This window comes from Salvelinus namaycush, chromosome 8 (assembly GCF_016432855.1).
Source record: "Salvelinus namaycush isolate Seneca chromosome 8, SaNama_1.0, whole genome shotgun sequence".
Lineage (NCBI taxonomy): Eukaryota > Metazoa > Chordata > Actinopteri > Salmoniformes > Salmonidae > Salvelinus > Salvelinus namaycush.
This window is the reverse complement of record NC_052314.1, coordinates 16,656,235-16,778,130: the sequence shown is the minus strand read 5'-3', so window position 1 is coordinate 16,778,130 and position 121,896 is coordinate 16,656,235. Positions and strand designations below refer to the sequence as shown.

Sequence of the window (121,896 nt, the reverse complement as noted above, 5' to 3'; positions counted from 1 at the left end):
GTCATTATCACACACCATTTAGTTCAGTTCTTTGCACCCCATCATTGTGAGGTATTGTTTGTTTTGTGACACACTTCTTTTCGGGGCTCTGTTTTTCCTGTAATTTACTCCTCCCTTGTATGAGTTTTTGCCTGCCTCACTATCGACGCCTTTTGCCTATTCCCTGCCTGTACCTTAGCCTATTGGATTTCCTGTTATCAACCTATTGCCTGATCTCCCGGACGACGTTACTAACCTTTTCCCTGCCTGTACTGTTGCCTTTTTGGACCCCCTGTGTATGACTGCCCCTGGACCCAGCTACCTGCCTCCTCCTGTGGTCCTGTACAAATAAACACCTGCTGCGCCCTGTGCTTGAAACCAGCTCCCTGTCTCTCATTGTGTTCATTACACCTTATTGTAAAATGAATTTAAAAAAAAGAATTCTTCATCAATCTAAAAACAATACCCCATAACGACGAAGCCAAAACAGGTTTTAATACATTTTAGCAAATTTATGAAAAATAAAAAACTGAAATATCACATTTATTCAGACCTTTTACTCTGTACTTTGTTCAAGCACCTTTGGCAGCGATTACAACCTTGAATCTTTTGGGGTATGACGCGACAAACGTCGCACACCTGTATTTGGGGAGTTTCTCCCATTCTTCTCTGCAGATCCTTTCAAGCTTTGTCAGGTTGGATGGGGAGCCTGTGCTTAGGGTCGTTGTCCTGTTGGAAGGTGAACCTTCGCCCCAGTCTGAAGTCCTGAGTGCTCTGGAACAGGTTTTCATCAAGGATCTCTCTGTACTTTGCTCCGTTCGTCTTTGCCTCAATCCTGACTAATCTCCCAGTTCCTGCCCAGAGCATGATGCTGCCACCACCATGCTTCAGGGATGGTGCCAGGTTTCCTCCAGACGTGACGCTTGGCATTCAGGCCAAAGAGTTCAATCTTGGTTTCATCAGACCAGAGAATATTGTTTCTCATGGTCTGAGAATCCTTTAGGTGCCTTTTGGCAAACTCCAAGCAGACTGTCATGTGCCTTTTACTGAGGAGTGGCTTCTGTCTGGACACTCTACCATAAAGGCCTGATTGGTGGACTGCTGCAGAGATGGTTGTCCTTATGGAAGGTTCTCCCATCTCCACAGAGGATCTCTGGAGCTCTGTCAGAGTGACCATCGGGTGCTTGGTCACCTCCCTGACCAAGGCCCTTCTACCTCTATTGCTTAGTTTGGCCAGACGGCCAGCTCTAGGAAGAGTCTTGGTGGTTCCAAACTTCTTCCATTTAAGAATGATGGAGGCCACTGTGTTCTTAGGGACCTTCAATGCTGCTGAAATGTTTTGGTACCCTTCCCCAGATCTGTGCCTCGACACAGTGCTGTCTTAGCTCTACGGACAATTCCTTCAACCTCAAAGCTTTGTTTTTGCTATGACATGCACTGTCAAATATGGGACCTTATATAGACAGGCGTGTGCCTTTCAAAATCATGTCCAATCAATTTAATTTACCACAGGTGGACTCCAATCAAGTTGTAGAAACATCTCAAGGATGGTTAATGGAAACAGGATGCACCTGAGCTCAATTTCTAGTCTCATAGCAAAGGGTCTGAATACATATGTAAATAAGGTATTTCTGTTTTTTATTTGTAATAAATATGCAAAAAATTCTCAACCTGTTTTCGCTTTGTCATTATGGGCTATTGTGTGTAGATTGATGAGTAAAAAAAATATTTAATCAATTTTAGAATAAGGCTGTAACGTAACAAAATGTGGAAAAAGTAAAGGGGTCTGAATACTTTCCGAATGCACTGTACGTATAGATTACATTTAGATTACTGTTACAGTGCTATTTGGGTTGTTAATTGGACTCGTTCCGACATTTCTTTATTTCTTAGATTTTTTTAAATATATTTTTTATTATGTGTGTACTTGTTTGACATTATACAGCATTGTGAGGAGCTAGTAACATAAGCAGATGTTATAGCGGGTGCAGAGAAAAATGCTTAATTATGTACACTACCAATAAACTTTGATTTGGAGGACTGCTTTTTCTGGGTAGTGCCAATATGGCCGACCAAAGCCTGTCATTGGCCAATACATAGAGATGTCCCTGAGATAATTAACTCAATACCAGTAATTGAAAGTTAAAGGCTTAAAATACCCACACGTTTGTGAATCATTGCATTAATCAAGTGTGCAAAACCATGTGCAAAATGATTTTAAAATGAGAAGCTCCTGTATAGTTAGAATTTCTATCCTTATTTTGTTTGTCTATATACTATGGTATTTACGGTATGCTTATAGCTGCACTCAAATGAAGCAGGAATTAGTTTTTAGCCGCACCATATACAAGGATCGTCACTAGTTACCATAGCCACAAAGTCATAATTATGCTTAAACATATTTTTGCAATTTATCTTTTTAAAATCCCATTTTAAACCTAACCTTAACTCTAAATTCCAGTCCTCGACTTGGGCAGGAGCTCACTGGAGCGGAGTACCGGCACCTCAAATGTTCAACTGCTTGAGCGACTTTTCGTCTTATAGAATATTAGCTCAAAAGTATTGTGGAGTTCCTGCACCTAAATATAAACGGTCCGGCACCTATTTCAGTCCAAGTCTAGCACTGACTGACACACTGCTAACATTATGTCTAACCTAACCTTTTTAAAAAAGAACTAATTGTTGTTTTCATACATTTTTAGGATATAGCCAATTTTGACTTGTGGCTGCGGTAACTAGTGAAAACACATCCAAGGTTAATGTAAACAGAAAAGTTGCAAATCTGACTATCTTTTTGTAAATTACCTCTAAAACACTTCTTGCAGTAGAGGAGCAGTCATAGGGACCTATATACAAACGACTTTATTTTTTAACTCCAAGTGATAACGGGCGGACAGCACCATCAATCCAACCGCAAATAGGGCTCTGAACGTGTAAAGTGAGTTTAATACATTGTTTCACATTCATGGCATAATGAACAAACACCCTTGATAAATGCATGTCATTCCAACAACCCAGTATTCATTCCTTAAATGCAAAATGCAGCTTCTCGTTAATGATCAAAAACGATAGAAATACAAAACAATGCTATTTGTAAAAGTAACACACTAGGCAGTGATTGTTCAATTAAACTTGGTGTGAACAGAGGTGAAGCATGGTGGTTTTGCTTATTACAGTAAAAATGGCAACATGTTAATTTACAATAAAATTAGGTCAACCACTTACTGTCTTTCTTGTGCATAATTTCTGCAGATGAATAATGTCCACGACAGACTCAACGCTGTCCAGTAGGACCTCCACATTTTCAATAGTAGCCTACATTCAGTTTCCCGTGGGGTGGGTTATAAAATCGCTCTCAAGAGTTCAGACTTAACTTTCTCTCAAATCTTCAAATGTACAGTAGCTTCGAACAGCCTATCATTCTTACGTAGCCTATCCATTGAAACACTGATGTGTGGGCGCCAATTTTTGCCTCGAATCGGCAAGCGAGGATCAAGTTATCATCCCACTTCTAGAAATCCCGTTTCGGCGCAATTGGCTTTTTTCCAGTGGTGGAAAAAGTACCCAATTGTCATACTTGAGTAAAAGTAAAGATACCTTAATGGAAAACGACTCAAGTAAAAGTAACCCAGTAAAATAATACTTTAGTAAAAGTATCAAAAGTAAAAGTACAAGGATAAATGATTTCAAATTCCTTATAATAAACAAAGCAGACGGACATATTTTCTAGTTTTTTTTAATTTACGGATAGCCAGGGGCACTCTAACTCTCAGACATTATTTACAAACGAAGCATGTCCGCCAGATCAGAGGCAGTAAGGATGACCAGGGATGTTCTCTTGATAAGTGTGTGAATTAGACCATTATTTTCCTGTCCTGCTAAGCAATCAAAATTTTACTTTTGGGTGTCAGGGAAAAAGTGCATTATTTTCTTTAGGAATGTAGTGAAGTAAAAGTTGTCAAAAATATAAATAGTAAAGTACAGATACCACAAAAAACGATTTAAGTAATACTTTAAAGTATTTTACTTAAGTACTTTACACCACTGCTTTTTCTGCAGACCTCAATGCACATAGTCCTCTTTTTGCTTGCTTTATTCATCCGCCTCAACTCCGTTCTCTCATATTTCAGCATTACAGATTATTAGTGTTCTCCCACCCCCTCAAATGTCGCACGATAGAAAAGAGATGTTAGATCATGTTTATCAATTTGTTGGCCTGCTTTCCTTCTCGTCTCCAACTGTGCCTCCTCGCCTCTTTGAAGTTCCAAAGCTTTTGTTCCTGCTTTTCAAAGCTTTTGTTCCTGCTGGTGCGAGTCAGAACAGCTCCTAGTAGCCTAGTTCATGCAGACTCAACAGTTCAGACAAGTCACTCATAGCCCTGGCCTCGGTGGCCTTAACGCGAATAAAGTACAACTAAACTCCTTTCCACCAGGTGAATGTCTAGTCAAGAGTAAGATCTCCTGGCAGTTGGCATTACATTTTGTACGAATCAGTGTTCAATTTACTTAGTAGCCTAATTAACCCAGGCATGATCTTTGATTCATCTGAAATAACAATAGAGCCAACTATAAATTTGATTTAACGTTGTTTGCATGCAATATTGCATGAAAAACCTCCTAACCTGGGGATGTGTAATAAGGAATAGTGTTAGAAGAAATAGCAGGTTCTTTCAAATTAACCTGTCAAATTAATAATCTGGGTTTCAATGCTTGTGGAGTGCTCACACTGCTCAGATAAACCTTTGGCCCCCTCAAGTGGCAAATTGTCAGCACTGACAACTGTAATAGAAATCGGTACACTCATCTCCCCTGAATGAGCACTTGCATACTTCCATACAGTCGAACAGCGCTTTACACAATTCAAAAGGGAAGCAGCCTGTCACACTCACTCTAGCCTCGCGTGTTCATCCTTCCAAATGTCGTCTCGTTGAAGAGTGTGAGAAGCCTGACTTCCGAGGCAACACACACTCAAATATCAATAGAGCTGGCATAGTCAACTAAAAATAAATTAAAGGAAACAGATCAAATTCTTCAAAAATAGTTGATTTGGAAAACCATAGGCAGCAGAAGTAAAAATCGACTGTGCCGCAAAAGCATGCTGGTGCGGCAGAGTCGATTTCCGCGCTTTTAAACCCAGGGTCGTTACAGTATGATCGGTGATCTCGGTCGTACTGAAATTTACAGTGCTGTGAATTATTTCATTTCAAGGACCATAATATGTTGGATTTGTCCAAAAGAGCAACTTTATAATCAAACGCATGATAACGTTATGTGTAACATGTAAAAATGTTATGGGAACGCCATTCAACTGTAACATTCATCATTCATCCTTATATGAACTCTATGCAGTAAAATAAAAGTAAGGCATGTGATGTATCAGAAATTGGAGAATGGAATTATAGTCGACCTAAAATTGTCATATGATTATAAATACAGTTTATACAGGTTTTATACAAATGTATCCGATTTATTGGAAAGCTGTGAGTGCTATTATATGATACAATATCAGTTGTTGCATTTACAACTTGTCTAGATAGACTGAAGTGTTTGAATGGAATGTTGGCATATTGGCAGTCAATTTGAAACATTTATGGACTCATGCCTATAAAAGCTAGTGGTGCACGACTCTAGGAATTTTGGAGTCGACTCCCACTCCTTTGATTGGAATGAAAGGAGTCGACTCTTGCTCAACTCCCAAAATACGCTGAAACGGATGTGCACACACATACACACCACCTCATTATTGCTGAGTCGTACTAGGAAGACTACATTTGCGTTCTAGAGGACTGACATGAGCATGATGCTGGCTATTTGCCTATAAAAATATATATTTTGTTTGAATATAGAAGATGATGTGTAGGAACTAGAATATTTCAGTGATATTTCTGCCCTGTGCAGGTTTGACAGATCCCATGGGATGATGCGGCGCACTCTATGCAGACAAGCCTATTATTTGACACGTTATATCCCTATTCGTACGGGTATAACTAGAGACGTTGGTTTTGTAATTATTATCCAAGCATGTGCGTTATTCCAGAGGACGATTCACAAAGGATTCGTTGTTACAAACTGCCACCTGTAATTATTTATTTTTTTCCAATTGAATTGACTGTTACGACGGAAGCCTGGAGGTTTTTATTGAAGGCGTGAAGATATTTCAACGTCATGTGTAGGCGATTTTAGGCTACACTAATAACTCGTGTTTGACTGCCAAATGTATAGGTCTCCCTTCAAAATAATATTTAAGTTGATGGAGTGTGATCATAATCATTACTGTAGCGATCCATCCATGGTAGACGTCCTTCCTAATAAAAATGCCCCTGATTTGAGCTGCTAAACCATATTTGCACTTGACTGTGTTTATGGACGAGAAAGTGAACTTGCCATTTTTAAAAAGTTTAGCGGGGATGCTGCTTTGCGATCTATTGCCTAGGACAGAACTCTCCAACCCTGTTTGCGGAGAGCTACCAACCTGTAGGTTTTCACTCCAACCCAACGCATTCGATTTAATAATTAGCTGGTTGATAAACTGAATCAAGTTAGGTACAACTGGAGTTGGAGCGAAACCCTACAGGAATGTATAGCTCTCTGGGAACAGGTTTGGAGAACTCTGACCTAAGAAACCAACAGCCAGCCAGGGTTTAATTAAATAAGCTATAGGCAATACTTTTTATTGCACATTTAGGCCTAATTAAACTGATGCATTTGGCGATTTGACAGCTGACAGCGCATGTCAGAGCATAAACCAAGCCATGAGGTGGAAGGGATTGTCAGTAGAGCCCAGAGAAAGGATTGTGTCAAGGCACAGATCTGGGGAAGGGTACCAAAACATTTCAGCAGCATTGAAGGTCCCCAAGAACACAATGGCCTCCGTCATTCTTAAAAATGGAAGAAGTTTGGAACCACCAAGACTCTTCCTAGAGCTGGCCGCACGGCCAAACTGAGCAATCGGGGGAGAAGGGCCTTGGTCAGGGAGGTGACCAAGAACCCAATGGTCACTTTGACAGAGCTCTACAGTTCCTCTGTGATGGGAGAACCTTCCAGAAAGATAACCATCTCTGCAGCACTCCACCAATCAGGCCTTTATGGTAGAGTGGCCAGATGGAAACCACTTCTCAGTAAAAGGCACATGACAGCCCGCTTGGAGTTTGCCAAAAGGCACCTAAAGACTCTCAGACCATGAGAAACAAGATTCTCTGGTCTGATGAAACCAAGATTGAACTATTTGGCCTGAATGACAAGTGTCACGTCTAGAAGAAACCTGGCACCATCCCTACGTTAAAGCATGGTGGTGGCAGCATCATGCTGTGGGGATGTTTTTCAGCGGCAGAGAATGGGACACTAGTCAGATGAACGGAGCAAAGTACAGAGAGATCCTTGATGAAAACCTGCTCCAGAGCGCTGAGGACCTCAGACTGGGGGCAAAGGGTCACCTTCCAACAGGACAACGACCCTAAGCATAGAGCCAAGACAACGCAGGAGTGGCTTCGGGACAAGTCTCAATGTTCTTGAGTGACCCAGCCAGAGCCCGGACTTGAACCCACTCAAACATCTCTAGAGACCTGGAAATAGTTGTGCAGCAAAGCTCCCCATCCAACCTGACAGAGCTTGAGAGGATCTGCAGAGAAGAATGGGAGAAACTCCCCAAATAGGTGCCAAGCTTGTAGCGTCATACCCAAGAAGACTTGAGGCTGTAATCAGTGCCAAATGTGCTTCAACAAAGTACTGAGTAAAAGGTCTGAATACTTATGTAAATGTCAAATTTCAGGTTATGTAAAAGTCAAGGGGTCTGAATACTTTCCGACTGCACTGTAGCCTATGCACATGGTACTGACTGTCTCTCTACCTGCCCAGATCCTCTCTCCCTCACCTGCTCCTCTTTTTCTTTGCTATGAAACACGCTAGTGTGTTTGGTCTTCAGTCTGTTGAGTGTAGAATAGCTCAGCCTACTCATTGATTGCCCCTATTTTAGTGAAATTGCATGAGACATTGCACTCCAATAAATTGTGAAATACAGCATTGTGATAGCTATAGCCTACCTCTTGACATTCCCGATGCACGTTTCTGTCTGCCTGGTGGCCTACCTATGCCTATCTGTGTCCCTCCAATCTCTCTCTCCCTCGCTCTTTCTTTGCTGTGACATATGTAAGTTTGTTCTTGTGATACAATTATATTTAAGAGGTGTGCTCTGTATGTCAGATATCTTAATGAACACTGCAATTATCTACCTATTCAGTGTCTTTTACTAGTCAAAAAAACAAACTAGCTAGGACCCACCCAGGCTGTCTTGCATCTATGTGTTTAGGCAACATCACCTCCGCCACACTGACCCTCAACACAGGGGTGTGTGCTTCGTCCCCTCCTGTACTTCCTGTTCCCACACGACTGAATGGCCACGCACGACTCCAACACCATCAAGTTTGCTGATGACACGACAATGACTCAGCTTACAGGGAGAAGGTCAGTGACCTGGCAGTGTGGTGCCAGAACAACAACCTCTCCCTCAACGTAAGACCAAGGAACTGATCATGGACTACAGGAAATGGGGGGGGGGGCGAGCAAACCCCCATCCACATCGACGGGGCCACAGTGGAGCAGGTCGAGAGCTTCAAGTTCCTTGGTGTCCATATCACTAAACACTTAAAATGGTCCAAATACACGTGCACAGTCGTGAAGGCGGCGCGGCAGCGCCTCTTCCGCCTCAGGGGGTTGAAAAAGTTTGGCATTGGCCCTCAAGTCCTCAAAAGGTTGTACAGCTGTACTATTGAGAGCATTTCGACTGGCTGCATCACTGTCTGGTATGGCAATAGCACGGTCCTCGATCGCATGGCGCTACAGAGGGTGGTATGGACAGCCCATATCTGGCAAACTGATGTTTTGCAACAAACATTGCTGCAAACATCACGTACCAGTCGTTTACTTGCTAACTGTAGTTATACACGTGTCGCGTTTAACGAATCAGCAAGTCGGAAATGTCAAGTTTCCGACTAGCATGTAAAATGATCCAACCGACAGCGTCATTGCGTTTTGGTATACCAGAAGTACATTCATTTCCAATAGAACACTGCATTTGCCTTACAGCATTGTGTTGCAGAGGCAGTGCGTTCTGTGTGGTGCATAAACTTATGCATCAAATTGTATGCTTAGACTTGACACAAACAGTAGCAAAAGGGGAATGTTAACTTTTGTTGCACACATCCAGTAAAAAACAATATTGATGCAGTGATGCTGTCGGTCTCAGAGGCGTAACGCCTCAATCACACTTACACCGTCATTGCGCAAAATGCTAAGCAGCATCATCTAGATATGATTGCAAAAAAAACATTCATCATTCACCTTCTGCTACTATTTCGGTCATGCTGTCTACGCATGCAATTTGATTCATACTGTTCGATAACTCCAACATATGCACCACATAGAACGCACTGCAACGCAATGCTGCAAGGCAAACGCAGAGTTCCATTGGAAATTAATGTACTGTACTTCTGGTGTAGCAAAACGTAATGACTCTGTCAGTGTGCTAGAGGCATAATGGTGATACAATGTATACCTGCACCAACATCATATGGATACAAATGTTTACAATTAACTCTTAGAGGAAACAGAAATGTATTCCAAGAATAAGGTCTTTGAACAGCTATTACATATTGATGTATACAATTTAATAAAAAGTTTCACAAAATAATTCCCATGGTCAGTAATTCAAGTAATTTAACTACTGTATGTTAACAAAAATTATAAACTGGGTGGTTCACGCCCTGAATGCTGACTGGCCGACAGCCGTGGTATATCAGACCGTATACCACGGGTATGACAAAACATTTATTTTTACTGCTCTAATTACCAGTTTATAATAGCAATAAGGCACTTTGGAGGTTTGTAGTATATGGCCAATATACAACGGCTAAGGGCTGTATCCAGGCACTCCGCATTGCATTAGAACAGCCCTTAGTGGTGGAATATTGGCCATATACCGCACTCCCTCGGCCTTATTCCTTAACTATAGGCTGTACATTCTACACAATGTTCTCAATGCTGCTTCACTGTTTGGGGCAATAGAGTTCCTGAACTCTTGTCAATCCAAGCTGCTCCTCTTCCAAGGCCTGCTGAATCTGAACCGTCTGGCGACTGACCAATGATGACAGCTCCAATAACTCTGAAAAACCCCTGTGAAGAAGTAAATCCTATGGTCACCAAAACAAACCCACTACATGTTCATCCATTCATTGTTCATCATATCTTTGGAATACATAAGTGTCTTCAAGTGATTGATCTTGACCAGTTTAAAACACGTACCCTTATGCGTAAATGGAAATACACCAGTCAAAGAGCAAGCTGATCATTCATAATGGTTTCGAAAGACTTAAACTAAAAATGACATGTCTTAAGTCACTCTAATCTATGTTTTTACCCTGAGAGCTGCTTGCTGATGTCCTGTGCAGCAGTTTTCACCCCTCTCAGGCACTCAGCAGATTTCTCATTGCCATGGTGAGCTCCCTGTGTGCACTGCAGCAACACTTCCTCACTCTCCTTCAGGCTAGCAGTGGCTTTATCTGAATGGGTAGGAACCACGGTTTTTGTATACAAACACATTCATTGGGGGGGAGGGGGGATCCTATGCATAAGCAGTAAATCCAGTTAACGCCAAGGTTCTCTTCACTTTCCAGTAATGTGGCAAATTGAATGGAATAATACCAACCCAGAAATGTCATTCTATCCCCGTCAATGTAGAAGTTCTTCACTGGCAGCTCATGTCGTGTGGTGTCAACTGCAGTGGCAAAAGACTTGTATTCCTGTGTGAACTGCTTGGCGGCATCAGCCACAGGAGTTAGTGCTGTGATCTGAAAATATAAAATGTCTGATTATTCAAAATCAAATCATAGATCAGATGATTTTACAACAAGTTTTTTTTATTTTTAGAATTCATATCAACAACCATACCATAATGATAACACAAAAAAAACACAGGATAACAAATTGTTTTTACATCAATCAAAGTTTGTTTAGGCTGTATTTGGAGAGAAATTACTTCTGACCTGTAAATCGAGCAGGTCGTCCAGCTGCATGTTCTTCTCCAGGAGGAGGTACTGGCGCTTCTTCTCATGGACTTCCTTCCGTAGCAGCTCCTCTTCCTCCATCACGGCTATAATACGCCCCTCCGCCTCCGCCTTCAATTTCTGGCTATTATTCTCCATCTGAATTCACCGAACCATCAGAGTAGTTAAAGAGGGAAAAAAGGTTAACCTTAAGGGGCGAAATACCAATAAAACATGTCTGATTAAGAAATATACCAAATATAATCGTTACCTTGGCTGTGAGGTAAGCCAACAAGAACGTCTGCATCTCTAGGAGTCTCTTTTCGTGTTCATCATTTCTTTCAGGTTCTACTGCTGCATTTTGTAACACTGTCTTGTCTGTAATATAGGAGAGACATAGCATCTTAACTGTTGATTCCCAAATGCTGATTTGTTATCAACATGATCTGAATAAAAGGACAGTTTACCTTTAATGGCAGAGACATCAAAGTCAGGGCGAAGACAGTGACCATCTAAGATTGTGGATTGCAGAATACTTCTTCCTAATTGTGAAGGCTCAAGGACACTTGACATCAATGCTGGAGAATAAAAAGTGTTAAGTATTAAGTACGCATATAATCTCAGGGCTCTATACACTAAACTTCACATGGCCAAAGACATTGGAAAAATAAAACAGGTTGGCCACGGTAGAGTACAGCCAAACATCTCACTAATCACTGGAAGCACTTACGAGTAGGATTGCGAAGTGACTGAGGAGCCATGGAACGCCTTGCGGGAGACCCCACCCGTGGTTTAACACTACCCGGTTTAGGTGAGGCAGGCCTTGGTGGCACAAGGGTGGACTCATTGGTGAGCAAATTGTTCTGTGGAAAGGTACAGGGGTGACATTTGTTAATTCATTTTGAGAGTACTAACTAACTATTAAATTGAATACAGAGATCAGCAATTGACATGAACTCATAACACTACCTTGGTTAGAGGTGCCTTTTCAACAGTTTGTAGATATCGAGACTTCACTATTGTACCACCAGCTGAAAAAAGGACAATGTTATTTGTAACATTGATAATTGTAAAACAAGGTTTTATGTGTCATTTAAATTGTTCTTTCAAACTTACATTTAGTTTTATTTCCATTCCCACTGCTGTTGCCTTTGCTGGTGTTTCCAGTTCCACTGTTGTTGCTCTTGCTGTTTTCAATCACAGCTTTGGAACTGAAAATAACATAAAAACGTACACACGTAGCCTAAGGGTAAAGGCAGCTGATAAAAGTTGATGATGAGATCCACAAGATAATGACAGCACATAGCACATACGTATCCGTGTTTGTACAGATTTTATTGTAACGTGTTAACACAGCTAGCAGCTGATCACACAATCACATAAAGTACATCAGTAAAATTGCAGCAATTTTGATTCATATTTTGCAAACATACAATTATATTAGCTTTCTACATTGACGAAGAACATGTTCAGCTACCTTTTTGAATCTCCAAGGGTAAGTTTCTGACTTTTAGGAACCGATGACACTCTTCTTGACGCCATTTTACTTTCAAGTGAACCGCGTGTACAACAACGTTTATGTTCGGCTTGAAACAAATCCTAGGATGAGGTTCTAGCCTGTGTTACTTGTTCAACAAATACAATATTGTTTGTTGAAATAAAAAATAAAAAATGTACTTTTGAACTTGTTTAGATTTATCTACAATAAATATGGACCACTATTAACGTTACTTTTATGCTACATTTTCTAGCAACCTTTCGGGTTCTAGTTGTACCATCGGACATAATTGAAGGATGCACATAAACAGGGAGCATATTTACTTGTCTTCAAAATAGTTGAATCATGATGAACAAAGCCAAAACGATACCCGCTACTGTTTTACACCTCGCTTATTAACCAAACTGTACAGCGACATTTTCAACAACATTGACATGGTAAGTTTGTTTATTGCAATACATTTATTTGAGACAACAACATGCAGTTTGTATATGAAAGCTAGTTAACTGGCTAACGTTAGCTTGTCTCGTGTGGGTTAACTGAACAACATAGGCGACACCGGACAAGAAGTTAGCTATAATTAAGCACTAAGGCCCGAGGAGGTGTGGTATATTGCCAACATACCACGGCAAAGGGCTGTTCTTTCACGACCACGACGCAACGTGGAGTGCCTGGACACAGGCCTTAGCCGTGGTATATTGGCCATATATCACAAACCCCCGAGGTGCCTTATTGCTATTATAAACTGGTTGTGAAACCTTTTATTTAATTAGTCAAGTCAGTTTAAGAACTAATTCTTATTTACAATGATGGTCTACACCAATGTAATCAGAGCAGTAAAAATACATGTTTTGTCACACCCGTGGTATACGGTCTGATATACCACGGTTGTCAGCAAATCAGCATTAAGGGCTCGAACTACCCAGTTTATAATGCCAAGTAGGCACGTTGTGGAAGTAGCTAGCTAGCTATAACAATATCTTTAGCTAATTAGATGTATAACGTTAGGTAGTAAACATAGCTAGCTAAAAATGTTGTCAGGTTCTTCAAAACATTTTGTAACCATGTCAGTGTAACACCAACTCCCCCAAATAGTTAGGTATTAGCAAGTTAATAACTGAGACAAGCTACTGTTACCTAGCTAATAAAATTAACTATTACTGTAGTTAGCAATTTTTTTGCTAATGTTCACCACTCACAGGTCTTTTTTTTTTTTTTGTCTTCCCATTCTCTCCATCCTAGGTACCCACAGACTTTCAAGCATTGGTCCATCGATTTTATGCCGTTCAAGCTGAAAGGGTTGAAGCGTACAGGCTTTTTGACGAGTAAGTAGGCCTGCATTATTTTCAGTTGATGCATAGATGCACTTCCTGCCTTTCTGTTCACTTAAAGTAGGTGAAGATGGACTAACATGTTTATTTCTCTCCAGAGGCCATGAAGCATACTTGAGGACGGGGCCCCACTATGACTTTGACCACTACAGGCAGCTGGTGCATGAGATAACGCAGGCTTTCTGTGGCCTCTCAAAGGAGGTGCTAGAGATAAAGGAGCGGCTGCACCAAGACTTCGACCGTCCAGATCTCTCTGAACACATTGACAAGCTGCAGAGTAAAGAAAAGCAGAAGCTTGAACTGGTAACGACTCTCTCTTACCTAGTACACTGACCTGGGATATGCTTTAAGGAAGCTCCTGACCTGTAAAACGACTAACCGAAATTGAACTTACCGTAACCAACCCCATAACCAAATTTTAGCCTGTACCAGTCAGTTTGTGTTATCCTGCCATCTTCTTTTCACTCATTGTCATGCCAAACATGGCTTGACTATTAGCAATGGAGTTGGCAAGATCTGGGACCAGGCCCCCAGTGTGCACTTGCTCACTCTTCCCAAATTGAAAGATTGTATCGGTGTAAACATGGGCAAAATTAATTGTGTAGCATATTTTTTACACCAGGTTTAGTGGGAATGAAACGAAATGCCGCCTCTGTTGCTGTAACAGTGCTCAGTTGACTGCTGTTGGCGCTTAGGGATTACATATGGATATCAAGCATTGAGTTTTATATAGTTTATATGAATTTTCAGTTGAACATGCATATATTTGCAGTGCAGTGTTCTGTAATTCTAGTCCTGGAAATCTACTGGATGTGCTTGCTTTTATTCTAGACCATCAATATCACACCTGATTCAAATCATGATCTTCACACTCTAGGCCATGATTAGCAGAATCCGTAGTGTTACTGAAGAGCTGGAACAAATACCTGCATGCCCAGTAGCTCTCTAGGACCTGTTTTGAGGCTTCTGCAATAGTGCATCACCTCCAAGGTTCATCATCAGACTTCCATCAGTCAGCCACAAGGGGTCAGATTTCTCCTCTGAGAATGTATCCCATCCTGTATTGCCTGCTTCATCAGTGTTCATTGTTCAGCAATTGAACATAACAATAATGAACTTACCTTGTCATCAATAGAGAGAAGCAATTGTGCAACAATTGACACATAGTAGACATATTTTAATGATCATGCTTTGTAATGCACAATTGTAATGTGAAGCTCAATCTGTCAGTAAAAATGGGAATTTAACAAGATTTAAATAATATCTTACATTTTCCATACTATCAATTTTCATAACGTCATAAGTCTGGCATTGACTTTCCTTCTTCTGGATCTAGGCTAGTGGCAAGTCCCCCACATTTTTGAGATAGCCCTAGCCCACATCCCAAATGTCTCCCATTTATGAAATGGATTGTTGTATTTTACTGCAAAAGTGGTTAATTTGATAGATATTGTGAGACACCCCCCTAAACTCCAAGTGCAGAATAATTCCTTGCTGGAGGGGGGGCTGGGCTGTGTAAGCTCATGTAACCCAATATTGCAAGAGCTGATATTGCTCAAATGTAATACAAGTAGGCACTTGTCTGTCCTACATGAACAATCTTAATGCATCTTGGGAATATAGACCTGTAAACACAAAGATACAATGTCAACTATGAATATTTATGATGAATGTAAGTTTTGCTTTTTGGGAGCTGATTAGTGAAATTTGCTCTCATTCAGTGCTGTATGGTCCTGCCTGACAAGAATACATACAGTTACACATGGATTTTGATGTGGCTATTGTAATCTGCTCTAAGGAAAACAAGTGGGCTCAGACATCAGAAATTGATTTTTTGGGTCCAAGGTTCTTTGGATTTTGTTACTTTAGCCCCTACTCTTGTGATTAAGTCAGATTGTCTTTGGGGCCACGATGGATTTGACCTTAATTCCAATATGCCGTAAAATCCAATATGGCTGCCATAGTACCATTTTTATGGAGGTTAAATAACTTGTAAACATCCGGGGGACCATGACACAACATCTCAAGAATGTCCTTTGGGACAAACCACGGTCTAGACAAAACCTCCAGGGGACCATGACACAGCGTACGAACCACTTTAGGCGACCATTTCAAATCAAATTTTATTTGTCACATACACAGCAGATGTTAATGCGAGTGTAGCGAAATGCTTGTGCTTCTAGTTCCGACAATGCAGTAATAACCAACGAGTAATCTAACCTAACAATTTCACAACAGCTACCTTATACACACAAGTGTAAAGGGATGGAGAATATGTACATAAAGATATATGAATGAGTGATGGTACAGAACGGCATAGGCAAGATGCAGTAGATGGTATCGAGTACAGTATATACATATGAGATGAGTAATGTAGGGTATGTAAACATTATATTAAGTGGCATTGTTTAAAGTGGCTAGTGATACATTTTTTACATGTATGGCAGCAGCCACTCAATGTTAGTAGTGGCTGTTTAACAGTCTGATGGCCTTGCGATAGAAGCTGCTTTTCAGTCTCGGTCCCTGCTTTGATGCACCTGTACTGACCTCGCCTTCTGGATGATAGCGGGGTAAACAGGCAGTGGCTCGGGTGGTTGTTGTCCTTGATCATCTTTATGGCCTTCCTGTGACATCGGGTGGTGTAGGTGTCCTGGAGGGCAGGTAGTTTGCCCCCGGTGATGCGTTGTGCAGACCTCACTACCCTCTGGAGAGCCTTACGGTTGTGGGCGGAGCAGTGCTGGTCAAGGGCAGTCAGGTCTGGAGAGAATCAAGGGCTATATCTGTTCCTGATTCTACATTTTTTTTGAATGGGGCATGCTTATTTAAGATGGTGAGGAAGGCACTTTTAAAGAATAACCAGGCATCCTTAACTGACGGGATGAGGTCAATGTCCTTCCAGGATACCCGGGCCAGGTCGATTTAGAAAGGCCTGCTCGCTGAAGTGTTTTAGGGAGCGTTTGACAGTGAGGGATGGTCGTTTGACCACGGACCCATTACGGATGCAGGCAGTGATTGCTGAGATCTTGGTTGAAAACAGCAGAGGTGTATTTGGAGGGCAAGTTGGTTAGGATGATATCTATGAGGGTGCCCGTGTTTATGGATTTGGGGTTGTACCTGGTAGGTTCATTGATAATTTGTGTGAGATTGAGGGCATCAAGCTTAGATTGTAGGATGGCCGGGGTGTTAAGCATAGCAGCACGAGCTCTGAAGATAGATGGGGGGCAATAAATTCACATATGGTGTCCAGGGCACAGCTGGGGGCATAGGGTGGTCTATAGCAAGCGGCAACGGTGAGAGACTTGTTTCTGGAAAGGTGGATTTTTAAAAGTAGAAGCTCGGATTGTTTGGGTACAGACCTGGAGAGTAAGACAGAACTCTGCAGGCTATCTCTGCAGTAGATTGCAACACCGCACCATTTGGCAGTTCCATCTTGTCGGAAAATGTTATAGGTAGGGATGGAAATTTCAGGGGTTTTGGTGGTCTTCCTAAGCCAGGATTCAGACACGGCTAGGACATCCGGGTTGGCAGAGTGTGCTAAAGCAGTGAATAAAACAAACTTAGGGAGGAGGCTTCTAATATTAACATGCATGAAACCAAGGCTTTTACGGTTACAGAAGTCAACAAATGAGAGCACCTGGGGAGTAGGAGTGGAACTAGGCACTGCAGGGCCTGGATTAACCTCTACATCACCAGAGGAACAGAAGGATAAGGGTACGGCTAAAGGCTATCAGAGCTGGTCGTCTAGTACGTTCGGAACAGAGAGTAAAAGGAGCAGGTTCTGGGCGCGATAGAATAGATTCAAGGCATAATGTACAGACAGAGGTATGGTAGAATGTGAGTACATTGGAGGTAAACCTAGGCATTGAGTAATGATGAGAGAGATATTGTCTCTTGAGACCAGGTGATGTCACCGCATATGTGGGAGGTGGAACTAAATGGTTGGTTAAGGCATATTGAGCAGGGCTAGAGGCTCTACAGTGAAATAAGACAATCACTAACCAGGACAGTAATGGACAAGACATATTGATATTAGGGAGAGGCATGCATAGCCGGGTGATCATAGGGGACCAGTGAGTGGTTGGGCTGGCTGGAGACACGGTGATTCAGACAGCTAGCAGGCTGGGGGTAGCAAGCTAGCAGAAGGGTCTTAGGGGCGTCTCGACGGAGGAACGTCTGTTTTAGCCTCCACGTGCGGTGACGTCGATAGACCAGTCGTGATGAATTAGTAGGGTTCTGAGTAGAAGAGGGGTCCAAGTCCAATTGGCAAAATAGGTATAGTGGCCCAAGAAACTGGCCGATGGATCTATTCAGCTAACATTCCAATATGCTCTAGACGGCTAGCAGATGGGCATTCAGGGGACGTCGCGATGTAGGGGCCAGTTGAGTACCCCCTCGAGCAGATTACGTTGTAGTCCAGTCGTGAAGGATCGGCAGGGTTCCGTGCCCTGTACCGGCAGTAGAAGGGGTCCGGGTATTGTAGCCCAGGAGTGGCTGATGGGCCTCTTCATCTAGCCGGGAGAATGGGCCTAGCATGGGCTAGCTCCAGGCTAATTGGTGCTTGCTTCGGGACAGACGTTAGCCAGGAGTAGTCACTCGGATAGCAGCTAGAGCTAGAACCAGGCAGAACCATACAGCACTGAATAAGAGCAAATTTGATTTGGAAAGCTGTCCTTTTAATCAGCTACTAAAAAGGAAGGCTTACATACATCATAAATATTCATAGTTTATATTTCCGCCTATTGTATCTCTGTGTTTACAGGTCTATTTCCAAGATGCATTATGCTATCCTTATGTTGTTTGTGGGTGTATGAAGGACCGACAAGACTACTTCTGTTCCAAATTTGAGCTTGCAATATTGCATTACATGAGCTTATGTGCCCCCCCCCCCACTCCAGCCAGGCATTATTCTGCACTTTAAGTCACAATATCTATCAAATTAACCACTTTTGCAGAAATATATTTTTACACAACCATCCAATTCATAAATTGGAGACATAAGAGATGTGAAAAAATATGGTTGTGTTTTGTTCTACGTCAGGTAGGGGTTTCTCAAAAACTAAAGCCCTTTTTGAGGATTGGTCTCTAGTCTGGCCCAGGCTGGTGTTAACATTTGATTGCTCCAGCTCCACGTCTGATAAATGGTTTACACATGTCTCGTTGTCCACAGACGGCTAAGCTGCAGCTGGCAAAGCAGAAGGCTCAGGATCACCCAGAAGACGAGGGCTGTCAGGAGAAGATCCAGGAGGTCAAGCAGGAGTAAGAGCAGATTTCACTCTTCCTTTCAGGGCTTTGTCTCCCCATTAACCAACTCATTCCCTCAATGTGCTGACTCAAACTGCTGAGTGTTGAAGCTGCAGGGGCAGCTCAGTGTCTCGTTAAGTTGCTCCATTGCCATGTGCAATCACTGATGTCATTTCTCATAAGACCTACCTGCTGTTTGCATGCAGACTACTCACAGGGAATGCATGCAGGGCTCTCCACCCTGTTCCTGGAGAGCTACCCTCCTATAGGTTTTCGCTCCAACCCCAGTTCGGTTTTCGCTCCAAACCTGGTTCAACTTATCAACCAGCTAGTTATTAGAATCAGGTGTGCTAGATTAGGGTTGGAGTGAACCTACATGACGGTAGCTCTCCAGGGACAAGGTTGGAGAGCCCTGCTCTAATGCCTCCATCTGTCTCCCCTGCTGCAGCATCATAAAGAATAAGGAGGCCCTGAGTGACATCCTGCAGGACTTTAAATACGACTCCGAGGAGTCGGTGTGATGGGGACTCCCAGGAGGTTGCCGCCCAGACAGGGATTGATGGACTCCTCTGCTGCAACTTCCCCCTTTTTATTCATTTGCCTAAGTTATTGATCCTTCCCTGGCTCCACCTGACTGCTGCAGTGTCTGCCCAGGGTCATTCTGTATCCTGCTTATCTCTGCATGTGTACCTGTGTGATAATTTGCTCTTTTAATAAAAAAACATTCCAAGGCAAGTGTTATTCCTTTATTGTTTTATAGACAAACGGCCAAAATATTTGACAGTTATATTTATCATTGATAACTGAACATAACTTAATGAGGGAAATTATTAATTAGAATTTCTTAAATATTCATATACAAAAATATAAGCAATATAAAAATGTCCTCATCTGCACAGTCACTCAGACACAGTATATACAGTTAAACATTATGCCACTTATTTCAACAAAAGGAATCCAGAGTAGTACAAACCCAAAGAACAAGAAAACACTTCCATATGACCAACAAACTGCAGAAATATCTGAAGTTCAATTGCTATGACTGTATACACCAGCCAATCCACAAAACGGTGTATGAGCATACCAACCCAAGTTTTTGTAATTAAAAGACCTATGCAATTACATCCATTAATGCATACACTACTTGACCAAAAGTATGTGGACACCTGCTTGTCAAATATCTCATTCTAAAATCATGGGCATTAATATGGAGTTGGTCCCCCTCCTTTGCTGCTTTAACAGCCTCCACTCTTCTGGGAAGGCTTTCCACTAGATGTTGGAACATTGCTGCGGGGACTTGGTTCCATTCAGCCACGAGCATTAGTAAGGTTGGGCACTGATGTTGGTCAATTAGGCCTGGCTCGCAGTCGGCGTTCCACACCGATCTCGACAAACCATTCCTGCATGGACCTTGTTTTGTGCACAAAGGAATTGTCATGCTGAACAGGAAAGGGCCTTCCCCAAACTGTTACCACAAAGTTGGAAGCACAGAATTGTCTAAATTGTCATTGTATGCTCTAGTGTTAAGATTTCCCTTCACTGGAACTAAAGGGCCTGAACCATTATTCCTCCTCCACCTAACTTTACAATTGGCACTATGCATTGGAGCAGGTAGCGTTTTCCTGGCATCCGCCAAACCCAGTCGGACTGCCAGATGGTGACGTGATACATCACTCCAGAGGATGCGTTTCCACTGCTCCAGAGTCTAATGGCGGTGAGCTTTCCACCACTCCAACCGACGCTTGGCATTGTGATCTCAGGCTTGTGTGCGGCTGCTCGGCCATGGAAACCCATTTCATGATGCTCCCAACGGCCAGATCTTGTGCTGACGTTGCTTCCAGATGCAGTTTGGAACTCTGTAGTGGACAGATGATTTTTACGTGCTACCCACTTCAGCACTCGGTGGTCCCGTTCTGTGAACTTGTGTGGCCTACCACTTTGCGCCTGAGCCGTTGTTGCTCCTAGATGTTTCCACGTCACAATAACAGCACTTAGAATTGACCGGGGAAGCTCTAGCAGGGCAGAAATTTGACCAAATGAAAGGTGCCACGTTGAAAGTCACTGAGCTCTTCACTAAGGCAATTCTACTGACACTGTTTGTCTATGGAGATTGCATGGCGGTGTGCTCCATTTTATACCTGTGTGGCTGAAATAACCGAATCCACTCATTTGAAGGGGTGTCCACATACTTTTGTTTATATATAGTGTGGCTTAGACAACTGTGTGGCTATTAAAGTTGCTAGAATGGAAATACATTATGAAAATACCTTCATCTTATTGAATTCTGACAAATGTTCTGTGATTGAGTTTCCAGAACAGGAGCTGAATTAGTGAAGTTCTTTATACTGTATATGACATTCCAGCAAGATTGCATAATGCCCTTGTGTCTGTGGTAAAAGCATGTGATGGTGGCCACTATGTGTCTGATCTGACGGTAGTCTGTAAGATGATTTATGGCCATCTGAGTCGAGCACATACTAATGCTACATTAAGAAACTTTTCCATGCTCCCACTCAGCGATCAGAGGGCCTTGGTCTGAAATGTGCTAAGAAAAAGGCTCTCCACTTTGGCACTCCCAGGAGATGTGAGTGTAAGAGTGTGTTTGTGTGGAGAGGAGGGGATGGAGAGGAGAAGTTCTTAGAGATGGGATTCCACTCTATTTTAATCCAGGGCTGCAGACAGCAGTGTAACACGCTGGCGTCTTGCATCAGGTCTTTTTCTGTTCCACATGGATTCCTACAAAGAAGAGTTGTTGTGTGTGACCAAATGCTGGAATATCCAGTGTTGGATCGCTTTCACCGAGAGGCCTCAAAGTGGCCTTCTGACAGTTTCTCAGTTGTTGTTGTGAATGTTGCTTAAATATTTCAATGATGTTTAGGATGTGTTATGATTTATCGCCTTATAGAATCTGAAAGGGAAAACAAATGTTTAATATTGGGGTAATTCAATTGAACGGTAATTCATATTCCTTATCATACTGACACTAATTGCGTATTGGTTTTTAGTTTATTTGGATCCCCATTAGCTTTTGCCGAAGCAGCAACTATTCTTCCTGGAGTCCACGAAAAAATATAAAACATGACAAATAACAAAACACTGCTACACTGATAGACAGTCACACAAATGTAAAATACAACGATATACAACTAAATAATAATGTGTGTAGATTGTGTGTTAGTGTGCCTATTTGTGTGTGTGTGTGTGTGTCATTTCACAGTCACTATTGTGCCTTTTAAGATGTTTATAACCTCTTAAGGATCCGACCCTTTTTTTCAATTTTCGCCTAAAATTACATACCCAAATCTAACTGCCTGTAGCTCAGGACCTGAAGCAAGGATATGCATATTCTTGATACCATTTGAAAGGAAACACTTTGAAGTTTGGGGAAATGTGAAATTAATGTAGGAGAATATAACACATTAGTTCTGGTAAAAGATAATACAAAGGAAAAAGAACATGCGTTTTCAACAGTTTTTTTCCCGTCTTTGAAATGCAAGAGAGGCCGTAATGTATTATTCCAGCCCAGGTGCAATTTAGATTTTGGCCACAAGGTGGCAGCAGTGTATGTGCAAAGTCTCTTACTGATCCAATGAACCATTGTATATCTGTTCAAAATGTTGTATCAAGACTGCCCAAATGTGCCTAATTGGTTTATTAATACATTTTCAAGTTCATAATTGTGCACTCAAACAATAGCATGGTATTATTTCACTGTAATAGCTACTGTAAATTGGACAGTGCAGTTAGACTAACAAGAATTGAAGCTTTCTGCCATATCAGATATGTCAATGTCATGGGATTTTTTGTTGTTGTTACTTACAACCTCATGCTTATCACATTAGCCTACGTTAGCTCAACCATCCCGCGGAGGGGTCACCGATCCCGTAGAGGTTTTAATTCATCTGTTTTGTTTAAGGCCATTTTGCTGTTTACTTTAGAAACTGGAGAAGGGAGTTCCATGCGATCATGTATAATACTGAGCGTTGCCGTGAATTTTCTTTGGACTTGGACTGTGAAGAGACCCCTGGTGGCATGTCTTGTGGGGTATGTATGGGTGTCTGAGCTGTATGTTGTTTGAATATTGTATTGGTAACAGCCAGTTTTTTTTCTCAGAGCAGTTAAACACAGACACTATTCAGGATACGCCACGCTAATCATGTGAGCTAAACGTGTCAGGCAGTTCTCTTGTCCTCAGTAGCATAACAACCAACGATTAGGTTCAGGGGGCGTACAGAGGATGTGGCTTAGCGGTGAGCTCAGTCCTCCTGGCTGCCATTTGGGGTGAGTTATGTTGTGAAACAAGCTCCTCACGTCACAGAGAGAACACAAAAGCAACACATTAAAGTGGTTCTTAATTATATTAACATGCTCATTTCTCTTTGTTGTAGTAATCGACTGAAAATCAAATCTATGCCATTAAAATAATAAAATGATATTGCATGACTCAGAAAACTGAGTGGATATCAACATTAAGCTGTACTCTGTGCCGAAAAAGTGGAAATCGCACACATACCTGAGCATAAAACAGACACAGACATCAGAATGTCTAACAAGTTTTAGGGCAATGATGGTTCTGTGTGCTTCCACAACACTGAACACATCGCAAAAGTTCAATTCAGGACAAAGGGGGTCAGAAAATCAGGGTGTATGCAGAGTTCAACACATTGACAACAGAGGGTGTTGTTGTGATAAGGAGCTACAGTAGCCTAGTAGTACATAGCATAGGCTTCACAGTTATGTACCATGACTGAGTTGTAACAGAAATAAAGGGGATATTATTCTTACCTACCTGGTTGCGCGTTTTATGCGATTTCTGCAGCCACACCCGCCACTGGTCGTAGAGTTTGATTGACATGCCGCTGCAGCCATAGGCGTGTTTGCGAACCCAGCCAAAGAACTGCTTGAGCTCCCGTCGCAGGGTGGAGTTCTGTTCGCCTGGCTTGGGCTCACATGATCCACTCTGCAGCCGCTCTGCCCAGGGAGAAGACAGTGTGAACAAGGTTAGTCAGAGAGGACTGCTCAGAGGAACACTGGCTCCAATTCAATTGAACCTGCCACAGCCGTGTTTACGCAGTGCCATTGTGTACAAACTACTCCCGTCCACACACTTCCTGCAGTACCCGTAGTTATTTTGTGATTTTATTTGACCATGGGGAAAAGAGCTGTCGCGTAACCGCAATGCAGGTTTGATTGAATGGAACCTAATGTTCTCCTACAACTAAACCAGCTGGAGACGAGTGGTCAGTGGCTCACACGGGGCTAGGAACTCTGCATAACCTCTGGGCTCTGGCTAATGTGCAAGGTCATTCTCTTGAGTATTGAGAATAGTCTATTTGATTATAATACATTCGATATGACTACAATAGAAAGGATTCACAAAATTGATTTGGTGCACTCCCAATATAAAGCCGGCCACAACCAATATCCCATGGCAAACAGAGCCTGATACCAACTTCCTCCCCCTTCCAAGTAAATACCACATAACCTTTGTAACCCATTATCTGCCATTGTACTCCCCAAATCTGTTTCCACTCAGTGTTAATGCCCTGTGTGCAACTGACGGACTGCATTTCAAGTTGCCTAACGAAAGAGAAAAAAAAGTATATCTATCTGATGTCTCCCTCAACTCTTTGCCATCTCAGCTTGAGTTATTTTAATCCTCAGATGAAAGATTTCTATCATGTAATTTGATGTTTGGCGTTCTGTGGTCACATACGGTTTGAATCTCATTTTCCCAGGATGTTGAAGACTAATCTGGGATGAGGTTATTGTTTCTTTGGTTTAATTGGCAATGAAAGGTTAATTATTAGAGGACAATTTAATGTCCCATGGCTCATCATGAGCCATAATAATATTAAACTTTACACGATTTCCCATAAAATCTTCAATGTGCACTATTGAAGATCAACAAGTGCTCACGAATGTCATAAACGCCCCAGCAAGCTTATGTCTGTTGTAAATAAATCCTAATGCAGTGTTATAACACCTTATGAGACCTATCCTTCCTCTTAAAGTGCTATGTAAATCTTTACTCACCACTGTGGGGTGTGGAGGCAGCTGAAGGGTGGCTCCAGTCACTCCAGATCCCAGCCTTCCTGGAGCCGTAGATCCCCACTGGGTTGCACCTCACCTGGACAAAGTACACCGTCCCTGCCCTTAGCCCCGCTAGCCGGCACGATGTCTGGTTACCTACATTGTCCACCACCTGAGAGACATCAAAGAAAATATATAAAAAATACTCTCATAGTGTTTATCTATTAACCACACACACATGCACACATTCCTGACAAAAACACGTTAAGTAGCAGAAATCAGACTTTCACGCCTATCTTTCAGTAAAAACAGAATCCACAATCAAGCATGCACAAGCTTGGCTTGAAAGCCAAAATACAGCTCTGTAATCCCTGGAGAGTACCTGACACTCATACATCTCAAATATTTACACAGATATGAGATGCCATAGACGTGGCACTGTACCTCAGAGAGAGAGAAATGTGAATGAATGTTGAAACAAAGCTGGAGTAACGTTACTACTCTACCTTCCATTCAGTGCTGTCCTCCAGTCGGTAGCGTATCTGGTATTTGGCCTGGAAGAGGAAGTCTTTGAGTGCCGGGGGGATGCCCCAATGCACTGTCAGTTGGTCCTCAAGCTCCCCCACACGACTCACATGGACGTTGTCTGGAGGGTCTGTGGTCACTGAAACAACAGGGATGTAGACACCGGTTGGTCACAAAGCTGTATAATGACTTATATGTGCTAAACCTACGGAACAAAAAACTCAATACAAATTTCCAGTGGTAAAGTACTTAAGTTAAAATAATTGAATGTTCTACTTAAGTAGTTTTTTGGGGTATCTGTACTTTACTATCTATATTTTTTGACTACTTTTACTTCACTACATTCCTAAATAAAATAATGTACTTTTTACTCCATACATTTTACCTGACACCTAATATACTCGTTACATTTTGAATGTATAGCAGGACAGGAAAGTGGTCCAATTTATTCACCTCTCAAGAGAACATCCCTGGTCATCCCTTCTGCCTCTGATCTGGCCAACTCACTAAACACAAATGCTTCGTTTGTTGGAGGTTGCCCCTGGCTATCCGTAAATTAAAAAAAACAAGAAAATGGCGCAGTTTGATTTGCTTAATACAAGAAATGTGAAATGATTTATACTGTTACTTATACTTTTTATACTTATAGTAAGTATATTTGAGCAATTACAGTAAATTTAAAACAAAATATTTTTTTACTTTTACTCAAGTAGTATTTTACTGGGTGACTTTTTTATTAAGGTATCATTACCTTTACTCAAGTATGACAATTGGGTACTTTTTCCACCACTGCTAATTTCAGTAAATAGAGTATACCCTTAGCAATGCTTCATGAGCACAAAAATATATATCTATTTTTTAATCTTTGTTGTTTAAGGTTTTGCAGTACATTATTATGTTCTATATTTCTGCCCTGAACAAGTAGAGGACTGAGATGAGGCAGCATCCACACTCTCCACTCGGAGAAACCTCTTGGTAAATATTGTACCACACTGTACAGACACTACAGCTATATCTAGATATCACAGCCACCATGCTTGAATAAAACACGGTCATGAATGTTCAGTGTCGGGCCTGGGCTGTACTGTTGTCCAGCACCAATGCTGTCTATCTCATCTACTCTGAAAGAACACTTTGCTTCTCTCCTTAAGTTCACAGTATCCTCCACATTTTATCCTCTTGCTCTCACTCCCGGTCTCATTCTCTCTCTCTTTCTTTCTCTCCCTCTCTTTCTCTCTTCCTGCCTCATGCACGATCTCCTTCCCCTCCTCTCTCTCCTCTTTCCCCACCCCCCCCTCTGATTTTCTCTCACTCTCTCCTTCTCTCCCAGTCCTGAGAATGAGTGTAGTTATGGACGCAGGGTAATCAGGTCAGTGTCTGTTTCTGCTCTCTCCCCAGTCTGATGATTTAGGCACACGCTCCAGCATTAAAAAAACATGTTTCCCACTGCAGTAAGGCTCTCAAAGAAGTCAAGTACTTTGATGCTGTTGATAGAGGGGGAAAGAGAGAGAGAATCATATAAAGAGAGAATGAGGAGGAGAGAGAATCATATAAAAATGTCAGAAGACAATTTGTGATTGTCTTCTTGAGAAGTCTATAGCTCCATTCATTTCCTGTTTGACTTGTTGTGTGTGTGCTGATGCACTTTATTGGTTTCATCAAGTTCGCCCCCCAGGGGAGCAGAAAATCAAGGAAGATTCCACAGCTTATGTTTTCCACTGCGGAGTTGGTGAAGAAATATGAAGTTACTTGATGCGTCATGTGTTAGGCATCCTCCCTCCTTCCGACCAGTCTCCTCTCCCTTCAGACCAACCTACCTGTAGTCTCTAGGTGTGTCCAGTATAGTAGGGAGGGACATAGCAGAGCAACACAAAGGTCAATCGCTTTCCCTTTTAACCACAGGGACACACCTCAATCCTTAGGCTATACATTACATTTACATTTTAGGCATTTAGCAGACGCTCTTATCCAGAGCGGCTTACAGTTAGTGTATTAATCTTAAAGATAACTAGGTGGGACAACCACATATCACAAGCATAGTAAGTAAACTTTTCCTCAATAAAGTAGTTATCAACAAAGTCAGAGCTAGAAAGGGGAGGGAGTGAAGTGCAAGTGTTTTTTGGGGGGAGGGGGGTCGAGGTGAAGAGGTGGATTATTATTTATTTATTTATTATTTTATTTCACCTTTATTTAACCAGGTAAGCTAGTTGAGAACAAATTGTCATTTACAACTGTGACCTGGCCATTATTTAAGATACTCTTTGAAGAGGTAGGGTTTCAGGTGCTTTCGGAGTATGGGCATGGACTTTGCTGTCCTAGCTTAAGGGGGAAGCTGGTTCCACCATTGGGGTGCCAGGACAGAGAAGAGCTTGGACTGGAATGAGCAGGAGCTGCCCTCCTGTAGGGGTGGGAGGGCCAAGAGACCAGAGGTGGCAGAACAGAGTGCTTGGATTGGGGTGTAGGGTTTGAGCATAGCCTGAAGATAGGGAGGGATTGGGGTGTAGGGTTTGAGCATAGCCTGAAGATAGGGAGGGATTGGGGTGTAGGGTTTGAGCATAGCCTGAAGATAGGGAGGGATTGGGGTGTAGGGTTTGAGCATAGCCTGAAGATAGGGAGGGATTGGGGTGTAGGGTTTGAGCATAGCCTGAAGATAGGGAGGGATTGGGGTGTAGGGTTTGAGCATAGCCTGAAGATAGGGAGGGATTGGGGTGTAGGGTTTGAGCAAAGCCTGAAGATAGGGAGGGATTGGGGTGTAGGGTTTGAGCATAGCCTGAAGATAGGGAGGGATTGGGGTGTAGGGTTTGAGCATAGCCTGAAGATAGGGAGGGATTGGGGTGTAGGGTTTGAGCATAGCCTGAAGATAGGGAGGGATTGGGGTGTAGGGTTTGAGCATAGCCTGAAGATAGGGAGGGATTGGGGTGTAGGCTTTGAGCATAGCCTGAAGATAGGGAGGGATTGGGGTGTAGGGTTTGAGCATAGCCTGAAGATAGGGAGGGATTGGGGTGTAGGGTTTGAGCATAGCCTGAAGATAGGGAGGGATTGGGGTGTAGGGTTTGAGCATAGCCTGAAGATAGGGAGGGATTGGGGTGTAGGGTTTGAGCATAGCCTGAAGATAGGGAGGGATTGGGGTGTAGGGTTTGAGCATAGCCTGAAGATAGGGAGGGATTGGGGTGTAGGGTTTGAGCATAGCCTGAAGATAGGGAGGGATTGGGGTGTAGGGTTTGAGCATAACCTGAAGATAGGGAGGGACATACAACATATGACTGATGATTATAGTTTTATCATCAACTAGTGTGGTAAACTGGCATATTGCAACATTGTAATACAAGACCAATATGAAGGCCAAGCTAAATTTTGTGATATTTAGTTTCATGTCCTCAACCTTCTTTTCCCATCCTCATTGTGTTTTGTAAGTGTATCACTTTTGCCAAATGTCTGAAGTTCAGTGAACATTTAGTACAGTTCAGTTTATCTTTAATAATCACAGCCATAATCCATGATATTGTTATTGGGATTGATTGGGAACACATACATTTCCTTTCTCACATGAAAGTGTGTTAGCCATATGCAGGAGATCAGGCGGCGAGTTAGTGATGTGAGGCGAGGAGGAGAGAAAAGGAAAGGATGAGATCACGATGGACTCATGTAACACAGAAGAGAGGAAGAATTTAGCACGTCCTACCGTCGTGACGGGACATTTTCATGGCGTACCCACCCTAGCAGGTCTGGAGCGGGTTGGGGAGCAGGAGGGAGACTGGACAAAAGGCTCACTCCACTTACCCACATCCAGGATATCCAGAGTGATGACATCAGAGGTGGCAGTCCCTAGCTGATTGGACGCCTCCACCCAGATCTCGTAGGGAGTAAAGAGGGCCAAGTCCCGGGGGATGTAACACGTGTAGCGTTGCCCCGTGCTGTAGTCCTCACATTCCCTCTCTCGCCCGTACCACCTGCACAGAACACACAGCAACATAAAGTCACTCATATCTGTAACAAAATTCTCAATATAATGTACTGCCAACAACCAGTAAAGCGTAACATTTTCAGTGTGCACTGGACCTTGAAATGTTAACAGTGTAAACAGCATTAAGAGTCAAATGAATGCCTGCAGTACAACAAAGCAGTGGTTACAGTCTTTGCAATGTATCATCAGAATTACATAGGCCTTTAGTGAGTAAAAGAAAGTAATTGTGTTCCAGGTGATGCATCGATCATTGTTTCTAGGCAGAAATTATGGTGGGTTGGGTGATCACCTGGGAGATGCTGGACATCTGTGGCTCTCACCTCAATTTGTACTTGAGGGTGTATTTGGTTTTGATGAAGGTTTCGCCCCGACCCCCAGGGGTCCACTTGCAGCTCAGGTCCTTTGTGTTTCGGGACCAGCAGGTTAGGTTGACCGGCTTCTCCGGGGGCACTGCACATTAACAGTGAAAAGATATGGTTCTCTTAATGGCTACAAGAGTGGTCGTGCAATGTGTATTATACAAAGCTGTTATAAACACCTTAGTATCACAATGGACATTAAAATGATGCATTAAACAAAGTGCTTATGTACCACAAACAAATACATCAGTATAGTAGTTCCTATTTCACAATGGGTAATAATGATCACTCAATCCCATAATGACAAACTGGCACATTGCTTAACCTCAGACGACAGGCTAGAGGATTCAGCTCCTCTCTCATTTCCTCTACATGATAGACTATCAAACACAGATGTAGTTAGAGACAGAAGCAAAGTAGTGATGCTGATTACAACCCACTGAGCAGCTAAACTGAGGCTCTGGGTATATGATTCAAAGACAGACAGAATAGGCTCTGTACGTTAGGATTTTAATAGAATAACTATTATTTTCACAATGGCTCTGTTGTTTGCAAAGATTTCTGCATGAGTGAAACATTGACTCTGTCAATACATGTCATGTATAATACATGATCCCCTGTACTTAAACCACTGCCGGGAGACACTAGAGATTAGAGTGGAGTAATATAGCAGGCTTTAAAATCATAGCAAACACACAGCTTATCATCAAAAAGGCTTTTAAACAAACAAAAAAACTATATTTTGTAAATGCACTGCCCTGAGCTGCTTACTCTGACAGTATTGATGACTCCGACAGTATTCACTTGTCTATCTCCTTGTTACACCCCAGCGCTGTCCTTTTGAGCACAGACAGTTTAAGGACCACAATCTAGTTTTCAGAACATCTGAGAAGTTTTTGTCATTTTCACCCAAATTCAAGGAGGAAATAAATCTGAAGGGGGAATAGAATGAAAAACAACACAGGATAATTTTGATTTGGATTCAATGTTCTGAAAACCTGTCCCCAGAAGAAGTGGTTGAGGCCTCCAGGGCCAGTCTGACACTTACTGCCCACGTAGAGACAGGAGCCAGCTAGGACATGTCCATCTCCGCTGTGACACACCAGGTTGTCCCCAGACTGTTGCTGGGAGCCATTGAGGTGGTGCAGAGTGACACTGAGGCAGTTGGGGCTCAGCAGGTCGTACGTGCTACTAGGGAGTCTCTTCCCGTTCATGGTCCAGTACATAGTGTTGGCATGCAGCCCCCGCTCGGGGCTCACTGTGCACGTGGCCGTCAGGCTGGAGCCCATCCGCAACGCCGGGTCCTGGGGGAAGATTACAGCCACTGCTGGGGGAGAGACATACAGAAACACACTACTTTAAATGGGCTTCACTCCTGGAGTTGATGATGGCTTAACACGTACGGCAATAAACTTTGATTTGATTTGCTTGAACATTTTTGTTCTTGATATTAATATGTTCAGAGTTAAAAGATAATGAATCTTTCTGATTGCAAACACTCAGGGGAACCTGAGAGTTATGAAGTGGATTTATGGGTCCTGTGCTGAAACTGTTGGGAGATCACTTGGAGAGGTCCGACAAGGTTGTTGGTCAAATTCTTGAATGCTTTTCCATCCTCACTATTCCTTTACTCTTCTGACTCATCTTATGATGGATGCTTCATTAGAAATGCCCTGAGAAGCATTCCTGTTTGAATGTGTTAGGACTTGGCTCCTTTGGGGGAGATTCAAGGGTTAATGTGAGGAGGTTTATTAAGTGTGCTGTTGGTGGGCGGTAGACAAGCTATCTAACATATGTGGCAATATGCTACGCGCTATGAGTCTGACCGGACTAAAGAGGACTTGGTGTGAGATGTGCCGAAACCAGTGTGTCCACTGATATTTACACTTTACGTTTACACAAATAGGGTAAATTAATTGTATGTTTCACAGCAACATTGCATCAATTTTCAACTTAGGAATTTCAGATGAATTTTTAAATTTTGAACTTAATCACCTCTGTGGCCTATTTCTCTGTTAGTTCAACAATACATTACAAAGAAATCCAATTTAGCTGCTAGGCACATGGTTACGGTTTTCATAGGATATTATTACCATAAAATAAAATGATCCAACAGGCATTCACTTTGTCTTTGGAACATTCTCACAGGATATTGGTTTCAATAGGTGAAATGTATATGAAGAATAGTTTACAATTACTCATGCACAAATGTGTACAATGCCATAATCTCCTATGCAGACTTGTTGCATTATAAGTAAGTAGTTATTACCAATTTACTTACAATTCATCTTCAAATCCACCAAACATTATGCCCATATTTTGGACATAAAAAAATCAGACATCTTGAAATATAACTCATAATCTGTTCATTTATTATTGTATTATGTGAGCTTTATTTAAGCATTCAGGCCCGAGTGGGTGTCGTATATGACCAATATACCACGGCTAAGGGCTGTTCTTATGCACGAAGCAACACGGAGTGCCTGGATACATGGCCATATATCACAAACCCCCAAGGTGCCTTATTGCTATTATAAACTGGTTACTAAAATATTTTGGGGTCATACTCATGGTATACTTAAGCAATATGGCCCGAGGAGGTGTGGTATATGGCCAATATACCACGGCTAAGGGCTGTTCTTAGGCACAACGCAACATGGAATGCCTGGAGACAGCCCTTAGCTGTGGTATATTGGCCATTTTTCACAAACCCCAGAGGTGCCATATTGCTATTATAAACTGGTTACCAAGGTAATTAGAGCACTAAAAATACATGTTTTGTCATACCCGTGGTATATGGTCTGATATACCATGGCTGTCACCTAATCAGCATTCAGGGCTGAACCACCCAGTTTATAAATGTTGTTATACCACAGCTTTCAGCCAATCAGCATTCAGGGCTCAAATCACCCAGTTCATAATACATGTATTTTATAATAACCTGGCAAGTACACATGTGGACAGTCTGGACACCTGTGAATCAGACAGTGAGTTTTGTATTTTGTACCTTTACCTTTACATACAATGTATCTAACACATTGTTGAGAATTGTAACATGTACATAAGATGTAACTTTTTTTGTTGACTAATAGAGGGTGAGCGTCCCTCCCCTTCAAATCAGTCGAAACAGGCTTATGGCAAACTTGGTAGTCGGCTTCTCACAATATCACACTTCTGAGTTTTGTAGGCTACTTACGTGTCGATGAGGAGAACACACGTGGAACAAACAGCATGAGGCACAACAAGGAGAGCATGTTTCAGATAGCCTTTTTGGCTTTTTCTTGTCCTTTCCCTCCTACGTTTTGACTCCAAGACTTGTGGGTTCGGAACAGTAAAGGTTCAAACACAATCTTGCGGGAGAAAATGCAGGAATTCAAACCCAGCTCTCCAACAACGTTGAATCAACAGTCTAATTCCAACGAAGGAACTACGTTTAAATCGAACGTCAGAACTCCGTGTGTAGGCTAAAAGTGCGGATGAGCTTATAAACAGTGGTTGTATGAAAGTAACCTAAGGGTTTAGTGAGGGTTTTCTGCGGTGCACGCCTCAAAAGCTAAAACATTGAAGTTGATACTTTATAAGCCCCTCCCTTGTCTTCCCACACGGTCTCAAGTCATTATTGCTCTTCATTTTGTATACTTTTTATCCATTACAAAGAAGAAGAAAAAAACGTATATTCTATAACATTCCATCTCTAATTTTATAGTTGGGTCTACTTCATGGTTATAGTCAAGGCAAGTAATTGAATTGATTCATTAAAACAGCATAGGGACAGGTTAAAGTTCTCTAAAGTCCCTATACTCAAAATAGAAGATTCATTCATACAGGCCACCTGGCACATTCTTATGAACAAGATTCAGCCTATCAAGCACTCATTAGAAACATGGAATAGAAAGAGATGCTATTTTGATGTTTTATATAAAAGCAAAGAGTTAAGCTGTTGTGCAGAAGTGTTATTGTTCACTGTTGACTGACAAAATCACATTCAATTGTAAGGGGTTTCTTACATTAAGTTAATAACTTTACTGTGTTATTCAAACTTATAAAAGTTGGTAGGCCTACATAGTTAGGCCATATTAGTAGGCCTATATTATAGTATTATACAATACTAATTTAGACTAAAAGACTGTGGGTCAGTAGGTTAGTGCATGCCTCATAAACTGCACTGTGCCATCAGGTGGGCTCTCTATAACCAGTCTATAATTAAACAATAAGGCCCAAGAGGCTGTGGTATCTGGCCAATATAAGATGGCTAAGGGCTGTTCTTATGCACGACGCATCGCAGAGTGCCTGGATACAGCCCTTAGCCGTGGTATATTGGCCATATACCACAAACCCCAGAAGTGCCTTATTGCTATTATAAACTGGTTAATGGAGTAATTAGAGCAGTAAAAACTAATGTTTTGTCATACCCATGGTATACGGTTTCATATACCACGGCGGTCAGCCAATCAGCATTCTGGGCTGGAACCATCCAGTTTATAATTGTATTTATAAATCGGGTGGTTTGAATCCTGAATACTGATTTGGCTCAAAGCAGTAATATATCAGACCATATACCACGGGTATGACAAAAAAAGCATTTTACTGTTCTAATTGCGTTGGTAACCAGTTCATAATAGCAATAAAGCACCTCGGGGTTTTGTGGTATATGGCCAATATACCACGGCTAAGGGCTGTATCCAGGCACTCCATGTTGAGTCATGCATAAGAACAGCCCTTAGCCATCTTATATTGGCCAGATACCCCACCCCCTCGTGCATTAATTAGTTACCAGTTGAATTGTTATGTTTTAGTTACCAGTTGAATTGTGATGTTTTGCCTACATGAAACATTGTTAGGCCTATATTCCATGTCATTAGACAATAGGATCATTATTGCAATAATTTAATCGCCTTCTCTTATTTACAGAGGCCTTGTAAAAAATGGGAAGGAATGATAACGATTATCTTACAGACTGGTTAAATAACAGATAGACTATATCTAAGTGAAAATAGGCTACTGTCTATTTTATTTCCCCATGATATAGACATTCCATCATACAATGTATGAATGCTAGCAGTGGGCCTATGCACTGCAGTGAATTTGCACTGTGGAGTGCAGAGCGCACAAAGAGGGGGCGCGCAGCAGCGTGAGCGTGATGATTTTTGGAGTGACGACACCACAAAACCATAGCACAATATTACCGAAGCAGATAGAAATCGGGTTGAAGCGTCATCCAACTGAGAAGCTCAGAGTCCACTAAAAGCGCCAGTGTTCGCCCAGACTGTGGTGTTCAAATCCGGCTTTTAAATGCTTCAGTTCGGCTGCAGGGTGTGCGGTGTCTTCGTCGTCGTCTCGCTGCTTCTGGCGGGGCTGGTAGCTGCGTCTTCTGATCTATTTGACAATCAACTAGGCGACATCAATTACTGCAAAAAGCAATGCCAGATCACCGTCAAAAACAAAAGCCCAGCTAAAGTAAGTGACACTTGGAAACTATAGTCTAAATACATAATTCATGAATAGCAGAAAAGCTGAATATATTAGGTTAAATATAAATGTGACAGAAAAGTATATTTTCGTGCTTGAATAACTGCCATAGTAAGTGCTTACATTTCGACGACTGTATACGAAATTGAATACGGTATATCGAATATCGGTAGATGTCCCTTTAATCTTTCAATTCTGGCAATCTCTTGTAAATGTAATATGGCCAATCCTTAACGAAGGCCCATCATTTTACTAATTGGCATGCTTATCCTAAAATCGCAACATCAGTACGCAACGCTACCTATCTTCATTTCAAGAACTGAGTGGAAATTATCTTGGACAATTAGGCCGAAATTATCGTTTTATGACGCATTCTCACAGCTCTGGTCCTCCACTATCCATATAGCCTGGGTACTCCACCTACTTCATCATGATTTATTTACACAAATGTCTTTTCATTAGATAATCCCTGGATGTTTATATTAAATCAAGTCATAAAATCACTGTGAGGGCACCGGACCAAGCAGATGGTAGCCTATTCTCCAATAGTCTATTGCACTTGCATGGTTTCCTGGTTGCCTCATTGTGAGCTGAAATATCTATTTGTCCATGAACCACAATATGCAAGATATGTAAATAATAGCTAAATGATTACAATATCCATGTTTAAAACATCTTAAATAATGTACAATTTGAAAAATTATTGTAGCTTAGTAATGGATTAGTGTCTGTCTCTCGGCAAGGTTGTTATTTTCCCACCTACTCATCGCCTCAGCTCTGCTCAGGTGTGGTTCAGACATCATGCAGGGCGGAGCAGAGCAGCAAAATGGATCACCATGAACTATGCGGAATCACCTGTTTTCAGAACACTGCACCAGCCTATAGGCCCTAATGTATGCCTTTGATGTGCGCATATTATTGGAACAGATGACAAATAGTGCTTGAACAGATGTTGAGAGTTTATTTTATTCATGATGGGACTGTAATTGCCACTGGAGTAAGCAAATAAATATCTATACAAAGGAACCGTAAATCCTTGGCCAGAATAATGTCCCGCTAGACACACAATGAACACGGAATAATGCAGTTAATTGAAACGATTATACGCATGATACTGTAAATACGCCTGTAAAGTAAATCGGCGGACAGGGGTCGTCGGACATGGGGATCTCTTTGTCTATCACGTTCCCGTGTCAGTCGCTTGGGGACGCTGTTTGGTTCTTCTGTATTAGAACCAGGCTTGGAGAAAACTGTGACCAAGTGATTGTAATTCTTCACTCATCACAACATTCCCAGGCATTTGCAATATTTTACATTTACATTTTAGTTATTTAGCAGACACTCTTATCCAGAGAAACTTAGATTTAGTGCATTCATAGTTTAGGTGAGACAACCACATTTCTCAGGCCATCTTGTGCCTCAACTTGTGCCGATAACACCTTAACTCATTTGACATATCTATTAGAAAAACTGAAATCCAATTGAAATCCCTCTATCAAGTTATACATTTGCTTAAAGTACATTGTCATGGACAATATACATTTTTTCTGTGGTCATAGCATATTTACCTCCTATGTTTTTATTTTTATCCTGAAGGACTCCATTCTGAATGCCTGTCACCGTGGTTGTCGTCTTTACTCCATCTGTCAGTTTGTAAATGGAAATGCCGGCTTCAACACCAGCAGAGAGGAGTGTCAAGGAGGTAAGGCAGCCTGACTCACAGGGTGGGGTCTCAATGAAGCCAGGTGGATACTACAGGGCAGCCTATCACCAAGAGCAGAGATCCTACCTGTGATCCACTTCAAGGTGTTGTTATAGTACTGTTACATAACTTTGACCCTGGGTTTAATCTTTGCAGAGAACTATCCCAAGCTGTGCTTCAAAGCCAGAAAGCACACTTAATTTACTAGTAGGCGTTTCATGTGCCTGTGCCAGAGCCAAATTACATTAAAGTCCTCATCCAGTCTCATTTTCACCTCATTTAACACCTGATTTACTTATAAGGCAAATTTCAATAGGTGGTGCAGGTCAGATATGACATGGCATATGGCCCATTGCTCCTCTAATGTTCCTTAACCAACGGGGGAGGCTGCTGACATCACATCACATTTGAACATCAGACCAACTCCTTTTTTTTTTTACACTTTAGTGTGTGTACTTTACTGTAGTTATACTTAGGATATCGCTTTTCAACAGTAAAAGTTCAAAAGTCATGTGTTTGTGTGTGGCTCAACTGAAGCTGTGCTTGTTTGTTGAACATGCTGTGATCTGCTATCCTCCTTGGTCCAGGCAGCAGTTGCCCAAATGTTCTGATATGGATGACTGTAGGGAGGGGTGAATAGGGATGCAATGACAGATGCTGTATTTTCTCCCTCCCTATCTGTTTATCTTGTCTCTCTGTCTTTTCTCTCCTGTGCCCTCCCATCTCTCTCCCCCTCTATCTCTCTCCGCCTCTCTTTCTCTGTAGCCTGCCAGGAAGCATACAGCAAGCTGCTGGAGCAGGAGGCATGCAGCACCGGCTGTGCCAGCCAGCCCTCTGAACCTGAGATCAAGAGGAGGAAGGTGAGCATGGTCACTTCGTAGGATTTCAGTAAAACACACACACACACACACACACACACACACACACACACACACACACACACACACACACACACACACACACACACCCTCATATACCCGTATACACCCTCATACATTCACACTAGCAACAGTCATCAAAATTGTTATAAGGTTTTAAGGTCAGGTACCACAACACTAATAGGGATTTAAAAGAAAATCTTAATCATATCACAATCAGCTTTTACCAGTTGAATGTAGACACAAATAATATACGTTTTTATATTAAAATGTTTCTGAAATATTGAATTAAGATATGCAAATGTGGAGATGTCTCATTATTGATGTATGTCCATTTTAAAGTGGTTAAAATTCATAAATATTTTTGATGACGGTAGTATGGCAAACTAAAGAAAATATACATTTTCATCAAGATTTTGACATTTTTGTTTTTACTTTTTGAAAATACTAATATTAATAATGGACCAAAATGCCAACAAATCTCAAAATTGATAGGTCGAACAGGTTTTGAGAATTTTTTTGCATATTTATTAAAAAGAAAAAACTGAAATACCTTATTTACATAAGTATTCAGACCCTTTGCTATGAGACTCGAAATTGAGCTCAGGTGCATACTGTTTCCATTGATTATCCTTCAGATGTTTCTACAACTTGATTGGAGTTCAAATTCAATTGATTGGACATGATTTGGAAAGGCACACACCTGTCTATGTAAGGTCCCACAGTTGAAAACCCCCCGGAAATATCACATTTACATAAGTATTCAAACCCTTTACTCAGTACTTTGTTGAAGCACCTTTGGCAGCGATTACAACCTCGAGTCTTCTTTGGTGTGATGCTACAAGCTTCGCATACCTGTATTTGGGGAGTTTCTCCCATTGTTCTCTGCAGAGCCTCTCAAGCTCTGTCAGGTTGGATGGGGAACTTCACTGCACAGCTATTTTCAGGTCTCTCCAGAGATGTTCGATAGTCCGGGAACTGGCTGGGCCACGCAAGGACATTCAGAGACTTGTTCCCGAAACCACTTCTGCGTTGTCTTGGCTGTGTGCTTAAGGTCATTGTCCTGTTGGAAGGTGAACCTTGGCCCCAGTCTGAGGTTCTGAGCACTCTGGAGCAGGTTTTCATCAAGGATCTCTCTGTACTTTGCTCCGTTCATCTTTGCCTCGATCCTGACTAGTCTCCCAGTCCCTTCCACTGAAAAACATCCCCACAGCATGATGCTGCCACCCCCATGCTTCACTAAGGGATGGTGCCAGGTTTCCTCCAGACGTGACACTTGGCATTCAGACCAAAAAGTACAATTTGGTTTCATCAGACCAGAGAATCTTGTTTCTCATGGTCTGAGAGTCTTTAGGTGCCCTTTGGCAAACTCCAAGCGTGCCTTCATGTGCCTTTTATTGAGGAGTGGCTTTCGTCTGGTCACTCTACCATACAGGCCTGATTGGTGGAGTGCTGCAGAGATGGTTGTCCTTCTAGAAGGTTCTCCCATCTCCACAGAGGAACTATGGAGCTCTGTCAGAGTGACCATCGGGTTCTTGGTCACCTCCCAGACCAAGGCCCTTCTCCCCAGATTGCTCAGTTTGGCTGGGCGGCCAGCTCTAGGAAGAGTCTTGGTGGTTCCAAACTTCTTCCATTTAAGAATGATGGAGGCCACTGTGTTCTTGAGGACCTTCAATGCTGCAGACATTTTTTGGTACCCTTTCCCAGATCTGTGCCTCAACAGAATACTGTCTCGGTGCTCTACGGACAATTCCATCGACCTCATGGCTTGGTTTTTGCTCTGACATGCGCTGTCAACTGTGGGACCTTATATAGACAATGGTGGAAAAAGTACCCAATTGTCATACTTGAGGAAATGTAAATATAGTTAATAGAAAATGACTCAAGTAAAAATGAAAGTCAACCAGTAAAATGCTATTTGAGTAAAAGTCGAAAAGTATTTGGTTTTAAATGTACTTAAGTATCAAAAGTAAATGTAATTGCTAAAATGTACTTAAGTATCAAAAGTAAAAGTAAGAGTATAAATCATTTCAAATTCCTTAGATTAAGCAAACCAGACGGCACAATTTTCTTGTTTTTAAAATTTACTTATAGCCAGGGGCACACTCCAACACTCAGACATAATTTACAAACTAAGCATGTGTGTTTAGTGAGTCCACCAGATCAAATGCAGTAGGGATGACCAGCGATGTTCTCTTGATAAGTGCTTGAATTGGACCACTTTTCTGTCCTGCTAAGCATTCAAAATGTAATACGTACTTTTGTGTGTCAGGGAAAATGTATGGAGTAAAAAGTGCATGATTTTCTTTAGGAATGTAGTGAAGTAAAAGTAAAAGTAGTCAAAAATATAAATAGTAAAGTATAGTACAGATATCCCAAAAAGCTACTTAAGTAGTACTTTAAAGTATTTGTTCTTAAATACTTTACACCACCGTATATAGACAGGTGTGTGCCTTTCCAAATAATTTACAATCGATTGAATTTACCACAGGTGGACTCCAATCAAGTTGTAGAAACATCTCAAGGATGATCAATGGAAACAGGATACACCTGAGCTCAATTTTGAGTCTCATAGCAAAGGGTCTGAATAGTTATGTAAATAAGGTATTTCTGTTTTTTAAATAAGCAAACATTTCTCAATACCTGTTTTTACTTAGTCATTATGGGGTATTGTGTGTAGTTTGATGATATTTTATTTAATCAATTTTAGAATTGTCTGTAACAAAATGTGGATAAAGTCAAGGGGTCTGAATTCTTTCGAATGCACTGTATCTACACATACGTTACATTGTTTGCAAGATCAGACATAATATCACTATAATCTGTGCTCATTTTTGAAAATTGCTTTTTATTTCATTGCATCTAATTTGTAAACATTTCAACTGTGTTAAATTACTTTTTTTAAATTCCACAAAAAATGAACACTCATCAAAATAAAGTGATCTTCTCTTTCTTGTAATGTAAGTGTTGAGAGGGTACGTTAAATCCCAGGCGAAGCTTTAGCGTTCTTATAGATTCAACGGAAAGACAATGTATTTCACTGAGCCCATTTCAGCCATTACTGTGGTGTGTTTGATAGGTTATTTAGAAACATTTACACGGTTGTAAGGTTAACGGGGAAAAACGACAGGCACAAACAAGAGTATGAAAGAGTCTCAACAATAAAATTAAAGTAATAAATCTAGCGAGATTTAAGTGACAAGTGGATTTTGCACCCCTCAAACGACGAGGAATGTGCGTTGGATTTACACTGTCTCTCTCTTTCACATCCACTTTTACACGCTCCCCTTTGCCCCCCACACACCTTCACACTCTCACTTCACATGACTTTGCCATATTAAATAAATGCACCTAAACTCAACAGTTCCACCTTTTATTACCTGCAGTTGAAGGCCATGGCCCACCGTCCCATGCCCCCCTCCGTCATGGACACCGTGTCCAGCTGGTGTAACGACATCGTCAGCTCTGCTCAGAGCTTCATCTCCTCTACTTGGACCTTCTACCTGCAGGCCGACGACGGCAAGGTGCTCGTCTTCCAGGTAAGACACTGTCAGGGTTCGTCAGACAGGACTCAAGTTACACAGAACTCAGTGACTCTTAGGGGTGCTGTGATTAGTTTTGGGAGTGTCTTTCACTCCAGGGTACAGCTGTAACTCAAACTTCGGGGGCTACAAAGGTGAACTTGCCTCAGACATTAGGGGGAAAGGGTGTGGGATCAGTACTCTACATATTTACTTTATCCGTGACGGCTAAGTCAAGACAGGCTGGCTGAATATAGAAGGACAACAGAGATCTGTAAATCCAGTCATAAAAAGAGATGTGGTGAGACAACATGAAATGATGAAAACAACAGTCTTCGTGATTATTTTTCTTTAGCCTTAGGGGTGATGGATGGATGCGTGTGTTTAGTGGGCATCACAGGCTCTGAGCTGGCTGCCACAGGCCTGCGTTTAGTGGGCATCACAGGCTCTGAGCTGGCTGCCACAGGCCTGCGTTTAGTGGGCATCACAGGCTCTGAGCTGGCTGCCACAGGCCTGCGTTTAGTGGGCATCACAGGCTCTGAGCTGGCTGCCACAGGCCTGCGTTTAGTGGGCATCACAGGCTCTGAGCTGGCTGCCACAGGCCTGCGTTTAGTGGGCATCTGGCTGACTGCCACCCTCTTGACAGATTGACTGGGGGTAAAGAAACAAAAAAACACTAAGGCTGAGGGACAGCTGAAAGAGAAGCCAAGCCACCGCTGCAATACTAATCACTACTGCAGATGTACAGAATGAGTGGTTCTGCAGAGCAGAGGGCTGGGTAGGAAGTCAGGGTGTATGGACTCAGTTAGGAGGACCATGGTGACTCGCAGCCTTAGGCGTGATACAAAACAAACAGGAAAAAGTTAAGAGACCCACTGTGGTAGCAGTTTATCCACGTTATGTAGCAGTTTTAGTAAGTTCCCAAAGAGGGCCATACAAGGCAACACAGTGCACTACTGGAGCTGAAGTGAATCGGACCAAAACAAATTGATTATCAAGTTCCTCTGAGTTTAAGAGTTAGTGAGAGAGCCACCTTGTGGAATGAATGGCGCTTGATGCAGTGTTCAGTATAATAAGTTTATTTGGGCAAAGGGATTTCTATTTGAATTAGTTCACAGTGGAATTACTTGTGCTCTCCTTAAATTAATCAGTCATTTGAAGAAATATGACTTTTACTTCACTAAGCAGCAAATGTAGGTGTATTTTGCTAAGGTGATACCCAAAACAACGCGCAATTTCCAAGAGTTATCTAGGCTTTAGCATACAGGGCTAATGTGGTATTGAGTCACACAAACGTCTGGAGATTGATACCTTGTCCATTACTTTTAGGATTTAGCTCCGAGGGCTAACATAGCACACAAAGACCATCTGGGTTCTATATCAATGTGGGATAAACACTCATATTTCCAAAAAGTTTGTGCATTTGCATGCAACTGTGATAAGAGCAGCTTCTCTGAATGCTCCAGGCAAGCCACCTGTGTCTGAGGGAGGCGGTCTGAGTCCCAGTCCCGCAAGCGGCAGATTCTCCCTTCCTCAGCTCCCTTTAGCTGTCTCTCAGAGAGTGGGCTGAGTTCCAGCTCTGGGAACATCCATCCCTCTCCTGCCCACATTTGACTTGGGTTAAGTGGCAGCCTTCTTCTTAATCACACTTATTCATGCCATCCCAGCCTCCGAGTGTTTCAGGAGTGCTCCTCCAAGGTAATCAGGGAGAATCAAGCGGTTTCCTCTGGGCTGAGCGGGAGTAAACACAGCCGACGTGGCCCTCTCATCACTGATTGGGGAAGAGCGCTTGTTTGGAAATGGGGTTGGAGTCTTGTTTAAATTCTTTCCGTGTCCAATATGCACACTATGCAGGGTCCCCCCTTGAAGGAAACAGGGAGAAATGTACATCTATGAAATCCCCCTTTCTATAAAAAAAGTGACCCCAATAACCCAAAAATACCAAATAAGGGAAGGGAGATTGTTCATTTGGAAAATGATCCCTCCTCCCTGTTGCTTTCTGTGTCTCTATAACCAGAGCACCTTTGACATTCTGTGCCATAATGCATGACAGATGTATATCAGGAGGCAGGCCTACTTTTACTGATGGCAAGATCTCCCCAGTTGGCAGCCAATAACTACTAACATCCTTAGATGTTCACTCTTCTCTTCCTGTTGCCTTTCCTCCCAATGTTACATCTGGTTCCAACAGATACAACTGGTTGTGAAATGACTTTGAAAATAACAATAGTTTTGTCTGAATATCTATAACCTTTTGTAAGACCAAGCCTTATTGTCTACCACATACAGTGAGTGTACAAAACACACACTCAGTGTACAAAACATTAGCAACACCTGGTCTTTCCATGACATAGACTGACCAGGTGAATCCAGGTGAAAGCTACTGTATGATCCTTTATTGATGTCACTTGTTAAATCCACTTCAATCAGTGTAGATGAAGGGGAGGAGACAGGTTAAAGAAGGATTTTTAAGTCTGGGGACAATTGAGACATGGATTGTGTATGTATGCCATTCAGAGGGTGAATGGGCAAGACACAAAAGGTTAAAAGAAAACATGGGAAGTGCCTTTGAACGGGGTATGGTAGTAGGTGCCAGGCGCAACGGTTTGTGTCAAGAACTGCAATGCTGCTGGGTTTTTCACGCTCAACAGTTTCCCGTGGTATCAAGAATGGTCCACCACCCAAAGGACATCCAGCTAACTTGACACAACTGTGGGAAGCATTGGAGTCAACGTGGGCCAGCATCCATCCCTGCGGAATGCTTTCGACACCATACCCCAACGAATTTAGGCTGTTCTGATGGCAAAAGGGATGACATACTCACTGCATGTCATCGTTAAATAACTACATCGGGGCTAATTTATTTTCTGCTTGTTTCGTTTTCTCTTTTTAGTTTGACATGTGTTTTGACTCTAATGAACTCAATTACATTGACCTGTAGACTAGTCAAACGCTGACTGGTCATTTTTCTTTTCAGTTTTCATAACTATTGACTTATGTCATTAAATCTGATCTATTTTCCATCAATGAAGAGAGAATAGGCTGATCAGATACTTTGCTTATTTGTTTTGGTGCTACAGTGAGACATTACAACTTCTTAAAGGCTATTTCTATTGGTCAGCTGATATGTCAGAATCACTCACCAGCAAAGAGTCTCCTCTTAACTCCAATACAAATAAAATAAAAGTTTATTAGTGTCGTATAAAGATTTGCAGATGTTATCGCAGGTGCAGCAAATGCTTGTGTTTCTAGCTCCAACAGTGCAGTAATACCGATCAATAAAAACAGCAATACACATATAATCCAGAAAAATACAAAAATATGTTATATAGGATGAGCCATGACTAGAATACAGTGTATTCATATAAAGTGGGTGAAACATTATGTAAACATTATTAAAGTGACCAGTGTTCAATAACTATGTACATAGGGCAGCAGTCTTTAAGGTGCAGGTTAGAGTACCGGGTGGTAGCCGACTAGAACTGTTCAGGGCAGGGTACTGGGTGCAGGCCGGCTAGTGGTGACTGTTTAACAGTCTGATGGCATGGAGATAGAAGCTGGTTCTCAGTCTCTCGGTGCCAGCTTTGACGCACCTGTACTGTATCCGCCTTCTAGACGGTAGTGGGGTGAACAGGCCGTGGCTCGGGTGCCTGAGGTCTTTGATAATCTTCTTGGCCTTCCTGTGACACCAGCTGCTGTAGATGTCCTGGAGGGCAGAAAGTGTCAAATTAAATCAAATTAAATTTTACTTGTCACATGCACCGAATACAACTGGTGTAGACTTTACCCTGAAAGGCTTGCTTACGTGCCCTTCCCAACGATGCAGAGTTTATAAATAATATAAGTAACACAAGAATGGAATAAAATAAAATACACAAGAATGGAGCTATATACAGGGAGTACCAGTACCAGATCAATGTGGAGCTATATACAGGGAGTACCAGTACCAGATCAATGTGGAGCTATATACAGGGAGTACCAGCACCAGATCAATGTGGAGCTATATACAGGGAGTAGCAGTACCAGATCAATGTGGAGCTATATACAGGTAGTACCTGTACCAGATCAATGTGTGTGTGTGGGGGGGGGGGGGGGGGGGTTGTGTGTGTGTGGGGGTTTTGTGTGGGAGTGTCAATGTAATGTGTGTGAGCGAGTGTGTGTATATATAATCTAGTGAAGGGCTCTCCAACCCTGTTCCTGGAGAGCTACCAACCTGTAGGTTTTCGCTCCAACTCTAATCTAGCACACCTGATTCTAATAATTACTTGGTTGATAAGTTGAATGAGGTTAGTTACAACTGAGGTTGGAGTAAAAACCTACATTAGGGTAGCTCTCCATAAACAGGGTTGGATAGCCCTGCGCTAGTGAGTGTGTGTAGGGTCAGTGCAAGATAGCTGTACTGACTTACTCTAGTTCTGGTTCCATTAATTGACTATTTATAGCAGTCTGGCTGTTTAGCAGTCTTATGGCTTGGGGGTTGAAGCTGTCTCGGAGCCTGTTTGCCAGACGGTAGCAAAGTGAACAGTCTATACTTGGGTGGCTGGGGTCTTCGGCAATTTTTTGGGCCTTCCTCTGATACCTGATATAGTGGTGGAGAGCCCTGCGATTGTGGATGGTGCAATTGCTGTACTAGGCGGTGATACAGCCCAACAGGATGCTCTCAATGGTGCATCTGTAGAAGTTTGAGGTTTTAGGGTCCAAGACAAATTTCTTCCGCCTCCTGAGATTGAAGAGGAGTTGTTGCGCCTTCTTCACCACACTGTCTGAAGGGATCATTTCAGGTTGTCAGTGATGTGCACTCCTAGGAACTTGGAGCTTTTGGCCGTCTCCACTGCGGCCCCATCGATGTAGATGGGGGTGTGCTCTCTCTGCTGTCTCCTGTAGTCCACAATTAGCTCCTTCGTTTTATTGATGTTGTGGGAGAAGTTATTTTTCTGGCACCACTTCACCAGGGCTCTCACCTCCTCCCAGTAGGCTGTCTCATCGTTGTTGGTAGTCAGTGTAACTGACAGTTAACCTGTCAGTCTATGTCGTTGTTTTTGTTTGAATTCTTTCTGTGTTCGCTATGCAGGGGAAATGGTAAGACAAGCAGAACTTGCTAAGAACTGTTGTAACGGTGATTATTATCGTAGAAACACACTTTTGGAGCGAAGGCAATCCCACACTGTGTTAGCTAGGTTTTTCGTGTATTCAGTGTAGTTCGTAACGGTTGAAACGTGTATGTTAGGATGGTAACGTTATAATAATTTAAATATGAAGTGTGAATTCATGCCAGGAGTAAGAAGTGTGAAGTTTTTGATTTCCTCCCTTCTGTAATAAGCAGCCAATGAGGTATTTTTCCTTTATTCATGTGTTTAATCTGTTATATCTCCAGCTAAACTGTTTTTATGTATGTAAGCGCTTCAGAGTCATATCAAGCTAATAAGTCACTCATAAGACAAGAAAGTTTATAAGAGTGTGCTTAACTGTATGTTCATTTACTTTAGAGTTCTCACGGAAGGTGATAATTCTGACTAAAACTACAGAATAAAACCGCCAGTTAAAATCAAGGAACACTTGTGCTCGTGGTTACTGGAGGGAGCCACAATCAGGCCTACCACTGTTGTCGTCACCACAACCTGATCTTATAGTTTCACTTAGGAATTTGCCGTTATTGGAGGAACGTCGATTATTTTATTTTTTTACCCTTTAATTCAGCGTGGTTACAGTGTTAATTCTGCGTGGTTACAGGGTTAAAACAGAAACAACTCATAGGGTTAAGTTTAGGTATTAATTCAGTGTGGTTAAGGTTAGGGCTATGGTTTGGGGAAGGCTTAAAACATCATCAAGTACTCTCCCTGCTTGCTAGAGAATTGTAAACTGCTGTGGTGCAATCGTCTAAGCAGCGCACTCTGGCTCTGAGCCTAGTGCTCTGCCATAATTTTTTTTTGGGGGGGGGGGGGGGGGGGGGCATATATTGACGTCCTCAGAACCTTTTCAAACGTCCGAAATCGACGGTCCTTTCTTGTGACCAGTCTGGTCAGCAAACTTGATGATTGAGTTGGAGACGTGCATGGCCACGCAGTCATGAGTGAACAGATAGTATAGGAGGGGGCTGAGCAGCACGCACCCCTGTGGGGCCCCCATGTCGAATCAGTGTGGTGGAGGTGTTGTTACCTACCTTCACCACTTGGGGTCAGCCCGTCAGGAAGTCCAGGAACCAATTGCACAGGGAGGGGTTCAGACCAAAGGCCCTGAGATTAATGATGAGCTGGGAGGGCACTATGGCTTTGAAGGCTGAGCTGTAGTTTATGAACAGCATTCTTACATAGGGCAGTGCAATGCAATAGTGACTATGTTGTCCGCGGATCTGTTGGAGCGATATGCGAATTGTAGTGGGTCTAGGGTGTCAGGTAAGGTGGAGATTATATAGTCCTTAACTAGCCTCTCAAAGCACTTCATGATGACAGAAGTGAGAGCTACGGGGCGATAGTAATTTAGTTCAGTTACCTTCGCTTTCTTGGGTACAGGAACAATGGTGAACATCTTTAAGCAAGTGGGGACAGCAGACTGGGATATGGAGAGATTGAATATGTCCGTAAACACTTTAGCCAGCTGGTCTGCACATGCTCTGAGGACACGGCTGGGGATGCCTTCTGGACCGGCAGCCTTACTGGATCATTGCCCTCCCCCGCCTTTCCTTTGGCAAAACAGATCACGTCTCCATTCTGCTCCTCCCCACCTATAGGCAGAAACTTAAACAGGAAGCTCCTGTGGTAAGGACTGTTTAACGTTGGTCTGACCAATCGGAATCTATACTTCAAGATTGTTTTCATCATGCGGACTGGGAAATGTTCCAGTGAGAATAGTATCAACGGAGCATGCAACTATGGGGCAAAACAGACGCCCTTGACTTAGATTGTTGACAACATGTAAACTACACTGAACAAAAATATAAACGCAACATGTAAAGTGTTGGTACCATGTTTCATAAGCTTAAATAAAATATCCCAGAACATTTCCATATGCACAAAAAGCTTATTTCTTTCACATTTTGTGCACAAATTTGTTTACTTCCCTGTTAGTGAGCATTTCTCCTTTGCCAAGATAATCCATCCACCTGACAGGTGTGGCATATCAAGAAGCTGATTAAACAGCATGATCATTACACAGGTCCACCTTGTGCTGGGGACAATAAAAGGCCACTCTAAAATGTGCAGTCTTGTCACACAACACAATGCTACAGATGTCTCAAGTTTTGAGGGAGTGTGCAATTGGCATGCTGACTGCAGGAATGTCCAGAGAATCGAATGTTAATTTATTTTCCATAAGCCGCCTCCAACGTCGTTTTAAAGAATTTGACAGTACGTCCTACTGAACTCACAACAGCCTAGAACCTCCACATCTGGGTTCTTCACCTGCGGGATCGTCTGAGACCAGCCACCCTGACAGCTGATGAAACATTTGCCCAACTGAAGAATTTCTGCACAAACTGTCAGACACTGTCTCAGGGAAGCTCATCTGCATGCTCATCATCCACACCAGGGTCTTGACCTGACTGCAGTTAGGCTTTGTAACTGACTTTAGTGGGCAAATGCTCACCTTCGATGGCCACTGGCACGCTGGAAAAGTGTGTACTTCACGGATGAATCCTGGTTTCAACTGTACCAGGCAGATGGCGTATGGCGTCGTGTGGGTGAGCAGTTTGCTGATGTGAACATTGTGAACAGAGTGCCCCATGGTGGTGGTGGGATTATGGTATGTGCAGGCATAAGCTACGGACAATGAACACAATTGCCTTTTATCTATGGCAATATTAATGCACAGAGAGACCATGACAAGATCCTGAGGCCCATTGTCGTGCCATGTTTTAGCATGATAATACATGGTCCCATGTCGCAAGGATCTGTACACAATTCCTGGAAGCTGAAAATGTCCCAGTTCTTCCATGGCCTGCATACTCACCAGACATGTCACCCATTGAACATGTTTGGGATGCTCTGGATGGATGTGTATGACAGCGTGTTCCAGTTCCCGCCAGTATCCAGCAACGTACAGCCATTGAAGAGTAGTGGGACAACGTTCCAAATTCCACAACAGCCTGATCAACTCTATGTGAAGGAGATGTTTCACACTGACTGGTTTTCTGATTCACGCCCCTACATTTGTTTTAAGGTGTCTGTGACCAACAGGTGCATATCTGTATTCACAGTCATGTGAAATATATAGATTAGGGCCTAATGAATTTATTTCAATTGACTGATTTCCTTACATGAACTTTAACTCAGTAAAATTTGAAATTTGAAATTGTTGCATGTTGTGTTTAATTTTTTGTTCAGTAACTTTTTTGTCTCCAATGTTTATTGAAAACATAAAGACATTTGCACAATGAGCACTTGTCTCAAATACATCGTTACAGTTGTTGATTAGCGAGCTAGTGGGTTTTTGACATATTAGCACTGACATGAAATCAGTCAAAACACCTCAAAACAAGATGAAACGAGTCACTTGCGATTCCCCACATGGCAGTTTATTGTCATTGTTGCTAAACTGGTCCTCCAGAAAACAACTTTTGCCCCATTGAAAGTGCGCATCGTTTTCGTGACTTTGTCAGCTATCCCATCTCTACACTGACTCTGTAATTATGTTTATCTGGAATTGCATAGAGGATGTTGTTCCCACTCTGGCGATTAGAATTGATCAAAACCAAAAACCATGGATAGATGGCAGAATTCGCACAAAACTGAAAGTGTGAATCACCACATTTAACCATGGCAAGGTGACTGGGAACATGGAAGTGCAGACCAGCTACGACCTCTGTAAGGCAATCAAAGAGGCAAAACGGCAGTACAGGAACAAAGTGGGGTCGCCATTCAGCGGCTCAGACACGAGAAGTATGTGGCAGGGACTCCAGACAATCACGGATTATAAAGGGAAGGCCAGACACCGACGCTTCGCTCCTGGACCAGCTAAACGCCTGCTTCGTCCGTTTAGAAGAAAACAACATCAAGCCGCCGACGCATACATCGATCCCCTTGCAGTCCTCCTGCTGCTGAGAGCGCCGAGCGGTGATGCTGCCTCCGTCTTGTTGTTGGGAAAGGTTCAGTAGAGGGTAACCAAAATCCAATTTTAATGAGTTCTCCAGGGTAAGCCAGAAACACTGTCCCCATAATGAAAGGCACAATAAGGCCTCTGCCGAGAGAGCTGTGTGTGTGTGTGTGTGTGTGTGTGTGTGTGTGTGTGTGTGTGTGTGTGTGTGTGTGTGTGTGTGTGTGTGTGTGTGTGTGTGTGTGTGTGTGTGTGTACACAGGGATTAAGTCTGTCTTCACACAAGTGATGCACGTTCGCTCACGTACTGTAGGACACTGTTTTTAAGGCCTCTTTTCAGACACTTTCTCCAGTCAAGTGGCCTTTTCACTCCCCTCAGAGAGGGTAAATGGTTGTGCTCTTGAGCAGCCAACCGACAGACTCCACAATGGGCAACAAGGGTGTCCTTTAATGAAGTAAGAAAGAAAGAAATGCTGATTTAAAACTCCACTGGTGTGCCAAAGAACAATCCATACAATCTGCTCATTAGAATCTACACCTGAACTGCCATTATAAGGTGTGAATAGATGATTACATTTTTGTACTGTTTGGAAGTTCATTTTAGTTCATCTGTCTTCATTTTACAGATGGCTGAGGTATACATTGCCTGGCTTGCAACAGAACACATTATGTGAAAATACAATGTTCTCCTATAATTAGCAAGTCCCCTTTTTGTTTGAGTTAATTTGGCAGTATTCTCTATACCTAAGTCTACAGGTATGTCTATTTCTCTCTGTCGTTTAGCTGTTCATTGAGTATTCTTAGTCCAGGCTTTTTTATGGTTTAACCTCACTGTGTTAAACAGATCATTTTCTGTCTCTTTCTCAGTGAAATTACTGCATGTAATTACTAGTTCCTGAATTGACTTTGTTTGTTGTTCCTCCCAGAGCCAGCCGGAGATCGAGTACAGTCTGCCGGAGCTGCAGGCTCCCCGCTCCAATGTGGCAGACAAGCCCTGGCCACAGATTCACTCCCACACACAGAGACCCCATGGTGAGACCCCATGGTGGAATGCAGCTCTGTCACACACTGACACCCATAATGTACAAAACATCATAAGACCTGTAGGACAGGGATCCCCAACTTCTGACCTGTGAGCCGAATTTGGCTCGGGAGTGAATTTATTTGTTTAATTTGCAAAAACAAAACTCTTTTTCATTGTTGGACATTAAAGACTGTCAAAACACCAGGAAATCAGCTCCAAGTTATTTTAATTTTGGAAATCTGTTCTCAAGTATTTCCATGCAGATATAGAGACGTGATCCTATCCCAATGTAAACAACGTTTGAAATTATAATGTTTTTGTCAAATACTATATCCGTTTGTACTTCTTGCGGTCAATTTGCAGTGTACAAATTATTTGAAAATTATGTTCCGGCCCCCGGATCATCTGCTGAAGAAAAATGGGCCCCCGGCTGAATGTAGTTGGGGACCCCTGCTGTAGAATATATAGTATACAATGCATTAAAGGAGGATTACATTGAATTGATTATGCTTTATTGATCTCCAGAGGAGTGAAATTAGGTTACATTTGTTACACTTCCTCATAAAGTCTGTTGCTCATTAGTATTCACCTCTGTGCAGGTGTGAAAGGACATGGGGAGAAGGTAGCAGCCAAGGTGGGAGGCAAGGGCAAGCACCCAGCAGTCCAGCAACATACGGAAGACCCAACCGCTGAACATGACTTCCTGGGATGCATGTCAAGGTGAAGAGATATTGAACAAGAATAGTAATCTGCCCATATCAACCCATTTGGGCCCTCTGATTTAGAGGTCCTCTGAGTTGTATTGCCTGTATCATTACCTAATCCTCCCCTTTCTCTCAGGCGCTCTGGGCTGCCTCGTTGGATCTTGGCTGCCTGTCTCTTCCTGTCCATCATGGTGATGTTGTGGCTGAGCTGTGCCAGCCTTGTCACTGCACCAGAACAGCACATCAAAACACAAGTAAACACATTGGTCATAAAATGTTATCTGATTTTCATCTAAGTCACAACAATAGACAAACATAGTCTGCTTAAACTAATAACACACAAACAATTATAAGTGTTCGTGTCTTTATTGAACACACCGTGTAAACATTCATAGTGCAGGGTGGGAAAAGTATGTGAACCCTTGTATTTAATAACTGGTTGACCCTCCATTAAATAACCTCAACCAAACGTTTTCTATAGTTGCGGATCAGACCTGCACAACGGTCAGGAGGAATTTTTGACCATTCCTCTTTACAAAACTGTTTCAGTTCAACAATATTCTTGGGATGCCTGGTGTGAACTGCTCTCTTGAGGTCATGCCACAGCATCTCAATCAGGTTGAGGTCAGGACTCTGACTGGGCCACGTATTTTCTTCTGTTAAAGCTATTCTGTTGTTGATTTCATTCTGTGTTTTGGGTCATTGTCCTGTTGCATCACACAACTTCTGTTGAGCTTCAATTGGCGGGTAGATAGCCTTACATTCTCCTGCAAAATGTCTTGCTAAACCTGGGAATTAATTTTTCCGTCGATGATCGTAAGCTGTCCAGGCCCTGAGGCAGCAAAGCAGCTCCAAACCATGATGCTCCCTCCACCATACTTTACAGTTGGGATGAGGTTTTGATATTGGTGTGCTGTGCCATTTTTTCTCCACACATAGTGTGGTGTGTTCCTTCCAAAAAACTCAACTTTAGTTTAATCTGTCCATAGAATATTTTGTCAGTAGCGCTGTGGAACATCCAGGTGCACTTTTGCAAACATCAGACGTGCAGCAATGTTTTTTTGGACAGCAGTGGCTTCTACCGTGGTGTCCTCTCATGAACACCATTCTTGTTTAGTGTTTTACGTATCGTAGACTCGTCAACAGAGATGTTAGCATGTCCCAGAGATTACTATAAGTCTTTAGCTGACGCTCTAGGATTCTTCTTAACCTCATTGAGCATTCTGCGCTGTACTCTTGCAGTCATCTTTGCAGGACGGCCACTCCTAGGGAGAGTAGCAACAGTGCTGAACTTTCTCCATTTATAGACAATTTGTCTTACCGTGCGTGGACTGATGAACATCAAGGCTTTTAGAGATACTTTTGTAACCCTTTTCAGCTTTATGCAAGTCAACAATTCTTAATCTTAGGTCTTCTGAGATCTCTTTTGTTCAAGGCATGGTTCACATCAGGCAATGCTTCTTCTAGCAAACTCAAATTTTGTGGGAGTTTTTTCTAGGGCTAGGCAGCTCTAACCAACTCCAATCTCGTCTCATTGATTGGACTCCAGGTTAGCTGACTTCTGACTCCAAATAGCTTTTGGAGAGGTCATTAGCCTGGGGGTTCACATACTTTTTCCAACCTACGTACACTGTGAATGTTTAAATTATGTATTCAATATAGACAAGAAAAATACAATAATTTGTGTGTTATTAGTTTAAGCAGACTGTGTTTGTCTGTTGTTGTGACTTAGATGAAGATCAGATCAAATTGTATGACCAATTTATGCAGAAATCCAGATAATTCTAAAGGGTTCACCTACTTTTTCTTGCCACTGTATGTTGTCTTGCAAAAAAAACAAAAACATTTTATGATATGTTAGTGCTTAAGATCCCGGACTGCATCTTTAATTGTAAACTCACTCAAGTGTTATCTTAATTAACATGTGTTTACCTGTGCGGGAATTACTCCTAGAGACAATGGGAACATTTCCATCGATTTTAATGAATAACTGATTCCTTTTTCCAGCTGAGCATCAACGGAGACAAGGAGTTTCTTGATGACGTCCAGAAGGTCAACCCCTACCATCTGACCCCTGTGATTGCTGTAGCCATCGACCAACCAGAGGAGAGCGAGGAGGCAGGACCACTTCCAGTCAAGGTTGACATCAACAAGACATCTCTCTAGGGGACCAATGGGATAGGATCAGTGCTTTCTGGGGTAACCATTTCGTAAAACCTCCCTCAGTAAAAGATGGAGAACAGAAACATACCAACACTCACACCAGATTTTCTATACATGCATGGCACCATCCCTTCACAACAGGTTTGTCCCATCTTTCTCTAGCGAGTCTGCCCATCAGATGTTAGCCTGTTGTGCTTGTCTCTGTGTAGAATACTGATTTCGTAGATTCATGCTGTCCATTGTTAAACCTCACTAAGAGCTTCGAGATCAAATTGTCACCACCTTCTTGTACCTATCATTTTATACTTGACACTGCAATTGCTTAAGACTTATTTAATAGACAGTTTAACTATTAAATGTAACTACTTAGATCTGCCTGTGAGAGAGTTAAGGAGAACAGGTGAATGAGCGCTGAAAGCTTTCCAAGCTTTTGATGTACAAGGGGATAGAGAAAGGACACACAGGGATTCAAATTGAAGGGGAATAACTGTTTTCCTCATGCTCTTACATACTTTTGGAATTAATTGGTGACTTGCAGAGAAATAAAAGCAATTGAGATGTTCAAAATGCTTTCAAAGGTATCTTGTGAACGCTGCAGGAGACAATAGCTACCAGTGTTCACCTTTGATGCTTTGTTTGATGTGTTTGAGTTTGACTGATGTCAACTGTGAGAAGCAAATATACATTATACATCTCATTTTCCTCACACTGAATGAAAGAGAATTCTCAGATCAGATTAAAACCTCTTAAGAATTGGCCACTTTTTTTCCATTTTTGCCTAAAATGACATACAAAATCTAACTGCCTGTAGCTCAGGCCCTGAAGCAAGGATGTGCATATTCTTGGTACCATTTGAAAGGAAACAATTTGAAGTTTGTGGAAATGTTAAAGGAATGTAGGAGAATATAACATTATATCTGGTAAAAGATAATACAAAGAAAAAAACAACTGTTTTCTTTGTAGTTTTTTGTACCATCATCTTTGAAATGCAAGAGAAAGGCCATAATGTATTATTCCAGCACAGGTGCAATTTAGATTCTGACCACTAGATGGCAGCAGTGTGTGCGCAAAGTATTAGACTGATCCAAGGAACCATTGCATTTCTGTTCAAAATGTGTATCAAGACTGCCCAAATGTGCCTAATTTGTTTATTAATAATTTTTCATGTTCAAAACTGTGCACTCTCCTCAAACAATAGCATGGTATTATTTCACTGTAATAGCTACTGTAAATTGGACAGTGCAGTTAGATTAACAAGAATTGAAGCTTTCTGCCAATATCAGATATGTCTATGTCCTGGGGAATGCTAAACACATTAGCCTACATTAGCTCAACCATCCCGCAGGGGACCCACCAATCCTGAAGAAGTTTTGAACACTCCATTTCATTGAATTCAGACATTTGGCAGACAAAGGAATTGTGCTCAAATTATGTTGGCTGGGTCACCCACAGTAAGTGTGTGTGTGTGTGTGGGTGTGGGTGTGGGTGTGGGTGTGGGTGTGTGTGTGGAAAATCAAAACAGTGCTTGGTGTATTTATTTATTTATGCCTTTGTGTATTTATTCAGAACCAATAACATAAGGTACCTGTTCGATAGTGTAATTGAAGTGCTATGTAAATGCTCATCTATCCAAATCTTTCCTATTGTTATGACTGTAATAAAACATTGTAGCCCTTTTTCCAGATTTGAAAAGAGACTAATATTAAGACTAATATTATTGTGTTATTATTGTATCTCCTCAAGAGTTAGACATATTAGCTCTGAAATGTGTCATGCACTTTCTAGGAGTTGATGGTTCTGTGTTCTATACGAGCTCATAATGAAGGGATGACCAATGTGATGCGCAATGCAAGGCTTTTAGAATAGACCTTTGTTTTCAAGTTACACAGTCAATGAGATTTCACTTCTCTCCTCAGTGATGTTGATGTCCAGTTGAGCTATATTTAGATTTTGCCTAGTCACAGTGCATGCTAGTATGCTACAACACATTACATTAAACCACCCATCTCAGTAGCAGGGAACTAATGTAGACTTGTGATTTTTGTGTTTCTATTTAAATGTTGTATAGAATGTTATGATAATAATCTCATGATTTAAGTTTGGGAAAGAAACAAGATGGATATATCTATAAACCATTCAATATCAGTCCTGGTTCAAGTGAAAGTTCATGTAGAAAGTGATAGGAGTTTCAAACTGTAACGGTTCCTTTTTATTGATTTGTTTTCAATTAAATGATATACGACATGATGAATAAAGTGTTTTCATGTTAAACATAATGGAGATTACTTTGTGGGTTTTATGTCAGTACACATGTATCTCATCTATGCATGATCAATTATGGAATGACTTGTACTGGTAGTTCCATTAAGATTTAAGATGTTCTTATACCATATTAATGTAAGAAATATCTTTCCACTTCCTTCCATAGATTCAAATTGTTCATTAAGGATATTAAATATCAACAAGAGATCAATATAATCACATACTTGTAGGTCATACACCACTAGTAATTTCGATTTGTCAATTCACTATTGTTCTTTTTTGGTTTTAAAAACCTACTAAACTTTTCATGTACTTTTCATCTCCCCAGACTGGCATTGTGTCTGTGTGTTATTTCAATCTCTGCACTCCCATGAGAGACATGTTAGTTGCAGGGACTGAGGGAGCCCTACCAAATACATCTGGAACTCATTTGAAACCCTTCTGTCCAGACAAAAGACACACACAGCGCTGGGTGGCTGAAATGTAAAGGGTCAACTTATTCATTTTTTTATAGCTTGTTCTCATGGATACTAGTTCAGAATAAACTCCAAATTATTATCATTATACACTTAAGAATGAATGGGTGGAAAATCTAGAGACCATTGGCATTTTTATCCACATGGTGGCGCTAAAGCTCCTCACTGTTTTCATTGTGTCTATTTAGCTGTTCTTGCTTTGTGCATTCTGATTCAAATGATACTGTCGGTACCCAGTCCAAATAATGTAATTCAATCTTTCAACAGGTTATATTCAAACATCATGTTTTGTTGTTTGACTTGTAATATCTGCAAGGTTATAATTTTCCTGTGAGAATTTCAAACCTGTCTTTTACTGTGGTCAGGGCCCGATTTGTGGGTTTGATGGAAACTTAGCCTACTGAATGCGGATTTTGGGCAAATGTTCACTTTAGAAATGCACTCAATCTCATATTCCACTGTGAATATTTGACTTTTCCACAAATATTTGAATTAATTTGGTGTAGAATGCAACACCTAAACTGCAGTGCCCTGTGTGAGCTACTGGTCACTGGACAAGTTTGGATGATCCTTTATTTTTGCTTTGACAGCATCATATGTTTCAATTTATGGTGTGAATTTGCCCCCCCTCTGTTCTGTCTCCACAGGATGGTGTAAATTGGCTTAGAACAAGAGAAACATTTGAAAATATGTCAAACTTATTTGTGCTGTCCATCTCAGTGTGTCCATGTGTCAATAAATTGATAAACCCTCCTTTTTTCACTGAAAGGGTAGCATAGTTATTTGTGCATAGGAAATGCACTGGAAGAAACCTTAACAGCTCCTTAGAGATTAGTTTTATACCACTGAAGCCAGGAGTAGGATTTCATCATCTTCTATGACAGAGCAATGAAATGTTATAAATATCTTTGAATTTCACAAAATTATAATCTTAGACTTATGGCTCTGAGTGGAGATTTCATATCAATCATAATGACCCTAAAAGAGAGCCAAGGTTGATTCATTTCTACAGCTATTCCAATATCTTCTTGGTATGTTCCTCCTCTGGCTCCCTCCACTTCACAGATATTATGAATGTCCTCCTATTTGCACAATGTCCATTTGCTCACCCTAGTCTATCTGCATAATGGGCAGCCATGCTGTGTGAATATTAGACAGTGAGAAGACAATGTGTCGTGCATATTCAAACATGGCTCGTAGCCTCGTCAGGGTCCACAATGAGGGGAAGACATTCTCCCTCATAACTTGAGAAGAAGCCTGTTCGCTGTGGAGGGATGAGCCAGCCAGCGCTGTGTGAAAACAATGCCACCCGTCTCCCATTCAGTGGCACACCGGGGCTGAGAGCCGCCTCAATGTGCTGATTGTCTCCCATAATGTATGTTCAGGGGCTCTACAGACTAAACCCTGGATCCCATTGCAGCGCCACTCCAATAACGTGACCCACCCGCGCTCTAGCTGGAATGAATGAGGCGGGCTGCAGCTTGAATGAATGAGGCGGGCTGCAGCTGCGCTCCCATTGATAACAATGCCGGATAAGTAGGCCTGCTGAAGGGGAGGACACAGATCACATGCGCTGATGCCTCAGTCTGTAAATGCTCTTTTGCGGGCGTCAAACCGCACAGGGTATCTGATCTGGCTATACATATCCTGGTTTCTGCGTAGGCATTGAGGAACAGCAACAACACAAGAAAGTAATTGGGTGCTCTTTCATTGTGAGATAGGCTCTTTAATGCAAATACATTCTACTGGCTTCCCTGGGTCTGTTGACATAGAGAGATAAGCTGTGATTTTTTATGGTCATTACTTTAGGTCTTCAGCCTTGACTTACATGCATTTGAAACTGTGAAATGTGACCTCAAGGAAATAATATCCTCCACAGTTCCTAATTCAACATTCATAAGCAGGCGGTAGTATATGTCTGCCTGTCTTTCTAATAGGGGGTTGAAAGCTGTTTGTTGTACAAATCCATGTTGGTTCAATTAACATGGAGCACTGCCTTGTTAGTCTCCACTAACAGCTGTGTGTCTGATGACAGAGCCTACAAGCCTGGCACGCCATGCTACCAACTTGATGGTAGCACTGGTGTCTTACCAAATCATGAGCTCTAAAATGGTCTACTCCAGTGTCTGCAATACTGTGAGTCAGACACAGAGGGAGCTATGGATCCAGGTTGAGATCTGCTCCTTACATTAGTTCCTAGGGGTTGGAGGCACTAGGCTTCTTCAACAGGCTCTCTTTTCTCTCTCCTCTTTTCCTCTCCTTTCCTCTCCTCTCCACTCTTTCTCCTTTCCTCTCCCCTTCTTTCCTCTCCTCTCCTCTACCTTTCCACTCTCTCCTCTCCTCTCATTTCCTCGCCTTCCATCTCCTTTACTCTCACTCCTCTCCTCATCTTTCCTCTCCTTTCCTCATATCTCCTCTCCTCTCATCTTCTCTCTACTCTCCTTTCCTCTTCTCTCCTCTCCTTTCCTATCCTCTCTCCTTTCCTCCTCATCTCCTCTTTCTCCTGTGCTATCACAGAGCAGAATGAAGGCATAGCTGCTATCTTATCTGGCCAAACCTGCTGCTGCTGTATCCAACCTGCAGTGCATTAAACAGCACAGCCCACCAGCACACATACATAGCACCACTGGACAGGACTGGAGAAACCAACAGAATAATGAGATGGAAAGGAGGGAAGAGAGAAAGAGAGAGGTGGAAGTAATGAGCGAGATTGAGGGGAGTGATGTGTGTGCTATGTGGTCATGGGTTGTGGGACATTTGTGAGATTGTGTAGCGTTCGTTTTTTAGTCGATTGCGAGGGTATTCTGTAATTTTACATCTTCATCGTGTTCTGCTGAGTTTAGACGGAGCTAGACTCCTGAGCATCTCCTCAGTCGCAATCAACACAGAACACTAAAGCATCAGATAGAACACGATGAAGATGTAAAACTACAGAATACCCTCTCAATCGACTAAACAACGAACACTACACAATCTCACAAATGTCCCACAACACATGACCACATAGCACACACATCATTCCCCTCAATCTGTAACTACACTGAATAAAAATATAAACGCAACATGCAACAATTTCAATTTTAGTGAGTTACAGTTCATATAAGGAAATCAGTCAATTTAAATAAATTCATTAGGCACTAATCTATGAATTTCACATGACTGGGAATACAGATATGCATCTGTTGGTCACAGATACCTTAAAAAGGTAGGCGTATGTGACCACCATTTGACTCATGCAGTGCAACACATCTCCTTCACATGGAGTTGATCAGGCTGTTGATTGTGGTCTGTGGAATGTTGTCTCACTCCTCTTCAATGGCTGTGCGAAGATGCTGGATATTGGCGGGAACTGGAACACGCTGTCGTACACGTTGATCCAGAGCATCCCAAACATGCTCAATGGGTGACATGTCTGGTGAGTATGCAGGCCATGGAAGAACTTGGATATTTTCAGCTTCCAGGAATTGTGTACAGATCCTTGCGACATGGGGCCGTGCATTATCATGCTGAGACATGAGATGATGGCGGTAGATGAATGGCACGACAATGGGCCTCAGGATCTCTGTGCATTCAAATGGCCGTCGATGCAGTTTCATCAGCTGTCCGGGTGGCTGGTCTAAGAAAATCCTGCAGGTGAAGAACCCGGGCTGGCGTGTGGTCTGTGGTTGAGAGGCCGGTTTGGACGTACTGCCAAATTCTCTAAAACAACATTGGAAGCGGCATTTTGGTAGAGAAATTAAAGTTACATTATCTGGCAACAGCTCTGGTGCAGTGGCAACTCGTCTTTCAGGGCAGATGGGGCAGAGACCCACCTTTTTTGAGCCACACCTGTTTTTCATGTTATTTTTGCATTAATACGTGTCACATATCAGTTTGCAAACAATGTAAAACAAAAAAAATCTTTGAGTTAATAAAGCAGCAAACAAACTTGGGGTCTTTTTTGCTTTCTTGAGTAAGGCAGCTCCAAAATGCAGGTGTTTCAGCCTAGCTCAGTGCTTTCTGTGGTGGTGGGGCAGCCAGCGGAAAATACGGAGTTACATTAGAAGTGCCCATCCAAGAAGGCTCAAGGTCACTGGCCACACAAAAAATTGTCAAATCATGTTATATATACAGTAGCTTTGAATGGACTGTCAACATCATACTTTCAAAATCTTAGCTAGCAAGTTAGCAGTCAAGATCATGAGTCAAGTCGACAATCTACTTGCAAATCCTTTTCCAGCCTTGTCATATGAAGAGAAATAATGAAGAGAAATTATAGATAAAATGTGTCGGTGTTCATCGGCCATTGGACATGAACATTACACAACAAGGAAATCTCAAATTCAACAATGAGTGGTTTGGAGGAATGAGGAGCTAACTGCAAGAATTGCAAAGCAATCACTAGCCTGCTATTCATTGAAGTGGGTGTGTGGTCCAAGTCTGGGTTTAAGTGTCACGTTCCTGACCTGTTTTCTTTTGTCTTGTATTTATTTAGTTGGTCAGGGCGTGAGTTGGGTGGGTTTGTCTATGTGTGATTTTCTATGTTGGGATTTTGTGTTCGGCCTGGTATGATTCTCAATCAGAGGCAGCTGTCAATCGTTGTCCCTGATTGAGAATCATACTAAGGCAGCCGGGGTTTCACGTGTGTTTTGTGGGTGTTTGTATCTCGTGTCAGTGTTCGTGCCACACGGGACTGTTTTCGGTTTTGTCACGTTTGTTGTTTTTTTGTATTTGTAAGTGTTCAGTTTCGTTTTGATTAAATCAATATGAGCACTACCCACTCTGCGTGTTGGTCCGATCCATGCTCCTCCTCGTCTGAGGAGGAGAACGACTATGACGACCGTTACATTAAGGGTCTCTTTTTCAAGCTTAAAAGGATAAACATTCAGCGTTTGCCATGCTATCAATGCAGCAGGACTTCTGCCACGCTCAAAACAACCGGAAACAACTGAAAACATGGAACTGAGAAATCTCAGACTTCAGTGAGCTCAAGACAACTGGGAACTCGGAAAAAACGAGTTCCGACTGGGAAAATAAGTTTTGAACGGTCATCCAACTCATAATTGCATGTCAGGAACAGGCCTATTTCTAGAGCTCCAACCTGAAGACCATTGACGTCATCATGATTTGACCAAGTTCCCAATTGTCTTGAAAGCACCATAAATCCAGAGAATGCCAGACTTTGATGACAAAGTTTGATGACATTTACCCACGAAGGACGCACCGCGCCATCTTCCTGTTCAAGTGAGCACAGCACAACAAAGTGAGTTCAAAAATGTCTTGTAGGCTGCTGCATAAATTATGTAATATGCCAGGGAGATATGTATACTGTAGCTAAGTAAGTAATCCTAAGTGTATGTTGTATAGTAAGCTGTTAGTAGCCCATGTGCCTCACCCTAATAATTTGGTCCCTTTTCTCTCATAATTTAGTCATCATCGAATACTGTAAGAGCTTTCATTGTCTGCTTATATGCCTCCATATAAGAGCAAAACTAAAACAATCTCTCATCAGGTCAAAAGAGGCCACAGGCACTGGGTGACCCACTCTTCTGATATCTGTGTGAAATTTGAGATGTACATAAGGTGTATTATGTTGTTTCTACTGGTATCCTGTGAAGACAGGCAAGGACAGACTTTGAAAGATTCTATCTGATCCTCAATTGTCGTTGGACCTACAATCTAATTACAATGTAACACAAAACTCCTGTGTTAGGGAGAGGAAGCTCCACTTCCCTGTCCCTCTTGATGTAGTTAAAACACTATGGTCAAGAAAACAAAATCGCTGGACAGACAACCTATTCAAAAGTACTAAAGTGGAATTAATACACTTTTATTGTAGATGTGCTACAGTAAGATATTTAATTTGTAAGACAATGCCAGGGATTTAAATACATGTGAGATTATGATAAATGGTGAGTGTATGGGGCATCTGAACATAAAATACAGTCTTGTTTTGGGCCTAAAGTTCTGAGTGATATAGGTAATAATAAGGACCAGGAAAATCTCCTGACCCTAGTAACAGCTCCTGACAGAACTCTCATGGGTAAACACTTAAGGGGACTGTTTTCCATAATTCAATGTGGGCTATAATCAATACCCACTACTAGCTGAGTGAGGAACAATTTTCAAGGAGTGATACCTTGAAATTGCTATGTAACTATTTGAATCTGTGATAGTTTGGTGGACACATTGTCAAATAAAATATGCTCAGACATTGTATCAATTTCAAATGTGGCCATACACAGGTGCAAAACATGCCTGTGAACTGTAGCCTAATCCAGGTCTGGCAACTCTGTCATCTGCATGGGTGTTATTACTATATCATGTTCTGTCACTGCAAAGATGAGTATTGCCTGATGACAGACTATTCAGTATTTGTAGTTAAATTGACAGGGAAAGTTAAACACCTTTCTCTCAAACACACACGTACACACACACACATACATACATAGAGCAAGCAAGCAAAAAAGTTATGACAAGATAGTTTGGTAACAACAAATTCTGTTTATTTTTTAACCCGTATTTGCGCTCTTCTTCCTGGGCTTAACATCTGTATTTAAAACGATAATAATATTCGTTTTTTAACTCTTACATGTATTCATATGTATGGATAGACAGACTACATTGTACGGATGCTATTCGGACTATTAAACTCCAAACTGCCCGACACGCCACTCTACAAACTCCGTGCACAGGCATGAGTTGACGGTTTCAAGCTACCCTCTCTGTGAATTGATTCTACTATGAGCCTACTCGAATCTGCGCTTTTTCGAGCGGGGTGTGTATTACTAATCTAAAGTCTATCTCTTCGTTTATGATCAATAAATAATATTTGGAGAATAAAATACTTTATAATAATGTTATAAACCTTATTTCGTTTCCCTGGCGGTCAAAATAATACTGTTTTAAATGGTTATCTCTCGGTTTTCTTATTTCTCACAGCTTCTATAACCCGCTTTGAAAAATGGAACATTCCACAATTTATTCCAGGGAAAGACTGACAGTTTTTTGGGTCATGAAGCAGCTGTTCAAGTCAGCGTCCATTCCTCCCTCCGCTGGAATAAGAAATTAGTCCATTTTAAAGTAAATAACTGAAGCCTTTAGCTGATAAAGGGGAAATACAGAATAGTGTGCCGCCCAAACATTAAAACCCATAAATATGATTTTGTTCCTATATACCATTAAATTATTGAACACAAAAGAGCTGTACTATAATCAGAAGAATAACCTATTGAACATAATAACCTATACCTTCTGTTTACACACTGATACTATCATTGTTGTAACAATATATCATATCATACCATAATGCATTGAATAATTAACTAAATATGATATTAAAGGACACATATTCTGTACCAATAATTGTGGTCTATGGAGTAGAGATATTTGTGATTATTGGGAGCACTTGATAATATGAATTTGTTAATTTCACTGATTCCTCATGGTTCGTGCAATAATCACAGCCCTTAGCTGGAAGTGTGACAATCATTTGATTGATGGGGGCAACATATAAAGAGGGGTGGTCTTTGTATGATGTCACTAATTCATGCATATTTCTTTATCGGTCTTTGTTGCTTTTTACAATCATATTACAGAGAATTAATAAATTAGCCTAGTGATATACTGTACACTGCAATCAAGTCACTAATCATTTTGACACAGTGAGTGCTATGTAAATGGCCATGTCTGCCCCATGACACTCAGATGAATTCACTATGTATCGGCCTACCACCCCCATTCTTTTTTGACAATGTATTTTCAATACTGTCATAACGTTATCTAACTTTTTTCACTTCTCATTGATAATTGCTGTTTTTCTTAACGTTTGCGAGACCGTGGATTGAAACAGTAATATAGGAGCATTTCATCCTACAACAACAGCATGTTCTGTCTGGTGTCTCAACATGTGTTTGGGTTTTCAATGGACTGTTATAACTTAGTAACTGGCAAGTCTCAGATCATTTTCATAATGGAGACGTAACCATTACTAAGAAATGGATTCAAGTTCATGGTCATGGCATTGCGCAATGTTTTCTTTGAATTGATCAATGTCTTGTTATGAACTACTATCACTCCAGAAGTCAAAGTTGAGCATTTCCTGTCTTAATGTCTCTGTTTAAGAATCAATAGTAGGCTGAAATGAACAACAATACACCTGAAACCATTGATCTCTTTAAACAACAACACCAGTTGAACATAGGGCACAAACAGAGAGACAAAGTGTTTTTATCAAAGTTCAGCCTCTTTGGTTGTGGAAGTGATTATACAGTAAACATACATTTTATCCTTAGAGGTTTATGAGGAAAGCAGTTTCTTTCATTTAAGAGAGATTGAGCCAGTTTGATAATTTTTCAGATTAGGCTATCTATTAGATAGAGTCCAAGCTATCAAACAACAGAAGAAACATGTTATCACAAATCGATTCTCTAACCGTCATGATCTTCTCTAGCTAAATCTAGTTTACACCAGTGACTTGAAATGCTGAATTAAATTAATTCCTTTCGAAATAAAACAATAAATCAGTTAAGTTTCAACAGTTTTCCAATTTTTTATCTATCTGTTCGGTTGGCAGTCTAGAATAGATAGACTCAGAATAGTGTCTCCTTTTGGACTTAGTGTTGCATGTTGCGTACGTGCCGACAGTCCGCCAGCGCAAAGGAGGACCTAAGGGCTGATCCCAACTGATCTTTATTAACACTTACATCAACCTCTCCATCCATCTGTCCATCTGCCCAACGTCAAAAGTCAGCAACCAGCATGAGCTCCTGCTATGGCCATAATTGGAATCATATGTTGAGGCTACGCTGAAACCAAATACAAGACGTCAACATCAAATGAAACCTGTTGTCAGCAGAGAGGCCTGTGACAGGCTGTAGCTACCCTGCTCTAGGGGAATGAAACCATATATTTGCTGGAATGGGGAACAGTCCATAAAATGGAAGCCCAAGATTCTTTAACCTGGTTGGGAGAGATTCCAAACCCCATCTGAAAATCTGGGAGTTTTCACCCCATCCCCTGACATGTTGTTATACCTCAGCGGGCATGGTGTGTTTTTTCACATGTGGTATTGTACATGTCAATCATTCTGGACAGACAATGATGAAATGTTCACACTGTCAAACACTTAGTAGGGTTAGGTGAAGATTAAGTTGTCTTAGAAATGTAAACTTAGTTATTCCATCATCATTCCTGTCCATCATGGTGCTATTCTATGGGATTTAGGATTATTTGTTGTTGACCCAATGATGTCAGTTGTAATGCTGCTGTCTTCATAATCCTGAGGGCATCACAGTGCAGCACAGAGGAAGGCCTTGTTGTTCCTAATCCGGAAACACTTGTTTAGCTTGTTCAGCATGTCTTATTTGAGCTTTTTTCATTAACTCCTTGCCAGCATCAGTGAGTTGACTGAACTCCAAAGCATGATTGTAGTGTTATGTTACTTCAATCTGTGTTACAGGTGGCTACAGAGAACCACACCATACCAATCAATGAGCTAAAAGTTATGAAATTGCCCTTAAATCTGAACTGTACATGAGTGAGGCTGAGATAGTTGGAATGTGCTTGGGGTTTGGTGCAGTAGAAGAAACTAGACTGTGCCCTGTTGTTTGTCAAGCGACTGGGATCAGATCCTATCTGGTGAGGAGGTGTCTGCTCTGGAGGGGATAGTTTACGTAAAGGATAAACTGGGCCCAGGGTCTAATCCCCTATGCAGAGAGCAGGAGGTGTGTTTATTACTGCTGGCTACTCTAGCCTTTCCACTTGTTTTACACCTCAAGAGGATTCTAGTTGAGCTAAATCTCATTATTTATGGCCGGATACAGAGACGATAATTAGGCCAGCTCGTGTGTCTTTAAACAGATCAGTTAGACCTGCCTCTGCTGTTCAGGTTCACTGATGAGATGGCAATGGGAGGGAGGAGAGGAGGAGATGCTCTCTATCGGTTCATTCAGAGTCTCCAGTCTATTCATCATCACAGGGTTATTCATTTATCTGCTCTGGCAGGGATGTACGTGTTTAAATTAATATTGTTTTCATGTGTGAATATATTGTGAATAAATTGGAATTAGAATGATGGCCACATCATTAGCAATATTTGTATCTTTTCTCTTGCACTGTAGATTTCTTTTTTTCTGGATGAATTTAAATTGTGTTGAACCAGGAGTCTTTATATGCTGGAACCATTAAGTTTTCCTTCCCTTTTTATAAACCCAAAGAGGTACAGTAGTTAACTTCATAGGTAGTTAACATGAAAATTATGAATGGTGACAGAGAGCCCTGAAGGACCCTATCATGAGTGCTGGAGTGAGGACAGGAAGCGTTCATTGATAGAGAATGTGGAAGTGGAATTCAAAATGCAGTTCACATTAATGTCACAATCTCAGAGAAGCCAAAAAAAGAACTGAACGCCCATAAAATATGTATTAGAGAGAATATAAAGCTGAAATATATTACCGATAAAAGGAAGAATTGAAAAAAGTATTGATACATCTGAGTGAGAGAGGTAGGGGATTCCACAGAGGAGACCTGCAGCCATATGGATGTGTAGGTTTGTAATATACATGCAAATAGCTATATGCTTTAGTGATATGGGGAGCTGCAAAAGGAGAAATATTGTGTGGAGGCTCATTACTGTACCCTGCACAACGTCAACTTCCAGCACACACCACTGGGCAGCATCCAGGGCTGGGGTGGCAACAATGGCAGAATTACAGAATAATACGTGGAGAGAGGACGAGAGAGCGAGAGAGAGAGCAATGGAACCAACCAATGGGATCTGTGGTACCACGCGGAAGAGGCAGGCTAGTTGTGGTTTTGCAGAGAGCAGGCACACAGCTCCAGAGAAACTCCAGAGAGCAGGCAGCAGGGAGACATATGGCCCAGGAGAGAGGGCCCTTTGCTGGGTTGACTGGCCAGACTTAACCCTGGGTAGCGTTCCGAATGGAACAAATGTTTTATTGGGAGACATGAATGCTTGAGAGGACATTTTATTGTCCATTTTACCTCTGAAAACACTGCTTCCCTCCTCCCTGGCACCAGTCCCCCAGCCCACAGCCCACAGCCAACACAACCACTGGTTTGATATGGCCTTTTAGGAGATATGGTGCACCGGCAAGTGAATGTTCATGCTCGTGAGTGTACATTGGTGACCGCTGAAGTGTGAGAGTGATGGATCAGGGGTTGTGTATGTTACAGTAATGTGTATGTTTTACAAGTGCAGTGCACTGAGTCGGCTAGATATCCATCCGTGTGAATGTGTGTGAGTGTGTGAGAGTGTCTCCATAAACATGTGTGTTAGAATGAGATCGTTTAAGAGTTTGAGGAAGTATGTAGGTGGGGGAGCCAGTGCAAATGTTTGTGAGAGGGTGATGCATGAAAGCATATGGCAGTTTCTACATATGAGACATGCTTGTGTTAGTGTATTTACTTGAGGACTTTGTGCATATGTGGTGTGTGTGTGTGAGCAGTGTATGATCGTGTGTGTGGTCAGTGTATGTTCCCCAGTGTGTTTGTGTAGAATGTTCTAGCAGTATTTCCCTGACGGTGTATCATATATTTCCGAGATTGTGTGTTGTGTAGCCTAGTCATAGACTGTTCTCTCTGCTACCGCACGGCAAGCTGTACCAGAGTGTGAAGTCTAGGACCACGAGTCTTCTTAACAGCTTCAACCCCCAAACCATAAGACTCCTGAACAGCTAATCAAATGGATACCCAGACTATTTGCATTTACCCCCCCCCCCCCCCCCTTTTACGCTGCTGCTACTCTCTGTTATTATCTATGTATAGTCACTTTAATAACTCTACCAACATGTACATATTACCTCAATTACCCCGACTAACCGGTACCCCCGCATATTGACTATGTACCGCTATCCCCTGTATATAGCCTCGCTATTGTTATTTTACCGATGCTCTTTAATTATTTTAAATGTTAAATTTTTTGGTATTTTTCTTAAAACTACATTGTTGGTTAAGGGCTTGTAATTAAGCATTTCGGCGCATGTGACAAATAACATTTGATTTGATTTTATATTGTGCGTGGTACATGTATACGTCTGAGGGTGTACGTGTGTGTGCTGGGCCAGCAGCGGTCAGGCATAGCGGCACTGCAGAAGTTTGTCTCTCTCTTGTGAGATGAGTTGGCAGTAGCGTCTGTCCTCACCTGCAGTAATCAGTGAAAGTGGAGGTCTGACCCTCTCTTCTCTCTACCTCTCCCCGCCTGCCGTTTATCCACATGCCCCCTCGGCTGAGGGGGGAGGAGTGTGTGTGTGTGCGTGAGTGAGGGGAGAGTGTTAAGGGGTGTAAAGGCCCCGAAACGGAGAAGACAGATCCTGAAGTCAGTTGTTTGGCCTCTTTCAGGAAAGGGCTGTAAATGATGCATGATACTAAATAATAACAACTGAGACATTGTACATGTTTATAGACACTTGTAAGGACCGTGTTCACATGTTTAGCTATGCTTAGTTACAGTATGTTGCAGCTGACAAGTTAAGCAACGTTGGGGGGAAAACACACAATCAATGGTTCTATCAGCAAGCCACTGTCATTAGAAATATGTTGAGTCGTCATATCAACAGACATACTCAAATAAAGATGTCTTATAGTGTCGCTTTGTTCACCCGTAAATTAAATACACATTATTCTGGGAATAACAACGTATGTTGAGAACTCAGATGCATTGGACTATTTGTGCATTCTTTCCAGACAGTCTACTTAGTTAGCTTCTTTGCCTTTTCCCAGAAACATCTTGGACCCAAACCGACTGCAGCCTGAGATCTGACAATACAGCATGCCACAGATCTCCCCGAAAGGAACTAATAGCTTGTAGGAATAAATGTCAGCTAGTCAACATAGACAAGCAATAAGAGTTGGAATAATCTGTAACTCAAGCTTTATATTGAATTGATACAACAGAAGATTTGATCACAACAAAGATCCCTATGGCTGCTGGAGAGAGTACAGAGAAAGTGAAGGACATCCTGCAGTAACCTCAGAATCTGAACAGAGGGAGGAATGCAGAAGGAAACAATTGGATCGAGAGAGGAACAGAGAGAGAGAGGAGGGGTGTAATGGCTGGACAGCAGCGGTGGTAACAGCGTTTTGTAGCAGCTCTCTCTGAGTCCCCAGGGCCTGCTCAGGCTACTCATATGACAGAATGGGTTTATAATTACAACCATACAACCTGCTAGTGGAGCTACCAAACACACACATGCAGGCACACATCACACACACACACACACACACACTCACACACACACACACACACACACACACACACACACACACACACACACACACACACACACACACACACACACACACACACACACACACACACACACACACACACACACCTACTTTACAGTTCATTAATGAATTGCAATTCCAGAACAAGACACAATGCAGGGGTCCTATTTCAGGGGTTTGGCTGATGCCTCCACTGATTCAACGATATACTGTAACGTTGCTACCTCCTTGTACTCCTGTTAGTGAACAAATGGTTTTGCCTCTGCCACAAAACATCTCACTGTTAAATCATCATTATAACATAATAATATCATAATATGATATTGCTTTTACAGACACAACATTACAATGATAACAATGATAGTATTGCTATGATCATGACAAAGGTATCCAAAATATTATAACTATGAATGACTTTATGTGCTTTTAATTGGTCTGTGGTTGGTTGATCTGAGATAACTGTTGATATCATTATTCTGTGGTGGGATAGCATTACTGATACTCTCCTATCTGCACACACAGTGCAATGATGATGTCCATGAGACACTACAATACACTGTGCCCAATGAGAGGGACAGGTCAACTGGAATATGATGTAAAATCTATCATTCGAGGGAAATCAGATAAGAGCAATACAAAAGCCCAGAGAATGGTATGTGGTGGAGAACAGTGCTTGACAATTAACATTTAATCATATAATGTTTGAACTTTTTGTACTTTTTGACTGTTGGAAAGGTTGAAGAACCCTTTTAATGATGAATTGTGTTTTTTTGCCATTCAGATGCCCCTTCTCTGACTCTCTCTCTGACTCTGTCTCTGACTCTCTCTCTCTCTCTCTCTCTCTCTCTCTCTCTCTCTCTCTCTCTCTCTCTCTCTCTCTCTCTCTCTCTCTCTCTCTCTGTCTCTGACTCTCTCTCTCTCTCTCTGTCTCTGACTCGCTCTCTCACTCTCTCTCTCTCTCTCTCTCTGTCTCTGACTCTCTCTCTCTCTCTCTCTGTCTCTCTCTCTCTCTCTCTCTGACTCTCTCTCTCTCTGACTCTCTCTCTGACTCTCTCTCTCTCTGACTCTCTCTTTCTCTCTCTCTGTCTCTGTCTCTCTCTGTCTCTGTCTCTGACTCTGACTCTCTCTCTCTCTCTCTCTCTCCTTCTCTCTGTCTCGGTCTCTGTCTCTGTCTCTGACTCTCTCTCTCTCTCTCTCTCTCTCTCTCTCTCTCTCTCTCTCTCTCTCTCTCTCTCTCTCTCTCTCTCTCTCTCTCTCTCTCTCTGACTCTCTGACTCTCTGACTCTCTGACTCTCTCTCTGTGGCTGTAAAATGGAGACACATTTCTATTGTTGTACTGATTTTAGAGGGTTAATAATTGCTGGTCCACTGTGATTTGGGGTTGAGGTGCTGCTAGGTGCATCTGAATTAACTATCTGCAACCCCTCCCCATGCCCCTTTCCTACATATATCTCTCTCTCTTCTCTCTCTTCTCTCTCTCCCTCTGATCTGATCCTAAGCCACCACCCATTCTAATTCCAACCTGCATCTCTGTGCCTGAAAAAAGCCATAAACACGCCAGATTAGGTCAGAGTTGGTTTCATAACCACTTCATGACCTCTTTACTTGCTCTCTCTCTCTCGTCTCTCTCTTATCTTCTCTTCTCCTGCTCTCTCTCTCTTCACACTATTCAGCCGTTGTACAGTGTTGTTCCTGTACAAGGCTCCCTGGATTTCTTCTCTGTCTTTCTTTCTTTATTTTCCTCCATCTCTATCTGAGTCTGTTCTCTCCCTGTGGGCCACAGCAGTCCCCGTCCAGATTAGAAGTGGTGGCCCAGAGCGGTACTGGGGTTCTGTTCTGCTGCGGGCCTGATTTGTTGCTCGGAAATAATAAAATATGCCTCGTCTGTGATCAACAGGAAGAAGAATAAGACCATAGAAATTAGCCTTTAGACTCTTCAGCTTCGCTTGAAGACAGTTCAACATATCATCTAGTCAGGGTTATTGGCATTTTACAACTACATGCTACAGTGCAATCTCCTCTATGCTATCTATTGGCTTGGTTCCTAAAAGTTACATGCTTTAGTTTAGCATCAAAGGTTTCTCATGGTCTGCATGAGGAGCTAGCTACTCCGGTCTTTTTGGACATAAACCACAGACAGTTAATCGAATCAAATAAAGATGGAAAATAACAAATAACATTCTCACAAACATAATATGAGGTACCGTAACTTAATCAAAGTAAATGAGAATTAAAATAATTAAAATAAGATATATATTTCCAAATTGTAGATATATTTTCCCCCTTGTAGGCTATTTTACCACACTTGGTTTGAACCCCGGTGTTCAAACCAAGTGGGATGAAGGAGAGGACCAAAACGCAGCGCGGCTAGTGTTCAACATGATTTAATAAAGATAATAACGTGAACACTACAAGCAAGAAAACAATAAATGTGAAAACCGAAAACAGTCCTATCTGGTGCAGAACACAAAGACAGAAAACAACCACCCACAAACCCCAACACAAAACAAGCCACCTAAATATGGTTCCCAATCAGAGACAATGACAAACACCTGCCTCTGATTGAGAACCATATCAGGCATACATAGAAATGGACAAACTAGACACACAACATAGAATGCCCACCCAGCTCACGTCCTGACCAACACTAAAACAAGTAAAACACACAAGAACTATGGTCAGAACGTGACACCCGGGAACCCCACTACAATGGCGAACATGCATAAAGATGGCAGAATTCAGATATGATGTCATTGTTTTAGCACTATCTACTGATTGTTTAAACTATGGTGCGCGGCATGGTTCAATGTGCCAATAAATCAGCACAATCTGCTTTTTCAGTTTTTCGATTTGCAGGTGTCTTGAAGCTAAAATTGGGATCATGTATACTCTGCTAATGACTATACAAAAAAAATTACAATACAGCAAATTTAGCAAAACAAGGAATTTGTGGTAAGTGCACCTCCGCTATTGCAATTGGCCTCTCCCAACTCAAGTTTGCCATTTCCTGTTTGAAGAGAAGGAACCTAAGGGCAAGTGAGTTTCAATGGCTACAACTAACAATTCTGATTTCAATGTTTTACAATACGCTTCATCATGTTTCACAGTATAAAAAGTAGCGGTGTGTTTCTTATAAATAGTTGATATAAATAGATATAACAATACATTTGAAACAACAATATTTAACAATGATATGCATGAGGACTTACACACCAAGGGCCCGATTCAGACTTAGGAAATGTAGCGTTTCCTACGTACGCCTTTCCGACACATTTCTCAATAGTTGGTATTCAGACTTACCTTATGCAGATTTTTAACAGGCGCCTCCCGAGTGGCGCAGCGGTCTCGGGAGACCGAGGAGGCGGCACACAATTGGCCCAGAGTCATCCGAGTTAGGGGAGGGTTTGGCTGGCCCGGGATTTCGTTGTCCCATTGCACTATAGTGACTCCTTGTGGTGGGCTGGGCGCCTGCAAGCTGACTTCGGGCGGCTTGGCGGGGTCGTGAGGATGCATGGCTCTCTCCCGAGTCCATAGGGGAGTTGCAGCTATGGGACAAGACTGTAACTACCAATTGGGGAGAAAAATAGGTAAAAGTACCCCCCCCTCCAAAAAGTTTTTAACAGGCTTTGCAGGCATGGTTCCTTTGCGTGCGCTGAATTAATTTAATCCAACAGCTGAAAACGCTCACACTTGCCGGCCAACAAATTTTCTCATGGCGTTGTCATTCAATAGGGCTTTCCTTACATTTATCTAAACTCGTCCTTGTCACGTTCCTGACCTGTTTTCCTTGTTTTTGTATGTGTTTAGTTGGTCAGGGCGTGAGTTGGGGTGGGCATTCTATGTTATGTGTTTCTATGTTGGGTTAAATGGGTTAAATGTGTTGCCTGATATGGTTCTCAATTAGAGGCAGGTGTTTGACGTTTCCTCTGATTGAGAACCATATTAAGGTAGGCTGTTCTCACTGTTTGTTTGTGGGTGATTGTTCCTGTGTCTGTGTCTGTCGCACCACACGGGACTGTTTCGTGTTCGTTCATTTGGTTAGTCTGTTCCTGTTCTTCGTGTTATATTGTAAGTTCTCAAGTTCAAGTCTGTCTACGTCGTTTTGTTGTTTTGTAATTTTTCAAAGTGTTTTTTCGTGTTCGTCTTGTCTTTAAATAAATTAATTCATGTATTCATCTACCGCTGCGTTTTGGTCCGATCCCTACTCCTTCTCCTCATCCGAGGAGGAGGAATTAGACAGCCGTTACAGAATCACCTACCAACCAAGGACCAAGCGGCGTGGGAGAAAGCAACAGCGATCGCAGGATTTCTGGACATGGGAGGAGATATTGGACGGTAAAGGTCCATGGGCACAGCCAGGAGAATATCGCCGCCCCAAAGCTGAGCTGGAGGCAGCAAAAGCAGAGAGGCGGCGTTTTGAGGAGCTAGCCCGGAAGCAGGAGAAGGATCTGGGCTACACTACGTGGGAGGAGATCGACAGGTGGGCGATCGACCCAAGGAGAGTGCCGGAGCCCGCCTGGGATTCTCTGGCGCAGTGTGAGGAGGGATACCGGCGAATGGAGGCAGCACGACGACGCGGTAGGAAGCCTGTTAGTCAAGCCCAAAAATGTCTTGGGGGGGGGGGCTAAAGGGTAGTGTGGCGAAGTCAGGTAGGAGACCTGCGCCAACTTCCCGATCTTACCGTGGAGAGCGAGAGTACGGGCAGACACCGTGTTATGCGGTAGAGCGCACGGTGTCTCCTGTACGTGTGCATAGCCCGGTGCGGGTTATTCCACCTCCCCGCACTGGCAGGGCTAGATTGAGTATTGAGCCGGATGTCATGAAGCCGGCCCAACGCATCTGGCCTCCAGTGCGTCTCCTCGGGCCGGCATACATGGCACCAGCCTTACGCATGGTGTCCCCGGTTCGCCTACATAGCCCAGTGCGGGTTATTCCACCTCCCCGCACTGGTCGGGCTACGGGGAGCATACAACCAGGTAAGGTTGGGCAGGCTCAGTGCTCAAGGGAGCCAGTACGCCTGCATGGTCCGGTATATCCGGCGCCACCTCCCCGCCCCAGCCCAGTACCACCAGTGCTTACACCACGCACCAGGCTTCCTGTGCGTCTCCAGAGCCCTGTTCCTCCTCCACGTACTAGCCCTGTGGTGCGTGTCTCCAGCCCAGTACCTCCAGTTCCGGTACCACGCACCAAGCCTCCTGTGCGCCTCCAATGTCCTGTGCGTCCTGTTGCTGCTCCCCGCACTAGCCTGAAGGTGCGTGTCCTTAGCCCGGTACCTCCAGTTCCGGCACCACGCACCAGGCCTACAGTGCGCCTCAGCCAGCCGGAGTCTGCCGTCTGCCCAGCGGCGCCTGAACTGCCCGTCTGCCCAACGCCGTCTGAGCTGTCCGTCTGCCAAGCGCCGCCTGAACTGCCCGTCTGTCCTGAGCCTTCAAAGCCGCCCGTCTGTACTGAGCCTTCAAAGCCGCCCGTCTGTACTAAGCCTGCAAAGCCGCCCATCTGTACTGAGCCTTCAAAGCCGCCCGTCTGTCCTGAGCCTTCAGAGCCGTCTGCCAGACAGGAGCCGCTAGAGCCTTCCGCCAGACAGGAGCCGCTAGAGCCTTCCGCCAGACAGGAGCCGCTAGAGCCTTCCGCCAGACAGGAGCTGCCAGAGCCTTCCGCCAGACAGGAGCAGCCAGAGCCTTCCGCCAGACAGGAGCAGCCAGAGCCTTCCGCCAGACAGGAGCAGCCAGAGCCTTCCGCCAGACAGGAGCAGCCAGAGCCGTCAGCCAGCCATGAGCAGCCAGAGCCGTCAGCCAGCCATGAGCAGCCAGAGCCGTCAGCCAGCCATGAGCAGCCAGAGCCGTCAGCCAGCCATGAGCAGCCAGAGCCGTCAGCCAGCCATGAGCAGCCAGAGCCGCCAGCCAGCCATGAGCAGCCAGAGCCGCCAGCCAGCCATGAGCAGCCAGAGCCGCCAGCCAGCCATGAGCAGCCAGAGCCGCCAGCCAGCCATGAGCAGCCAGAGCCGTCAGCCAGCCATGAGCAGCCAGAGCCGTCAGCCAGCCATGAGCAGCCAGAGCCGTCAGCCAGCCATGAGCAGCCAGAGCCGTCAGCCAGCCATGAGCAGCCAGAGCCGTCAGCCAGCCATGAGCAGCCAGAGCCGTCAGCCAGCCATGAGCAGCCAGAGCCGCCAGCCAGCCATGAGCAGCCAGAGCCGCCAGCCAGCCATGAGCAGCCAGAGCCGCCAGCCAGCCATGAACAGCCAGAGCCGCCAGCCAGCCATGAGCAGCCAGAGCCGCCAGCCAGCCATGAGCAGCCAGAGCCGTCAGCCAGCCATGAGCAGCCCCTCAGTCCGGAGCTGCCCCTCAGTCCGGAGCTGCCCCTCAGTCCGGAGCTGCCCCTCAGTCCGGAGCTGCCCCTCAGTCCGGAGCTGCCCCTCATTCCGGTGTTGCCCCTCATTCCGGTGTTGCCCCTTAGTCCGGTGCTGCCCCTTAATCCAGTGGGGTTAATTTGGAGGGTGGCCATTTGGAGGAGGCTACGGAAGCGGGGTTTGACTATGGTGGGGTGGGGACCACGTCCGGACCCGGAGCCGCCACCGTGGACAGATGCCCACCCAGACCTTCCCCTAGACTTTAGGTGGTGCGCCCGGAGTTCGCACCTTGAGGGGGGGGGGGGGGTTCTGTCACGTTCCTGACCTGTTTTCCTTGTTTTTGTATGTGTTTAGTTGGTCAGGGCGTGAGTTGGGGTGGGCATTCTATGTTATGTGTTTCTATGTTGGGTTAAATGTGTTGCCTGATATGGTTCTCAATTAGAGGCAGGTGTTTGACGTTTCCTCTGATTGAGAACCATATTAAGGTAGGCTGTTCTCACTGTTTGTTTGTGGGTGATTGTTCCTGTGTCTGTGTCTGTCGCACCACACGGGACTGTTTCGTGTTCGTTCATTTGGTTAATTAATTAATTAATTCATGTATTCATCTACCGCTGCGTTTTGGTCCGATCCCTACTCCTTCTCCTCATCCGAGGAGGAGGAATTAGACAGCCGTTACAGTCCTTTTAAATATTGTGTACCTTTAATTTAAATTTTCTTGACAGACTCACCAGAATATATGGAGAGAACGGTTCAGGATATTTGGGATCAATATTAGGGATCTCCTTTTCAGCACCAATTTGGAGATCTAAAAATACTCTGATCTTGTATATTATTTAAGGTTAGGAAAGTATTTATGAATAAAAAAGAAAACAGGTTTGGAGAGCCTTTACGCACTAAATATATTGGTGAATCAAAAATATAGTGGTTTGATTCATCCTGAAAGTTGCCATATTCATTTGTTCAATCCATGAAATATTGGAAAGTGAGAAAAGTGTACAATAGGGATTGAACAGTAGTCCTATAAATCTACCATAATAATCCTCACTAATCATGGAACTGTGATGACAACAGTCCAGTCCTAGTGAACTGTGCGCCAGGCTCCAGGTTTAAGCTGCTACGTATGGTCTGCATGCCATAATGATTCAAATAGGCTACAAGTCCCAAATTATTGCACAACTTGTAATACGTTAGCCTAATATGATCCACTATTGCTAGCGATCCTCCGGAACAACCACACGAATGTGGTAGAGGAAAAAAAAGTTAACTAACGATGTAATGGAATAATGCAAAATGTAAGGAAATTAACACTAAAGTAAAAGTTATAAAAATGTATGTGGGTATAACTGACGGTGGCTACTGATAGTGGTTAATATGTAACACAATACAATTTTTTTTTTTAAATACAGTGAAAAGTCCTGGCATCTAATTAAAACATACAACTAATCATAAATCAACCCGGTAGGTTTGGCGCTACAGTGCATTTGGAAAGTATTCAGACCCCTTGAATTTTTCCACGTTACGTTACAACCTTATTCTAAAATAGATGTTTTTAAAATGTCCCTCATCAATCTACACACAGTACCCTGTAATGACAAAGCAAAAAAATGGTTTTTAGAAACTTTTGCACATTTATTTAAAAAAAATTGAAATATCACATTTACATAAGTATTCAGACCCTTTACTCAGTACTTTCTTGAAGCACCTTTGGCAGCGATTACAGCCTCAAGTCTTCTTGGGTATGACGCTACAAGCTTGGCACACCTGTATTTGGGTAGTTTCTCCCATTCTCCTCTGCAGATCATCTCAAGCTCTGTCAGGCTGTATGGGGAGCGTCGCTGCACATTTTTTTTAGGTCTCTCCAGAGATGTTTGATCCGGGCTCTGGCTGGCTCAAGGACATTCAGAGACTTGTCCCGAAGCCACTCCTATGTTGTCTTGGCTGTGTGCTTAGGGTTGCTGTCTTGTTGGAAGGTGAACCTTCGCCCCAGTCTGAGGTCCTGAAAGCTCTGGAGCAGGTTTTCATCAAGGATCTCTCTGTAATTTGCTCCATTCATCTTTCCCTCAATCTTGACTAGTCTCCCAGTCCCTGCTGCTGAAAAACATCCCCACAGCATGATGCTGCCACCACGTCTGTCACGGTTTTCTTCCTGGGATGAAGGAGAGGACCAAAATGCAGCGCGGCTAGTGTTCAACATGATTTAATAAAGAATAATTGAGAACACTACAAACAACAAAACAAGAAATGTGAAAACCGAGACAGCCCTATCTGGTGCAGACAAAACACAGAGACAGGAAACAACCACCCACAAAATCCCAACACAAAACAAGCCACCTATATATGATTCTCAATCAGGGACAACGATTGACAGCTGCCTCTGATTGAGAACCATATTAGGCTGAACACAGAAACAGACAAACTAGACACACAACATAGAATGCCCACCCAGCTCACGTCCTGACCAACACTAAAACAAGCACAACACATAAGAACTCTGGTCAGGACGTTACAGTACCCCCCTCCTGAGGTGCGGACTCCGAACGCACCCCTAAAACTCAAGAGGAGGGTCTGGGTGGGCATCTGTCCGCGGTGGCGGCTCCGGCGCAGGACGAGGACACCACTCCACCATTGTCTTTGTCCCCCTCCTTAGCGTCCTTTGAGTGGCGACCCTCGCCCCCGACCCTGGTCTAGGAACCTTCACAAAGGTCCCCCCTAGATAGAGGAGACAGCTCAGGACAGAGAGGTAGCTCAGGACAGAGAGGTAGCTCAGGACAGAGAGGTAGCTCAGGTAGCTCAGGACAGAGAGGTAGCTCAGGACAGAGGGGTAGCTCAGGACAGAGGGGTAGCTCAGGACAGAGGGGTAGCTCAGGACAGAGGGGTAGCTCAGGACAGAGGGGTAGCTCAGGACAGAGGGGCAACTCCGGACTGAAGGGCAACTCCGGACTAGTGGCAGCTCCGGACTGAGTGGCAGCTCCGGACTGAGTGGCAGCTCCGGACTGAGTGGCAGCTCCGGACTGAGTGGCAGCTCCGGACTGAAGGGCAGCTCATGACTGAAGGGCAGCTCATGACTGGAGGGCAGCTCATGACTGGAGGGCAGCTCATGACTGGAGGGCAGCTCATGACTGGAGGGCAGCTCATGACTGGCGTGCAGCTCATGACTGGAAGGCAGCTCATGACTGGAAGGCAGCTCATGACTGGAAGGCAGCTCCTGACTGGCTGGCGGCTCTGGCAGCTCCTGACTGGCTGGCGGCTCTGGCAGCTCCTGACTGGCTGGCGGCTCTGGCAGCTCCTGACTGGCTGGCGGCTCTGGCAGCTCCTGACTGGCTGGCGGCTCTGGCGGCTCCTGACTGACGGACGGCTCTAGCGGCTCCTGACTGACGGACGGCTCTAATGGCTCGGGACAGACGGATGGCTCAGATGGCGCTGGGCAGACGGATGGCTCAGATGGCGCTGGGCAGACGGATGGCTCAGATGACGCTGGGCAGGCAGGCAGCTCAGACGGCGCTGGGCAGGCGAGCAGTGCAGGCGGCGTTGGGCAGACAGGCAGCTCAGACGGCGCTGGGCAGGCGAGCAGTGCAGGTGGCGTTGGGCAGACGGCCGACTCTGACCTGCTGAGGCGCACAGTAGGCCTGGTGCGTGGTGCCGGAACTGGTGGTACCGGACTGGAGACACGCACCTCAAGGCTAGTGCGGGGAGCAGGAACAGGGCACAATGGACTCTCGAAGCGCACTATAGGCCTGGTGCGTGGTACCGGAACTGGAGGTACCGGGCTGAGGGCACGCACCTCAGGGTGAGTGCGGGGAGAAGGAACAGTGCGTACAGGGCTCTGGAGACGCACAGGAGGCTTGGTGCGTGGTGCCGGAACTGGAGGTACTGGGCTGGAGACACGCACCACAGGGAGAGTGCGTGGAGGAGGAACAGGGCTCTGGAAACGCACTGGAAACCTGGTGCGTGGTGTAGGCACTGGTGGTACTGGGCTGGGGCGGGAAGGTGGCGCCGGATATACCGGACCGTGCAGGCGTACTGGCTCCCTTGAGCACCGAGCCTGCCCAACCTTACATTGTTGAATGCTCCCCGTAGCCCGCCCAGTGCGGGGAGGTGGAATAACCCGCACTGGGCTGTGTTGGCGAACCGGGGACACCATGCGTAAGGCTGGTGCCATGTACACCGGCCCGAGGAGACGTACTGGAGGCCAGATACGTTGAGCCGGCTTCATGGCACCTGGCTCAATGCTCACTCTAGCCCGGCCGATACGTGGAGCTGGAATGTACCGCACCGGGCTATACACACGTACAGGAGACACCGTGCGCTCTTCCGCATAACACGGTGTCTGCCCGTACTCCCGCTCTCCACGGTAAGCATGGGAAGTGGGCGCAGGTCTCCTACCTGACTTCGCCACACTACCCTTTAGCCCCCCCCCCCCAAGAAATGTTTGGTGTTTCTTCTCGGGCTTCCTTGCTAGCCGCGTACCTTCATAACGCCGGTTCCCTTTTGCAGCTGCCTCCGCTCTCCTAGCTGCCTCCACCTGTTCCCATGGAAGGCGATCCCTTCCAGCCAGGATCTCCTCCCATGTGTAACAACCTTTTCCGTTCAACACATCCTCCCAAGTCCATTCCTCCTGGTCCCGCTGCTGCTGCTGCTGCCGCTGCTGCCCGTAGCTACGCTGCTTGGTCCGAGTTTGGTGGGTGGTTCTGTCACGGTTTTCTTCCTGGGATGAAGGAGAGGACCAAAATGCAGCGCGGCTAGTGTTCAACATGATTTAATAAAGAATAATTGAGAACACTACAAACAACAAAACAAGAAATGTGAAAACCGAGACAGCCCTATCTGGTGCAGACAAAACACAGAGACAGGAAACAACCACCCATAAAATCCCAACACAAAACAAGCCACCTATATATGATTCTCAATCAGGGACAACGATTGACAGCTGCCTCTGATTGAGAACCATATTAGGCTGAACACAGAAACAGACAAACTAGACACACAACATAGAATGCCCACCCAGCTCACGTCCTGACCAACACTAAAACAAGCACAACACATAAGAACTCTGGTCAGGACGTTACAACGTCGCTTCACTGTAGGGATGGTGCCAGGTTTCCTCCAGATGTGATGGCATTCAGGCCAAAGAGTTCAATCTTGGTTTCATCAGACTAGATAATCTTGTTTTCATGGTCTGAGAGTCCTTTAGGTGCCTTTTGGCAAACTCCAAGGCTGTCTTGTGCCTTTTACTGAGGAGTGGCTTCCGTCTGGCCACTCTACCATAAAGGCCTCATTTGTGGAGTGCTGCAGAGATGGTAGTCGTTCTGGAAGGTTTTCCCATCTCCACAGATGAACTCTGGAGCTCTGTCAGAGTGAACATCGGGTCCTTGGTCTGAACAAGGCCCTTCTCCCCTGATTGCTCAGTTTGGCTGGTGGCCAGCTCTAGGAAGAGTTTTGGTGGTTCCAAACTTCTTCCATTTAAGAATGATGGAGGCCATTGTGTTCTTGGGAACCTTCAATGCTGCAGAATTTTTTTGCTACCCTTCCCCAGATCGGTGCCTCGACACAATCTTATCTCGGAGCTCTACGGACAATTCCTTCGACCTCATGGCTTGGCTTTTGCTCTGACATGCACTGTCAACTGTGGGGGCTTATATAGACAAGTGTGTGCCTTTTCAAATCATGTCCAGTAAATTGAATTGTAGAAACATCTTAAGGATGATCAATGGAAACAGGATGCACCTGAGCTCAATTTTCGACTCTCCTAGCAAAGGGTCTGAATGTAAATAAGGTATTTCTGTTTTTTATTTTGAATAAATTTGCAAAAAAATCGAAATAACTGTTTTCGCTTTATTATTATGTGATATTGTGTGTAGATTGATTAAGACATTTTTTTATTTAATACATTTTAGAATAAGGCTGTAACGTTTCAAAATGTGGAAAAAGTCAAGGGGGCCTTCAGTGTGTGACAGCTTGGTGAATCTGAAAGGACAGCAAACGTAATACCAGCATACTCATGTAGGAGAGTGCACTTTTTGTTAAACACAAAGCCAGTGGTGTAGTGGAGGGTATCACTTACTTCTTAACCCCTACTGGTGCGTATCAAAGTAGTGTAGTATAGGACGTATCAATTATGTAGTACAATAGAGAAATCATGCACGAAGTAGCCTACACAATCGCAAAGCACGTGAAATGTATTCAAATGCGAGCTGCATACAGCCTAGTTTAAATGGAAAATCATATGCAGGCAGCAAGCATGCAGCTCTCAAATGATTTTGGCATGGAGCAGCTCACAGAAGAATGACATCGGTAGCTAGTAGGGTAGGAAAGACGTTTCAATGTATGATATCAACCAGTAAATTCTAACTAAGGCATCAATCGGTATGCAAACCAAGTATTGAAAAAGTTTAGTCCAAAGTGTTGATTAGTAGGCTATTTGTGTTGTAGGCACAATAGTAGGCAATTGTCATTATGCACTGTTTGCATCAAGGGCCCATAGGGAGACAGATTTTTTTACACAGGGTGCACTTCTTTTGCTAGGAGGGCCGTTTGGGAACTTTTTGGCAAAATTTGAGTATACCCACTTCTCCAGGTACCACTACACCACTGCATAGGGCTGATGACAGCAGGATAAAGGATAAGCAGTCCATAAACTCGGACATAATAAGCCAGTAGGTCCCAATCACAAGAATACAAAAACACAACCATTAAGCATTTCCCAATTGAAATTGACAACTCTTACTTCCCATTGTAGTACAGAAGTAACTGGTAACCTAAAGTTTAAAGTGGAACTGACAGCGGTTTACTTACTTTGCAGATATGAAGCAAACAGACAATCATAATATCAGTAAAAAATATCAAATTCCCAGTTTATGTCACAAAACCAACTTTATAAGAGGTTTTCTAAATTTTATTTGACTCAATGTTCCAGGACATATGTAACCGATGTGAAATGGCTAGCTAGTTAGCGGTGGTGCACGCTAATAGCGTTTCAATCGGTGACGTCACTTGTTCTGAGACCTTGAAGTAGTTGTTCCCCTTGCTCTGCAAGGGCCGCGGCTTTTGCAGAGCAAGGGTAACAACTACTTCAAGGTCTCAGAGCAAGTGACGTCACCGATTGAAATGCTATTAGCGCGCACCACCGCTAACTAGCTAGCCATTTCACATCGGTTACATATACACTAATGTATTGTTGGCAGAATAGATGGATGCAGTTCAATTCTTGATTAATGAAATTCACCAATACATTTATCGGAAGTTCAAAAAATATTGTTATCAGGTTGTAAATCACAGCTGGCCTGGTACATTGTTTGCTGCCTCTAATCGAGATGCATTGTTTCAGTTTCAAGGACTCAATATTCTGGACAAAAACAGACGAATGTAACTAACACTGCGAATGTCAATACAATCAAACTCGCAAGGGCAATGATCACAAGTCAATCATAATGTGGCTAATAGGCTAGCATATCTACTTATGTAGCAAGCTAAAAACACAGAACCTAACGCTAGCTCAATAGCTAGATAGCTAGCTGCTAGTACAATGTCATGTCATGCCATTGGAGGAGTGGGTGTGACTGACTTTTTCCCCTCATATCATTTTTCGGTGGCTATACACAGCTAGAGATGCAGGTGTCATTTGGTTAGCTTTTAAGAACTTGAACAACTGTTATCCAGTTAGCATATCTCTTGCGTTCGCAAATTCCCTCTGGCTATCTACTCTAATTTCAGAGCATTCACATCTGAGTGTGCAAGAACAACTAATACATTTGTGAACGTGCAACTGACCAGTGTCAGTAAACGTAGGCAAAAAAAGTAATAGTTAGTCAAGAATGCTCTAAATAACATGTAAACAGCCTAACCAGCTCTGCTACGGTGAGTAAAATGAGTGAGGTGTTCTCTCATTTGTATCTGGAAGTAGCTAGCTAGCAAGCTAGCCAACTTTAGCCAGTTAGCTTAAGTGGTTGGTTGGGACAAGCATGCATTGGCAGGCAAACTGCAGAAGGACAAGGAGGGTACAATTCCCATTGTTTATCAGTGCCATTTTGACGGCCAACTAGCTGAACATTTTTGAGAGGGTTTATCTAATGTTTCTTAGTTAGATTTTAGCTCATCTTTCTCTGGCTAGCATTAGTTGTTGATCTTGTTAAAGTTGATGTGCATAATTGAGGGAGATAGAGCCTACCTTTTCATGATTGTTTGATCAATAGGACTGTAAAGTCCCCAAAAGTAAGAGTATTCCTGTGGTATTTACATATTTGCCGAAATCCATTCAGGTGTATTTCGTGGTGTTTGGCAAATGTGTTCTAATAAACTAAAGTCGCGCTGTTGCAACTGCCTGTAAACACACAGTCCAGTTCAAAGTGAATGATGGTAGGCCGGTGTGGCAAATTGCTTGTTTGTATGAAGGCCTACTGTAGCTCTGATTGGCTATAGTGCACCGGTCTGTGTAGACTCCGGTACTGGACAACACATACGTTTTTATTTGGTTTTATTCACTGCAGTGTCTATTAATTGTCCAAACGCACAGCCGCTTTCCCGCTCTATATTGCTATAGAAAATGCCTTAGTATACGTAATTCCCAAACATTCAAAAAAATTATGAAAATGTGAAAATGGCCATATCTAAGTGGTCGTTTGTCAAAAAATGTTTTAAAAAGTGTCCTTTTCTTCCCGAGGGTGTATAGGAACATATTTTTTAATGAAAAAAATAGAAACACATGTAAAGTGTTGGTCCCATGTAAAAGATCCCAGAAATGTTCCATACATTTACATTTACATTTAAGTCATTTAGCAGACGCTCTTATCCAGAGCGACTTACAAGTTGGTGCATTCACCTTATGATATCCAGTGGAACAGCCACTTTACAATAGTGCATCTAACTCTTTTAAGGGGGGGGGGGGTTAGAAGGATTACTTTATCCTATCCTAGGTATTCCTTAAAGAGGTGGTGTTTCAGGTGTTTCCGGAAGGTGGTGATTGACTCCGCTGACCTGGCGTCGTGGGGGAGTTTGTTCCACCATTGGGGTGCCAGAGCAGCGAACAGTTTTGACTGGGCTGAGCGGGAACTGTACTTCCTCAGAGGTAGGGAGGCGAGCAGGCCAGAGGTGGATGAACGCAGTGCCCTTGTTTGGGTGTAGGGCCTGATCAGAGCCTGAAGGTACGGAGGTGCCGTTCCCCTCACAGCTCCGTAGGCAAGCACCATGGTCTTGTAGCGGATGCGAGCTTCAACTGGAAGCCAGTGGAGAGAGCGGAGGAGCGGGGTGACGTGAGAGAACTTGGGAAGGTTGAACACCAGACGGGCTGCGGCGTTCTGGATGAGTTGTAGGGGTTTAATGGCACAGGCAGGGAGCCCAGCCAACAGCGAGTTGCAGTAGTCCAGACGGGAGATGACAAGTGCCTGGATTAGGACCTGCGCCGCTTCCTGTGTGAGGCAGGGTCGTACTCTGCGAATGTTGTAGAGCATGAACCTACAGGAACGGGTCACCGCCTTGATGTTAGTTGAGAACGACAGCGTGTTGTCCAGGATCACGCCAAGGTTCTTAGCACTCTGGGAGGAGGACACAATGGAGTTGTCAACCGTGATGGCGAGATCATGGAACGGGCAGTCCTTCCCCGGGAGGAAGAGCAGCTCCGTCTTGCCGAGGTTCAGCTTGAGGTGGTGATCCGTCATCCACACTGATATGTCTGCCAGACATGCAGAGATGCGATTCGCCACCTGGTTATCAGAAGGGGGAAAGGAGAAGATTAATTGTGTGTCGTCTGCATAGCAATGATAGGAGAGACCATGTGAGGATATGACAGAGCCAAGTGACTTGGTGTATAGCGAGAATAGGAGAGGGCCTAGAACAGAGCCCTGGGGGACACCAGTGGTGAGAGCACGTGGTGCGGAGACAGATTCTCGCCACGCCACCTGGTAGGAGCGACCTGTCAGGTAGGACGCAATCCAAGCGTGGGCCGCGCCGGAGATGCCCAACTCGGAGAGGGTGGAGAGGAGGATCTGATGGTTCACTGTATCAAAGGCAGCCGATAGGTCTAGAAGGATGAGAGCAGAGGAGAGAGAGTTAGCTTTAGCAGTGCGGAGCGCCTCCGTGACACAGAGAAGAGCAGTCTCAGTTGAATGACTAGTCTTGAAACCTGACTGATTTGGATCAAGAAGGTCATTCTGAGAGAGATAGCAGGAGAGCTGGCCAAGGACGGCACGTTCAAGAGTTTTGGAGAGAAAAGAAAGAAGGGATACTGGTCTGTAGTTGTTGACATCGGAGGGATCGAGTGTAGGTTTTTTCAGCAGGGGTGCAACTCTCGCTCTCTTGAAGGCGGAAGGGACGTAGCCAGCGGTCAAGGATGAGTTGATGAGCGAGGTGAGGTAAGGGAGAAGGTCTCCGGAAATGGCCTGGAGAAGAGAGGAGGGGATAGGGTCAAGCGGGCAGGTTGTTGGGCGGCCGGCCGTCACAAGACGCGAGATTTCATCTGGAGAGAGAGGGGAGAAAGAGGTCAAAGCACAGGGTAGGGCAGTGTGAGCAGAACCAGCGGTGTCGTTTGACTTAGCAAACGAGGATCGGATGTCGTCGACCTTCTTTTCAAAATGGTTGACGAAGTCATCCGCAGAGAGGGAGGAGGAGGGGGGAGGGGGAGGAGGATTCAGGAGGGAGGAGAAGGTGGCAAAGAGCTTCCTAGGGTTAGAGGCAGATGCTTGGAATTTAGAGTGGTAGAAAGTGGCTTTAGCAGCAGAGACAGAAGAGGAGAATGTAGAGAGGAGGGAGTGAAAGGATGCCAGGTCCGCGGGGAGGCGAGTTTTCCTCCATTTCCGCTCGGCTGCCCGGAGCCCTGTTCGGACTACTGCAAGCCCATACGTACAAAAAGCTTATTTGTCAAAACTTTTGTGCACAAATTTGTTTACATCTCAAAAAATATATCAATATATCACCCTTACAGAAAACGACCATTCATTATAATCCAAATAATAATTCAAATTTCCTGTTGCTACAGGATTATTTTCCTGCTGTATAAAACTGGCTCAAATTAAGATCCTACATCTGTAGCTATAAAACTGCTATTTTTTCTTTCTGTCCCATGGCAATATGTGTAGAATTCAAGGAAATTTGCTTTGAAAGTGCAAAATTCTCTCAGCCTCATTGCAAAATTGATAGAATAACATGAGATTAGCTATAAAAGGGCGCATTTTCTCTCTGCATCATGAAATTTCCTTTAAAACAGCCACATTTTTTCTCAGCCTCATGGCAAAATGGGTAGAATAGCATGAGATTAGCTATAAAAGTGAAAATGTTTCTCTTTGCCCCATGGCAAAATGTGTAGAATTGTAAGAAGTTAGCTTTGCTCAGACCTTGATGAATGAAATGACTACGGTAGAATAGGTGTGTGTAGGTGCTTCGGTACTCTTACTCTATAGAGCTTGGCTAGCCCCGTGACATGATACATTTAAAACTCTGAGGTCTAAAGGAAACTGCAATGGCATCTGAACCAAATAAAATTTGTGAAAAAAATATAATAAATTAAGACAATAATTAAAGGGAATGTCATTGGAAAACCTCCCTGGTATTTGTGGTTTAATCTGTTTGAAATTCACTAGTTGACTGAGGGTGTCACGCCCTGACCTTAGTATTCTTTGTTTTCTTCATTATTTTTGGTTAGGTCAGGGTGTGACAAGGGTGATATATGTTTTTGGTCCTGTCTAGGGTTTTTGTATGTTTATGGGGTTTGTTACTAGTCTAGGTGTTTTGTATGTCTATGGTTGCCTAGATTGGTTCTCATTTAGAGGCAGCTGTTTATCGTTGTCTCTGATTGGGAACCATATTTAGGCAGCCATATTCCTTGAGTATTTTGTGGGTGATTGTCTTTGTGAGGTTGCATGTCTGCACTCATTGTTTATAGCGGTCACGTTCGTTTTGTTGTTTTTGTATTTTGTTTGTTCAGTATATTTCTTTATTAAAAGAAGTATGTCTTCAAATCACGCTGCGCCTTGGTCTCATCACTACAACGATCGTGACAGAGGGACCTTAAAGATACTTGTATTTGTGAAGTACAGAGATGGTAGTCATTCAAAAATCATGTTAAACAATATTATTGCACGCAACGTATTATGTGAGTTGTTAAGAACATTTTTACTCCTGAACTTATTTAGGCTTGCCGTAATAAAGGGGTTGAAAACTTTTTAATGACTCAAGACATTTCAGCTTTTTAATTTGTCAAAATTATAAAAACATTACTCCACTTTGACATTATGGGCTATTGTATGTAGGCCAGTGACACAACATATCAATTTAATCTATTTTAAATTCAGGCTGTAACACAACAAAATGTGGAAAGAGTCAAGGAGTGTGAATACTGTATACTGAAGGCACTGCATACTGTATGTGTGTGTGTCTGGACATGCACCTGTGTCTCAGTGAACATGGATAAACACGTTGCCATATCCTCCAACAGAAGCCATCTTACTGACGCTGCAGTGAGGAGAGTGGAAGCCAGATGAGTAGGGGGGTGTGGAATTGGAGGGGGACAGAGGGTAGGATAGTCGCTGGAGAGGAGAGAAAGGAGCATTTACAGGCTGCAATTATGTGTAATTTTCCAACAGCAGCAAAATTAGAGCCCACAGAACATAGGGGAAAATGTACTCTCTGGATTAACTTGTCATTGGCACGTGATACATGCGAGGGGACAGAAAAGAGGCAACATCACTAATGCAAATATTGACAAACAGTGGCATCTGGAGACAGGTTGGGCAGGCAGGTGAGGCACATGGCCAGGGAGGCTGATCACCACCCGGGGATGGTGTGATGGGGAGGAGTTATATGGAGTACGCAGCACTCCACTGTTGCCATGGAATAATGTCATTGTAGGGCAAAAGTAGTCCTACTGGGCTGGTCCCATTGGTCAGGTGGACCTCAATGTTGTGGAGTACAGGTACACATGGATCTGTGGTGTGCTGAAGAGAACGAGCAGTTCATTTAGCAATGTTGTTGTTGAGGGTCAATTCACTTTGCCCCAGCCCCAAACAAACACAAACATCCACACAAGCAGGTATAGCATACATTTGCATACATGAGCACCAGAAGGTGTATTTGATCCCTAAATGAAATTTAACTCTGTGACTTCCTTCCAATGAAGAGCCCAGTGCAGCAGTGTGTACACTCTTAGAAAAAAAGGTGGTATCTAGAACCTAAAAGTGTTCTCTGGCTGTCCTCATAGGAGAACCCTTTGAAGAACCTTTTTTTGGTTCCAGGTAGAACCCTTTTTGTTCCAGTTAGAACTCTTTTGGGTTCCATGTAGAACCCTTTCAACAGAGGGTTCTACATGTAACCCAAAAGGGTTCTACCTGGAACCAAAAAGGGTTATACCTGGAATCAAAAAGCGTTAGCCTATGGGGACAGCTGAAGAACCCTTTTCTCTAAGAGTGTATAGGGTTAATTAACTGGTTCCGTGGTGTCAGAGTGGAGCCCTCCATCCATCCATCCATTCAGCCCAGAACTACCACTCACATCATTACATCACACGGTGGTTAGAGGTTATGTCTTCAATGACATCATGACAGGAGTCATTAAAGCAGCAGTGAGCGGTGTGTAAATAATCCCATCAAAAGGGAACAACATAACAACCTCTGTTTAATCCCTAATTACCCTGGGTCCACCCCTCAAATTCTGCCCCCCCCCCCCCCCTTGGCAGTATTAATTAACTAGCACAGTGCTAACAAGTAGCCAGAGGTAGGCTACACCACTGCACAAGCCCCTGTCGGTTGCAGGGGTGATGCACTATTGGACCGAGCGCTGCTACTTTACATTGACACCTTTAGGGCCAGACTGCCAAGAAGGCCTCTCACCCTCAGACATTCACTGAGTACCAAAATAGTCATTTACAGAAGAAAAATCCTGAATAAAAATAGGTGTTCTGAGTAGAGAGAACATTTTGTATCTGGCTGAGGAAAACATTTTCACTGTCCTAAAATTGATTGGGTATTTAGACCGGGACTGTCGGGGACATTTAGGCGATGTTGTTGCCATCGGTCTGAAGATGACTCTGCTTTGGTCCAACTAGTTCTCCAGGTTCATCCCAGCTCTCCTGTGAGTGTTTTTGTTTCCTTTAGCACCTAAACCCGCATAGTCTTGCAAGTTGCATAAGGTACATGGTTGTATGGTCTCCTTTCTATCGCTTAATGAATTTGTGACCAACTTACAATCTACAATCTCTTTTGTTACAATCGATTGAACCAGAGGAAGTGTACAGTAGTATGGTTTCTATGGAAATATACATAGAAGTTGGCCCAGAGACAATTTGACAGGTTTCAACATCCCTCATTTACAGTAGCATAGAATTCCACAGTGTCTGACATGGTAGTATTTATAAAAGCCTTGTACTCACAATATGCTAATAGCAGCAAGCTCCATAGTTGTCAGGCTACAGGCTTAGCCAGGCAGGCAGGAACACCAGAACAGGTTGGACTAGTTGGGCTAGGATCTCCCCGACTGCAACCAAGGCTGGCTGCCTAATTATCGAATAGTCTTTCACTAGTCCTATATAAATGTATAGTATAGTAAAGTCGTGACACTTTACATTACAGTGCCCTTATTACTGTGTAATTATTCCTGTAGGTACAAGTATTGTAATTACTAATTGCTACACAGTACTTACACTGTATGTACACTGCACTTACAGCAGTACTTTAGCCCTAGCCCTAGCCCTAACCCTAGCTTCATGTCTACATCCCTGTTCAACCCTAACCCCAGCATCAGCCCTAACCCTAGGTCATGTCCACATCCCAATTTAAACCTAACCCTAATCCTCAACCCTAACCCCAACCCTAACCCTAGCTTCTTGTTTTCATCTCTGTTCAACCCTAACCCCAACATCAGCCCTAACCCTAGTTCATGTCTACATCCCGGTTCAACCATAATCCTAGCCCTAACAGTGTAACAATGAGTAATTAGAATACTTTTTACACTGTACTTCACTAACCATAAGTACCTGTACCAATGTATTGGGATGGATGGACTTTGCAGTGACTAGAGGTGTCTTACAGCACATTTACAAGCAGAACTATGTTACAACCCTGATCACACAAAACACAGTTCACTTTCATAGCAGCCTTCTTGCATCTACACGCTCTCCTCGTCTCATCTTTTCCCTTCACTTGTGGACTTCAATGCACAACACATCAGCTGTATGTGACCAGGCGAAAAAACCTTTCCAAGCCAAAGTCATATCATAACTGCTAAAAGCTTACCTTGACTTGGAAGAGCTCCAGTGTTGTGTTGGATAGTCATAGCCAACTAGCTAACATAGCATCCCCATCTGTTTGAGCCGGGTGTTTGAGTAGGCTAAATGAGCTAGCTGCATTTGCTAGCTAAGTAAGGGAAAGTGAAAAAAAGTATGGAATCTCTCTCTTGTTTTTCTTAATTAAAAAAAAAATGTTCAACTATTGTTTTTCTCTCTCTGAGTCAACTACTCACCACATTTTATGCACTGCAGTGCTAGCTAGCAATAGCTTATGCCTTCAGTACTAGATTCATTCTCTGATCCTTTGATTTGGTGGACAACATGTCAGTTCATGCTACAAGAGCTCTGAGAGTTTGGAGGACTTCCTCCTTCCTCCGGAAGTTTTCATAATTACTGTGTAAGTCTATGGAAGGGGGTGAGAACCATGAGCCTCCTAGGTTTTGTATTGAAGTCAATGTACCCAGAGGAGGATGGAAGCTAGCTGTCCTCTGGCTACACCATGGTGCTATCATACAGAATGCTGTTGAGGCCATTGCAAAAGAGTGTGTTTTAATCAGTTATTTGGTGACCTGAATATATTTAGTATAGTTTTATCTGAAAATGATAACTTTTTAAATGTTTCACTATTTTCATTTTTATGAAACTCACTGAGGAGGATGGTCCTCCCACTTCTGCTTAAGCAAAAAGTTAAGAAGAAATTAGATTCTTGAATATAAAGTTATTGGAAATGTTGTTAATTCCAAGCTAGCTAACCCCTTATCTTAAACTCAGGGCAGTGAGAGAATAAGCTCATGAAAGCAACTGAACATGTTTAATTCACTCACAGGCTTCATCTGAAAGTTTCAGTATTGATTATTTTAAACCCAAGAACATGTTTTAGAACAGTGATCTCAGTACGAACTATGCTAACATGATTGCCATGCCAAATTGTTTGCCTAGCAACAAACATCTTTAGAAGATTCATAAGAAAATCATTACATCTTAAGATATTGTTGAGGAATTGCACTTACAAACTATCTTATGAAATACTTATTTTTTCTTAAGAAGCTTCTTACATTTTTGTGTAAGAAGTGTTTTGTGAATCTGGGCCCAACACTACATGATCAGAATACAAAAACTAGATTAACTGTCAAGTCTACACATGGCATGAGTGTGTTGTATTTAAGGGATAATGCCAGAGAAGCCGATGTTTGGAGGATATATTGACACGGGTGTTATTATATTGGCCCATGCCAATATATCCTCCAAACACCGGCTTCTCTGGCATTATTTAAATACAACACACTCATGCCATGTGTAGACTTGACAGTTAATCTAGATTTTGTATTCTGATCATTACCAACATATTCAAATAATGTTTGACATATTTTCATAAAAAATGTTGTTTTGATGAATGTATTCATACTCTTTCATCCTTCCACAAGATATCGTCCCAACACAAATCTAGGGTTGCTACCCAAGCCGGCTGGTCGTTCCTTCTATAGGTTCGGTCGCCAGAGACCCAGTCGTTTTGTTCTGTATCTATGGACGCGACCCAGTCGTTCATTCTATATGTTCCATTGCCATGCTGGCTGGCAACGTTCTTATCCCTTGCTTGCTAGCTAGCCAACTACGGCTAACTTACAGTCACATCAAACAGTTTAGCCAGAATAACAACAGTAGTGGAATTTCCATTTGTTTAAGCTGTTTTCTAGTGACATTTACTTGGATACATCCTTAATAATGAGCCAATGAGGCGCGACTTCACCTGGCATAGAAAACGTGCTCTCTCCTCAGGTTACTGTTGTTCAGAGGAGCTAGCCAACAACACATCTATCACAATCTTTTCAAACTGAAGCTGGAAAGACTGCAAACTAGCTGCACTTAGTTTCTTTTGATCTTTTATAATTGAAATTTCTTTGTATAAATCCATAAAAATGATGCCAGCTGATTCATGATTTCGACCGGCTGAGAAACGCTGCCTGCCTTTCTGTCTTGTCCCAACTCCCGACACGTTCATTACTATGGGACAGCTGGAGATTGAATTAGAATTTTGCAAATGTTGAAGAGGCAGAAAGCAAGGTTTATACAAATCTAAAATTTTGAAAACTAAATGTTAGTCTAAAAGAAATGCGAGATAACGTCTAGATGCTTTTTATAGTGGAGATCAAGCTTTTAATGTGCCTGGCTGGGTTGATGAGACAGTGGATTGCGCAGTCAGATGGAACAGAGTAAATAGGCATTTTAACGTCATAGATTTAGCCGGTGGTAACATGTTGAATAGACACCGGCTGGAATGCGATTTAACCAATCAGCATTCAGGATTAGACCAACCCGTTGTGTAAAGGGACAATTAAGCTCCACAGGTTATGAGGGAGAACCTGTGCCTGTATAGGTCTGCCAGTGTATCGGTGCCTTACATCGTCAGGATGCTGTCTGGATGTTCCTCCTTCACTGCCCCTGTAAACCCAGATAGATCTGCTGAAGCCCAGGAAAACCATCCCATCGGCCAAGGGCACTGAGGCGGCACTGTGTACCAAATGATTCACCCCATTTCAGACTTCCACACACCATTTATTACCCTATTCTTCAGCTCTATCTCTTTTTGTTTATAGGTCTTCCTATGGTCATGCATTTTGTTCAAATATAAATCTTGTATACCTGAGTGCTGACATCACGTTGCTTGCTCAGCGAGTACCACTTCCCCCCAATTCAAACTCAGGACCTCTGCTTTGCTAACCTGACCGCCCTCGTTGACAACGTTCCAACAGTTTGAGCCACCCACAAGGTACCAATTGGATGGCTCCATCCACAACATTTCAAGCTAGCTGTGGAGTGAGCTTATGGTACATTCTTAACTCTGTTACACAAACACAGACTGATGTTCCTCACATCTCAGTGTCAGGAATGTTGCTGTTCTGGCGTTGCTGTCGTGCACTACTGATGTTTATTCTGGATCCAGCTTGCTTTCAAAACTTTTCGAAAGGATATTACATTTACATTTTAGTCATTTAGCAGACACTCTTTTTTTTAACTAGGCAAGTCAGTTAAGAACAAATTTCTATTTACAATGACAGCCTACCCCGAACGACGCTGGGCCAATTGTGCACCGCCCTATGGGATTCCCATTCACGGCCGGATGTGATACAGCCTGGAATCAAACCAGGGACTGTAGTGTCGCCTCTTGCACTGAGATGCAGTGCCTTAGACCGCTACGCCACTCGAGTGCCTTATCCAGAGCGACTTACAATTAGTGCATTCATCTTAAAATAGCTAGTTGGGACAACCACATATGATATGATATGACATGATGACATAATAGGAGAAGTATGACAATTAAATAGTACATGCATTCACAAAACAAAAGTCTCACCAAGGATGCCACACTGGCTTTTGACAGTCATTTCAGAAAGCCTTGTGAGAGAAAACAGGATAATTATAACAATTTGTTCCAGAGCCCATTTTCCAGCCCTGGTCCAAAATGGACTAAATTATCTTGATATTAATTTTTTTAAACTACAACCCCCAAAATATGGTAAACAGTTATGGTTGGATTCCTATTGTTTTAGGCAGTGACCCATGAAGGCAGAGAAGTGACTGATGTCTAATCCTATCCGGTTGTGGCGCTTCATATCCACTCAGTTTGGGGAATGTAGGGAAACCATGCAGTTATTTTTGATTTATTTACTTGGACACTTCCTGGCATACTGAATTGATTTAATCGCTAGTGGCCCAGACTCCAGCGGAAGGTTGTGTCCTCATTATCGATACTACACTACTGTATTTACCTCTATTTTTACCGAGACATCCTTCTGCGTTTTGGGTTCTTTACTTCATTAGATGAAACTGCAGCCATTTTACAATACATTGTTTTCTATCATGCAACTGTGTTTATTGGTGGGTAGGCCATTATACTAAGAGACCTAGTTCTGTTGTTCTTGGAGGGGGTTGGACAGGAAGGAGCCAATAAAGTGAGTTATTTCGGGCTGTGTTTAAGACCTGGATACTGTAAGTGTCCATCATTAGAAAGTGGGTTTGATCAGCTCTGTGAATATACTTCTCACTGATCTAGTTAACAGCGACCAAAAACATGTCATACTGTACGAAATATGTTGCATAAAGCCACCTCTACATTTATAATATATAAAAGGTATGTGGTCTAATATGTATTTCAAGACACCAGTGACTTGTCATTAGTAGAGGACAGGGAGTCCTGGGTTAATGAGCCTCTATTCATATGCATTTGAATCCACTTGTCCTCTGAGTCACAAAAGCCTGAAGAAAAGTAATTTAGAGACCCTGCACCAAAGACTGACCAGTACTCCTCCAGTGCCTAATCAAAATGGCTCTAGAGAGTCAGCAATGCGCCCTTACACAGTAACAGTAATTGTTATATTTAATTCTAAACACTGCGCCGTTGTGGTGCTGATGCTGTTTGAAGGCAGAGGTGAAGAATAGGTTTGTGTGTGTGCGCTCGCTGTGTGTGTGCTCCTTGAGCCACGACTGTTGATAAATATGCATGCCACATCTACTGTTTGTACTTAGGCAAAATAGATGGCATTGCTAGTGTGCAGAACATCTATCATTTCACCCTGTGATTAATAGCTGTCCTGGGGATGATTGCTGCAAACTCCAGCCACAGAGAGCCAGGCGAACATGTAAACAACAGCACACAGCCTCCACGGTCAGGGGGCTGGGAACACTGGCAAGGTTCAAACATCTCTCCATGTGTCCTGTGGATCTGTGGTATTTGTGTGTTTACAAGGTATAGGAATTGAAAGTCGTAAAGGATCATGTGACTCACTATTGTTAAACAGAGATTCCCCCATTCCACTTTATGTTTTGAAGTATATGCTCATCAAGGTGTTTATTTTCCCCTTCTTTCTTTTTTGGTGTGTCTAAAATGTCTAAGATACATTTTGAGTGCTATGTTTATGTGGTCTAAATTGACATGTTAGATTTGATCTTCAGCACTGACACTAAAGTATACAGACTTGTTATCACCTCGAGTGTAAAGGGGTTAGCGATCTCCACCATTATAATATTACTGTCATCATGTACATGTACAATCAGTCAGGTTCACTTGTCCATTCAGTGTGTCACTATGAGCTGTTGAGGTTTATTTGAGTTTATACAACGGGTGGGTCTAATCCTGAATGCGGATTGGTTAAAAGTGCATTCCAGCCAGTATCTATTCCACAAGCTACCACCGGCTAAATGTATGATGTTAAAATTACTATTTACTCTGTTCAATCTGACTGCGCAATCCACTGTCTCATCAGCTCAGCCAAGCAATTTATAAACTTGATCTCCACTATAAAAAGCATCTAGACATTATCTCACATTTCTTTAAGACTAACATTTTGTTTTCAACAGCGGAGATTTGTATAAATCTTGCGGTCTGTCTCTCCGACATTTGCGACGTTGTTTCAATATTCAAATTCGATCTCCAGCTGTCCCATAGTAATGAACGTGTTGGGACGAGACATACAGACAGGCAGGCAGCGTTTTTCAGCCAGTCGAAATCATGAATCAGCTGGCATCATTTTTATGGATATATACAAAGAAATGTCAATTGAAAAAAGGTCAAACGAAACTAAGTACAGCTAGTTTGCAGTCTTTCCAGCTTCCATTTGAAGTGATTGTGTTAGATATGTTTTTGGCTCCTCTCCTCTCCTCTGTCCTGACAAGTGAGCACATTTTCTATGCCAGGTGAAATCGCGCCTCATTAGCTCATTGTTATGGATGTATCCAAATAAATGTCACTAGAAAACAACTTAAACAAATGCAAATGCAGCTCCTTTGCTATTATTCTGGCTGCACTTTTTGGCGTGACTATAAGTTAGTTAGTTGGCTAGTTAGCAAGCAAGGGATAAGAATGTTGCCAGCCAGTATGGCAATGGAACACTTAGAATGAACGACTGGGTTGCGTCCATAGACACAGAACAAAACGACTGAACGACTGGGTTGTATCTCTGGCAACCAAACCGCTAGAAGGAACGACCTGCCGGCTTGGTTAGCATCCCTACATTTGTGTTGGGACTATATGTTGTGGAAGGATGAAATAGTATGAATACATTCATCAAAATAACATTTTAATGAAAATATGTCAATCATTTGAATACGTTGGTAACCTGTTATATAAAAGTGATAATGTCCTCGAAGCTGGTGTTTGGAGGATATATTGGCACGGGCCTAACAACACCCGTGCCAATATATCCTCCAAACACCAGCTTCTCTGGCATTATCACTTAAGTGTGCCATCTGGCCTGGAGGTGAGACAGTTAAAGGCAAGAAAAAGGAACAATGCAAATAATGCAAATAGCCTTCTTATTCACCGCTAGCTTCTTATTGCCCATCTCTGTGACACAAGTCACTGTTTATGATCTGCCTTAGAATTATGCGTGTATGCTAATGAGCAGCCATGTGGTTATGTAGGTCACATCAACCTATTTTCCACAAAGCTTCCACCCTCCCACCCCCCTCCTCTACACAACACACACACGCGCATGTACACATACTAGCATGCACGCACACACTTGTGCACACACACATGTACACATGCACACACACACACACTTACATGTGTGTGCACACACACACACACAGTCAGACGTGGAACCCTAAAATCTCTTCTTATTCCCTCGCTTCCTCAAATACCCATTTTTAGTTTGTGCCAGTTCCACTGATGCTGGAGCATTGACTACCTTTCTGGCACATACCAGGATGTGTTCACACAGAGCAAAAAAATAAGGTAGAGCATCTTGTGAAGCCTCCAACACAGCGTGGGGCCCAGTGCTGCTGGTCCCCAGGCTTCCCATGGTGTTATCTCAGCTTTCATTTTTACTTTTCACATCCACACAACGAGACAAGAGATTATTCCTGTACCCCTGCTTTAACCTCCCTGATTTATATGTTATGAATGTGAGTGTAAGAGGAATAGGTTCATATGAGAGGTTGTTTCCTACAGAGTAACTAGTGTAGATACAGAAGCTGTTTTTGTCATTGGAGCACCGAGCACATATACAGTATATCCATGCAAGACGCTAGTCTTATCCTTGAGTTCTATTTTTGGACTTTATTTTATAATTTTTTAACACACTCCACAGTCTCCACAGTCTGGATCACAAAGCTCAACCGTCATCCGGTGTCTAAGGTGTTTGTAAAGAACTGTTGTTTACTTTAAAGAGCATTAGTCCTATCAGAGCTCAGGCTGGATCACAATGTTGCTTGTTTCCCTCATTGCCTTTTATACTGTTTCTTTGGTGACCCCCGCTTCACACACTCTTTAGTCAGGTTACTCCAGTACAAGCAGTTGACAACCAAACAGCAGCTGAGAACACCCGTACAGAAAAATCACAGGATTTCCCCTGAGAACACCCATACAGAAAAATCACAGGATTTCCCCTGAGAACACCCGTACAGAAAAATCACATGATTTCCCCTGAGAACACCCGTACAGAAAAATCACATGATTTCCCCTGAGAACACCCATACAGAAAAATCACAGGATTTCCCCTGAGAACACCCGTACAGAAAAATCACAGGATTTCCCCTGAGAACACCCATACAGAAAAATCACAGGATTTCCCCTGAGAACACCCATACAGAAAAATCACAGGATTTCCCCTGAGAACACCCATACAGAAAAATCACAGGATTTCCCCTGAGAACACCCATACAGAAAAATCACATGATTTCCCCTGAGAACACCCATACAGAAAAATCACAGGATTTCCCCTGAGAACACCCATACAGAAAAATCACATGATTTCCTTAGGAACACCCGTACAGAAAAATCACAGGATTTCCCCTGAGAACACCTGTACAGAAAAATCTATGATTTCACATTTGGAAAATCACTTGATTTCCCCTGAAATGTCACATATGAAATCATGTGAAAACACATGTTTTTGGAACACTTCACATGTGATCACGTTTTCACAACGGCAGTGTCATGTTATCACATGTTGCTTACATGTTGTCACGTTATCACATTAACTTCACATAAGATCACGTGATCACATGAAAACATGAGTTTTTGGGACACTTCACATGTGATCACGTGAAATTCATGTTTTTTTTTCTTCCTCCATTGTCGTCACTACAAACATGTATTTTCAAAATATTTTTTTTCTCAATGTCCGCAATGTGTTTATGTGTAAAAATATAGGCTACCATTCAAAAGTTCCCAAAATGTGTTTTACACATTGATTACTGTAACGGGTGTCGTCGTCTGAAGAGGAAGAATCGGACCAAAGCGCAGCATGGTAAGTGTTCATGACTTTTATTTAAACTGAACACTAGAACAAAATAACAAAGTGCAAAATGAAACCGAAACAGTCCTGTCAGGTGCAGAAAACACTAAACAGAAAATAACTACCCACAATGACAGGTGGAAAAAGGGATACCTAAGTATGGTTCCCAATCAGAGACAACGATAGACAGCTGTCCCTGATTGAGAACCACACCCAGCCAAAACAAAGAAATACAAAACCTAGAAAAATAAACATAGAATGCCCACCCAAATCACACCCTGACCAAACCAAAATAGAGACATAAAAAGCTCTCTAAGGTCAGGGCGTGACAATTACATTACACATAGTGTACCATGAATATAATATCTTGATTGGAGATGACCCCTGACTGTTTGTATGGGATGGATGTGTTACAGTATATACTGGTGAGCAGTGATGATAAATGGTAGAGGCAGAATGACAATACAATACCAGTGCTCAGTATAGGACAGTAATGGCGTCTGCATGCTTCCTATCCGCAACCGTTACAAACATTTTGTGCATATATAATGATGACATTTTGTGACATTTTTGTTCGTTTTGGTCTTCGGCAAGGTTTTTTTGGCTGTTGGTGCACACACATTTTTTTCCTCGAGGCCAGCCGAAGTTCAGGTGCCGATCAACATTGGTCAATTAAGTGTCTGTTGTCATTCAATGATTTCTCACTTGAGAAACACTGCACCTTAGTTAGATGTAAAATGTAAGAATCCCTGTTGACCATTCACCAACGAAAGGGCGTAGACTTCGCCTACCGACTTCGCCTACCGACTTCGCCTACCGACTTCGCCTACCGACTTTGCCTACCGCACCTACCGACTTCGCCTACCGACTTCGGCTTGCCTCAATATTTTTGTTTGCACGAACAGCCAAAAACAACAGCCCAAAAAAACCTTGCCGAAGATCAAAAAAATGTCATAATATATGCACAAACTGTTCCAAACTGTTTAGGCTGGGAAGCATGCAGACGCCTTAACAGACGAGATCCTTGACTCCGTGGTGTGACAACCCCCATTACCCGTCTGGTAAAATCCTGAATCCCTTCCCCCTCACACGCATGCACACACACACATCCCCCTCCGGGCACTCGGAGGTCATAGCGCTCTATACTGGAAGCAGTGTACAGGGCGTGTGGGAGAGCAGTAGAGACAGCCATGGTGGTGGGGAATGTATGCACCGTTTGTGTGGGCACGCGTGCTGGAAAGTGTGTTCATGTGCATGTTTTGGAAGAGAGAGGGGCAGAAACAGAGAAAGAGGTAGGGAGGGATGGAGAAAAAGAGGGGGGTGCAGAGAGAGAAAGAATGAGGAATCTTGGCACCATTCACATCTTGTGGGTTCTACAGAGGCATTTTGTATGCTGGTTGCCTTTATGCCAACGATGCAATTCACCATGCCTCTGTGCCTGTCGTGCTACATGTTTTACCAGCGCTCTTATCAGGCTCTGACTGCGGTAAGCCATGGTCGTTCAGGTCTGGCTTGCGTGCGCCTGTGCATTTCGGCAGCACAAAGCTTATTAAAGGAACAGGCAGAGCCACAAACGCTGCCACATTCAGAGCTGCTATTGTGGTCTGCTCTCCGTGAGCATTGGGTGGAACAGCCTGGAATACAGTCTAATGGTTATTGGCTTTAGAGCACGCATTGGATCACATGTACACTGCATGGCACTGGAAGTCTGTTTGTGGCCCCCATCTAACACAGAGGCAGGAAGCCATAATGGAAAACACTGGAAATTCTTTCTTCCAGATATCACAGAAAATAAAAGAGGTCTTTTGGCATCATTACTGTATTGTTTTCTAAGAGCAGCCAGAGTAGCAGTCCATCTGGTCTGGTGTCATTCTCTCTCTCCAACAAACAAACCCCATCTCTCCTTTCCTCTCCTCTCCTCTTCTTCTCCAGTCTCCTATAGTGAACTGATTGGAAAACAGCAGTGGAATATAGTCATCAACAACGTGAACCTCCTTCCTCTGGCTGTGAGAGGGGAGTGTGTGTGTGTGTGTGTGTGTGTGTGTGTGTGTGTGTGTGTGTGTGTGTGTGTGTGTGTGTGTGTGTGTGTGTGTGTGTGTGTGTGTGTGTGTGTGTGTGTGTGTGTGTGTGTGTGCGCGTGTGCGTGTGCGCGTGTGCGCGTGCGTGCATGCGTGCGTCTGTGTGCATGCGTGCCTGCTTGTGTGTATGTCTTCATACATGCGTGTATGCAAGTGTGTGTGTGTGTGCTGTGGTGGGGCTGTGGCACTTCCCACAGAAGGAGAACACATGAGAACATTACCACTGCTGCAGCTGCCTCTCTGTCCCTCTCCCCTGCCCGGCTCGCCTCTTAAAGGAACAGGCGGCCGCTGGGCGAGCGAGTGGAGGAGCTACCGTGACACCCAGCACTCTGCACCACAGCACACAGTTTGCCAAGCAGCTCCCAGGCTTCCTGTTCTAGACACCACACTGCCAATGGCTTTCACATGGAAGCCGGCGGATGGACGGGGTGATGTTTAGAGTGAAGTGCCACAACTCAATATTAGGAAGGTGTTCTTAATGTATGGTATACTCAGTGTACATTGTAGACATCTGTGGGGAAATCACCCGATAATGTGAAAGAGATCTTCTGACTTCCTAATCCAATCATCAAGAGAATGTCAATTCAGTGATAATTCATCCCAATCTGGGTTCTACTGTACTGTGTTTGTGTGGCTGAATCCACAATGAATTGATTTTTACAGTCAGTCATCATATGTTGTGAACATCAACACTACATTCAAAACAGCATGATAATCAATTCTTTTTTACATGCACTATTGCCCCAAGTGTTGTACATGAGCAGGAACTTGATTAAATTAATCTTGGGAATCTTGAGTATGTCACCATAGATGCGCACTGATCTTTTTAAAAGTATAGTATACAGTGCCTTCAGAAAATATTCACACCCCTTGACTTTTTCCACATTTTGTTGTGTTACAGCCTGAATTTAAAAGAGATTACTTTTAGATTTTCTGGTCACATACCCCATAATGTCAAATTGGAATTATGTTTTTCAAAATGTTAATAGATTAATTAAAAATGAGAAGCTGAAATGGCTTGAGTGAATAAGTATTCAACCCCTTTGTTAAATTCAGGAGTACAAAGTTGCTTAACAAGTCACATAATAAGTTGCATGGACAGTAATAGTGTTTAACATGATTTTTGAATAACTTCCTCATCTAGGGTATGTACCCCACACATACAATTATCTGTAAGGTCCCTCAGTTGAGCAGTGAATTTCAAACACAGATTCAACCACAATAGGTGATCTCACAAAGAAGGTCACCTATTGGTAGATGGGTATAAATAAAAAAGCAGACATTGAATATTCCTTTAAGCATGGTGAAGTTACTAGTTACACTTTGGAAGGTGTATCAATATACCCATTCATTACAAATATACAGGCGTCCTTCCTAACTCAGTTGCTGGAGAGGAAGAACCACTCAGGGATTTCACCATGAGGCCAATGGTGACTTTAAAACAGTTACAGAGTTTAATGGCTGTGATGGGAAAAAACTGAGGATGGATCAACAACATTGCAGTTACTCTACAATACTAACCTAATTGACAGAGTGAATAGAAGGAAGCCTGTACAGAATACAAATATTTCAAAACATGCATCCTGTTTGCAACAAGGCACTAAAGTAATACTGCAAAAAACGTTTTGTCCTAAATACAAAGTGTTATGTTTGGGGCAAATCCAATACAACATATTACTGAGTACCACTCACCATATTTTCAAGCATAGTGGTGGTTGCATCATGTATGGGTATGCTTGTAATTGTTAAGGACCCGGGAGTTCTTCAGGATAAAAAAATAAAAGAATGGAGCTAAACACAGGCAAAATCCTAGAGGAAAACCTGCTTTCCACCAGACACTGGTAGATTAATTCACCTTTCAGCAGGACAATAACCAAAAACACAAGGCCAAATCTACACTGGAGTCGCTTACCAAGAAGACAGTGAATGTGGCCGGGTTACAATTTTGACTTAAATCTACTTGAAAATCTATGGCAAGACCTGAAAATGGTTGTCTAGCAAGGATCAACAACCAATTTGACAGAACTTGAAGAATTTTGAAAAGAATAATGGGCAAATGTTGCACAATCCAGACTTACCCAGCAAGACACAGCTGTAATCGTTACCAAAGGTGCTTCTATAAAGTATTGACTCAGGGTTGTGAATACTTATGTAAATGATATTTCTGTATTTCATTTTCAATACATTTGCAAACATTTCTAAAAACATGTTTTCACTTTGTCATTATGGGGTATTGTGTGTAGATGGGTAAGATCATTTTTTAAATCCTTTTGAATTCAGGCTGTAACACAACAAAATGTTGAATACGTCAAGTGGTATGAATACTTTCTGAAGGCTCTGTATATAACCTTAAGCATAGATGACAGTATGCCTGAATATGCTGTTTAAGGCCTAAGGTTTGTAGTTTTACAAGCACAAAAAGGAGTCTGAGTCTCCAAAGTGAAAGAGAGAGAAGGATCAGGGTATCATTTATGACTCAGTGGTGAGCCAGAGAGGAGGTTTCAGTACTGCCTTGTGTTTACTTGTTTATGGATCTGTTGTTATTTTAGTTAACCTTTATTTTATCAGGGAGTCATACCGAGATCAAGGTCTCTTTTACAGATGAGGCATGAAGGACAGAAATTAACAAAAATACATACATCAAAATATAAATACAAATTGTAAGAAGAAAGAAAAACAAGATCCTAAAAAACAAACACATTCAACAGTAAAAAGGTCCTCAATCAGCTTTATGAATTGGTCTAGAGACACCAAAACATCAAATTTAAGAACATTTAGAACATTGTTCCACAAATAAAGTTTACTCAGTAGAGGCCAAAGGAATTTCTAGAGTTAGCCATCCCTGAGATGAAAACATGACAAAGTATCAACCTACAATACGTGACATCAAAGAGGGCCAACCAACTTTCTGGTAGAGAATGCAGTGATGAGTACTAAAATTGTTGCCTGTAATGAAACGCAGTGTGATATGATAAACTGCATCTAATGGCTTTAATGAAGTGGCAGCTGCGTTCATATAGATGATGTCACCATAGGCTAGGACCGATAGGAACCTCGACTGAATAATCTGTTTTCTACTATTTAGTGAGAGGCAGGACCTATTTCTACAGAAGAAGCCCATTTTTGTTTTCAGCTTCTCATCAATATGCTTTTTAAAATACAGCTTTTCATCTATCCAGATGTACAGATATTTGTAAGCAGGGACACGATCAATATGGACACCATCTAAAGTAAATATGCTAAAATCATCAGAGTTATTTTTATGCGCACAAGAGAACTACATACACCACATGACCACAAGTATGTGGACACCTGCTTGTCGAACATCTCATTCCAAAATTATGGGCATTAATATGGAGTTGGTCCCCCCTTTGCTGCTATAACAGCCTCCCCTCTTCTGGGAAGGCTTTCCACTAGATGTTGGAACATCTAGTGAATGGACTTGCATCCATTCAGCCACAAGAGCATTTATGAGGTCAGCACTGATGTTGGGCAATTAGGCCTGGCTCGAATCCCAAAGGTATTCGATGAGGTTGAGGTCAGGGCTTTGTGCAGGCCAGTCAAGTTCTTCTACAGCGATCTCGACAAAACTTTTCTCTGTATGGACCTCGCTTTGTGCACGGGGGCATTGTCATGCTGAAACAGAAAGGCTCTTCCCCAAACTGTTGCCACAAAGTTGGACGCACAGAATCGTCTAGAATGTCATTGTATGCTGTAGTGTTAAGATTTCCCTTCACTGGAACTAAGGGGCCTAGCCTGAACCATAAAAAACAGCCCCAGACCATTATTCCTCCTCCACCAAACTTTAAAGTTGGCACTATGCATTGTAGCAGGTAGCGCTCTCTTGGCATCCGTCAAACTCTGATAGATGGTGAATTGTAATTCATCACTCAAGAAAACGCGTTTCCAATGCTCCAGAGTCCAATGGCGGCAAGCTTTACACCACTCCAGGTGACGCTTGGCATTGCGCATGGTGATCTTAGGCTTGTGTGCGGCCATGGAAACCCATTTCATGAAGCTCCCGACGAACAGTTATTGTGCTGATGTTGCTTCCAGAGACAGTTTGAACTCAGTTTAGAATTCGGTAGTGAGTGTTTTAAAAGTTAACCAAGGACAGACATTTTCTACGCACTATGCCCTTCAGTACTCAGCGGTCCCGTTCTGTTTTTCTTTTTTCTTTTTTTACATTTTCACCATAATTTAACCAGGTAGGCCAGTTGAGAACAAGTTCTCATTTACAACTGCGACCTGGCCAAGATAAAGCAAAGCAGTACGACAAAAACAACAACACAGAGTTACACATGTGATAAACAAACTTACAGTCAATAACACAATAGAAAAATCGGTATACAGTGTGTGCAAATGAAGTAAGGAGGTAAGGCAATAAATAGGCCAATAGTGGTGAAGTAATTACAATTTAGCAATTTACACTGGAGTGATATATGAGCAGATGAGGATGTGCAAGTAGAAATACTGGTGTGCAAAAGAGCAGAAAAACTAAAACAAATATGGGGATGAGGTAGGTAGTTGGTTGGATGGTCTATTTACAGATGGGCTGTGTACAGCTACAGCGATCGGTAAGCTGCTCTGACAGCTGACGCTTAAAGTTAGTGAGGGAGATATAAGTCTCCAACTTCAGTGATTTTTGCAATTCGTTACAGTCATTGGCAGCAGAGAACTGGAAGGAAAGGCGGCTTTGGGGATGACCACTGAAATATACCTGCTGGAGCGCGTGCTACGGGTGGGTGTTGCTATGGTGACCAGTGAGCTGAGATAAGGCGTAGCTTTACCTAGCAAAGACTTACAGATGACCTGGAGCCAGTGGGTTTGGCGACAAATATGTAGCGAGAACCAGCCAACGAGAGCATACAGGTCGCAATGGTGGGTAGTATATGGGGCTTTGGTGACAAAACGGATAGCACTGTGATAGAGTAGAGTGGAGCGTTGGAGGCTATTTTGTAAATGACATCACCAAAGTCATGGATCGGTAGGATAGTCAGTTTTACGAGGGTATGTTGGCGGCATGAGTGAAGAAGGCTTTGTTTCGAAATAGGAAGCCAATTCTAGATTTAATTTTGGATTGGAGATGCTTAATGTGAGTCTGGAAGGAGAGTTCACATTCTAGCCAGACACCTAGGTATTTGTAGTTGTCCACATATTCTAAGTCAGAACCTTCCAGAATAGTGATGCTAGTCGGGCGGGTGGGTGCGGGCAGAAATCGGTTGAAGAGCATGCATTTAGTTTTACTAGCATTTAAGAGCAGCTGGAGGCCACGGAAGGAGTGTTGTATGGCGTTGAAGCTCGTTTGGAGGTTTGTTACCACAGTGTCCAAAGAAGAGCCAGATATATACAGAATGGTGTTGTCTGCGTAGAGGTGGATCAAAGAATCACCTGCAGCAAGAACGACATCATTGATGTATACAGAGAAAAGAGTCAGCCCGAGAATTGAAACCTGTGGCACCACCTAGAGACTGCCAGAGGTCTGGACAACAGGCCCTCCGATTTGACACACTGAACTCTATCTGAGAAGTAGTTAGTGAACCAGGCGAGGCAGTCAGAGAAACCAAGGCTGAGTCTGCCGATAAGAATACGGTGATTGACAGAATCGAAAGCCTTGGCCAGGTCGATGAAGACAGTTGCACAGTACTGTCTTTTATCAATTGCAGTTATGATAGCGTTTAGGACCTTGAGCATGGCTGAGGTGCACCCATGACCAGCTCGGAAACCAGATTGCATAGCGGAGAAGGTACGGTGGGATTCGAAATGGTCGGTGATCTGTTTGTTCACTTGGCGTTCGAAGACTTTAGAAAGGCAGGGCAGGATTGATATAGGTCTGTAACAGTTTGGGTCTCAAGTGTCTCCCCCTTTGAAGAGGGGGATGACCGCGGCCGCTTTCCAATTTTTAGGAACCTCAGACAATACGAAAGAGAGGTTGAGCAGACTAGTAATAGTAATAGTTGAAACAATGGCAGTGGATCATTTTAGAAAGAGAGGGTCCAGATTGTCTAGCCCAGCTGATTTGTAGGGATCCAGATTTTGCAGCTCTTTCAGAACATCAGCTGTCTGGATTTGGGTGAAAGAGAAGCGGAGGGGGGGGGGGGGCTGGGCCAGCTACTGCGGGGGGTGCAGAGCTGTTGGCCGGGTTTGGGGTAGCCAGGTGGAAAGCATGGCCAGCCGTAGAGAAATGCTTCTTGATATTCTCGATTATCGTGGATTTATCAGTGGTGACAGTGTTTCCTAGTCTCAGTGCAGTGGGCAGATGGGAGGAGGTGCTCTTATTCTCCATGGTTTACAGTGTCCCAAAACGTTTTGGAATTAGTGCTGCAGGATGCAAATTTCCGTTTGAACAAGCTAGCCTTTGCTTTCCTAACTGACTGTGTGTACTGGTTCCTGACTTTCCTGAAAAGTTGCATATCGCGGGGACTATTCGATGCTAGTGCAGTATGCCACAGGGTGCTTTTGTGCTGGTCAAGGGCAATCAAGTCTGGAGTAAACCAAGGGCTATATCTGTTCTTAGTTCTACATTTTTTGAAAGGTGCATGCTTATTTAAGATGGTGAGGAAAGTACTTTTAAAGAACAACCAGGCATCCTCTACTGACGGGATGAGGTCAATATCCTTCCAGGATACCCAGGCCAGGTCGATTCGAAAGGTCTGCTCGCTGAAGAGATTTAGGGAGCGTTTGACAGTGATGAAGGGTGGTCGTTTGACCGCGAACCCATAACGGACGCAGGCAATGAGGCAGTGATCCCTGAGATCCTGGTTGAAAACAGCAGAGGTGTATTTAGAGGGCAAGTTGGTCAGGATGATATCTATGAGGGTGCTCATGTTTACGGATTTGGGGTTGTACCTGGTAGGTTCCTTGATAATTTGTATGAGATTGAGGGCATCTATCTTAGATTGTAGGATGGTCAGGGTGTTAAGAATATCCCAATTTAGGTCACCTAGCAGTACAAACTCTGATGATAGATGGGAGGCAATCAATTCACATATGGTGTCCAGGGCACAGCTGGGAGCTGAGGGGGGTCTATAACAAGCGGCAACAGTGAGGGACTTATTTCTGGAGAGATGGATCTTTAAAAGTAGAAGCTCGAACTGTTTGGGCATAGACCTGGATAGTATGACAGAACTCTGCAGGCTATCTCTACAGTAGACTGCAATTCCACCCCCTTTAGCAGTTCTGTCTTGACGGAAAATGTTGTAATTGAGGTGGCCTTCCTAAGCCAGGATTCAGACATGGCTAGGACATCAGGGTTGGCGGAGTGTGCTAAAGCAGTGAATAAAGCAAACATATGGAGGAGGCTTCTGATGTTAACATGCATGAACCCAAGGCTTTTACAGTTGCAGAAGTCAACAAATGAGAGCGCCTATGGACACACAGTGCCTGGGTTAACCTCTACATCACCAGAGGAACAGAGGAGGAGTAGGATGAGGGTACGGCTAAAGGCTATAAGAACTGGTCGTCTAGTGCTTTGGGAACAGAGAATAAAAGGAGCAGATTTCTGGGCGTTGTAGGATAGATTCAGGGCATAGTGTACAGACAAGGGTATGGTAGGGTGCGAGTACAGTGGGGGTAAACCTAGGCATTGAGTGACGATTAGAGAGGTTGCATCTCTGGAGGCGCCAGTTAAGCTAGGTGCAGTCTCCACGTGTGTGGGATGTGGGACAAGGGGGCTATCTGAGGCATGTTAAGCAGGATGAGGGGCTCCGCAGTAAAATAAAACAATGAGAGCTGCCCTAAACAACAGTATACAAGGCATATTGACATTAGAGAGAGGCATAAAGCAATCACAGGTGTTGATTGGGAGAGCTAAGACAACGGGTGAGACAACAGCGGGTAAACAGCTAAGACAACAACAACGGGTTAATGGCGATGAATGGTCAGAGAGGGTCAGTTAGCTACACACAGGGCCTGAGTTCGAGGCTGTGTTAATGAACAGTCCAGTGGGCATCAGCTGTGTAGCCGAGTGATCATAGGGTCCAATGAGCAGCAATAGATGAAACAGGGAGCCGTGCGGTAGTCGATTACTACGCTAGGTGAGCGGGAGACACGGCGTTCAGGAAGATAGCGGGCCGTGGCTAGCAGATGGATCATCACCAACATCCACGACTTAGAGGCCGGTTGAGAGCACATCGGCCGAATTACGTCAGCAGACCAGCAGACCAGTCGTGATGGATCGGCGGGGCTCCGTGTTGACAAAGGGTCCAGGCCAATTGGCAAGAGAGGTATTGTAGTTGGTGTACTTTGTTTGCTAGCCGGGAGATAGTCCTAGCTCGAGGCTAACTGGTACAAACTTCTGGACAAGGGCGTTAGCCACAATTACCACTTGGTAGCAGCTAGCTAGTTATGAAGATCCGGTGTAATGGTCCAGAGCTTGCGGCAGGAATCTGGTGATGTAGTGGGGAAAAAAGCAGTCCGATATGCCCCTGGGCTGATATCGCGCTGTGCAGACAGGCAGGTATTATCCGCGCTATCGAGGCTAAAGCGGCTGGTGTCCGAGCTAAAGGTAAAGACCGCTAACAGTGGCTAACAATGACTAAATAGCTCATAGCTAATTAGCTGGCTAGCTTCTGATGGCTAGCTTCTGATGGAGGTTCCAGTTATAAGGTTAAAAAAATAGCAGATCCGTACCACATTGGGTGAGGCGGGTTGCAGGAAGGTATATTTAATTCGAAAATGGGAAAAAGAGATTGAAATATAATGAAATGTATACAAAAAAATGAAAAAGACTGAATATTTTCATAGGACATAAACAAACACGTCTTACTGCTGCGCCATCTTGGGATATGGGCTGTGAGCTTGTGTGGCCTATCACTTCGCGTCTGAGCAAAGTTTTCCAACATTTACTGTTTTCCAACATTTAGAAGGATCCCCAGCAGCCAAAGATAGAGCTTAAAAAGTAGCTTGATTTAGCTTTCTTAATCAATAGTACATCTGTTTCTCAATTGTCTGAAAGTTGCCAGTCCACTACAGAGTCAGTTTTCCTTGCTTTGGTCCAGGCCTGATTTCTTGTCTGAATGAGCTCAGATAGCTCAGAAGAAAACCAAGGGTTAGATCTATCTTTGACTCTGAATTGTTTAAAAGGGGCGTGTTTATCTGCCAGAGGAATAAATATGGAGGATACATTTTCAAGAGCCAACTCAGGATCAGGAATACAGGAGACAGTGGCTAAATCAAAGTAGAACATGTAAAAACCCTTGAGGAGAAAACTTTTTAAAATGTCTCTTCTTAATGAATTAAACAAGGATTAGTATTTTGCAGTTTCGTATCTCTAATATATACTATGGGAAAATGATCACTGAGATCAAATGCAAATTCTCCACTAGCTAATATTTATAAGGGTTATTTGTAAGATGTAAATCAATCAATGAGGAGTTAACAGGGTTTTTCAAATTTAGCCGTGTGGGTTTTGAGATCAATTGAGTCAGATTAAAATCAATGCATATACTCTTATATTGATTTGAGGCCGGGGATAGCCAATCTAGATTCAAATTGTCTAAAATGCCAAACTACGAAGACAGCAGGCAGCAGGGGGTGCGGTAAATCCCAGCAACAATTAATGTGTATTCTGGTTTATGGACACATCTTCAACCAAATTTGTGTGTTTAATGACCTTGGGAACAGAAATATTTAAAGATTGAGATGCCATGAAATTAGATTTGACATATATGGCCACTCCTCCCCTTTCTGTAATCTGTCACATCTAAATACATTATAATAATTTATTTCAATGTCTTTATTAGAGACAGAACCATTTAACCATGTTTGAATGTCAGGATACGAGTCCTGTACCCAAATGTCAATTGTATCCATTTTTTAAATCATACTTTGCACATTTAGGTGCATTAGCCCAAGCCCCCTACGAGATGTGCTCTGTGCTCCCCGTCTCTGGCCCCAAAAGAGGCCCCAGCACCACACACACACACACACACACAACACACACACACACACACACACACACACACACACACACACACACACACACACACACACACACACACACACACACACACACACACACACACACACACACACACACACCTAAGGCAGGTGCTGAGAAATGGGCTGAGGAAGGCATCCATTGGCTCTGCATTAAATTATTCAACCTGTGATTAATTATCATTTGCCCCCCCCCCACAATGGGAGGAGCTGGGGGAATTCCTCTGCTGGACAGCAATTTATAGATTTTTTCTTCCAACTCTGTAGAATATCTGAAATGGTTGCTACACTACACATATCCATTGTGTTTCTATTGACATTGTATAACAAAGACGTTTGCTACAGAGGAAGGTTGCTCGGTGCAGTGTGGTGGTCTATGAGGGTTATTTTTAACCATATCAAAACAATAAATAATTGAACCTGAGTAGCTCCACCCCCAGCCACTTAGGATCTTAACGGTAGAGGCAGAACGTAGCTATTCAATTCGATCATTAGGTAAGTTAAGGCAACAACTGACAATGAGACAGGGGGGGGCAGTTGACTTTTTAGGTCTCTCAGTTGAGGTTACTCGACAGGCAAAGGCTACAACTCTCCAGACTAGCTGCCTGCTTTACATTCACTCCCCTTTAAACCCCTCTCATCATCAACCTCAGCTTTTTGATACAGGTCATGGCACCAATGTAACCAACTGTTTTACACCCTGGCTGTTGATGCTCACCGCTCCAACTAGCTTTTGGTCTGAAGACTACAATGTTTTTTATGTCTCAGACAAGGTTCCTCATCATGTGATTCTAAGAATCGCTAAAGAATTGCTACAACACTAAGCAAGAGATGACAACAACTGCTACAACACTAAGCAAGAGATGACAACAACTGCTACAACACTAAGCAAGAGATGACAACAACTGCTACAACACTAAGCAAGAGATGACAACAACTGCTACAACACTAAGCAAGAGATGACAACAACTGCTACAACACTAAGCAAGAGATGACAACAACTGCTACAACACTAAGCAAGAGATGACAACAACTGATACAACACTAAGCAAGAGATGACAACAACTGATACAACACTAAGCAAGAGATGACAACAACTGCTACAACACTAAGCAAGAGATGACAACAACTGCTACAACACTAAGCAAGAGATGACAACAACTGCTACAACACTAAGCAAGAGATGACAACAACTGCTACAACACTAAGCAAGAGATGACAACAACTGCTACAACACTAAGCAAGAGATGACAACAACTGCTACAACACTAAGCAAGAGATGACAACAACTGATACAACACTAAGCAAGAGATGACAACAACTGCTACAACACTAAGCAAGAGATGACAACAACTGCTACAACACTAAGCAAGAGATGACAACAACTGCTACAACACTAAGCAAGAGATGACAACAACTGATACAACACTAAGCAAGAGATGACAACAACTGATACAACACTAAGCAAGAGATGACAACAACTGCTACAACACTAAGCAAGAGATGACAACAACTGCTACAACACTAAGCAAGAGATGACAACAACTGCTACAACACTAAGCAAGAGATGACAACAACTGCTACAACACTAAGCAAGAGATGACAACAACTGCTACAACACTAAGCAAGAGATGACAACAACTGCTACAACACTAAGCAAGAGATGACAACAACTGATACAACACTAAGCAAGAGATGACAACAACTGCTACAACACTAAGCAAGAGATGACAACAACTGCTACAACACTAAGCAAGAGATGACAACAACTGCTACAACACTAAGCAAGAGATGACAACAACTGCTACAACACTAAGCAAGAGATGACAACAACTGCTACAACACTAAGCAAGAGATGACAACAACTGCTACAACACTAAGCAAGAGATGACAACAACTGCTACAACACTAAGCAATAGATGACAACAACTGCTACAACACTAAGCAAGAGATGACAACAACTGCTACAACACTAAGCAAGAGATGACAACAACTGCTACAACACTAAGCAAGAGATGACAACAACTGCTACAACACTAAGCAAGAGATGACAACAACTGCTACAACACTAAGCAAGAGATGACAACAACTGCTACAACACTAAGCAAGAGATGACAACAACTGCTACAACACTAAGCACGCACTAAATATCTACTTTGGCTCACCAACAGGCAAACTTATGTCCTCATTCAAAAATAATAATACATACTTGACTCAGTTGCAAAGCACAACACTGTAACTGCTACATTTTGGGGAGACTGCGACTCATTATTTTGATACGTTTTCACGCAGGCAGTAGTAGCCTTTCAAACAATGGTCAGTTTGGCTATTTGTGTAATTCAATTAGCTACCATGAAATGTATTTGTCCAACCCCTCAGCTACCTAGGACTGCTCAGTAAATTAAGTCAATGTTGTTGTGCGGATAAAACGGGTTTGAGCCTTTGGTCAACCCAGTAGTCCTCTTGAATTTATGATTTGAGAAATGTAAACCATCAGTTAGTGATAGGGCAAAAACCAAAACGTGCCCCCCTTGGGATCCCAAGGGGCGAGTTTGGGAAATGGCCTGATTGGAGGATTTCAGTTTTTCCTATCTCAATTCTTACATGTTTCTGAGGTCAGTAAACAAGAAGCGTGTTCGTTCCCCTTTAAGAAGCCCCCACCATTCCCTAGCGGAGGGAGTGTGAATACATTCTCGAACAGCGGTTGAGGGGGAAAAAAATCCACCATCGGTCTGTTTCAAGTTCCCCCAATAGAAACTGTGCCTGATTTGTGGCCAATGTTGGAGATGTGAAAAAAAGGAGGAGGAGGAGGAGGAGGGGGGGAGGAGGAGGAGGAGGAGGATAAGGAAAAACACTAAAGGGGTAGCTATGGAGATAGAACGTTTGGCTGGCTGCTTTCTTTGACAGGTGTTGAGTGGGGTAAAAGTCTTAAAACAGAATCCAGCATGTACGCTAAAGGTAAAGGAGCTGTCGTCCCTTCCGATAGCCAAGCGAGAGAAAAGTAAGTGAATTATGCACTATTTAAGAGTTTTACCTGGTTAAAAGGAAGCTCCAACTTTCTAAACTATAGCTACCATAATGTATAGGTCTGTACATTACTCGCTCGCTCTCCTGAGTGTTGTTTGCTCCCGCGGTGGTAAGTCTCTAACTTTATTTTTATTTTTACTTTCTCCTTCTTTTAGAGGATATTTATTAAAACATGATCGCAACATTATCGCAATCAACCGAATAGTTGTAAATTTGAGGTTATAAATGTATCGCTGTCTAGAATTTAAATATCAAATATAGCGCTCATGCAGCGATTGCAAGAAATAACATAATTGCTACTTCGAACAACGATTTTGTGCATGACATTCTATTTTAGAAGATATGTAATCTAAGTATGTTGTTTTTCTGTAAGCAGTTGCATGCAGCATGGACGCTGACTCACATATTGTTTGAATGTGCAAAGTTTTGAGACGCGTTTCTAGGGATTTAAAAAAATGCAATCGACCCATACAGTAGGTTTACTAGATATCTTCTCTAGACGTCTTATTATAGATTTCTTCTTACTCTATTCGTGTTCATGAAGAATTTGTGCTGGACATCCCACCTGAGCAAATGAAGAGAAGTTCTGACTTGTCTGTTAAATAAACTTGAGTTACAGCTACGTAAACTTGTAAGCGTTGTATATATAAGCAATGCAGCCTAACATCAATGTTAAGAGAAGTGTTACTGTAAAATATGTATATATATATATATATATATATATATATATATATATATATATATATATATATATCTATATATATATTTATTTATTTATATATATTTATATCGAACTGATACATGTTTGAAAAGCCTTGGACTAACACTTACAAACTATATAACCTCAATCCTTTTGAAATAATTTGTCCAAATATCAAAGTGTCTAATTTATGAGGCTTTGAATATTAATAACGGCTATATCATAGTACAAGCAAAGCCTTTATCCTCTTTGGGATAAAAGGCAAAGAAACTGCCATAACTTTTCAAGTGTCAAATTAACGATTTTGATTATAAGAGGCACAGATTTTAACCAGTGCTTTGCAAAAAGGCAACATCTTATGTACTTTGTTGCTTTCTATGCGACACAAGCTATTGTGTTGTGATCCTGATAGGATCATCACTTTGTTACATATTTAGCCTTCACACACGATGTAACGATGACTGTCACAACTATGAACCGAGTTTCTTGTCCCAAGATCACAAAGATAATGTGGAGACTTCGATCAAGGCACCTGGATAGCAGTGCTATCTCATGTTGCTTTTTTCTCCTGCATGAATAAATACAATACGTTTATCATGGAGAAACAGTACCTCATTTCAAACTCTCCTATGTAGGCTTTTGATGCTTATCCAGATGTTTGTATTTTGTTTAAAATACAGTACCAGTCAAGTTTGGACACACCTACTCATTCAAGGTTTTTTCTTTATTTTACTATTTTCTACATTGTAGAATAATAGTAAAGGCATCAAAACTATGAAATAACACATATGGAATCATGTAGTAACCAAAAAAGTGTTAAACTAATAAAAATATATTTTATATTCTTCAAAGTAGCCACCCTTTGCCTTGATGACAGCTTTGCATGCTCTTGGCATTCTCTCAACCAGCTTCACCTGGAATGCTTTGTCGAAGTTGCCTTCATCCTATGGCTGACTGTGGGGGATCATGATGATGAGGATTACTTGTAGGCTTTCCTGAGTTAAAATTCATATTAGGAAATCAGTCAATTGAAACCAATTAGAATTAGTTTTCCCCCCACTAAAGGGCTTTATTACAGACATATACTCCTCAGCACCCTCCTTGGGCTGGCATGGTTACACGTGGTCTGCGGTTTTGAGGCCAGTTGGACATAGTGCCAAATTCTCTAACATGACGTTGGTGGTGGCTTATGGTAGAGAAATTATCATTACATCTCTGGCAACAGCTCTGGTGGACATTCCTGCGGTCAGCATGCTAATTGCATGCTCCCTCAACTTGAGACATCTATGGCATTGTGTTGTGACAAAACTGCACATTTTAGTTACCTTTTATTGTTCCCAGCACAAGATGCATCTGTGTAATGATCATGCTGTTTAATTAGTTTCTTGATATGCCACACCTGTTAGGTGGATGGATTATCTTGGCAAAGGAGAAATGCTTACGAACAGGGATGTAAACAAATGTGTGGAGAAAGTTTGAGAGATATTAGCTTTTCGTGTGTATGTAACATTTCTGGGATCTTTTATTTCAGCTCATGAGACATTGGAGCAACACTTTCATTGTTGAGTTTATTTTTGTTCAGTGCCTTCGGAAAGTATTCAGATACCTTGACTTTTTCCACATTTTGTTACGTTACAGCCTTATTCTAAAATTGATTAAATAGTTTTTTCTCCCTCATCAATCTACACACAATACCTCATAATGACGAAGAAAAAACAGGTGTTTAGAATTTAATAGGCAATAGGTAAAAAATTTAAAACACTGAAGTATTACACAAGTATTCAGACCCTTTACTCAGTATTTTGTTGTAGCACCTTTGGCAACGATTACAGCCTCGAGTCTTCTTGGGTTTGACGCTACAAGCTTGGCACACCTGTATTTGGGGAGTTTCTCCCATTGTTCTCTGCAGATCCTCTCAAGCTCTGTCAGGTTGGATGGAGAGCGTTGCTGCACAGCTATTTTCAGGTCTCTCCAGAGATGTTTGATTGGGTTCAAGTCCGGGCTCTGGCTGGGCCACTCAAGGACATTCAGAGACTTGTCCAGAAGCCACTCCTGCTTGGTTATCTGATGTCCTGAGAACTCAAGCAGGTTTTCATCAAGGATCTCTCTCTGTACTTTGCTCCATTCATTGCCTCGATCCTGACTAGTCTCCCAGTACCTGCCACTGAGAAAAACATCTGCACAACATGATGCTTTCACCACCATGCTTCACAGTGCCAGGTTTCTTCCAGACGTGACGATTGGCATTCAGGCCAAATAGTTCAATTTTGGTTTCATCAGACCAGAGAATGTTGTTTCTCATGGTCTGAGAGTCTTTGGGTGCCTTTTGGCAAACTCCAAGTAGGCTGTCATGTGCCTTTTACTGAGGAGTGGCTTCCATCTGGCCACTCTACCAGAAAGGCCTGATTGGTGGAGTGCTGCAGAGATGGTTGTCCTTCTGGAAGGTTCTCATCTCCACAGAGGAGGAACTCTAGAGCTCCGTCAGTGTGACCATCGGGTTCTTGGTCACCTCCCTGACCAAGAATAATGAAGGCCATTGTGTTCTTGGGGACCTTCAATGCTGCAGAAATGTTTTGGTACCTTTCCCCAGATCTGTGCCTCGACACAATCCTGTCTCGGAGCTCTGCGGACAATTCCTTTGACTTAATGGCTTGGTTTTTGCTCTGACATGCACTGTCAACTGTGGGACCTTATATAGACAGGTGTGTGCCTTTCCAAATCATATTCAATCAATTGAATTTACCACAGGTGGACTCCAATCAAGTTATAGTAACATCTCAAGGATGATTAATGGAAACAGGATGCACCTGAGCTCGATCTAGAGTCTCATAGCAAAGGTCTGAATAGGGTGTGTTTATTTTTAATACGTTTGCAAATTATTTTTTTTACCTGGGGGGTATAGTGTGTAGATTGATGAGGAACAAAATGTATTTAATACATTTTGGAATAAGACTGTAACGTAACAAAATGTGAGAAAAGGGCAGGGGTCTGAATACTTTCCGAATGCACTGTACATACTATGAGATTGGAATGCTACTGTGAAAATTATGATAATGCTCTTTTAGTATAAGAGCTGTTTGAAAAGACTGCCTAAAATGTTTTTTTGCATTGGTATTATGGGGTATTGCGTGTAGATTGCAGAGTTTATTTATTATTATTATTTTTAATCCAGGCTGTAACGTAACAAAATGTTGAAAAGTCAAGAAGTCTGAATACTTTCCGAAGGCACTGTAGATACACTTGTTTTGTATGTCCTTTGTCTTGTTGTATATACCATTCCACACATTTTTCCTAACAAGGAAAATTCAGTTATTTGATTGATTGTCATCAGTTTAAGCATTGAACCTTCTGACAGACACCGCTGCATGCTTGTTGGGTGTCTGTGTGTGAGTCAGGTAAGTAGCTGATGGCCAGAGTGAGGATTCAATGCCATTATCACCTAACTAATGACTCTGCCATGCACTGTAAGACAAACGCTTGTTTCACTCTCTTTACACTATTGTTAGTCATGATGATGTCCATGTTGTCTGAAGGCTTGTTAGATTAACTCCTACTTAATTTGGAAATTGAAATGGAAAAACCCATATGGTCTCTCTTTGTGCAGGTAGTCCAATTTTTGGCACAGCGAAGGGGAGACTGGAGAGTCAAGGTGTCTAGTGTATATAACCACTAGTAGAGAAGATTCAAGTTATAAAAAGTGCACAACGGATGGAAATGGTATAATGGCTTATAAAAGCATTGGAGGAATCTAGGAGTTTGTTGACAAAATTACTGACATGTTAAAATTAGGGTTGTCAAATGATTAAAATAATTAATCAAGGTGGTGGCATTAGTTAATTACAAATTCTAATTTGGCCCTAAAGAAAGATTTTTCCAGTTAAAAAGTACCAAATTGAGTTACAGGCATACTGTGCTTTGATTGTAAGGATGGAAACAATTATATTCATTAGAATGGTTTAATATCATTTTCACCATAAACAACACAAAAGTCATTGTAACATACAGCTAGCTATATAAGTAGGCCTACTTCCTCTTATCAATGTTCTTGAAGTTTAACACTTGCACACACATTCTCTCTCTCACACACTCACTCTGTCTCTCTCCCTCACTCACACAGGCCTACACACTCTCCCTCACTCTCACAGGCCTACACACTCTCCCTCACTCACACAGGCCTACACACTCTCCCTCACTCACACAGGCCTACACACTCTCCCTCCCTCACACAGGCCTACACACTCTCATTCCCTCACACAGGCCTACACACTCTCACTCCCTCACAAAGGCCTACACACTCTCACTCCCTCACACAGGCCTACACACTCCCTCACTCACACAGGCCTACACACTCTCCCTCACTCACACAGGCCTACACACTCTCCCTCACTCACACAGTCCTACACACTCTCCCTCCCTCACACAGGCCTACACACTCTCCCTCCCTCACACAGGCCTACACACTCTCCCTCACTCACACAGGCCTACACACTCTCCCTCACTCACACAGGCCTACACACTCTCCCTCCCTCACACAGGCCTACACACTCTCCCTCCCTCACACAGGCCTACACACTCTCCCTCCCTCACACAGGCCTACACACTCTTACTCCCTCACACAGGCCTACACACTCTCACTCCCTCACACAGGCCTACACACTCTCCCTCCCTCACACAGGCCTACACACTCTTACTCCCTCACACAGGCCTACACACTCTCCCTCCCTCACACAGGCCTACACACTCTCCCTCCCTCACACAGGCCTACACACTCTTACTCCCTCACACAGGCCTACACACTCTCCCTCCCTCACACAGGCCTACACACTCTTCCCTCCCTCACACAGTCCTACACACTCTTCCCTCCCTCACACAGTCCTACACACTCTTACTCCCTCACACAGGCCTACACACTCTCCCTCCCTCACACAGGCCTACACACTCTCCCTCCCTCACACAGGCCTACACACTCTCCCTCCCTCACACAGGCCTACACACTCTCCCTCCCTCACACAGGCCTACACACTCTTACTCCCTCACACAGGCCTACACACTCTCCCTCACTCACACAGGCCTACACACTCTCTCTCACTCACACAGGCCTACACACTCTCCCTCCCTCCTAGACTGTTTCACTCACTGCTGCTTCACACATATCCTCTCACACACATACACACAATCTCACACACATACACACAATCTCACACACATACACACAATCTCACACACATACACACAATCTCACACACATACACACAATCTCACACACATACACACAATCTCACACATATACACACAATCTTACACACATGCACACAATCTCACACACATACACACAATCTCACACACATACACACAATCTCACACATATACACACAATCTCACACATATACACACAATCTTACACACCCCATTCTTGCACATGCAGCCTACCTTTTGAAGCATCTCTTTTAGCCTATTCCTTTTCAGTTCTTCCTGTGCCATCCAAATTTGTGCATAGCCTAGTCAGTGGTCAAGTTATCAGGTTGCTAGCTAGGTAACATGACTAGCTAGCTAAACAATGTTTGTTATCAAACCAAAACATATTGGCTTGAGTAGTTTAAAACATGTCTGCGACATTAGCACGAATCCATGGCAGAAAGAAAAAACATAGTTCTGGTGATATTGGGTGTAATTTTGACATGATTTTTGCTAGAGGCATACCACAGATAAAACAATGAGACTGTTATTTCTCTGGATGTATAAATGTGAATCATCTGCTTGGCGTTTCCAGTCACTACCAAATATGATGGTGAGAGGAAGCCCACTGGCCGGTAGTGGGAGAAGATGGAATGAGATTTCATTTTGTCTGACAAATTTTCTCATCGATGAAACATTTGATCTCAATACAGTTTTCTGTTCCCCAAACTAAAACCTGTTACGAAAAGAGGAGTGCAAAGGCGAATTGAA

The 121,896-nt window shown here is 42.9% G+C and overlaps 5 protein-coding genes across 9 annotated transcripts in view; 3 read left to right on the top strand and 2 right to left on the bottom strand.

Annotated features, from left to right (window-relative positions):
- Positions 1–9,618: 9,618 nt before the first annotated feature.
- On the bottom strand, positions 9,619–13,967 carry haus8 (HAUS augmin like complex subunit 8). 4 transcript variants are annotated; one of them, XM_038999356.1, is made up of 10 exons: positions 13,712–13,967; positions 12,131–12,225; positions 11,984–12,045; positions 11,745–11,877; positions 11,482–11,592; positions 11,286–11,392; positions 11,015–11,173; positions 10,678–10,819; positions 10,390–10,531; positions 9,619–10,145 (listed from the first exon to the last, which is right to left on the bottom strand). In XM_038999356.1, exons 1-10 carry the CDS (start codon positions 13,774–13,776, stop codon positions 10,019–10,021), a joined length of 1,143 nt encoding a protein of 380 aa, XP_038855284.1. In that variant the 5' UTR covers positions 13,777–13,967; the 3' UTR covers positions 9,619–10,018. The 4 variants fall into 4 exon arrangements, with proteins under 4 accessions (XP_038855284.1, XP_038855283.1, XP_038855286.1 ...); XM_038999355.1 differs by lacking the exon at positions 13,712–13,967 and adding an exon at positions 12,492–13,700; XM_038999358.1 differs by lacking the exons at positions 10,390–10,531; positions 13,712–13,967 and adding an exon at positions 12,492–13,702 and having other exon boundaries at positions 9,909–10,145.
- On the top strand, positions 12,790–19,819 carry rex1bd (required for excision 1-B domain containing). Its single transcript, XM_038999360.1, has 5 exons — positions 12,790–12,949; positions 13,755–13,837; positions 13,942–14,146; positions 19,011–19,099; positions 19,533–19,819. Exons 1-5 carry the CDS (start codon positions 12,947–12,949, stop codon positions 19,603–19,605), a joined length of 453 nt encoding a protein of 150 aa, XP_038855288.1. The 5' UTR covers positions 12,790–12,946; the 3' UTR covers positions 19,606–19,819.
- A 1,375-nt stretch (positions 19,820–21,194) lies between these two features.
- On the bottom strand, positions 21,195–33,448 carry LOC120051797 (cytokine receptor-like factor 1). The gene is made up of 8 exons (XM_038998685.1): positions 33,162–33,448; positions 31,014–31,292; positions 29,927–30,056; positions 29,423–29,592; positions 25,624–25,781; positions 25,121–25,289; positions 23,874–24,055; positions 21,195–21,992 (listed from the first exon to the last, which is right to left on the bottom strand). The coding sequence occupies exons 1-8, from the start codon at positions 33,217–33,219 to the stop codon at positions 21,984–21,986; spliced, it is 1,155 nt and encodes a 384-aa protein (XP_038854613.1). The 5' UTR covers positions 33,220–33,448; the 3' UTR covers positions 21,195–21,983.
- Positions 33,449–35,166: 1,718 nt separating this feature from the next.
- On the top strand, positions 35,167–55,293 carry LOC120051796 (transmembrane protein 59-like). The gene is made up of 8 exons (XM_038998684.1): positions 35,167–35,422; positions 37,031–37,136; positions 37,902–37,996; positions 41,401–41,553; positions 51,489–51,594; positions 52,186–52,306; positions 52,427–52,544; positions 54,298–55,293. Exons 1-8 carry the CDS (start codon positions 35,258–35,260, stop codon positions 54,454–54,456), a joined length of 1,023 nt encoding a protein of 340 aa, XP_038854612.1. The 5' UTR covers positions 35,167–35,257; the 3' UTR covers positions 54,457–55,293.
- Positions 55,294–115,096: 59,803 nt separating this feature from the next.
- The window catches only part of LOC120052445 (single-stranded DNA-binding protein 3-like), a 143,007-nt gene continuing 136,207 nt past the window's right edge, over positions 115,097–121,896 (top strand). Inside the window, exon 1 of one of the 2 annotated variants that reach the window (XM_038999353.1) lies at positions 115,097–115,224. In XM_038999353.1, the coding sequence (XP_038855281.1) occupies positions 115,169–115,224 (56 nt within the window). In that variant the 5' untranslated portion in view covers positions 115,097–115,168. The remainder of the gene's footprint in view (positions 115,225–121,896) is intronic. The other variant, XM_038999354.1, reaches the window with a different exon arrangement.

Bases quoted from the DNA above. Each gene is read 5' to 3' on its own strand.
- haus8 (XM_038999356.1), bottom strand. From the start codon at position 13,776: ATGCTTGAAAGTCTGTGGGTACCTAGGATGGAGAGAATGGGAAGACAA. The intron at 10,532-10,677 runs GTTGGTATTATT...CTACCCATTCAG, and splicing joins GGATAGAATGACATTTCTGG to ATAAAGCCACTGCTAGCCTG. The intron at 10,146-10,389 runs GTAAAAACATAG...ACTTCTTCACAG, and splicing joins ATCAGCAAGCAGCTCTCAGG to GGGTTTTTCAGAGTTATTGG.
- LOC120051796 (XM_038998684.1), top strand. From the start codon at position 35,258: ATGCTTCAGTTCGGCTGCAGGGTGTGCGGTGTCTTCGTCGTCGTCTCG. The intron at 37,997-41,400 runs GTGAGCATGGTC...TATTACCTGCAG, and splicing joins CTGAGATCAAGAGGAGGAAG to TTGAAGGCCATGGCCCACCG. The intron at 52,545-54,297 runs GTAAACACATTG...TCCTTTTTCCAG, and splicing joins AACAGCACATCAAAACACAA to CTGAGCATCAACGGAGACAA.
- LOC120051797 (XM_038998685.1), bottom strand. From the start codon at position 33,219: ATGCTCTCCTTGTTGTGCCTCATGCTGTTTGTTCCACGTGTGTTCTCC. The intron at 30,057-31,013 runs GTAAGTGTCAGA...GTTAATGTGCAG, and splicing joins CTCCTGTCTCTACGTGGGCA to TGCCCCCGGAGAAGCCGGTC. The intron at 25,782-29,422 runs GTAAGTGGAGTG...CTGTTGTTTCAG, and splicing joins TCTGGATATCCTGGATGTGG to TGACCACAGACCCTCCAGAC.
- rex1bd (XM_038999360.1), top strand. The intron at 14,147-19,010 runs GTAACGACTCTC...CGTTGTCCACAG, and splicing joins AAAAGCAGAAGCTTGAACTG to ACGGCTAAGCTGCAGCTGGC. The intron at 19,100-19,532 runs GTAAGAGCAGAT...CCCCTGCTGCAG, and splicing joins ATCCAGGAGGTCAAGCAGGA to CATCATAAAGAATAAGGAGG.